Source organism: Canis lupus, chromosome 9, assembly GCF_048164855.1.
Source record: "Canis lupus baileyi chromosome 9, mCanLup2.hap1, whole genome shotgun sequence".
Classification (NCBI taxonomy): Eukaryota; Metazoa; Chordata; class Mammalia; order Carnivora; family Canidae; genus Canis; species Canis lupus.
This window is the reverse complement of record NC_132846.1, coordinates 69078445-69219645: the sequence shown is the minus strand read 5'-3', so window position 1 is coordinate 69219645 and position 141201 is coordinate 69078445. Positions and strand designations below refer to the sequence as shown.

Genomic DNA, 141201 nt, shown 5'->3' with positions numbered 1-141201 from the left:
GAAGAGTGCCCTCAATAAGCAGTGGTCAATGAACAGATGCACAAAAGGTCAAGGTCAGGCAGACCAGTCTCAGTGGCACCTGGGGTGTGTCTGGGCACAGACTGGGAGTGTGTAGATGCTCCCCAGGCCTTGGTGGGGGGCTTGTGCCCTGTAACATGCTGATCACCTGCGAGTGGGTGAGGACATCCTGTAGGCAGCAGGTCACCTGCGGTTTGGTGGCAGTGCCCCGTGGCTGTAGCATCTGCAAGGGCTGAGGAGAGCCGAGCATCCTCAGTTGCTGACCCTCAGGTCCTCCGGCCTGTCTCCCAGGAAGGGGCCAGGAGCAGGACAGGAACACCTCAGGAGGTGGCCAGGGTCTCAGCATTGCCATGGCAGAGGGCCCAGGGCAGCAGAGAAGCCTCCTCACCCTGGGCGGGCAGGGGGCTCGCATCTTGTGTTTGGAACGTGACCTCGCATTGAGCCCTGACGGGTGGAACAGGGCAGGTGAGGTGCCACCTGGCGTGTCTGGTCAGGACAAGCATGTCCTTCCCCCCCAGACGTCCTCCTAGGGACGCCAGTGGAGTGACCTGCCAGGGTCTGGATGCCTGAGGACAGTCCAGGGAGGAAGTGGAAGCAGAGGCCACACGGCTGGGCGGAGGTGAGAACCAGCTCAGCTCAGGGCGTTTTCTCACCTCTCCACAAGGGCCCGGCCTGGCCGCGCATCTGTGTGGTCAGTCGGCCAGCCCAGGCTCTGACTCCGGAAGGCGACCTTCTGTGGCCCCCCAGCACCCCCGGCCCTGGGGGAGGGGTGCCCCTGGCTGGGGCTCAGGTGACAGCTCTGCAGACCACACCCTGCAGCTGTCCGGAGCCTCTGACCTTGGCCTCCCTGGGCCCCTGAGAAGCCTCCCGGCCTCCCTGGGACTGACCGTCTTCTGCTCCTCTGCCTCCCAGGCTGTCCTAACCAGCCCACCTGGTGGTGGGGGGTCCTCCTGGAGCTCTCCCAGGTGGGCCTCCCGCCCACCTCGGTGTCCTCGCACCACCCACCTGCTCTGCAGCCAGTCCTCACCCCTCCCACCAGCAGGGCAGCTCAGACCAGGTGCGGGGACAAGGGTTTACCAGCTGGAGTGGCGCCCCCTCGTGGCAAGAGCAACAAACACATCTACAGGGCCCTGGGCCCCACCCACGCTGAAATCCCCCATTCCTCGATGAGCTTTTTTTTTTAATTTAAAAATATTTATTCATTAAAAAATAACAACCTTTTTCATGTTAATATAAATAACATGTTATGAAATGACTACTATTCTCCAAGACGAAAACTTAATGAGGAAGAGGGACATTGTTTTATACTTTTGCAAAACACATTAATTCATGGCTTAGTAGACTACTACTCAATTTTCATATCTACTTCTGTGTTTATTCCTTTTTTTTTTGTATTTTTTTAATTGGAGTTCCATTTGCCAGTATACAGCATAACAACACCCAGTGCTCATCCCGTCAAGTGCCCCCGTCAGCTTTGAGAGCTTTTGAGTGGGGGTGGGGTGGGGGCCGGGGGCAGATTGATTCCAATTTTGTCCACTTGCTCAGAATTCATTCATTCCATGTCATGCTGCAGCAAATCCTTGTGTTTGGAGTTTCCATAAAATGCAAGCCACCTGTATGCAGTCTTTTTTATTTTTTATTTTTTATTTTTTTTCCTGTATGCGGTCTTGATCTCATTATTTGAAAATCACATTTTCCTCCTCAAAATTATTGACTGGAAAAGTAAAATAACTGTATTGGTTATGCCAGCAAACACTTCTTACCGATGCCCCGGATGCTCAGTCTAAGACGAGGACGGGGAGGCTGAGACAGGCGGGGCACAGTGGGGTCAGGCCCCCAGTCAGTGCAGACCTGACTGCTGCAGCGTGTGGGGAAGGGCTGGGCGGTGCTAGGTATACAGTAGGTGTGCATTAGATGTTTAAGAACTGGAGGCAGGTGCACAGCTACTTCACACCCCAAGTCTTCTGACCTTCAAGCTCAAACTACTCCCCGCTGCGGGGCGCCCTGCGGACCAGGGGCTGTACCCCAGTAACAGGGTGGTGACATCTGTGGGCTCATGCACCAGCTGCAGGTAACAGAGCAGGTGGCCGTAAGGTGGCCACTCCCGCCCAGGACAGTGATGCCGCAGTGCGTCCACAGGCGGGGACGGGACCCAGAGCGGAAGGAGGCTCTGGGGGCAGGCGGAGGTGCCCATCATTGTTCTCCAGCTTCGCTGGTCGGGATAATTCGGGTTTGGGATTTCAAACCTGAGGGTGGAGGGCGGATTTGCCCGTCAGTCTCAGCTGGGCACAACCCAAACACAAAATGGCTTTTCCTTTTCTCTACTCTCTGGCCCCATCTGGACAATGTCGCATCTCCCCTGCCCTCTTTTAACCCCTGACCCCTTGGTCCCCTGGGCTGCGGGCGCGTCCAGACGCTGGCTCCCCTGGGTGTGGTGAGTGCGTGGCAGCTCTGGCTCTGTTCAACGTTGCCCACCGCAGCCAGGCTCCCATGGCCTGCTAGCAGCCCCTCCTCCCGGGGGCTGTGTCGGGTGAGTGCAGACCTGTCACCTTGCTCTGTGTGCTCCTGGTCTTAGGGAGACACACGCACCCCTGTCATGCCAGACGGTACTCCCTCTGCTTTCTCCCCCCACCACTGTCTGCCTCCTGTTCTCTCTCCCTCCCCAGGGAGGAGGGTTGGGATGGACCAGCCAACTTACCCCCCAAGAAGACGACTGACGAGGTCACCCCTGTTGTGGCCCAGGGTGACGGGCAAGGACAACCGGGCAGCCAGCGGCCTCTCAGCCTCCCCAAGGGTGGGCTTGGTTCTCCTGCAGCTAAGGTCCTGCAGGCAGCAGAAGTGCATGCAGGGAGAGGAAGTTACACCGAGGCATGGTACAGAGGTGTGAACCAGGTTAAGGAACAAACAGGAATGCTGATGGACCCACAGCGACAGGGGGCTGCAAGTCCCAGCTCGGGGGTGGGGTGGGGTGGGTGTCACCGGACAAAGCTGCAGTCAGGTGAGGACAAAGCTAAGAAAGCCAAGAATACCCTGGCCTCAACCGTACCCACCATCTCATCCCCAGCAGCAGCTTCCTGTTGGCTAGACCCAGCAGGAAGTCAGAGGGCAGAGCCACCCAGGAAGTGCGGGCTGCCATCCCCCGGGCCTCTGAGCAGGACAGAGGGAGGCCCAGAATGACCCATGGGCTGGGCAAGTGGTGGGACATGGGCAGAGTCTGTCACCTGACCTCTGGTGGCTGGGGCATCGGGAAAAGGCTCATTCTGCATCCAGGAGATTCCCCGCATTTCAGAGAGACCGTGGGCGGGGGGAGCTCTGAGGTGGGTGGGATGACCCGGCAGGTTCAGCCCTCAGCTGGGAGCCGCTGGGAAGCCAGGCCTTGGCCTTGGCCTTGGCGCAGTTGCAGTGGTGATGGTTTCCAGAGCACCACACGGGGCAGGGGTGGGGGGCACAGGTCAACCTGAGCCCCCTGCTCAGTGCATTTTCATGGGCTCCAGATAGTAAGGCACATCTCACAGGCCTGGCGCAAGGATTACAATGAGTAAACACAATATCTGCCATTTATTGTGTGCCTCGCGTGCTACGGGCTGTACGGATGCTGCTAAGCTAGTTATTCACAAAAATGCACAAAGCGCTGGCCACGCAGTAGGCATCCGTTCCCCTTGCCAGCAGGGGCCCTGCAGTCCAGCCACACTTCATGCCACAAAGGATGACCGCTGACAGTCTGCACCATCCAGAGGAGTGACCTCACACCTCACCGTGACCACCACCCACACAGGGACTTCCCCGACCTATGAGAGACTGTGTTCCACATCCAGGTCCCCTCGCCCGGCAGCTGCAGGTTCTGAGGGCCCAGGAGGGAAAGGGAGCAGCCCGGGGCCCTCTGGCCTGTGGGCAGGGCCCAGTGGACCCCTCCATCCTGGGCTTCCCTGCCTGCTGTGGCGCAGCACCCACCGGGTGAGCAGCACAGGTGTGTTTCTGAGGCCAGTAGTGGACTCTGGATGATCATTTACAGATTGGAGGGGGAGATAAGGCTGTCATCGATGCCTGCTTATGCGGCCTTTATGGGTCATAAAGAGATGGCACTGCCGGGGGCCACCTCGCTCCTGTGCCAGCAACCCCCCCCCCGCCCCCGTCTCTTTCTGCCTCTTTTATTACCCACTCCTATCTTTCTCCCTCCCCAAGCCCCACCCTGGTGCAGATCCCAAGACCATAACCTTCCTCAAATTGCTGCTGGCTTTTCCTGACCTTCTGCCCCAGGCACAGAAGGTAACTTTATTAGCAGGGCTGGTGAGGGCTTGGCTGGGGCCCCAGCCTTGGATGGTGAGAGCGGGGGGAGATCGGCCAGCGCAGCAGACACCCAGAGCTGCCCAGCTTGCAGAAGGAAAGGGACTAAGGAATCCACACTAATAACGTCCTATCTCTTCGTGTCTTTTCCAGCTTCTGCAGCCCCTGCCCTTTGGCGGTGGGGATGGGGTTAAAGTCAGCCCGGTTCTCCTTGTCCGTCCCTCCCCTGCACTGTGACAATGGCTCTGATCAAAAGTGAGGTGGCTGGCTGGGGCAGGCGTTTCTTTTTTCTTTTTCTTTTTTTTTAAAGATTTTATTTATTTATTCATGAGAGACACACACAGAGAGAGGCAGAGACACAGAGAAGAGGGACACAGAGGGAGAAGCAGGCTCCATGCAGGGAGCCCGACGTGGGACTCGATCCCGGGACTCCAGGATTACGCCCTGGGCCAAAGGCGGCGCTAAACCACTGAGCCATCTGGGCTGCCCTAGGGCAGGCATTGCTGTGTCACCAGGGCCCATTAGGGAGTCAGTCCCAGGTGTCCTTCATCTTTGCACCTTAAAATGGACTCAGATTCTGGCTCTGTGTCTAAACCTTCTCCTGATGGTGACAACAGTGGAAGCCCTCCTCAGTTTGATAGGAAGTAAGGGGACGAGGAAACAAATGACCCCAGCTTCAGCTAGAACCCCTGTTCACTTGCATGGGGTCTGAACCTCCATTTCCTCATCCTCCAGTCGGAGCCCTGCCCCTTACCTCACAGCCATGGTGAGAGGGCTCAGGGCATGTTTGCTGGAAGGGCCCACCACATGCAGTGAGGCGGAAAGAGGACAGTTTTGTGACTGCAAAGCGACTTGGGTTCAGCTCTCGGCATCGCCGCTGGGCAAGTCTGCTCTCTGCACCACACTTGCCAGTTTGCAAAATGGAGACAGTGAGGCCCGCTTTTTGGCTGTTGTGAAAACTGGAGCAAAGTGTGTCCTTGGTGATGGCAAATGCTTAGCCATGGTGGCAGCTGGTACTGAGGCTGAGAGGCGATGTCGGTGGTCCCATTTCACAGGGAGGAAACCGAGGCTCCAGGAGGATGGTCAGATGAATGGTAGAGCTGGATCAGCTGGGCGTGTCTGATACCCACCCATCCCACTGCTCACCTGCCCCCTCTCCCCTAGACTGCCCCCAGCAGAAGTGTTGCTCCTGGAGTGGGCCCAGCCAGCCATTGCACCTCAGCCACAGGCCGGGGGTGAGCATGGCTAGTGTGGCATCTGCCCTCATTTCCTGAACCTGCAGTGACAAGCTAATAGCCATTCCCCAAGGTCCTGTGATCCACCAGCAGCAAGGGACTGATGTTGATGGCATCCCAGGCTGGGTCTCCGCATCTGAGTCCCAGTGTTCCGACCAACTCTGTGGCTTGGGGGTATTGGGCGGGCATGGCTGGGGGGGTGCACAGTTTTCTCCAGCCCTGGTTCTCTTGAGTCATTCTGTTCTGGTGCCCAACCCATGTTTGTTTTGTCTTTCTGGGTTTCAGCCCTTTGGCCAGTGGGAGGTTAAAGATTACTGAGGCAGCTGACAATAAAAGTGCCCGGTGTGCTGGCCTTTGACCATCCATTAGAAGGCAGTGGGATCACATTCTTCACAACCGCCAAAACGGTGAAAGTGGCGAGGGTGTGGGCGAGGGGCACACCCTCCTTGTATTAATATTAAGAGGACAGTGGCTGCTGCCTGGGCAATCAGGCCAAGTTTCTCTTTCATCTGAAGCCAGGGCCACAATGTGGCATTGTTCTCTGTCTCAAAGGCCACTGTGTGGCCCCAGAGTGGACCCCGATGGACTCCACCTGGCAGAGTAAACACTCACCCAGAGGTGGCCGGTGGCATTGAGGAGAGATTTTTCTCCTGGAAGAGATACTTCCTTCCAAGTGAGTCTGAAAATGAGAGACCTCGAGGTGTTGTTAGAGCCCCTGCCTGGGCCTCAGTTTCCTCATCCGGACCTTGGTGGTCAGCTTACACTCCACAGCCCAGGCAAGGTTCTTAATCTTTTCTGTGCTGTGGAAGCTGAGGGGCCCCTTCCTAGAACCATGTTTTCTTTTTGTTTGTTTTTTTGTTTTTTGTTTTTTTTGGGGGGTGTTTTCTTAATGCATAAGGTAAAACCAGAAGGTTACAAAGGAAATTGATTACATTGAAACATAATTAGTGAGACATTTACAATCAAGTTTGAGATACAGAAATACACGCGCTTCATTCTGAATGTATTAAATCATAAGAGCTCACCAACTACTTGATCTATCAACTGCTATAAGGTCAAAGTAAGGATGAATGAAAATTACATTGCGTGATATCTATAAGAGCAGAGTCACAGGCACCGTTTATACCTCTCGGGCTCCATCCCCCTGCCCCTCTTTTTTTTGGCCTAGATCTTTGAAGAAATAGTCTTTTTTTAAAAAAATATTTTATTTATTTATTCATGAGAGACCCAGAGAAGGAGGCAGAGACACAGGCAGAGGGAGAAGCAGGCTCCCTGTGGGGAGCCCGATGTGGGACTTGATCCCAGGACCCTGGGATCACACCCTGAGCCAAAGGCAGATGTTCAACCACTGAGCCACCCAGGTACCCCTAGGTTAGAGATCTTAACTCAGCTTTCACCAATGTGTGCACGTGCTGGTCTCCGGAGCATGTTTCTGGTATAGTCTCTTCTGGCATTTTATCACACATGTGAGTTAGTGATGCTACCATCAGAGTCAAGATGCAAAATTCTCCCTCATGACAGAGGACCCCCCTCATGCTGCCCCTTCTTACTCCCACCCACCCCTCTTTTCTCACTGCCCCCTCCACCCCACTAATCCATTCTTCATTGTGTATAAATAATAATAGTTAACCTGTGCCAGGCACTGACCAAGCACTTTCCCTTGCTCCAAAGTGGTCAGAGCCGAGGCTCTCAGGGGTTGGGTAATTGCCTGCGGTTGCTCAGCAGTAAAAGCAGAATGAGTGTCGTGTGTGCCCAGGTCTTCTCCCTTCATCCTCTCCTATGAACCTCAAAGTCTCCAAAAGAAACACCCCAGACACAACTTGGGAAACCCAGGCTCAGTTTCCAGCTCCACCTCCTGGGAGCTGTGTGATTGAGGACATCTGAACGTCTCTGAGCCTCAGTGCTTTCAGCTGGAAAGTCTCAGGGCTCCGGCAGCAGGAGGGGAAGGCATGATAGGCTCATCTTGATGAGGATGGATGCTGGAAGCACTTGGGGAGGACAGGCCTCTCACTTTGGTGGAGCTGCAGGCATCTCCTCTTGGTGAGCTACTGCCTCCCTGGTGGAGAGAGAGAGAGAGGTGGTGATGGTGATGGTGATGATGATGGGGCTGGTGTGTATGTGTGTGGTGGTGGGGTTCAGAGCCAGAGTGGCCTAGGGAAGCTCACTGACTACAGACACACACACACACACACACACACACACACGAGAGTGAGAGAGACAATGCTTGGTGGCCAGAGCACCTGGCCTGAGGTCCTGGTTATAGGTAGATGGAAGAAAGTGGAGGTGGGATCTGGAAAAATTCTGTGCTACCAAAGGCAGATGCTCAACCACTGAGCCACCCATGGCCCCTATATGGCCCCAATTTATTTATTTATTTATTTTTAAATATTTTATTTATTTATTCATGGACACAGAGAGAGAGGCAGAGACACAGGCAGAGGGAGAAGCAGGCTCCATGCAGGAAGCCCAATGTGAGACTCGATCCTGGGACTCTGGGATCACACTATGAGTCAAAGGCAGGCGCTCAACTGCTGAGCCACCCAGGTGTCCCTATGGCCTCAGTTTAAAGAGGCCAGGCCAGTAGACTTCATCCATCCATCCATCCATCAAACGTTTGTTGAGTGCTCACAATGTTTGAGGTGTTGGACAGAAACTGGCAAGTGAAGCAGACATAGCTGTTGTCTCGGTTTGCCTCACCAACCTGCCAGGGCTCCCCACTGCCTAAAAGTAGAGTGGAAATTGCTCAGCCTCACATTTCCAGCATCAGCTATCCAGCACCCACCTTCCTTTTTAACCTTATCCTCACTCCCCACATGGGATGCCCTATGGTTCCCTGCAGTCACCTGCCTTTGCAGTCCTCTGTGCTTTGGTTTGTGCTGTTCACTCTGCTTGGCATGTTTTCCTCCAGTCCTTGCTAACCCTGTCTGAAGCCCCCTCAAGGCCTGGCTCCTATGCCCCCTTGTCTTTGAAGCCCGTGTCCCCACAACTCTTTGCTCATAGGGAATAGAGTGTTGTGGCACTCAGATGCTGAGGACAATGCAAAGCGTCTCTGTGGCATGGAATGACTGCTACAGGGTTCTCAGCGTGGGGTTCACTTGAAGCCCTGGACTGTGGGCCTTCATGTGCATTCCCATTGCTTTCTGAGATGTCTGACCCTGTTTTCTCATAGTGAAAATGCTGCTTTATAGCTTATTTACAAAATTGTTAGCTTGTTTGGTCCTCCAACTAACCTGGAGGACCAAACAAGGGACTGCAGCCCAGTTTGGAGACAGAAAAGCTGAGGCCCGTGAATGTCTATTTCTGGCAACACTGTGGACCAAAAGGACAATTCTCTTACTGGAATCAACTAAAAATCTTGGATTGAAAGAATCCTAAATGCATATGTGAGTTGGCAAGAAAATAAGGTATACTCAGCCAGGAAATAAGTGAAGACAGAGTCTCAGGAAGGTGAGCCGAGGGCTGAACCTAGCTTGGATGTGAGGATATTTGTTGAGCCCAGTACAATTGAGCGCTGATTTTACATATTCCGAGATGAGGAAGTAAAAGTGTAAGAGCGAACTAGAAATCAATGTCCCCTCCTAACACCACAAGGAACACTACCTGTCTTGGATCTGGGGACTGTGTAGAAGTGAAAACAAAGCTTTAGGATTTGTAGCCTGGATTAACACAACCTGGGAACCCAGAAAACTTCAACCCAAAACTTTATCTTAAATTGGCCCCATGCTGGTAGTCATCCCAGGTACTTGACAGAGAGAACACAAATTCTCTCAAAAGGAAACCACTTTTGTCCTAGGCTTTAAACACTTTCTATAAAGTTCCATAGAAAATGAACAACTCTGATTTAAAAATCACTAGACATATAAGGTAACAGGAGAGCGAGGGAAAGAGAGAGAACAGAGTCAGACAATTGGACTTTGAAAAACTTCACATGTTAGGATTATATAACGAATGAAAAAATACATTTAAGAAATAAGAGGAGGTTTAAAATGATTAAGTCTAAAGTAGATTAGAAAATGAACTCCTAAAAATGAAAAATATACATAATAATTGGAGTTACAAACTCGATATTTAATACCAGTTTAGATACAGGTTAAGAGAGAATTAGTCAATTTGAAGATGGAAATAAGAAAATTATTGATAATCAGCTCAGATAAAGAGACAAAGATGGAAATGTGAATAAGAGGTTGAGACTTAAAAGATAGAGTGAAGAAGGAAGTGTAGCCTAATTACATCTCCAAAAGCAAAGGAGAGGGGATCCCTGGGTGGCGCAGCGGTTTAGTGCCTGCCTTTGGCCCAGGGCGCGATCCTGGAGACCCGGGATTGAATCCCACATCGGGCTCCCGGTGCATGGAGCCTGCTTCTCCCTCTGCCTGTGTCTCTGCCTCTCTATTTATTTATCATAAATAAATAAATAAATAAATAAATAAATAAATAAATAAATAAATAAATAAATTTTAAAAAAAGAAAATAGTTTAAAAAAAAAACAAAAGCAAAGGAGAGGAGAGAGAAGAGAAGAGGAATAATAGGAGGTTGAGGGGCAAATAATATGAAGAGATACATGGCTGAGAACTTTCCAGAACTAAGGAAAGAACAATCCTCAGAAGCCAAATAACTTCTAAGCAAGTTAGAGGCACCTGGGTGACTCAGTGGTTGAGCGTCTGCCTTTGGCTTAGGGCATGATCCCAGGGTCCTAGGTTCAAGTCCTGCATTGGGCTCCCCACAGGGAGCCTACTTCTCCCTCTGCCTGTGTCTCTGCCTCTCTCTGTGTGTATCTTATGAATAAATAAATACAATCTTTTAAAAAAATTCTAAGCAAGTTAAATTAAAAGAAAAAATGTAATAAAACTGTAGCAAAAACAAAAGACTGCAAGCAGGAGAGTAAAATAGGTTTAACATAAAGGAAGGACAGGGTGACTTAACAGAAACAAAGCCAGGGTGTATGATACCTTAAATGTACTGGAAAAAAATTTGCCAATTCTATAACCAGCAAAAGTATCTCTTAACAATGGGAATTAAATACAGGTATTTTCAGATAAACAAACCCCAGAAAATCTGCTACCAATACACCTTCACTACAGGAATTCTAAAAGATATACTATAAGCAGATAGGAGATGATCTCAGATGAAAGGTGTGAAGTGAGGGAAGGAATGAAGAAGAAAGTGCTAAAATGTGGGTATAGATGGCTTTATATGGAGTACATAAAACAAAGTATGGGAGCACCTGACATGTGCATATGGAATAGGTGTTCATCAGTGGTTTTGATGATGAGGAGGAGGAGGGAGATGATGATGATGATGATGATGATGAACACAACTTGCAGGATGGGTACATAGAACGAGTGCAGGTTAACATCAGAAAAACTTACGCTTGATCATAAAACTTTAATTTATGGGCTGAATAAGTTTGAGAAAATTGAACTGCCTGTGTTTTTGTAATATATTAGGGGTAAAAAATAGTGTTCACAGGATTCTTATGAGAAATAAATTAGATAATGTGATAAATAATCAAATAATTAAAACATTAAATTACAGGGCTTGGTGCATATTTGGAACTTTGATCTCAATTTGAATGTCAGTTTCTCAAAGTCTAGAAATGGAAAAGAGGTTGAGGAAGATGGACCAATAATTTATGAATGCTAATAATGAAGGCTACCATGCACTGAGTATCTATATATACTAGGCATTATGCCATGACCTTGTATACTTTTTCTTACTGAATACTTGTAGTATCCCTGTGAAGTAGGCAGTAGTATTCACATGTATTTACCTTCTGAAGCAGATGATTATTTTTTAACACTTTCCCTCCTCAAATAATAAAATTATTTTCAGTAACAATTACATAATAATCAGTAATACTCATTATTTTCTTGATTATTTTTTAGTTCTAAGACAATTAACAATTAAAAAGAAATACCAGGGGATCCCTGGGTGGCTCAGTGGTTTAGTGCCTGCCTTTGGCCCAGGGCGTGATCCTGGAGTCCCGGGATTGAGTCCCACGTCGGGATTCCTGCATGGAGCCTGCTTCCCCCTCTGCCTGTGTCTCTGCCTCTCTCTCTCTCTCTCTCTCTCTCTCTCAGGAATGAATAAATAAAATCTTAAAAAAAAGAAATGCCAATGTTAAAGCAATTAACAATTAAAAAGAAATACCAATATTAAACATATTTAAATTCAATAAAAGATTTGTGAACTAAAAATTTCATTTATCAAACAAAAGTGCTACTTCTCTCAGTGTGCAAGCTTGAACAATTCCCCCAACCATTATGAACTCACTTTCCAAATGAATACATGTAACTGAGAGCATGTGTGTGGTGTGCAAATCATTTAACTAGAAGTACTTTGCATTAATTTCTTTGTAGGATGCAATATTCAAGAAAGTAATAAAAATGTGCTAATTTGAAACTTGTCTACATATTATTAAAACTCAAATGTAATAGCAGCAACTTTTTAGAACATAGTCCAACGGAAATTTTTTTTTTCCAGAGGAAGTATTTTATTACTGGCATTATTTAGAATGGCCAATGCATGGTGTTAATAAAAAGCAGATCAACTTTTAGTTGGTTTTATTATTGTTTAAAATTATATGTAGATAATTGCCTGTACACAAGGTAGACTATGCTCATGAATTTATACTTGATATGCCATGATATGCCTTTGTTAGATATTTTTTTTTGAAAATTTTCCTATTGATTGGGACTCTTTTGAATTTCAAATTTATTATATGTTTGTGCTTCATTCAAAACTATCAATTCAGTATCTATTTTTTCAGTTATCCATCCTTCTATAATGAACGTGTGTGTATACATACACACACATAAGTGTATAATAAATAGATCATCCTAAAATTTAATATCATGCTATATGATTTATTTTGGTTATTTTCCTTTAAGATGTGTTATAGACAGTTTCAAATTATATATATAGCGACAGTTACCTCACTAAAAAATGGTTATGTGACATTTCATAGTGTAAATGCACCAACATTTTTGTCCTTTAAGTTTTTTATTTAAATTCAATTTAATTAACATACACTATATTATTAGTTTCAGAGGTAGAATTCAGTGATTCATCAATTGCATACAACACCCAGGGCTCATTACTTCAAGTGACCTCCTTAATGTCCATCACCCAGTTACCCCATCCCCCCACCTGCCTCCCCTCCAGTAACCCTGTTTTTTCCTGATCATTAAGAGTCTCATATGGGTTGTTTCTCTGTTTTTGTCTTCTTTTATTTTTCCTTCCCTTCCCTATGTTCATAGGTTTTATTTATTAAATTCCACACGAGTGAAATCATATGATACTTGTCTTTGTCTGACTGACTTAATTTGCTTAGCATAATATCCTGTAGTCTATCCACATGATCGCAAATGGCAAGATCTAAGTCTTTTGATGGCTGAGTAAATATTCCATTGTGTGTGTGTGTGTGCGTGTGTGTGTGTGTATCACCTCTTCTTTATCCATTCATCTATCAATGGACATCTGGGCTCTTTCCATATTTTGGCAATTGTGGACATTGTTGCCATAAATATTGGTGTGCATATGCCCCTTTGAACTACTGTTTGTATTCTTTGGTAAAATATCTAGCAGTGCAATTGCTGGGTCATAGGGTAGCTCTATATTTAATTTCTTGAGGAACCTCCATACTGTTTTCAGAGTGGCTCCACCAGTTTGCATTCCCACCAACAGTGTAAGAGGGTTCCCCCTTCTTCACGTCCTCACGAACATCTTTTGTTTCCTGAGTTGTTGATTTTAGCCATTCTGATTGGTGTGAGGTGAAATCTCATTGTGGCTTTGATCTGTATCTCCCTGAGGCTGAGTGATGTTGAGTATTTTCTTATGTGTCTGTTGGCCATTTGTATACCCTGTTTGGAGAAATGTCTGTTCATGTCTACTGCCATTTCTGGACCAGCTATTTTGTTTTTTGGGTGTTGAGTTTGATAAGTTCTTTACAGATACTGGATACTAGTCTTTTATCTGATAAGACATTTGCAAATATATTTTCCCATTCCATTGATTACCTTTTATTTTTGTTGACTGTTTCCTTTGCTGTGCAAAAGCTTTTTATCTTGATGAAGTCCCAATAGTTCATTTTTACTTTTGCTTCTCTTGCCTTTGGAGACACATCTAGAAAGAAGTTGCTTCTCCAAGGTCAGAGATGTTGTTGCCTGTGTTCTCCTCTAGGATTTTGATGGATTCCTATCTCACATGTAGGTCTTTCAACCATTTTGAGTTTATTCTTGTGAATGGTTTAAGAAAGTGGTCCAGTTCCATTCTTCTGCATGTGGCTGTCCAGTTTTCCCAACACCTTTGCTGAAGAGATTATCTTTTTTTTTTCCCATTAGATATTCTTTCCTGCTTTATCAAAGATTAACTGATCACAGAGTTGAGGGTCCATTTCTGGGTTCTCTATTCTGTTTCATTGATCCATGTGACTGTTTTTGTGCCAGGACCATACTGTCTTGATAAATACAGCTTTGTAATAGAGCTTGAAGTCTGGAATTGTGATGCCTCCAGCTTTGGTTTTCTTTTTCAACATCCTTCAGGCTGTTCAGGGTCTTTTCTTGTTTTACACAATTTTAGGATTGTTTGTTTCAGCTCTGTGAAAAATGTTGATGGTATTTTGATAGAGATTGCATCGAATGTTAGACTGCTTTGGGTAGCATAGACATTTTAACAATATTTGTTTATTAATGTGGTGTATCACACTGACTGATTTGTAGATATTGAACCACCCTTGCAGCCCAGGAATAAATCCCACTTGGTCATGGTGAATAATCCTTATAATGCATTGTTGGATCCCATTAGCTAGTATTTTGGTGTGAATTTTTTCATCCATGCTCATCAGGGATATTGGTCTGTAATTCTCCTTTTCAGTGGGGTCTTTTGCTGGTTTTGGGATCAAGGCAATGCTGGCCTCATAAAATGAGTTTGGAAGTTTTCTTTCCATTTCTATTTTTTGAAATAGTTTTAGAAGAATAGGTATTAATTCTTCTTTAAGTGTTTGGTAGAATTCCACTGGAAGGCCATCCAACCCTGGACTCTTGTTTGTTGGGAGAGTTTTGATTACTGATGCAATTTCTTTGCTGGTTATGAGTCTATTCAGGTTTTCTATTTCTTCCTGTTTCAGTTTTGGTAGTTTATATGTTTCTAGGAATGAGTGATTTTTCCTCCAGATTGCCTAACTTGTTGGTATATAATTCTTTGTAATATTATAATTGTTCATATTTCTTTGGTGTTGGTTGTGATCTTTCCTCCCTCATTCATGATTTTATTTATTTGGGTGCTTTCTCTTTTCTTTTTGATAAGTCTGGCTAGACTTGTTAATTATTCTTATGAATTGTTTCAAAGAATCAGCTCCTAGCTTCATTGATCTGTTCTACTGTTCTTTTGATTTCTATATCACTGATTTCTGCTCTTATCTTTACTATTTCTCTTCCCCTGCTGGAGGCTTTATTTGCTGTTCTTTTTCCAGCTCCTTTAGGTATAAGGTTAGGTTCTGTATTTGAGACTTTTCTTGTTTCTTGAGAAAGGCCTGTATTGCTATATACTTCCCTCCTAGGACTGCCTTTACAATGCACCATAATTTTTAAAGTAACCTTTCACCATTTACTGTCAAACTGTCTATGTCTTTCATCTAATGTACATCCATTACAGAAAGCAGTTAGCTAGGTTATGCATTTTTTATCTAGTCTGACAGTCTTTGCCTTTTGGTTTAGTGTGTGATACATTCATATTTAATGTAATTACCAACTTGGTAGCGTTTAGGTCTATCATTTTCATATTTGTTTTCTACAGGTCTCTCCTATTTGTTCTTTTCTCTTTTTCTGTCTTCATCGTGTTAATAAAATTTTCTGATGTTTTACTTAAATTCATTTGATGGCCTTATAGCACTGTATTAGCATTATTTTTAAATGGTTGTCCTAGAGATTACAATAGGCATGTTTAATTTTCTACTTACAGTTTATATTGAAATACTTCCGGTAAATGTAGGACTCTTGAAACAATGTTTTTTTTCTAAAGCTATTGTCACATACATCACATCTGTATTCATTATGAACCCAACAATACAGTGTTGTTAGTTTTGCTTTAAACAATCCTATGCCTTTTAAAGAGATTAAGGCAAGGAAAAAAAATATACATCTTAGAATATATCCACACATTTGCCATTTCTGGTGTACTTTATTCTTTGCTATAGACCTAAATTAACATCTATTGTCATTTCCCTCCAATTTCATTTATTATTGCTTGTAATGTGGAACTAATTACATATTTTTTTTGCCTCTATTCTGCTCTCATTTTTGAAGAACAGTTTTTTGGTCGACAGTTTAATTTTCCTTTGAGCACTTTGGATATGTAATTTGAATACATTTTAGTTTTCATTGTTTCTGATAAGATGTCAGTACTTAATTGTATTCTTTTTCCTCTCTATGTAATGTGCCACTTTTCTTGACTGCTTTCAAGAATTTCTCTGTATCTTGGATTTTAGCCTTTTGAGTATGGGGTGCTTAGGTGTCATTTTCTTTGTATTAATCCTGCTTAGGGTTTGTTTAGCTTCTTCGTCTGTAACTTAACATTTTTCACCAGATATGGGAACTTTTAGACCTTTGATTCTTCAAATGTTTTTTCAGACCACTTCATTCTTTGTTCTTGTTTTGAACTCCAATTATACATATGTTGGACTTCTTGATATTTTTCCATAGTTCTCTGACGTTCATTTTCCTTCAATCTTTTTTCTCTGCTTTGGATTGGATAGCATCTATTCATTTATTTTCAAGTTCACTGATGTTTTTCCTTCTGCCATCTCCAATATGCTGTTAAGCATCTTTAGTAAATCTTGGCTTTTTATTTCAGTTATATACTTTTCAATCATAGAATATTTGACTTTTTAATAGCTTCATCTTCTTCATTAAAGTTTCCTATTTGTTCACTCATTAAGTTTACATTTTTAAAATACCACCTTTCTGGGGCCCCTGGATGGTTCAGCCAGTTAAGTGTCTGACTTTTGATCTAAGCTCAGTTCTTGATATTAGGGTCATGAGTTCAAACCCCACATTGGGCTATATGCTGGGCCTGGAGCCTACTTAAAAATAAATAATAACAAAATACTACATTTCCTTTTATATATCTTAAATAACTATAATAGTTAGTTGCTTTTAAGTCTTTGCTTGCTAACCCAATGTCCATGCCCATTTGGAGTTTCTGTTGGCTGTCTTTTTACCACTGCATATGCATCATATTTTCCTGTTTATTTGCATGTCTAGTACTTTTTTGTTGAAAACTAGACTTTATAGACAATACATTGTAGTGATTCTGAATTCTGCTATGATTTTTAAGGATTGTTACTTTTTTGTTCTAGAAGGCAGTTAATTTGGCAGGACTCAGTCTTTGAACACCATACCTTTCATCCTCAATTTTTCAAATTCTAGCTGTACTTTTAGCTTGGCTTTCTGGGTGCACCCCTGCACTACCATAGTTTAGTGGTGGACCAAGGATCTGAAGAGAGTTTATACCCATATTTTGGCATTCACTTTTTCTTTGACTTCCTTGTTCATTTGGTTTCTCTCTTAAATTTTTAGCTGTCTGCCAATCTTGAGCTGTGACCTCTAAAGCCAGTAGGAGTCACTTTCTGCTTCCTGAGCTCTCAATGCTGAGGAATGCCCTTAGTAAAAAAATGCAAGAAACTTACAAATCTCTTCCAGTGTAGTTCTATCTTTTAAAGCAGACTCTTCTATGATTTCTGCCTGCTTTTTTGCTGGGCTCCCTCTACACATATAAAATTAGCAATCAGTCAGGGACTTGGGCCGAATTTACACTGGTGTTTTTGAGTCTTGTTCCTTCTATTGCTCTCTTGCTTTCAGGATCCCCTTCCCCATCAATTCCCATCAATAAATTTCCAGCTACTCTGCTAGCTCTGAGCTATATCCCCCATGTCCTCAAGCCTGCAAGTGTAAGGTTTTCTGCCATAGGATTTGTGAGGATTGGAAACCACCTTTAGTCACCTCAGAGAAAAAAATCCATATATTTGCAATTCTTTCACATTGCAATGGTCACCTTTTGTGACAGAAGTCTCTGGTTTCTGCCTTCTTTTGATTGCTTTACAATACCTTCAAATGGGGGTGGCTAGGTGGCTGAGTCTGTTGAGTATCTGACTCTTGATTTTGGCTTGGGTCATGATCTTAGGGTCCTGAGACTGAGTTCTGTGTTGGGCTCCAAGTCTGGGTGTGGAGCCTGCTTGGGATTCTCTCTCTCCCTCTCCCTCTGCCTCTCCTGTAGTTTGTGCTCAATCTCTCTAAAATAAATAAAAATCTTTAAAAAAAGCAATACTTTCATACATTGAAATGTTTTTTCTTTGCTAAGTTTTGCCTGGACCTTACAATTGTTACTTTTCCAAGTAGATGCCCAACCAATTCACTTTGCCATTAAGATAAGCCAAAAATCTAAGTGGTATTCATTTCCAAAATGTTATTTTCTGATTGTTTGCTGTTATTTTAGAGAAATAAGAATTATATCTATACTGAGCTAGTACCTAGCAATCTTCCTAATTTCCCTTATTAATTTTAGTGTTTCACCTATGGATTATTTGGAATTTTTACACAGGCTTGTGTTGTCTGAGAAAATGAGAGCTTTATTTCACCTTTTCCAATTCTTTGCTGCACCATCAAGGACCTTCAGAACCATGTTGATATAAATAGCAGTCGTGCTATCCTTGCCTTCTTTTCAATATTAAGGGGAAAAGATGATATATATCATCTTTTGATGATATAAAGATGATAATAACTGTAGATTTTAAACTATATATTCTTTACCAGAGTTTGGAAGTTTATTTTTATCCTGTGTTTGCTAAGTTTTTTTTAAGGAAAGACTGTTGAATTTTAGTAAATGATAATTTTTTAATGCATTTTCGAGAATGTTATAGGTCAAATGGGTTGATTTTCAAATATTAAACCATCCTTGCATTTCTGAAATAAATAATACATGGTCATGATATATTATCTTTTTTATAAACCATTTGATTCAACTTGCTTAGATTTTATTTACGATTTCAGCATTTATCTTCATGAGAGGGACTGGCCTGTAATTTTCCATTCTTATGTCTTTTGACAACAAGATTATGCTGGTTTCATAAAATTAGTTGGAAAATATTCCTCTTTTTTTATTCTCTGGAAAATTTTTTTGTTAATAGTGACACTATTTCTCACTTAAGTATCTGAAAGAATTCACCAGAGATTCTGTATGTGCAGGACATTCCTTTTTGGGAAGATTTTACATTACAAAATAATTCTAAAATATTTACATACTAGTCACATTTAAAATTGCTTCTTGGAGGATCTCTGGGTGGATCAGTAGTTTAGCGCCTGCCTTTGGCCCAGGCTGTGATCCTGGAGTCCCGGGATTGAGTCCCACATCAGGCTCTCTGCATGGAGCCTGCTTTTCCAACTGCCTGTGTCTCTACCTCTCTCTCTCTCTCGCTCTGTGTCTCTAATTAATAAATAAAATCTTTAAAAAATAAAATTGCTTCTTGTATCAGTTTTGAACAGTTACATTTTTCTACAGCTTTGGATATTTCATCTCAATATTCAAATGCTTTGCAAATATTGATAATGAGTCCACAGAATCTGTAGTGATTTCATTTCTAAATTGGTAATCCATTCTTTGTTGCTTGCCTGATTTTTCTGAATGTTTATCAATTTTAATAATATTTTTCAAAGGAATAATTTTTGTCTTTGCTGATTTCCTCCATTACATTTTTTCCTTTTTCATTCATTTCTACTTTCTTCTTTATTAATTCCTATTTTTGTCTTTCAGTCTTTTTTTGTTGTATCTGCTGTAAGGCCATATATTTCCCTCTGACCACAGCCTTAGGGCTATGACATGTTGATATGTGCTGTGTTTTTTTTTTTTTTTAAGATTTTATTCATTAATTCATGAGACACACACACACACAGAGTGAGAGAGAGAGGCAGAGACATAGGCAGAGGGAGAAGCACGCTCCATGTAGGGAGTCTGAGGTGGGACTCGATCCTGGGACCCTGGGATCACGTCCTGAGCCGAAGACAAATGCTCAACTGCAGAGCCACCCAGGTGTCCCATGTGCTGTGTTTTTATAATCATTTCATTCAGAATATTTTCTGAGTTCTTTTTTTTTTGTTGACCAAGTGATTATTAAAAGTGTTTTAACATTTTTTTTTTTTTTTGGTTTTTCTTTTGTTACTGATTTCTGGTTTAATCCCCCTATGGCTCCAGAACAAACTTTGAACAATTTCAATCTTTTCACATTTGTTGGGAATTGCTTTATGGTCTTCACTATGGTTCTTATGTCTTAAAAAATGTTGTTAAACTTTATCTTGATTTTCTACTTGTTCTTAAAAGGCACATTGGTCTCCTGAAAGCTATTTAATCCTAACTGGAAGCAGAATTCCATTACCTCATAATTTAATTAATCACATTTTTATTGGTAAACATTTAGTTCATTTCCAGTCTTCCGTGCTATTAAAAATCCTGCAATGGACATTTTTGTGGCTTTTTGTGCACTTCTGTGACTCTATCAGAGGATCAGAAACATATAGCACAGTGGTTGAGGGCATGGGCTCTGAGCCAGATTCCTGGGTTCAAATCCTGGCCTTTTATCTTGCTAAAAATACACATTCCTGGGCTCTCCCTCAGGCTGATTGAATCAGTAGTATCCCAGGAGATTCTCATGCTTTTTCAAGTTGGAGAACTACTGCTCTAAAATAAGGGGCTGAAATGATGCAGATATATTGACTAGAACTGCCAAAGCACAATAGCTGATTATGGATGTTCTGGAAGGGAGGCAAAAGAGAGGAGGGGGAGAATGAGACAGAGGAGGGGATAGCTATCCCTGGTATTTTCTTGGTAGCCTTAACTTAGAATTCCTTGCCTCTTTCCAAGTTGTTCCTAAACCTGTGTTATAAACCAGGAATTCTGGAATCTTCCTTTGTCCTCCAGTCATGGAGGACATGCCTATGGGGAAGAGCAGAGTATTTTCAGAGATAATAGGGACTTTTAAGCCATAGTCCTGGGTCTTGGTGGGTTCTGGTGGCTGCCAGAAGAATTGATTTTCATTTCACCTTGGGGGCTAGGGAGAGCCATGTCTCAGGCATTTCTCACATCTCAGGCATTTCTCTTGGGGCCATGCCAACATCAGCCTCATTCCTGTTGGAGGTGGGAATAAGCTCATCAAAACCAGGTTAATTCACAACACAAGTTCCAATGACAGCCTGTGGGGGATCCCCTATCAGGATCTTCCCATTAATATTTGGTTTCAAATATTAATTCTGTGATCCTCACCTGAGACATGTCTTTCGCTAGAGAGGACCTCATTTTTCAGGCCCAGCTTACCATTCATTTTTTTTTCCCATTCGTGTACTCAATAAACAGACATGAATCACAACCCTGCAAATCACAGATTTAACAAATATTTATTATTAAAGTTCTGTGGCAATTACTGTGCAAGTTGCTGGGCATACAGTAGGAAACAGAAGAGATCCAGCTCTCTGTCTTCATGGAGCTTATATTCTGGTAGGTGAAGATAGATGGTAAACACAATGAGTGAAATATGCTGTACTGATTTGTCAAGAACTGCTACAGAAGAAAATAAACCACAGGAAGAAGGCAGGAAGTGACAGGAATGGTTTGCAATTTACTGCATTCATTGACTAATTACTTGCCATTGTTTTAGATTTACAGAAAAGTTGTGAGAATAGTACAAATATTTTTTAGACACTCTTCATCCAGACTACCCACATGCTAATATTTTACTACATTAACTTCCTCTCCCTCTCTCCTATTTCTTTCTCTCTCCTCCCCTCTTCCTCTTTCTCATGAACTATTTAAGAATAAAATGTAGATATTATGCTACTTTACCTCTAAATATTTTGGGGTTAGTACTTCCTAAAAACAAAGATTTCTCTTAACTGACTTCAGTCCAATGATCAAAATCAGGGAACCAGCATTGGTACAAAACTATTATCTAAAATTGTCATCCTTATGTGGATTTCACCGATCATCCCAAAGATGTCCTTTGTGCTAGAACACTCAAGGTCATCCACTGTACCCATCTGTCATTGCTTCTTCAGTCTCCTATTTCATGAGGCTGACACTTTGGAAGAGCACAGGCCAGTTATTTTGTAGGATGGGTTTGTTGATGACTTCTCACATTCAGATTTCAGGTTAGGCACTTTTTGTGGGAAGATCACAGAAGGGATATGTCCTCAGTGTGTCATATAAGGAGGCATATACTTTCATTTAATCACATTGATGGCGATGTGAGCTTTAATCATTTGGTTAAGATGATGTCTGCCAGGTTTCTCCAGTATGATTACTCTTTTTACCTTTTGTAATTAAAAAGTATCACATGGGGACACACTTTGAGACTATTTAAATATGTTGTTATTCCTCAAACTTTTATCCACTGGTTTTGGCAACCGTTGATAACTCCTGGCTGAATTACCTACTAGTGTTCCTATCATCATCATCTTTATTATTACCAGATGGTAATTTTCTAATTATGTCACTCCTTCTACTTTCTTAGTTGGCTTTCTACTGTAAGAAGGTTTTACCTCTCATTTATTTAAAGACGGTTTTACCTCTCATTTATTTATTTTTTATTTACAAGTCAGAATGGCCTCATAGATTCTTACTTTATTCTGCAGGTTATTATCCCTTGTTGCCATTATTTATTTTGATGCTCATTATTTATTTTGATGCTTTGTCTCAGATTGGTCCAGTGAAAGCCCCCCTCAATCTGGCTCTGTGTTTTTCACATATTTCCATCATTTTGGGGGTACTTCCTTACTTTTTGCCATGAGAAGATATTCAAGCTAATCTGGTACCTTCCCTGCTCCAGTCTGAAATCAGCCATTGATTCCTTTCACTGGAAAATGGGAGTATTTATAAACCAAGATCTTGTCTATACATATGCTCATTGCTACTCAGCTCTGTTAGCACAGAGAGCTGAGGAATTTCATGCACACACACATACACACACCCATACATGAAGTCATACACATTTATATTTATATCTAGATCTAGCTATCTATGTATATTAAAACTATGAGTTCACATTAATAACTCCAAATCCAAACGATGCATCATGGTCCATTTATGTTTCCCCTCTCTGTATTTGTAATCCCTTTCTTGACAGTGAAGAGCCTGGCTCCCATTATCAATATATTTGTTCTATTCTGGAATGTGCAAAGAGTAGTTTCAGAATTGATAACCCATTCCTCTGCAAAAAGGAAGACTACTAATTAGAATTCAGTATTTGTTTAAACTTCTTATTTTCTATTGTCTGAGGGCATATAATGCAAATATTGGGTTCAACACTTAGCTCTCTCCTTCCGGTATTGTTATATTATTTGTTTGAAGTATCTCTCTGTATTCTGTTTGTATTCTCATTTAAGTCCCCTTCCTCTTTCTAGTTCATTTTCTTTTCTTTTTATGAAAGAAACATTAACATGGTCAGGATTATACAAAATATTACAGTCAGAAAAGTAAATTCCACTGCCTCTTATCTTCTCTGTTCTTCCCACTGCATTCATGTCCCAGCCCTGCATGTAACTGCTACAGACTGAAAGTGCACCTCAGGAGTTTAAATGGTGAAGCCTTGACCCCTGGTAACTCACAATTTGACTGTATTTGGCCATAGGATCTTGAAAGAGGTAATTAAGGTTAAGTGAGGTCATTCAGGTGGGCTGGTTCCTTTTAGAAGAGTAGATTAGTACAGATAAGCACAGAGGGAAGATGGCCATCTATAAGTCAAGAAGAGAGGCCTCAGAAGAAGCCAACTTCACCAACACCTTGAGCTTGGATTTCCAACCTCCCTGCTGTGAAGAAATAAATTTCTGCTATTTCAGTCTCCCACTTTCTGATACTTTGTTATGGCAGCCCCAGCAAACTGATACAGTAACCAACCTCACCTGTCCTTGGTTTCTTTCTTGTTTCCCTTTGTTCCAATGAGCAGGTTTGTGCATATTTTTCTATTTCTCCTTTTCTCTTAGAACAAATGTAGTATTCTATAGAATGCCTGCATTGTTTTCATGTAACACTACATCCTAGAAATCACTCCACATCAGTATAGCAATTGCTAAATAATAAGTCAACGATACATTCCTAGAATAAACCTCACTTGATCATTGTTTAATATATTATGTACTAAATTTTCTAACAATTTAGTTGGGATTTGCACATCTGTGTTTTTTTTTTTTAAGATTTTAATTATTTATTCATGAGAGACACAGAGAGAGAAGCAGAGAGGAGTCTCTCATTGTGTCTCATTCGCAGAGGGAGAAGCAGGCTCCTTGTGGGGAGCCTGAAGCGGAACTTGATCCCGGGACCAAAGCAGATGCTCAACCACTGAGCTACCCAGGTGCCCTCTGCACATCTGTGTTCATAAGGGATTTTTAAAAGTCCATAAGTTTCTTTTCTTGTGGTACCCTTGTCAGGGTTTGGTGTGTAATTTGTCCTCATAAAAGGGGTTAGGGAGTGTTCCCTCTTTCTCTACTTTCTGAAAAAAATTGTATAAAATTGGTGTTATTTCTTCCTTAAACATTAGGAAGAAACTGCCAGCGAAATAATTTGTTTTGTTTTGTTTTTTCTCTCCTGTTTATTTTCTTGGGGAAAGGTGAGGAAAGAGGTAGGAGGGGAGGAAGGTTTTAAATTACAGCTTCAATGTTTAACAGACATGACTGCTAAAATTTTGTTTCTTTTGTCAATTTTTATTTGTTGTGTTTTTCAAAGAATTTGTCCATTTAATCTAAATTGTCAGTGTATAAATGTAAAATAGGCTGGTCCAGGAGAACCTCTCTGAGAAGGCGATATATACGCAGAAACCTGAAGGAAGGAAGCACACCATGAAGATGTCTGGGGAAAAGTATACTACAGGGGCGTCTGGGTGCCTCAGTTGAGTTAAGCATCTACCTTCGGCTCAGGTTGTGACCTCAGAATCCTGGGATCAAGTCCTGAGTCAGGCTCCCTGCCCATAGGGAAGCTTACTTCTCTCTCTCCCTCTGCTCCTTCCTGCCACTTGTCCTCTCTCTCATTCTCCCTATCTCAAATACATGAAATCTTTAAAAGAAAAGAAAAGAAAAGAAAAGAAAAGAAAATTATACCAGAGAGAGAAAAACAGAAGGCACAAAGGCCCTGAGGCATGCATGTACCTGGTTTGTTCAAGAACAATAAACAGGCCAGTGGAGAGTGAGAGAGAGAGTGTGTGTGATGATGATGAGGTCAGCAAGGTGATGGAGCTCAGACCACTTAAGACCATCTAAGCCATTGTAGGGTCATTGGTTTTTACTCTGAGTGACTGAAGGCTTTGAGCAGAAGAGTGTTGTGATTTGATTTATGTTTCTAAAGTTAAACTGACTATTGGGAATAGACTCAAAGATGGAGAGAGAAAGACCAGATAGAAGGCCCTTAGTCCATGGAGGTGGTTACACAGGTGGTGAGAATTGGCATACCTGGAAAGCCTTTTATTTAATTATTTTTTTAAAAGATTTTATTTATTTATTCATGATAGACAGAGAGAGAGAGAGAGAGAGAGAGAGAGAGAGAGAGGGACAGGCAGAGGGAGAAGCAGGCTCTATGCAGGGAGCCTGACACGGGACTCCAGGATCACGCCCTGGGCCAAAAGCAGGTGCCAAACCACTGAGCCACCCAGGGATCCCCTGGAAAGCCTTTTAATGAAGAACCAGTAGGATGATAGACTGGATGTTGGGTGTGGGACAAAGGAAAAGGACAAGGAAAACTTGCGGTTTTAACCTGAACAATTGACCATTAACTGAGTTAGGGAATATTGTGGGAGGAGCAGATCTGAGGGAGAGAGTTCAGAACTTGATCTTGGAGAAGTATTATTAGGCACCCAGTGAGGAGTTAGAGCAGGTGGCTGGGTACATGCAAGGAGAGTGCAGGGGGTAGGGATGTAAATTAGGGAGTGATTCGCACCTGCATAGTATTTAAAGCCATCTGACATGTGGATGTCACCAAGGGGTTGAGTGTAAATTGAGAAGAGGTCTAAGGGATGATTCTGGAGCTGTCCTATGTCCAAAGGTTGAGAGATGAGGAGGGACCAGGAAAGAAACTGCTGACCAGTGAGATGGGAAGAAACAAACAGGGGCACATGGCTTCCTTGAAGCTCAAAGAAGAGGGAGAGGTCAACCTTAGTATAGGCTGTTGATGCGTCTGGTACAGTGAGGACCAAGCACCAATCATTGGATTTAGCAATGGAGGTGACATGTGACCTCGAAGTTGATCAGAGCTGGAGAGCCAAAGCCAACGAACAGAGTGGCTTCAAGAGGGAATGGGAAGACAGTAATTCAACCGGGGAAGTGCAGACAACTCCCTTTGAGAATTTGCTCAACCAGGTAAGTGCAGACAACTCCTTTTGAGAATTTGCTCTTCTTGGAGAAATGGGGTGGCACTTGGGGGGAGATGTGGAAAAAAGTACAGCATATTTTAATCAACGCCACCAATAAGAGAGCCATTTTCTCCATGCCTAGAGTGTGTCATTGCTATAGCACCCTGGGGACTCAGAGGCGAGGGAGATGCCATCCCTGCTCCCATATGGTTCAGGACCAGAGATGGGTCTAGAGAGACTGATGGCCCAGTGTGAGGTGCACTGTGATGCGTGGAGCCCAGGGACTGGTGGGAGCCCTGCAGAGGGACCTGAACTATCTGAGCAATCAGGGAAACCTTCCTGGAGGAAGTGGTGCTGGGCTGAGGCTTGAAAGGGAGGTAAAGGGGCCTCTACCCTTGGGAGGGTCATGGAAGGCTTTCCCGCGACCTGCGTACTCAGTTGCCTTGCTTGAATCATTGCACAACGTTCCCCATCCTTGTCTCCTCTGAGCTGCTTCATCCTGCCTGGTGCCGGTCATTTACCTGGGTTCCACGGATGTGTTCCAGACACCCTGCGTGCCCAGGGGCGAAGCCTGGTACTTCCCCCTGCATTATCTCAGCAAGTCTTCGGAGAAGCACCGAATTGCTCCTCGCCTTCCCTGATGATTGAAGATTCCCACCTCGCCCCTCATTGCCCCGTCACTTGGCGTCGTCCTGGCCGTGACCAGGCCTCCCGGACACAAGGTCTTACCCGTTCCCAACACCTTGCATCTCGTTCGCTGCCGGACAGGTTTAGGGGAGAGCCGGGGAATGGCTGGGGCTGCAGCTGCAGCCACACCCCCCCCGCGGGGGGAGGGCTCGTGCACCCCCCTGGGCTCGTGCCTCCTCCCCTGGCCTCACTCTCTCCCGAGGTAGGTGGACAGCATCACCTCTCCGTTCCTCCCAGCTCACACGTTCTCTGTTCTAAATCCATCCATCAAACACTATTTTGAGGGTTTCGAAGTGCAGCCTGGGTGTTTTACATTATCCCACACACCTACCTCACACCTTCGAGAGTTCAAGAGTCTCTTTTGACTGGCATGTCGGACCCGACGGGCTGAACGGCGGCCTGGAGGCAGGCTGCACGGCGGGGCCCGATTCCCCCGCGCGGAGACCTCGCGGCGCCCTAGGCCCCGACTCCTTCGGTGTGACGCGCGCAGGCGCAGTAGGCGCCGGAGGCACACGCAGCGCCGTCAGTAAACAGCAGAGCATCGAAGGAAAACAAGGCCAAACCGCATGTGGCTCACAATTAGTGGCCTCAGTACAACGGTGTCACAGGTCAGGCGCGTCATCACCGACGCGGGGCCACCTTCCTGCTCCCCAAGTCGAGCGGCGGAGGAACTCCGAGCCAAGACGCCTTCGCCCTCCTGCAGGCCACGCCACGTGCGTGCGCCCGCTTCCGGGGTACGGTGGCCGAAAGGTCCGGCCCGCCGCGATCCCACGGCGCATCCACGACTCCCAGACTCCCTTGCGGCACGGCGGGGGGTCATGTGACCGGCTGTGGCCAATGGGTTGTGAGTGGACGTGAGCGGGGGGCGGGGCCGCGGAGAGCCAGAGACACGCCCCCCGCCGAGTCTCGCTGCCTGCGCTGCGGCCTCGAGGTGTGGCTGCAGCGGAGCGGAGGCCTTCGGGGGGGGGGGGACGCGTGTGGGCCTCCGAGGGCTGGAGTTTGGTGTGTGTCCGCCGGCATGAGGGCGTGGGAAGGTCTCAGCCGTGCCCGGGAAGAGCAGCTGGCGGGGCCTGCATCTGCCGCCGCGGAGGATGCACTGGCCCAGCGCCGAGGCCCTGCACACATCCCCCCCCCCCCCCGCCCCGGAAGCTGGGATGCAGAATCTAGGGCACGTCCGGCCGGGCCCGGCACCCAGGAGCAGCACGGACCATGCCAGTTCTCGTCTGGAGCTCCAGCGCTGCAACCCCGCTCCCTCCGGGGCTCCAGGGGGCTCGCAGAGAGACAGACCCCGTCCTGGGCTGCGTGGCTTCGGCCCTGCGTCCTCCCCAGAAGCTGGGATGCAGAATCTGGAGCCACATCCGGCTGGGCCCGGCACCCAGGAGCAGCACGGACCATGCCAGTTCTCGTCCGGGACCCCAGCGCTGCGACCCTACTCCCTCCGGGGCTCCAGGGGGCTCGCAGGCAGACAGCCTCCCTCCCTGGGCTGCGTGGCTTCGGCCCTGCGTCCCCCTCGGAAGCTGGGATGCAGAATCTGGGGCCACATCCGGCCGGGCCCGGCACCCAGGAGCAGCACGGACCATGCCAGTTCTCGTCTGGAACCCCAGCGCTGCGACCCCACTCCCTCCAGGGCTCCAGGGGGCTCGCAGGCAGACAGCCCCCCTCCCTGGGCTGTGTGGCTTCGTCTTGCCATCCCCGGCTGCGTTTGGTCACAGGTGCAGATGCCCGAGTCTGGGCGTGAACCCGGCCCTTCTCAGAAGCGTGCATTCTCCGCTGGCCTCCCCCGTGGCAGCCCACTAGGGACCAAAGGAGTCCGGCTTGCCCGCAGCCCTGAGCTTTCTTGAGCCGGTAGGTGGATGAGAAAGGTAAAGAGGCTTCTTTCTTTCTGACCTTCCACATTCAGGAGCCAGGCTGGTTTTATTTGCCTGAATAATTTCAGAGGTGTGTGTTTGCGGAGAGAGGGAGAGCAGAGCTGCTTCCCTCGATCACACCCAACACGGTTTCCGTAAACCTCCAGGAGACCCCATTTTCCTTAGCGCTGGATGGTCAGCTACCACCACTGCCACTAAGCAGTTGGTTCTTGTTGTCTCTTGTCTTTTGTTCCTTGCTTGCTAAACCCCAAAGTGAAAACGAAACCCAAACACCCACCAAGCTAACACCTCCAGTGACTGAAGAGTTTCGAAGGGGTGCTGGGTTATATCTTCCAAGTGTGCTGCAATCTGAGGCTCCTGGAAGGACACTTGGGCTCGAGGGTATTCCCTCCACCCAAGTGTGGCTTTTCCCCAGCTTTGGCCGTTGTAACTGGCGTTTGAAGTCTGCACCAAGCATGGAACTAGGATGCAAAGTTGGTGTGGGATGTATCAGTGGGTTTCGGGATGGAAGCGGGGAGTCTGCCTTCATTTTGGCCTTGAGGATTTATAGTCTGGTCATTACTACTCTTTTTTAAGGGTGACAAGGAGGGTCAGCAGGTCTCATTAACATTCTTTGCAAAAATGACATTCGTACTTGCAGGTATGTATTGGGAAGGCCTGTGGCCTCTGAGTCCCCAGAGTGGTAGGGTCCTGTTCAGCTCTGCCGCACTCACAGAGGAGGATTATTAGTTTCCTACGGGTGCTGTGACCAGAGTATCACAAACCAGGGTGTTTGAAAACAACAGATATTTACTGTATCCCAGTTCTGGAGGCCAAAAGCGTGAAATTGAGGTGTTGACTGTGCTGTGCCCCCTCTAAAGACTAGGGGAGGATGCCTCCTTGCCTCTCCAGCTTCTAGTGGCTGCTGGGCATCCTTAGCATTCCTTGTCTTTGTGGATATATGACACCACCACCACCACCACCCCTGCCGTGTGTGTTTCTGCCTGCATGTCCACTCCTTTTTGTATAAGGACAGCAGTCATTGGATTAAGAGTTCACCATAATCCAGTGTAACATCACCTTAAGTAATTACATCTGTGAAAAACTGATTTCCAAATAAGGTCATATTCACTGGTCTAGGGGTAAGGACTCAACATCTTTTGTGGGGGTGGGGTGGGGTGGGGGGGGGAGGACACAATTCAACCCACAGCAGAGCACAATCCATATTCACCAAGTGGAAGATCAGATGCCTGGGACAGAGAGGGCATGGGAAAACGATGCAGAACGGGTCACAGAGAGGAGGCTTTGCATGTCAAATATGCTTCTATATCCATCCACGCGTCGTATGGTACTGTGATGCATGAGAAAGAAATGTTCTCACCACTTTGCTGAGGCCCGGAGCCTTTCTTCTAAGGGCCATTGTGCACTTTTGCTGGCCATTCATTCATTCAGTGACTATACTGAGGCTAGACGCCAGGCTGAGAAGGCCAGATCCTGAGGCCCCTCCAACCCCTCCCCCACGGCCCCCCTCCCCAGGAGCTCCCCGCTAAGGAGGAGATACAGAACCCGATAAGGAATTTGGGGAAGACGTGGCAGAGCAAGAATTTTCTTTTGAACCTGCCCCCCTCCGTTTTTAAGTTTTATTTTATCCAAATCAGGACCCCTGGTCAGAAAACTATTTGACTTCATGATTGTTGGGGGGAAAATCTGGGTGCCCTGACCAGGGTCCAGATAGTCTCTGCACTATCAGGGAGGCAGTGCTGATGACAAGGGCACTACCCCGTGACTGCTCAGGGCTGGAAGCAAAAGCTTCTCAAACATGGGTTGTGAAAGTTCCAGGGGCGAATGTCCTCTGCAGGAAGAATAAGAGCCATCCTGTAGACTTCCCTGTTCTAGAAGGCTCCGTGGTGAATACATAATTAGGCCCTCTGTAATTACCAGTTTGAATCTGCCTAGGACACTAGGGCTCCCACCCCCTAATTTACCTTATAAATTTATTCTGCTAAAAAAGTCGAAAATGTCAGTCTTCTGTGAAAGCTGCATAAATGAATTATCTCCCCGGATGACAGAAGGTGGGAAGGAGGGGGAAGCTTCAAGAGGACATTCTTCTTTGTGAGTGTCTAAAAGTACCCCACACTTAAGCATGCACCCAGCACACAGCCCAGCCAGGCTGGCTTTCTGAGGCCCCGGGCAGACGGTTGCTGTGGGGCAGAAGCCTGAGCTCCACCTGGACCAGGAGCATGAGCTCCACATCCCTGGTGGGTGGGGGTTGGGGGGTGGTGTTTAAAACCAGCCCCTGTGGACGTTAGAAAATCTTAGCTCAAAGAGCGATTTCAGATGCTGGAGGCCCCCACAGAAAGGAATGAGGGAAAAACAAAGCTTCTTGTAAAGGTTCTCCTCCAACCTCTTCCAGCAGTCTCCCTGCACCCAGGATGGCACCCAGGACAGGGTCTTCCTGTGACTGCACGCATCTCAAGGCCAGATGCCCCCATGGAGCTCATCACCACCAGGTGTCGGCTTCTTTGATTCTTTCCCAAACCTTTATAAAAAAACATATGGTGGATTTTTAATGACATTTTGGGAGGTTTGGGAGATGAAGTTCTTCTAAAAACCCTTCTAATCCTATAATCCTAACACAGTAGTGCCACCATTCTTGTATTTCCTTCCAGTCTTTTCTTTTTTTCCGTAGGAGGCTTGTGTATCCATCCCTCTTCCCACCCCCAAAGCACTCCTGCTGCTGCAACTTCTTTTAACTTTTGAGGGGCTGACCATAAAAGGTGTAAGTGCTGATTCTGGGGAGTTTTGAGACTATGAGGAGGGAATGACCCGTGACTCTGTGGTCTCCATCTCTCAAGTGATACCCACTAATGTACTAAGAGGCTTCCATCCCAGTCCTTGTTCTGTGGGCTTGGCTTTTCAGCCCCCATGCCAATATGCAGATGTATTAGTCTTGTACTGAGGTCCAACTGGCTCATTTGTTGATGATCTACTGTGTGCCTGCCACAAGCAGGAGAGAAGAGGCAAGCCCTGGCTGTCTGTTTGGAGATCAGGGCCCAGTTGATGTGTGGCATCCCACTGGCTGATAAAGACTGTGATGTTTTCCTCTGGGTATTTCCAGAGGTTAGCTGGGTCTCTGGCACACAGTAGGAGCTTCATCAGTATTTGTTGAATTTACTTGCGAGCGAAACCTGGGGGAGAATTACTCTTTTCATGCCTGAGATGAAGTGCCGAAGTGTATGCCACAGAGTGGATGAATGTGGTTCTCCTCCAGAGCTCAGCACAAGGCCTCCAAATTAATAGTGTATATAATTTTTTAAGTCTCCACTATGTGCCAGGCCCTGTGTCAGGGGCTTTCATATGGATGGTCTGATGTAATCTTCATCATAGTCTTAGATGTAAGACCTGGGATGCCAAGAAAAGAGACTACGTGCATGAGGTCTTCCAACTCCCAGTGGGCACAGTGGAGGCCCCGTTCTGCCCCTCTCGGATGTGTGCATTGAGCTGCCTCTGCCCTGCCCTGCATATCTCACAAGGTTGCTAGAAGGGCAGACTCAAGCAGGGAAGGGGAAGGCTTTTGTCTCCTGGACACTCTGAGCACCACTACGAGTTACTTGTCTATTCCAGAATCTCTCCGGGAGAACTGCTGTCTACTCCACCCCCTCTCACTGTACAGGCCCTTTTCTTCTGATCAGCCCTCTTTGGGACTCCACATCTCCAGATCTCCTTTATTTTTCCTTCATCCTGCTTTACGCTGCCTCCGTTATTTGGTTTCAGGGCCACGGGCATGCGTTTCTGGATTTTGTTGTCCAGAATGAAAAGAAAAAAAGCTTCTTCTGCTGACCCCACCGTAGACCTTGCTTCTCTTTTAATTTTCTCTTTCTTCTTCTGTGTCCTCATTCTGCTTTGACTTGGCCTTTGCTGTTCTAGGTCTGTACTGGTGGTGTCTCCAGCTGCCTGATGCTGGAAACAGTCTGGGTGGAGACTAGTATGGTTGTACGCAGAGACAGCCTGGGGTTCGTTCTGGCCCTGCCTCTTAGCAGCTGGCCCCCCGGGTTTCCTGGGGAGGAAGGTCTCTGTTGTCCCAGGACTAATAAGATAAACCACCTAACGATGTCATTAGACCATCTCTCTTTGACCTAGTAGGCCTTGGGGGTCTTGGAGAATTCTATCATCTGTGACCAGGACCCCTGCCCCCTTTTCTTTTGCTCTCATGACACTTCGGACACACAGGCTGGAGTACTTTTAGTGGGCTATATTAGATCTAGAATAGTCCTAGCCCTGTGTCATTGACTTCTGCTTTACCTGGTATATTCCTCAGAGCAGGGGCGGTGGGTTAAGTTCAGGTTTGTCTGAATAAGGAATCTGGGTACTAACCATCACATGGTGCTGCCATCTTTGGGCCCCAGTATCCCACATTGTGGCTGGCACAGAGTGGACTCCCTGTCAGTGTGTGCTGTTGAAAGGATGAAATCACAGCGATGCTTATGAAGTGACTGCCCGGTGCCAGACCTTGGGCCAGCCTCAGTTACCTCTGCTTAGACAGCCAGCCCACAGGTGTTCTGAAGCCCCATCTGACAAGGGAGGTCACCTAGTAGAGAAATGAATACCCCCTCTCCTTTCTCCCCAGACCATGCAGTCATTGGGTGCCTTTTGCATAGCTCGAGATACAGGTCTGCACCCCAGGCTGCCTGCAGTGCAGGATTGTGTGGGGGTGGGGGGCCCCGACACAGCAAGCAGCCCTCTTAGAGCTTGACAGTTGGCCTGGCTATAACTCCTGGCAGGCAGGGTTTAGACCCAGCGTCCATTTCTCACTCAGAGGAACCCCATCATGGGTTTTGGTGCTGGCTGTCGCTGATTGTGTGGTGCTGGGGGTTAATGCGGCTTCTGTAATCCTTGTGACCTTCTGAAAACTCCGTGGGAGCTTCCACTGGATTATGTGGATGTTCAAGGGCCATGTCCGTCAGTGGGGGGTGTCACCAACAGAGGCCGGGCAGGGCACCAATGCAACCAGGGAACCCTTGCCACTGTGCCATGTCTTTAATTAAAGGAGGATCTGTGTGACCACTGCCCAGCCTAGCAAGTCCTTTCTCATCACCGGGAAAGTTTCGGTGAAAGACTTTGACAGGGAGCAACAGCCAGGCACAGCCCAGCTCACCTCAACAGGAAATCGTGTTTCCTAATGCTCCTGGGGGAGAGATCGCTGACTGGCACAGCCATCCTAGCTTTGGGGGTCTCCCGTGGTCTCTGCCCAGGGGTCCGGGGGCTCACATGCCTCTGCCCTGTACTTGGGAACTGTAACCCTTAGAGATCAGAAGGAGCAGGGGAATAAGACAATTCAATAAACTCACAATAAAACATCCAAAGCCTTTCATACTTTTTCACTTTCTTTAACTCAATTTATTTTTCATTTTGTGGACAGAGATTTAGTCCGGGTATTAGTTTATGATTTTTTTGCTGAAGGAATTACTCAACACACACACATATAAAAAGGAAATATTATTTTTATCATTTATTTTGTGCCATGTATACCATAGGAGAAAAAAGTGGAGCGAAATCACTTCAGCACCGCTGTGTTTTTCATTACAAAGTTATTACATATAGAAATTACTCCAAATTATCTGAAATGAATGGAAATTATGAGGTTTAAATTCCCCAGGTTACTGCAGGCACCGCTCTGGAAATTTATTTTGTCATCTTGCTGAACATAATTGCTACAACAGAATTTCTTCCATTTTACAACTGCAGCATAACTTATTTATACCGGTGTAGCTGTAATTTTACATCAATAAGTTGAATGGGAAGGAATACACAGGTGGTAATTGAAAACAATAATTTGTGCCGAGGTCCAGGTGGAACGGTTGGCTGAGGAAAAGACTCCAGTTACCGTGGGCAACAGCTCCATGTCACTGTGGCCTCTTCCCATCCCATTCACCAACACCTGACACACGGTCCAGACATCCTCAGCCGGGTCCCCCAAGGCTGCCCTGGTGAGAACCAGGGCTTGTCCCACGTTGGACCGTGGCCTGGGCACCCTGGTCTGGAAACTGAGGCCACCAGGCCCCTGGAGAGGGTGTGGGTCGGGGACAGAGGGGCCCAAGCTGCCTCCTCCTTACAGCCCCTGTCTTTCCTCCTCCTGCTTTCCAACTTTGGGTTGAGCGCTTGTAGGTACCCGCAGCTAATTAAGGTGTTTGATAGATTTCAATTGGAGTATGAGTTCTTGCCAGAAACATCGACAATTCGATTCCCCAAACACAACGCAGAGTGTTAAATCCACTAATGCTTTCTGCATTACTGTGTTCCTTCCCAGCCGGAATGTGTGGTCTGGGTACAATACCGAAATGGTCCCCAAGCAGGCGTCCTCACTCTTCAGTTCTCTAATTGTTCCTGTTAAGCAGATACAAATAATGAAACTGCAGATGCCTGTGCTGAATCCCCACAGCTGAGGAGTCTACCCATATGAATATAGAGGTCCAAATTCAGATTGAAGAAAAAAAAAGGGACCAAAAATCTGCCCTGATTTTATGGCACCCCAGTGGAGACAGGTAAGAGATGGGTATCCGTGCTCCTGACTCGTGTCCCACTTCAGGACACATGTGGGAGGGAAGGAAGGGCTTTGTCTCAAGTTCAAATGAGAAATGGTATTGCCAGAGCCGTATTTTCGAAGCCATTGTTGTTTCAGTGATCCCAGAGGCTTAAAATCACAGTGAAATCATCTTTTTTTAAAGGACCCAGATTAAACTAATACCAGAATGCACAGCAACCCAGCGTCTCAGTTTTCCCTGGGTGGCATTAATTATCTTTTGTTGTAGCAAATTGTCTGCCTTGTAAATTGAGCCGAAAGTGTGTCTTCAAGCAGATGCAATGTTTTAATATGCACACAATGAAGCAACTTTTATAACTTCCACGTACTCTAGATATATTATTCCATCCTCAATGATGTGCCTGCAGTTCAAACTTTGTGTTGTAGAGACTTGTTTGTCATCTTGCACTCTGAACCCTTCCCTATTAAACAGAGGGGAAGCCACTTAAGTGTTTTCTAGGATACAAAGTACCTTTGTTGAACTCACTCGAAAGCATTCCTGGCTGTTTCTGAAACTACAAAACAACAGATGAGACCTCCCAGATCCCCTTTCTCTTTTCCAGCTCTGGAAGGCATATCTGAAACAAGGTGTTGGCTGGTTGGTTGTTTTTTGTTGTTGTTGTTGTTGTTTTTTGTAAGCGCCCCCTTGCAGCATTTTCATTAGCTGTGCCTTGGGAGGGCTGCTGAGCCTGACTCATGCCTCTCTCCCCTTCTCTGTTTTTCCCTAAGTGAGTACTTCCCCCTCACTTCCCTTTCCACCACTTCCTTTGTAGAGAGCATCACAGCACAGACAGGAGTCTTCAGAGCCTGGGATTGGGGGTGGGGGCAGAGCTCGCAACTGAGTCACACTCACCTACAACTCCAGTTTAGCATTTACTGAAACTTCCTTTCTCCAACTGCTCAAGGATACAAACTAATTAATCCTCACAGCCTCATAAAACCCTTGTTAGGAAGGTGATCATTAATGCCTCCATCCCCAGCTCCTCCCCATTTCCTATCACCAGACACCTCATTGTAGTGCCAGTCCTGACGACAGCGGCTGACAGCCAGACTCAGAGCTGAAAATCCCCTTCTGGATCCTGGTTCTTTCCCCAAATGAACCATTTCGGCTCTCTTTCTCTTTTTGTCTATGCTCCAAATAGGGTAGATTGACGGTCACTAGACCACTGAATTCAAACTAGCATATGTGTGTGTGTGTGTGCACGTATGTATGTTTTGCATCTTCAGCTACACAATTTGTAGACTCAGTGACTAGAGGAAAAGCAGCAGAGAGACCCTTTCTGTGCAACACTCACACATACACATTCTCTCTCTCTCTCCTCAGCCACTCTTATCTCTGTGTACGTGGGGGTGGGGGGTGGGATTTGGTAGAGTTTGATCATCTTTGTGAACAATATTTTTTTCCAAGTCGACCAACTGGGTGATGCCAGTCCCTACCAAATTTGAATTGATGACTCAGAATTAAAATTAGCAAGGCAAGAAAATTCCAAATGAGGTGAGAAAGCAGTAGAAATAGTTCCAGATCCCCTAGTACTGAGCCATTCAATATCATTTCTGATGACAGGGACAGAGCTAGGAACATTCAATGTGGGTGTGAGTCTTTTTCATATACGGAGAGTTGGGTAAGTATTTTTAAGGAAAATAATACATGAATCAGGAACAGCGACTTTGGTTTAACCCCCTGCAGGCTGCAGCTATAAAGACAGCAGGCAGCGATGCCTCTTAGTTTTCCTAGAGCTTACCTATGCTTCATGTCCTTAAAGCAATAGTCAGAAATCTACCATGGTATCAAGCCCAAGTGTTACTTGCAGAAACAAGTAAGCTGCAGTGATACCATGTTTTAACAAAAGCAGTGTTGCTAAATTCATTACTTGGAGCAAATCAACCAAACAATTGCTAGAAGGCAAGTTTTGTGGTCTTGCCTCTGCTATAAAGTGACAATGCAAAAAACCCCTCCACATCCAGCACAGCCTTAATTGAGTCCTTATGGCATTTAGAAATTTGCCGTAATTTTTGAAAATGGCTTAAAATAATTCTAGAAGATACGCCAGGAAATGCAAAAGGCCTCTTTACGTCTTTTTAAGCTTCTGGATTGGAGAGCTCCCAGAGACTCTAGAATTGTAAGGAAGGAGATAAGGGCCATCTTGAGAGACTTACTAATATGTATATTAACATGATTTGCTTGGTACCTCCATCACAGTTTTCCCCCAAATTAAATCAGTCCACTGATCAGATTGGTGCATTTTGTTTATCTTCATCTTCACAGTCAATGGTGTTTATAGATCCTGAGGTATAGAAATTAACAGGCAGTTTGCTTCTGAGTTTTGCCTTACACCCATGAGTATAAGATTTGCCTCCTCTTTGCAGAGTTCTTTTTTTTTTTTCCTTTTCTTCTTAAGCACCAGAAATGAAGCCCAAAGTAATTTGGTAAGATGTGTTGCTCAGTTTTTGTATTGCTACAAAGTTATTTGACTACATTTTAGAGGGGTGGATCCCTGTTTAAAACACAGACACACACAACAAATGTGGATTTTTTTTTCTGCAGAAACATTGGGAGTTCCCATTTCTATTGACACTACTTATCTTGGTTCTTTCCAGATTTTTGCAAAGACATAACATCAAATATAACCGTTCAGAAGACAAAGATAACATTGTAGGATCTCTAATAGAGCCCCACCTCAGCTAAGAGCTAAATATTGAGAATCATTCAAAGAATTTCAAACAAGAAGCCTGGCTTAGAGGGTCACGTGTCTATTTAATCTGTCCCCACTGCATGGAGTGCTACATGCAGCACACACAGGGAATTAGAACCCCACACGAGGTTAATAAAAATGCACTCTGATTTGATGAAATGATTTATGATTTCTGAGCTACTCCTCTATAAAGAAATTTAAAGTGACTGAGAATATGGGGGATTATCTGCTGGAATGCACTGTGAGGCTAGAAAAAGAAGAGCAGGGAAATATTTGTGAGTTCAAAAAGCTTTTTGACATCTGCTGCTTTTCTTTTTCTTTTCTTTCTCTGAGATAGTGCAGAAAATATGGCATTTCTTTGCATCTGATTCAGTCTGCATAAATCCCCAGTCCTGGGCAGGCACACAGTAGGCCTACAGCAGGTCTGCCTGCAGAAATGAGTCTGGGGTATTGTAATATCACTTCCGGAGCACATTTGTTCTGTACTTTTTATATTTTCCTACGTTAAGCACTTGCACATGCACACCTCTCCTCTTTTTGGGGATGGGAGTGACTTTATTCTTTACAAAGGTTTGGTAGACCAAGGGGTGGGGTGGGGTGGGAGCGTGTGCAGGGGGGCCTGGTGACCTTCTCGGAAGGGTACTGGACACCCTGCCTGTCTAGGGTCCTGAGGAAAGAGTAGGGCCCAAGCTCCATCACCGCTCCCACACCGCCTGCCCGCTGTCTGGGCATCAAGAGAGGGGACATATTACCGGGGGCCAGCTGCCAAAGCCAGGCGGGGTCGAGCGAGAGGTTAAGGTCGGGGAGAAGCGGCTATTGATCCGGCGTGGAACGCGAGACAGAGAGCGCAGCAAGACTAAAGGGGGAGCTGTGAGACCAGACATTAACAGCTTTCAGCGCTAATGATGCCCGTGCCAGACGGGCAGAGGGAAAAAAAGGAGACTGGAGCGGCAGCTGGGATTGCTCCCTGCCTGCACCCGGCCGCCTCTCGGGCGAGGAGGAGGAGGAGGAGGAAGGGGAGGAGGAGGAGAGGGCGAGGGGGCCAGCCGGGCTGGGCAGGCGCAGGGGCAGGCGCAGGAGCAGGGGCAGGCGCGGGGGCAGGCGCGGGGGCAGGGCGGCCTCTCCCGGGCCGCCGCGAGGTGGAGCGCGCTGGCGGGTGGCGGCGTGTCCGGCCCTGCGCCGGCCCGCCCGCGCGTCCCTCTTCCCGCCGTCGGGGCAGCGCGGGGCCAATGAGGAAGTGCTCCCCGGGTCGGTCGCGGCCCGCGCCGCCCCCTGCCCGCTACTTCCTGCCCGGGGTGGGGCAGGGGTGCCCCGGCGCAGACCCCGCCGCCCGCGCCGAGCCCGGGTTCCGAGCGCCCCGCGCAGGGCGCGGCGGGGCCCCCTGTCTGGCGGGGCTGTGGGCCCGCCCCGACCGCAGCCCGCAGCCCGCAGCCCGGCTCCCCCCGGCGATCAGCGCCCGGGCCCGGGTCGCAGCTGGCATCGTGGGCGCCGGGCCGGCGGGCGACAGGCTCGCGGCGCTTGGAGCCGGACCTGCCCCGGGCGCTGTGTGACCTTGGGCTACGCGCGCGCCCTTTCTGGACTTGGCAGCGCCGCTTCTCAGCCGGGGAGCGGGCCGCCCTTCCGAACTTGGGAGTCTGGGCGGGTTGGGGTGGCCGGTTTATGGTTTTCTTAAGAACTTTATTAAAGGTGCGTCTGAGCATTTTTTTTTTTTTCTTACTTAGGCCACTTTCCTGGAAAGATTTTCACGGTGGGAAAGAGGGAGCCGTGCTTCTGGACTTTGGACCACGTGGAGCGGGGTGGTGGGGGTGGCGGGCAGCCGTGTGTAGTCGAGGTGGGGGGAATGCCGACCCCTGCCCACCCCCGCCCTGCCCAGTCCGCACCCCCTCGGACGCCGACCCTGCAGCCCAGTCCGCAAAATTGCGTGCTAGGGCACATTTTATTGTTACTAAATTTGGGGGTGGTGGTGTGCTTGGCCAGGGAGTTCTTTCTGTTCTTCCTGCGCTCTGGTTGCTGGTGCCTTCGCCCCACCCAAGACCTTGGGGGCGAGCAAAAACTCCCAAGTGTCCCCCAAGGAAAAGGACCCGAGGGAGGCGGCGCGCCCGGAGGCGTCACCGCCCAGCCGCTCGCTCGAGTGCAGCCGCCGGAGCCCGGCCTGGGGGCGGGGTGGGGTGGGTGCAGCTGGGCTCCGGCGAAGCCCAGCCCTGAGCCAGGCCCTGACCCGCCCTGGCCGCCTCCGGGCCCAGACCCGAGGAGCCCGGGGATGGGAGAGGGGTCCGGCGCGTGGCGCGCCCAGCCATGGAGGCAGGTCACCAAATAGACGAAGTTGGCCGCGGCCTGGGGAGGGACGGGGCGCGGGGTGGGGGAGATGTCCACGCGGCTGCGGGCTGGCCTTGTCCCCAGGCCACGGACAGGCCCCCACAACTCCTCCTGTCCTCGCCGGCTGGAGATCAAACGGCTGACAAGGCAGCTGTGTCCTTCCCAGTCTGACGGGTGATTTCAAGTCCTGCCCTGGGCGGAGGCACACGGGGGGTGGGGGGGGGGAGTGTGTGCGCAGGGGACGCGTTGCTCACAGGTTTCAGTGATTCGCAGGGGGGTCACCGGGACGGGTATCTTAAGGGATCTGGCCACGCCCACTCCTGGGTCAGCCGGTGCGGGTCCCTCTCCCACGCGGACACTCCTGTCCCCTGACCCCCAAGCTTCCAGCAGGCCCAGACCTCCGGGGGGTGGGACCCGTGTTTGACCCCAAGGGGTTAATGGGGGAGCGCACAGATTCGGAGGAATATTCCTTCCGGAATAGGACTCGCACAAGGTCTCACGTCCCCCCCCCCCCCCCCCGTGCTTTTAATTCTTCCCTTCTTTCAGTATCCTTTATTTTGTCCGCTTGGCTCTCCCAGAGTTTGTAATATCAAGATTTCTATGGAGATACTTTTTGGAAGTTTAACCCTGACCCCCCAATAAAACAAAAGTAAAACCAACCAAACTGCTTCTCCAGGGAGGTGAAACAAGCTGACCATCGCCCCCAGACCCCTTGTCGCCCCCCCGCAGTCCTCTTCTACAGCCCCTCCCCCTTGCAACCCAAAAGAGGTCTTTCGGATGGGTGGGTGGGGACTTGGGTTGACTCAACTTACTTCCACGCACTCAGCACTCCTCCTCCCTTCTCTGGGGGTCCTGCTCCCAGGAGGGGGGAGGAGGGATGAACAGGATTTTCTTTTATTTAAAAATATCCTCCTCCCCTTCCCCCTTTTGCGCTGCCAGCGCACGGGGAGAAGAGGAGCGCACAAAAACGCTGTTTGCACGTGTGCCCGGCCTGGACTGCGGGTGTGCGCACGGGCGAGTGTGTGTGTGTGTGTGCGCGCGCGCGCGAGTGTGTCTCTGTGTGTGCTTTCTTGTTCTCTTACAGGGTACAATGTTAAAAAGCCACCGCTAGTCGCCCCCAGTGCTCCGACTCTCTGGGTCTTTTTGTCTCTAGTGCAGATTAAACGTCACGTCCGCACTTGAACTTGAATTTTATCCCATTGTACAGAGGCAGCCCCAGCCATAGAGAGACCGAGAGCTCCCAGAGAACCCGGACTCCGCCATCTTCACGTTGCAATCTATAGCTCCCAGTCCGCGCCCGCACCGACCCAGGCGCACTGGGCGAGCCGCCCCGCAGCCCCGCTCCCCTCGGGCCCGCGGCGCCAGGGGAGCGCTGGGGAGCGCTCGCGGGGACCCGGCAGCTTCTCCGGCCGGCGCCAGCCTGCCAGGTGAACTGGGAAGGAGCCGCTTCTGGAGTCCCCCCAGAGCCTCGGAAGGGTCAGTCTCCGAGAAAAAAAGCAGGCAGCCCGCAGAAAGCCCAGAAACAACCGAACCGGGGCAGTTTTACATTGCTTTGGGTTTTTTGAGGGGGCGGGGTGAGGGGGTACGAGACAAGTCCCCAAGTTTTCTTTGCTTTTTTTTTTCCCTTTTTCTTCTTTTATTATTATTATTTTTTATTTGTTTTCATTTTTTTTTCTCCCCCACCCCCCCTCCTGGTGGAAGTGCGCTTTCCACCTACCAGACCCTGAAAGAAAGTGTCAGGAGCCGGTGCAAAATCCGGTTAAGTTCAAGAAGACATTTGGAAGTCCAGGAGGCCAAGCAGTTTGAAGAAGTGTAAGCGATTTTTTTTTTCCTTCAAAAGAATATATTTTTTAAAGAAACCAGCCAGTCCGCGAGCAAGCAACAGCAGATTTCTTTCTTTCTCTCTCTCTCTCTCTCTCTTTTTTTTTTTTTTTTTTGGCCTCTTTCTCCTATTTTAGATCGAGAGATTTTCCTTTCCTTTTTTTTCTTCTTTTTCTTTTTGCAAACAAAGCAAAAAACAGCATTGAAGAAAGAGCAAAATACAGAAGAAGACGAGGAGGAAGAGAGGGCAAGAGAGGAAAGGGGGAAAAAAAAAAAAAAACAAAACACCAACCCGGGCAGAGGAGGAGGCGAGGAGGCGCGGCGGCGGCGGCGGCGGCGGCGGCAGCGGCAGCGGCGGCGGCGGCGGCGGCGGCGGCTCGGACCCCCTCCCCTGGCTCCCCCCATCAGTGCAGCTCTCCGGGCGATGCCAGAATAGATGCCGGGGCAATGTCCCGCCGCAAACAGGGCAACCCGCAGCACTTGTCCCAGAGGGAGCTCATCACCCGTAAGTGTCTGCGGCGTGCGCGCCAGGGGCCGGAGGATGGGGCTCCGGGTGCCCGGGGCTGGGTACACCGAGCCTGGCGCAGCCGGGCCGAGCGCCGAGGCCGCCCGCGAGCTCGCAGCGGCGGCCCAGAGCAGGGTGGGGGGCAGGGGGGGCCATAGCAAAGTTTCTTTGCAGCCCCGGGAGTCGCAGCGCTGCGCAGTCCGACGCGCCTCGGGCTCGAGGGCCTGCGGAGCGGGCTCCGGGCCGGGGAGGGGGCGTGCAGGCTGGAGGAGGTGTGTGTGCACGCGGAGCCCGGCTGGACGCTCGCCCCTCCGAGCGGCGTGTGTGGCGGCGGCGGCGCTGGTGGCGGGGTTTGGAGAGGAGGGGGAGGGGGCTGGGGGAGCGGAGGGGGAGGGGGGAGCCGGGAAGTGGGGAAAAGTTGGCGAGCGCGTGGGTCCGCGCTGGAGGCGCGGGCGGAGGAGAGCGGGGTGCGCTCCGGCCTAGGGGAGACGCGGGGCGAGGGCGGCCGCCGGCTCTGAGTCCCCGGCCGCTGCACCCGGCCGGGCAGGGCGCCCGCCACGCCGGTCCTAGGATTCCGCCGCCGCCTTTCTCTCCTCTCCTCTTGCTATTTGCAAAAGAATCCAGCTGCGCGGCTGTTTGCTGGGCTCATGCCCCCCCCCCCCATTTCCCCACCTCCGTCTGTCTCCTGGGATGATCTTGTCTTCTATCCCCCACTCCAAAAAAAAAAAAAAAAAAGGTGGGGGGATTGGGGGCTGGTGAAAAAGCCCCGCCACGGGGAAAAAGGATTGTCAGCTAGGATTAGGGAGACGGGGATGTGCTTGTAAAATAGAGGGGAAAAAGAAAAAAAAAAAAAAAGAAAAGAAAAGAAAAGGAGAGAGACCTATCAATCTCTTATCCATCTCTCTGTCTCAGTATCTTTCATCTTCCTTCTCTAAATAAACAAGGCAGGTCGCGGTGGAAATCCACCGGCTGAAATCGTGCAGATTTCAAGCAAGTGGCCCGGCAGGCAAAGTCAGGCAGCGGGGCAGAGACGCAGCAGCTTCCAGCGCCCCAGTCGGGTTTATTTAGAAAAGGGAAGAAGCGAGCGCGAGCGGGCCAGGTACGGTGTTTGCAGGGGAGCTCGCCCCGAGTCCCCGCACACTTGCACGGCAAGGTCGGCTCGCAGCGCTCCCTGCCCGGCGCTGCCCGCGGGGCCGCTGCTTCGCGGCGCGCGAACATCTCCCCGTGGTCCTTTCTCTCGCGGTGCCTAGGTCGCCGTTGCCTTTTTTTTTTTTTTTTTTAAATTGCAATAGAAATAAAACATCCTCTGGGTGCCATCGAGACCGCGGGCAGGTTGTGTTCTTGCAATCCTCCGAGCACCTCGTCGGGCTGGGGCCGGGCAGCCCGCGCGGAGCTGGAGAGGGCTGCGCGCCCAGCCGCAGCCGGGGACTGGCTGCGGGGCGGCCGAGAGCCGAATATTTATGTTATATTTTAAAAAATTTAAATAAATAAATAAATATATAAAGGGGCTCTTCCCCTCCCCTGAACACCCAGCATAGGAGCCATCTGCTCGGAGCATTTGCTGCTGCCACCTCTCCTTTGTTACAGCAGATACATTAGTAAGAATTTGTGGATTTATTATTGTTTTTTTTTTTCTGGGGAAGGGAATAGATTTTAAAGTGGGGTTCGCCTTGGGAGAGGGATGCGGTTTCCGAGGGAGGGAAGAGAACTTCTCTTTTATTTTTCACCATTGTACCCTCAAAGAATACGCACTGGTTGCGTTTTAAACAAAATGTTTTACAACCAGATTTGAGCCTGGTTTGATCAAGGTCCTTCTGGCCAGTTGACATTTCGTCCTTTAGCAAGCCGAAGCCATCCCTTATCCCTCCGGCACCCCAACCCCCTTTAGATGGTGTACTGGTTGTTACAATGTCTGTATTTGCAGAGGTTAATTTCTCTGGGAGGCAATTTGCCCCTCATAGCCTCTGTATAATTGCAAGGGTTGTTTTTGAGGAGGGGGAAGTTGGGTGGGTTGGGGAAGGGGGAGTTGTCAGGGCTGCATTGCCAAGCTGGAAGCAGCGAAAGGAGCCAGGAGTGTTTGCAGTTGTGTGTAAGGGGGGAAGAAGCAGGTAGGTTTGCTTTGCTTTTGCTCTCTCCCCCTCTGGCATTCCTGGGACATCAGGAGAAAGCCCTGCCTGGCCAGAAGGACTGGTGGCATCTGCTCGTGGGGGACAAGGCGTGCCTGGTACAATATCCTTCCATCCTTCATTTGTTCCCCCTCTCTCTCAGCCTTGCTCCGAGAGAGCCAGAGCGGTGCTGGCTTGGGAAAGCCGCTGCCTCTGGAGCAGGGAGGGAGGGAGGGAGAAGAGAGAGGCAAAGGAGAAGAGGTGAGGAGGAAGAGGCAGGGGCAGAGGATATCTCGCCTGCCTTTCAGGGGCACTGGAGCCCAGGGCATGTGCAGGGGGTCAAGCCGAGAGAGTGGTCCAACCAGTTTTCAGACAAGGCTATTTATTATCAAAAAGCAGCTGGCTTTTCTGTTTGTCCTGTGTCACCCGGGAGGTGGGAGTGCAGGCAGGGGAATGGCAAGAATTGGATGCAGTTTAGGCTGCATGGCCTGTGGAAGTGCCTCTCCACAGTGATGCAGGAGTCGTGGGTTTAGGGTGCTCTGGAGCCCTGGCCAGCAAAGCCAGTGCTGTCACAGCCCTGACCCAGGGGGTTGGAGGGAGCTTCACATTCTACATTTTAAATGTGAAGGAAACTACCCCCCCTCCCCCAATGTGGTACATCTTCAGTAGGGTGGCAGCCCCCTGGTTCTGTAGAGACAGTGTAACTTAGGATGACTGCTGGTCTGGGAAACATGAAGAGGATACAAATAGCAAATAATCTCGGGGTGGTGGGGGGGATGGCAGACAAGCTCTATAGTGAGCCTCCTTAAATGTACAGACAGGGCCAGAGAGAAGAGAAGTAAAGTATGAAACAGGGTGGGAGACAGCTGGGGATGAAAACCTGGGCTTCTGGTTTGTTTCAAGATGTTTGACCCAGATGGATATGGCTTTTAGAAGCGGAGGACAGACACAGCTATTAATAAAAACAAACACAAAACAACACAGTGACAATAGTGAGGGAAGAAGAGGGGCCGTGGCTGACCAGGCAGAGAGAAGGGCTGTGAGCCCACAATGCCAGACAGGGAGAGGAGGGGAAATGAAGTCCAGTCCACGGAGGAGCTCTGAGGCTTTCTGAGGCTTTCGGAAGAAAATAAGATGTCCATGGTAAATTACACAACCCTGGCGAAGGTGATTTTTTCCAACAGTCTACCAACAGGTTTCCTTGGAAGATCAGTAATTTTCTGTATGAATTCATGATTTTGCAAAAACAACTAGAGACCCAAGGTTTGACACGGAAGTTAGGCTAACTGTGTTAATTTCACGGTTGCCTTTTAAACTGGGTTTTGCTATAACTGTGTGTTTTGGAGGCGGCTGGATTCTCAATGACCTTAACTCTCTGGGGTATAGCGTATCTCCAGTTGTCCACAATCTTTCAAGATTGGGCCTCTGATAAATTTCGTAAGCCGTGGGGCTCTCTTTTTTAGGGGGGGGGTGTTTATAAGGGGGGAGTGAAGTTTGTCTCCCTTCTGCACAGAAGGGAACCCCATATCATTAGAAGTGTGATACAAGTCAGCTGCTCTGATTCCACGGGAGAATAAAAATGTGTTCATCAAAGGTGTTATGCCAGGCTGATTTTATTCATTTGTAATTCACACCTGAGAGAAAACAGCCGTGAGCCTATTTTAACAACCCTTAATATTTTTAAAGGGTATTCTTTCCCTCCCTGAATATTATGTACATATGCATATTTCTTTCTTTGGTTGGAGGGGGCTTGCTATCTGCCTGTTTTTTGGCCTTGGCGATTTTTGCGTGGCCTTCAAAATATTTCACACAAGAAAACGAGTCCTTTTACTCAAGTACTAGAGTGAATGCAGTTGCTTTGGGGAAGCCAGCCTTGGGAGCACAGAGGGAGGCTGAGGTCAGATGGCTGGGTGTGGCGCTCCGCTGACCACAGTGCGGGACCAAACGGGTCTCACTGACCCAAGAGAAAGACCAGCTTTGGGTGCCTCTGACAGTAATTAGCGGTATGTCTCAGGTGAGATGGAAGCACGCGGAACAGTTCGTTTACAGATACCGCTTCCGACTGTAGAGAGCACCAGTTTCTAGCGCCTTATCAGGCTAGAGCTCTTGGCGCTGTCTTGTAGCTTAGAACACGTCTTGCACCAGGCCTTCCCTTTTTCCTTTCCATCTCCTTCCCTGATCGCTTTGCATTCTCTGTTGCTTGTTGTGATAAAATACTTTCCAAAATAAACTTTCAGTTGAATTGGCTTTGGGTTGATGGCAAGCCTGAAACGCCGAGCCGCGCCTGGTGCCACTTGGCAGCTAGGGGGAGCTCGGTGCCCGTGTCATGGCTTGGCGCCTTCGCTACAATGGGCCAGGAACGGGCTTCCATCAGCAGCCGACAACGCAGTTTGCCTTGCTGCAAAATGTCTTAAGTGTGAAGTTGTAATATTGATTTTCTTACAGAGATTCGAGCAGGACAAAATGAGAATATAAGTTTGAGAAATCTATTTTCAAGCTATTGGCATTGATTTACAAGCCCTCGCTAGGCAGATGGGGGCATTTTTCTTTTTTTTTTTTTTCTTCTTTTCCTGATTTTTAAACAATTAAAATGGTTAATTTTGAATGGGCGTGTTTTCCCCTATGAGTCTGTGGTGTTGACTCTCTGAAAATCCCATTAGGCTGTTAAGGCATCCGCGATGGAATGAGGGGGTCTGGGAAGAGCATACATCATTTTGTCCATTTCTGTGTTGTATGTCACAGACCCAGGGAACGGTGGAGAATAGCTGCTTTTTGGGAGTCGTGCTCCTAAAACAGCTTGATGAATGGAAATCCTTTTAGCTCAGGTTTTATAACACTTGGATTCTCAATTCCATTTATTAGGTAATGTTCCCACTGTACTAAGGGAAATAGCACCATTCCCCAAAGATATCAAATGCCAACTCAAATAACGTGTAAAACTTTGTTTGGAAGGAGTAGAGGCTCGCTAGACCCAGCGTTGCTAATACCTTTCACCCCAAACAGTGCCCTTAATGGATGGCTTTTAATGAGACTCTTTCTCTCCTAACCGTGTAATTTAGTGCTGGGGAATATGTGTGCTTTTGATCACGGGATTTCTGGATTTATAATGTCTTCTCCAAGTTCAAGAAATCTGCAGACAGCACAGTTAACCCCGAGTCTCATGCCTGAGTTCAATACATGGGCAGAAGAGGTTGCCCTGAGACAGGAAAGAGTGCTTTATTCTAACCTGAAAGAGAAATAAATCAGGTCAGACGAAAGCCTCGTGGCTGTCATCAGCTGAGAAAGAGCCTTCACTCTCCAGTACAGAGGGCCAGCAATTTATCTGATGATTTCTCTACTTCATTTAATGTTTGAATCGAGCCAGTTGTAAGCATATCGCGGCAGCGAGCTCATTTGACGACTCAAGAGACAGAAGTGGCACAGTCACCTCACAGCCTTGGGCTGGGCAGTGGCCTTTGGCCTGCAGAGGACCGTTAAAAAAATTCACTTTAGAAATCCCCAGTCCTTTGCCTTGGTACTTGGGAGAGTCTCACAAGCTGTAACTAAATACAGACCCCAGATATGATGATGCTTGACAAAAAACAAAAACAAAAAAACAAAAACAAAACAACGATCTTTGTAGGGAAGGGTAGAGATGGGGTTCTTTAGCTTTGGGGGCTTCTTCCTGCATCTCCTGTGGCTTGGGGGAGGTCCCTTTGGCTGTCTGGTTAGGGCCCACCTTCAGTAGGAGCTCTCTGAGGACTTGGGATTCCAGGTCTGATGCTGGGGTCACATCTGGGGAGGACAGGGGAAAATAAATGCTCTCTGGGGACTGCACCCAGCACCACACGGTCAAGTGACTATGCTGGCTGAGCATCCTTCTCTGAAGATGGTATTAGCTGTAGGCATGCTGACAGATTTTTTTTTTTTAATGGGGAGAGGGCACAGAAGAATACCGGGAAGGCATGCTTGTCATCCAGCTGCTCTGAGTATGGCTTTGTCACGTCTTTATTTACTCCCATGAGTGGGTCTGGGGACCTCAGTGTTCTGCTCTGTCCACCCCCATCCTACTCCCACTTCCCCAGACCTCTCTTCTTTCCCAGGGAGCCAGATGTCTGTGAGACCTGCTCATGTTCTGGTCCCTGTTTCTCTAACTCCTCCCCAAGAAAAGCCGTGTGTTGCCTTCCTCCCTCGAGCAGTTAGTTTTCCCCAAGGCGTGTATAAAAAGTGCCAATAGCAGGCTATTTGCAGACCCACGGAAGCAGAGGGACATACTTCTTCACACTTCTTGCATCTTCTGCAGGAGCCATTGGGGGGGTGGGTGGGGGGACAGCATCGTTTTTTTGCTGGCAAAAGTGACACCAGATCGAGGTTTGATTAATGGTGCTACATTCACCGGGACTTTTTCGTCGGGCATTTTGACATATGCAAGTCTTTTGTGTTGTTGCTGAAATTCAAGAAATTCATTCTTTATTTCTTTTTCCAAGAGAGCTGATAATCTGCTTGGGTGTCGAATTAGCCAGCCTGAGCTATTTTAACTATAATGAAATCCCAGACCACACAAAATTAGTAACTTCAAAGAAAAAAAAAAGCCTCTGTTCTGTTCTACACAACTTTTTTATGACCCCCTTCCACTGAAATAGAAATACATTTGCGGATGTCCTGATGAGTTCTCTACTAAAACAACGTGCAAAAATGACTCAAAAAAGTTGAATGCCAATGTTACTGTGATTAACGTGTGCTTCAGAAATGGATGTGCTGCTTTTTCTCTTCTTCTTCTTTTTTTTTTTTTTTTAAATGAGGTCATGTTTAAATTTCTACCTTGGACATGAGATACTGAAATGGCTTGTGTCCTTGCTATTTTGCTCCCATCCCCAGAGGATCCTCCAGCTAAAGGCTTGGAGTCCAGTGTCCTGTGTGGAGGGTCCTTCTTTCTTCTGCTTTGCACCTTCGAAAAAAAACACAGCATTAAGTAAAACAAATCTCTTCATTTGGCCTCAAAGAGTGCTTTTATATCCTGTCATTATGATCCCTGTTGTGGCTCTGAAGATTTAAGGCATTTGCAGCTCTCTGGACTCTTCTAAACATGCTTGGAAGGGTTTCTGTGGTGGTAAACTTTTTTTTTTTTCTTTTAAAGCAACTATTTTATTTATCAAAACATAGGTCGCTTTATTCTTTGGTTTTGTGGACTTGGGTTTTTATTAGTAACCTCTTAGTAATGGACAGGATCTGTGAATGCACCTGAACACTGTTTTCCTTATTCATTTGGCCTTTTTTACCCCCTGCTTTTGAATGTGTGAGACCAGGCTCCCTGAGCTCAGTTTTTGGAGTTCTAGAGAGGTGGATGTGGTGTGGGGAAGGGAAGGTTGGACAGTCCATGGCTCAAGTCAGGGTATTTTTCAAGGAGCTGTTTTCAATATGCCAAAGTATCCTGAAACCAAGCTGGGGTGGGTAGGGCAATGCGTATCTATGGGGATCTTCCTCCCGCCTTCAGACTTCCCCATTCAGAATCTGCCTCTGGGCTGTGTGACTGAGGTTCTTCCCGCACCCCACACCATGTCCCAGATCAGGAACCCCTGCCTTTCTGGAATGCAGGCCAGGCTCAGGCTTTCCCCTGCAGGCCCCCTCAGCCAGACCCAGGTCATTTCCATGAGTTGCCAAGAAGGTCTTGCACCCACAGTCTTCCTTCTGTCTTCAGCCAGATGCCAGAAATCTCGACAATTTCATTTGAGGCTTGTTCAGTGGTTGGCATGGAGCAGACAGGGCCTCCTGGGGTGGTGGCCCCGGTGTGCCCCCATTCTTCCACGGATCTGAGGCTGGTAGGGAGGAAGCCTTTGGAGGGTCTTGGGGAGAGCAGCTCTGAGACACCTGGCCGGGCTGCACTGCTCAGCCCTCCTCCTGAGAGGGCAGGTGGTCAGGGGAGGGAGTTCATCTGTACGACGACGAGGAGGCCTGCTTCCCCCTGCAGGCTGTGTCCTCCCAGGGCCAGTAGTGGCCCTAGGCATTGCTGGTTGTGGGAATTCGTGGCCAAATGGGGCTGGGACCCGGACAGTGGGTCCCACCCTCAGACATGTTCTGACTCCTCCTGGTCCTGTGAGGACGGTCCTCCCAATGCCTGCATGGCTGGGCTGACGGGCTGCTCTTATCTCTGCCGCCTCTGCTGGGCACTTCATTATTCCCGATGTTCGGAGAACTTCATAAAACCTCTTGTCGTGCCTTTAAGCGTCATCTAGTCATAGATTATTTTCTCCACCAAGAATTGATTCCTTCTCTCTGCCATCCACTCGTCTCCCTCCTCCCCTCCCCATGGTTGTTATTTTCTCTTGGATCCAATAAATTAAAAATTGATGGCAGCTCCGAAAGTGTTGTGCTCTGTTGAGTGTGCGTGTTGGTGGTGGTTCAGTGTCGCCTGGAGTCGCAGCCCCTCCCGGAATGTTCGCGGGGAGGAGAATGAAAAGATCCCTTCGCAGATTATTGGTGAGCATGGGCTTGCTGGCAAAGGCTCCGTCTTCGTAGGAAGCAGGTGTAAAGTCTCCAGTCGGATGCGGAGCTCTGGCGGAGGGATGCTGAGCATTTCTTGTAAACATGCGTACACATCATGATGGCGGCTGTGACGTTGGTGGCACACGATTTTAAGAGCCTGGCACCCCTCCCCCCACATCCTTCTCCTACCCACGCCCCCCGTCACTGAGACAATAATTCTTCATATGTTTCTCCTGGACTGTGACTTAGCCGTTAGAGATTTGGGATTTGAATCAGTGCAGGGTAAGGGGGACATGGGCCTGTGTGCTGTGTGTGCAGCCGTGCACATGCACTGTGCTCTGGGGACAGCAGGCAGTCGGCCCCTTGGCTGGAATTCCCCAAAGGGCAGGTGCAGGGGCAGTTGTTACAGATGGACCAGGGCGGGTGGGGCCCTTGGAGCCCTGCGTGTGGGGGAAATCACTGGCCAGGTAAGGCCATGCTAAGCCTTTGCAGCTGCCGGGGGCCTCTTGGCTGCTTGGCTGGGTCAGTGTTAATGCTGTCTTTCCATTTCTGTCTTCTGCCCCAAATTCCTTCCCAGCCGAGCTCAGGCATGGGGGAGTTTGTCTTAGGATCAAGTGCTTCCCCATCTACTTAACAAATATCCATTATTATTTGTGAACCCTGATTTCATTGCTTCTAAATGCGTTTCTCAGCTGGGAGGAGGCCTAGCCTTGTAAATAAAATGTGGTTTTGCTGTAAAAGAAAATTAACTCTGTGTGTGTGTGTGTGTGTGTGTGTGTGTATGTGTGAATATATATTTGTCCACGAGCTTTAGGATTTCGTATTTCAGAACCCACCCCAATGTGATATCTGACATTTGAACAAGTTGCCTTCTGCATCCATTCATTTTGCCTCTTAACGAGTCAAACATTTTAGCAATCCCTGTACTTTATTCGGCTCATAATAGCGAGAGCAGCAATATTTTTTCCGGAGCCGCCTGACACTTGGGGAGCTTTTCACGAAAGCAGAAATCATCTCAGAGGAAAGACCTCATCTTTGCCTTCTTTATTTAGGGCCTGAGTTTGCTGGACAAGACAGCCTGAGGGGCTGGTTTGTTGGGTCTGGGAATTTGAAAAAGCTGTTTTTGTTACGTGTCTTTTCTCCTTCCTGGTGTTTTCTTATCTCTGGGTGGCAATTTGGGCTCCTCTGGCTCTTCCAGCAGAGGCCTGGTTCTCCGAGCTGCGTGGGGCTGGGGGGCCTCGGGTGCCCGCGGGGCAGCGAAAGGAGGGTACCAGGAGGCCAGATGCCCCTCACCTTGCCGTTCTCTGAGCTGGGCCAAGGGGCTCTTTCTCCTTTTATTTCTTCCCTCATCGATGCGGTTCTAAGAAGGGCCGCGCGCGCACACACACACACACACACACGCGCGCGCGTGTGCACACACACCCCATACACCCAGCTCGGTATCCGCCTGCCAGCGGAAATGAAACCACAGCCCGTCTTTTGGGGGTGTCTCCGAAGGCCATGAGCATGAGCTTCCAGGCTCAGCAAGTTGTCTTGGTCTACCCGCCGTGACCCAGAACTTGACAGTTGAGGGGTTCATGCTGACTCTGCCGCCTGAACTTTTGGGGGGTGACGTTGCCACCTTCCTGGGATGTATGTCACTTGGCAGATGAAGCCCAGAGCCCCGCACCCCCCTCCCCGGGGTGGGGGGGGAGAGGAAACCCCATTCTTGGAGTAGGGTGAACACTGCCTGTCATCTTGAGTTTTACTTTCAGCGCCGATAGTAAGAGGGAAGATTTGTTTGTTTCTTTTGCTCCTGGGCTCCCTGGAAAGCAGCGAGCTGGGGTCATGGGTCCTGGGTCCTGGAGCCCTGGGGCATGGGGGACTTGGCTGCCAGGGTCCTGGAGGCCCGAATCCCAACAACGGCACAGCGAACAGTTTCGGATACTTTTCAGACTCAGTGATGGGGGGTGGGTGTGTGTGGCTCACAGAGCCTGCTGCAGCAGAAAAGTGAAAAGGCAGAGAGAGCCAAATAAAGGAAAGAATACCAGATGTTACCAAAAAAAAAAAAAAAAAAAAAAAAAGAGAGAGAGAGAGAAAGAAAAAAAAAAGTGTTGGTACCAAGTCCTCAGCAAAAGATGGAAGGCAGAGAGGCAGGACTGCTTGTGAACAGGCTCACAGTGACCTCTGCTAATTTTTAAAGTAGCCTGTGTTTCCTTTGAATGAGAAGGGACGAGTTGAAATTATGTAGCTTAAAACCTCCTAGCAGAGGAGGTATGCGGGTGCTTCCTAGAACTCCTCCCAGGAGAGCAGACAGGCCTGAGAAAGTTAATGAAAAGCAAAACAAAACAAGGACAAGAAAGATGAAATTATTAAGCGGCAGGAAGCACCTCCCCGTCTTCAGAAAGGATGGTCACGCTGGCAGCGTGGCCGCCTTGGTGACGCAGCAGAGTGCCAGGCCTGCTGGCGAGTGGCCGCTCAGGCAGGGCCAGGTACTGCCGCCCTTCCCACCACAGAGCTTGCCCCTGCTCCATCTGAATTCTCTGTTTCATTTTGTCCTTTCTTTTTTTTGCTTTTCAGCTCATTTCCTTTGTGCCTCTCTCCTTTTTTTTTTTTTTAACAAAACAATATTTTGACATCCTCCTCCCGTGTATTAGAGTTCCCTCTCTAGAAATGGCGCACAATACATCCTTATATTTCTAAAGAACTGTTTTCACAGCCCTCTCCTTTGGCTCTGAAATTATGTATATGTAATTGGTAATTAAAGGTGCAAGCTTTTCAATATAAACAGTATTGCTCAATGTTAGATCATTAAAGGGAAAAGAAGCACCGAGTAATTACCTTTTCCATTCTGACAAACCGTTCGCAGGAATCCGGTCCCCCTACCACCACTGTTCGGCGTGAGGGTTGTGATTACATTTCAACCATACCAAAGCATCTTTTCATAAAATAAATTAGTAAATTAATTATGTGGCATTGTCTTCCAACTCCTTTTTAAGTAAACTCCTGATTTCTTTTTTAAAGTGTAATTAATGGTTCCCGGGGTCTGGCTCGGTGAAAACTGCTTCTCTTACCTTATAGGTTTTTTTGTTTGTTTTTGTTTTTGTTTTGTTTTTGCATGAGAGGTGTGCAGACAACAGATTTAGGATTTCCTCATCTTTGGGATGTTTCTGTACTGCCATGGGTCTAATCCACGTCTGCATGTAACTCAGGAGGGCTCTGTCTACTTGTCTGTAACCACAGGCAGGATCTCAAATGTTAACTTCCCTTCCCAGCAACACCTATGCATCGACTGTATACACGTGGTTCCAATGCGTTACCTGTCATATACCGTCCGTTCTAGATTCAGCATCACACATGGCCTCTCACAGGCCCTAAATAAGCTGTGTTCAGAAAATACAGAACAGGGATTTATATGTAGGATGGAAGATGCCACAGAATTTTTTCCTTAAATTATCTGTTCTTTGGCTCTGGCCCGTCAATAACTTCACTGCCACGGAATGTGTTTTCCTCCCTTCCATCCCTTTTCTCTGTTCCTCTGTGGTTTTCATTATATCTTACTGAATACCACACAGCTCAAAATTTACCTGCCTCCTTGGGTTTCAGACCTCTGCCCCCCTCTTGGCTTTCTCAAGCACCCTGATGCTAGTCGTCTACATGAAGACCCCAAGGGGATATGTAACCTCACTGTCCACTCCTCTTATTTATGACACTTACGGCTGCCGAGTCCTCCTGCTTTCCCCTTGGGGCTTGCTGCTGCTTTTTTGAGGCATTGATCGGCTTCAAAATATTTGGGTCCCATGTTCCCTACCAAAAAAAAAAAAAGGGAACTATATCGGCTGCTCAAGAAATATGAAAATGTACAGTCCATTGAAAGTGTGGTTTGTCGTCTGCCAAGAAATGCTTTTGGAGCCTGAAAAGGTTTTTTTCCTTTCTTTTTCTGGAGTGAAAATAAAACCAAAAAGGACAGTGGGGAGCTGATGAGTGCTGGGGAATCTACAAGGTGATGGAAATCCGACCAGGAGCAGTGTCTGGCGGCAGAGCCGGCTCCCTCGTTCGGGGAGCAGACTCTCAGTGTCCCTTCCCCTGCCTTCTGTTTTTTTTTTTTTTTCTTCGATATTTCTCTTTGAACCAATGCTCACTTGTTGCTTTCTGAGCCTGTGGGCTTCTTTCTCTCCGAAGGACTGGCTGCCTGACGCCTGTCGAGGGTTCTGCTTTCTTGTCTGGTGTGCGGCCAGGTCCGAGGTGGAGGAATGCGAGCAGGGCTCCCATGAATGGGGAGGACATGAATGAACCCTGGAAGGGAGGGGGTGGCGGATGGAGCCCAAGCAGGGTGAACCGGCTCTGGCTCTGGCTCACGGTTCTCAGCCTTGGCTGGCCACTGGAATCACCTGGGGAATCTTAAAAACAAGAAGATAATGTGATGTTTGGATCTGGCTGTAATTAATTTGGGGTGCTGCCTGGGCGGGGTGGGGGTGGGTGTTGTGGGGCGGGGGGCTTGGAGCTCCCCAGGTGATTCTCAGATGATGTAAAGTGGGAGAGACCTGTCTCTAGCTTGGAGTACAGGCCTGTGACACAGCCTCGTGTGAAAGCACGCCGGGTGTCCTGTGCACATGTGTGTGTTTATGTGCTATGTTGGGGGGTGGGAATCAACAGCAGATAAGCTACAAAGGAGTAAGTTCAGCATCAGTTAAGCAGCCAATCCCCAGGGGCTATGCAGTTGCTCCTGGAGCCTCAGTTTACCCATCCATGGCCCCCAGGAGTCAGGCAGGGATGTGGTGACTGCACCTGCCCCCAGGCAGTGTAGGGGCCTCCTCTCGGTGGGGAAGGGTTGGGATGGCCAATGGGTGCCTGTGATTGCCTAAGCCCATCTCTGTCTTCTCTGCCCCCTTCTCCTTTCTCTCTTCAGCAGAGGCTGACCATGTGGAGGCCGCCATCCTTGAAGAAGATGAGGGTCTGGAGATAGAGGAGCCCAGCAGCCTGGGGCTGATGGTGGGTGGCCCCGACCCTGACCTGCTCACCTGTGGACAGTGTCAGATGAACTTCCCCCTGGGGGACATCCTGGTTTTTATAGAGCACAAGAAGAAGCAGTGTGGCGGCAGCCTGGGTGCTTGCTATGACAAAGGCCTGGACAAGGGCAGCCCGCCGCCCTCCTCGCGCTCCGAGCTCAGGAAAGTGTCCGAGCCGGTGGAGATCGGGATCCAGGTCACCCCCGACGAAGATGACCACCTGCTCTCACCCACGAAAGGCATCTGCCCCAAGCAGGAGAACATTGCAGGTATGGATTGTTGCACTGGCCAGGCTGCTGCCAAAGCCACCTCCTGGGTCCCACGCCCGCCTCCCCCTCTGGTTGTGCCGGTGTTGGTGCTGGGAGGGGGCCCGGGGGCTACTGGGATAGGACCACCAGCCAGGGCTCGCCCTTTCCGAGGGGCCACTATCTGGGTGACCCTCAGGACGAGACAGGCCTGAGGCTCAGAGAGGCACAGCTGGCCGATGGTTGCTTTGCTTTTGGCAATGAGACTGTTGTGGGGCCTAATCCATAGGCGGCTGGGAGTACAGAACGGAAATTTGGAAGGCTAGTTGGCCTTCGGTTTGCTGGTATTCTTGGCTTAGTCTCTGGCTGTGCAGTCAGACAGTCTTGGGTTGGAATCTGTTCCTTACAACATGGACAAGTCAGTTTTTCCATCTGTGAAATGGAGCTAATGGGATCTATCTCCATAGGGTTGTGGTGAGGTCCAATGAGATGTGGCCTGTGGGCAGGACCTGGTGGGCCCTTAGGAACGGGGGCACTCATTTCCTCCTCTTCCTCTCTTTGGCCTCAGTCTCCCATCTGCAAAAAGAGGTGCCCTGGTCTCAGAGGCCCCTTCTGAGGTTGGCTGATCCGTCTGGTAGGTCTAGGGAAGGGCTTGTGGGAGCTTGTTGGAGCACTGCACCCCTTTCAGGAGGTTGACATTCCTTTTGGCATGCCCACTCAGCTGACCACCTGGATTGCGGACTTTTACCACCTGAAGAACAGATGTAGGGGTTGTGTCCTCCAACTGGGCCTGTTTGCTGCAGCGAGTTGGCGCCGTGTCCCTCTAGGCCTCGGCTGTGGCGTGCCAGAGCCTCCTCCAGGGAGCCCGTGCTCTTCGAGCCTCAGTGTTTGCTTCTTCTGGTCATACCTCTGAGCCTGGGAAGCCCAGCAGAAAAAGAGGGCCCTGACAACCTGTGTTCCTGCAATAAGTGGCAGCCTGCCCTGCAGCAAGATGGTATCCGAGTGCGTGCAGATGAGGGTTCAGATCCTGACAGTTGACTTTGGACAAGCTGCTTCATGGGTCCAGGCCTCAGTTTCCTTATCTGTCAACAGGGAGCGGGAATACTGGCAGGCCTGGTGTGAGGATTGAATGAGTAAGGGCTCCGTCAGTGCTTTGCCGGTGGAACCTTCTTTTCAGAGGTCCCCTTTGGTGCTACAGTGTGCAAGTAGGTGCCGGCTATGTTTTGGGCATGGAAGCTAGTGGAGACGCTGGAGGGACTGAGGCTTTGGGTGCTCCTCCTTGGAGGGGGAGCCTGGTGTAGGCCAAGGTAGGATGGAACAGAAGGCGCCATCGTCCAGAAGGCAGGCAGGATAATGCAGCAAGCCACAGGCGACTTTGAGACCTTGGGCCTCAATTTGCCTACCTGTTAAATGGGATTAATGAGATCTCTCTTGGGAAGAGACTATAGTGGGGATGCAGACTCCTGCTGGCACATGCTAGGTCCTGGGGAGACCCCATCAAATCACGAGGACCTGTGGGCCTTGCCATCTGGTGCGTGAGCTAGGGGGACATCTCTCATGCTCTCAAGTTGCCAGTGGCTTTGAGAAGATTGTCTGACGTGTTCAGGGCCATGGTCATGTAAACCCGGCTTCTCAGAATGTCCTGCAAATGTGGGTGACGCTGCCTTCATGAGGGCTGGAGCCTCTGGGCAAGAAAGGTGCAGAGTCCCTTTTGTTGGTGGGGTTGGGGGTCCCCCTGCCCTTTCTTCTCTTTGCCATTGGAGGAAACGTTTTTTTCTCCAGTAGAATAAACACCCAGTGACCACAGACCTTGCCCATGAGACTCTGGTCCCTACTTATATTTCCATGGAAAGGCATTCTGCTTTCACCAAAAACCATCCGAATCCTCATTTCACGATGAAGGTATTTCCCAGCGAGAGGCCGCCGATCATTGTGGGTAGGTTTGTTTAAGAAAGCGACTAGATGTGATTTCATAAAAGGCAAAGTTAATCTGCAAGGCGGCTTTGTCCTCCCCGCCCCCCACCCCCCCCTGCACCCCTTTTCTTGGGCTATAATACTGCAGCAGCAGCCTACAGTATTTTTATTTTATGTGTGACGGAAGATATTCTTGGCCTTTTCTGTTCAGCAAACAGGACGAATGGATTTCTTCATTCTCGAAGAAATATGTAAAATAATCCCTTAGAAGTCTAAAGAGATATGTTTGTTCAAAGAATTTAAAATGTTATTTTAATCAAAGGCACCAAACAGTCTCCATGCTGTGTCAGCTGAAGACGACCATCCCATTCTAGCAGCACATCGTGCCTTCCCCTACCAGTCCTCTTCCCCTTCTTCCCTTCGTGCGTTGGCACCAACTTTTCTTTCTTTCTTTCTTTTTTATTTAATAAAAAGGAAAGATTAAAGAATAAAATTTCAGTGGCTCAAATGTATAAAGTAATTTAATATGGTGGGAGCATTAATTATTTTAGCTTAATTGAATTCTGAGGACTGCAGTACTTGCATTTTTGTAGACAAGCCCTGTTTATTATTTCTCTGCGTAGATTAACAGTAAAGGAAACGCAGATAACTTTCAGTTATTTATTGTAAAATAAATGTGTCAATTCATGTGTAAAGCAAGCTGCTCAAAGATAATTGAGTCTTTATATTTTAAGAGGGGGACTAGGAATCACAGGCGCTTCTCCGCCCGGGCTGCCGGAAATCCGCACAGCTGCTGCCCAGGCCCCTGGCACCGCTGGCCTCGCCCAGGCCTCTCCTGTTCCTGCTTCCCAGCCGTGGTGGGGAGGGATGCTCCGGCCTGCCCGAGCCCTGCTGTTGTCCCTGGGGCCGGCCGCTGGTGAGTGGGTGGCTGCTAACTCTTGGGACTTTGGCCTCTGGCCTGGCTGCCCCAAGGGAGGTACCTGTGGTGACCATGAGGGCCATGCCTTTCCGGGAAGCAGCAATCTGAGTGTTGTCCACACGGGTCCCAGCTCTCCTTCCACCAGGTGCATCTAGAGGCAGGGCTCCAGAGGTAGGAGGGCAAGGCCGGCCTGTGGGATAGGTGGGATCCCTTCCACCTTTAAGGGTGCCCTGGGCGTGAGATCGGAGTTGGAATTGTGTAAGTCATTGCATCAGGGGCTGGACCCTGGATTAGCCCTTTTCCTGGGACTCCGGAGTCTGGAGATAGGCATAAAAGAGTAGTGACTCCCTCCCTCCCTCCCTCCCTCCCTCCCTCCCTCCCTCTCTCTCTCTCTCTCTCTCTCTCTCTCTCTCTCTCTCTCTCTCTTTCTTTCTTTCTTTCTTTCTTTCTTTCTTTCTTTCTTTCTTTCTTTTCCTTCCTTCCTTCCTTCCTTCCTTCCTTCCTTCCTTCCTTCCTTCCTTCCTTCCTTTCTTTCTTTCTCTAATGCTAGAAAAGTAGGAGAGTAGAAGGAGGAACTTTCTGGAGCTTTGTATCTTGGAGGGTATTCATTCATTCATTCTTTTGTTCATTTAATAAACAAGCACCTACTGCCCTTCCCCTGCCCTGAGCATCGTCATTCCCCCTTCCTGCCACCACAGGTGACAGGACCCTCTAGGGGTGGGGGGAAGTGTGGCGGGAAGAGAGCCATTTAGGCTGCTGCTCTGTCTCCCTTGGGGATCGTGGCCAGAATGTGAGCAGGTGGCAGCCCCACCCTTGATGTGTGCAGTTGTGCCTTGGCTGTGAGCTGTGGGCAGGGAAAGGTCCATGGATCCTGTGTCTGAGGCCCATCTGGGGACAGGGGTGGGGTTGAGTAGAGGTCGGGGCTCTGGCCTGGAGACCTGACTCACTCTGCCTGTATAGGAGTTCTTTATCTTTCCTAAACTCCCTTCTTACTGCATTCTTCGACTTTTGGCACTGCTGGAGGAGATGGGAGTAGCCAACCCTGGGGTGGGGGTAGGGGGAAGTGAGATGGGTTTTGGGGTTTGCAGAGAGCAGGAGTCTCAGACCTCTGATGTGGGCTGGGTGTCTCGAAGAGGGATGGAGAGGAGGGGGCTGTGCCAGGGAGGCCGAGTGCTGCCGCGTGGGAAGGGACCCAGCACATGTCCTCACCCTACCCTGACACCTGCCAGCCTTGGGCCACGTGGCCCGACCGCCTAGGCGGCAGTTTGCCCCGTAGGGGAGCACACCCAGCAGTAACGGTGGTGTTTCAGTGATGTGTGCCTGCCTGGCGTGTCAGATACCTGCTGCAGAGATGAGCACCTTCCCCCCTTGCTGGCCGCTTCCCCAGCTCCATCATTTCCTGCTGGTAGCTAATGTGGGTCTTCCAGGAACTGGGGGAGAAACTTCCATTGGCTTCGGGGAACTCCACCATCAGAAACGTCAGAACAACTGTCGTGTGCTCCCTTCCCCCAGCATCTTTGGCCACGTCCTTATACTGTCCTGCAGTGGCCACTCTAATGGTGGGTCCCTCTGTGGAGGAACCTGGGGTGGGGTGGGTAAGGATCAAGGGAGCATGGGCTTCAGTGTCAGTTGGGAGAGGTGCGACTCCAGTGCCTGCCCAGGCCAGCCATTTCACTTTTCTAGGCCGCAGTTTCCTCGTCTGTCCCCACCTGTCAGTCCTGTGCTGAGAATGGATGACAATGAAACATACAGAGCATCCACCTAGCCCAGGGTCTGGCTGCAGCCCAGTGACTGAGAGGTCGAAGCTTTCAGAAAAGCTTTCAAGAGCCTATGGACCCTGCTTAGCAGCATGAGGGAGGGGTTTGCTTCTCAGTCAGAGTCTTGAAAACTTAACCTCGGATTTCTCTCTCAGCCATTTCCTCCTTAGAATCCCCATTTTATAGCCACTGGAGGGAAGGCTCTTGATCACAGGTAATTCGTTTTTGCATGTTATCACCCCTTCCATAACCAAATGAAGCTATAACTGGAGGAACGAGCCATCAGCTGTCAGTCATAGGTTTGCCTTTTGCCTTTTCTTCCTCCTCCCCCCATCAAACCCCAAATGTCAGATTTCTGGAGAAATGCAGGAGACAGGCAGCGGGTGACAGGAAGTAGCAGATCCCCCTGGGCTGGAAGTGGCAGGCAGTTCCCTGCTGCCACGGCCCCACCCGCCCTGTATGTCTCCATCTGGAACCTATGAGGGGTCAGGGGTGTGCCTGGAGGCGGAGGGGGGGGTGCTTGGTTTGGGGTCCTAGTGACCCATCGCCAGGCAAAATGTGTTGGAGAAACTGGCTTCTGATCAGCTGGAGGATTTACATGCCGCTCTGCAAATGTGCCTTTCAGACTTCAAAAAATAAATAAAATACATGTGGAAAGAAGAGAATATTAGCCAGGCTAGTGGAAGAGACTAAATAACTTGCCTGTGCTGGAAACTGGAGATAAACCCCACTTGCAGGTTGTCTTTAAAAACTTGCGTTTGATATATTTAGAGTTGTTATTTTGCCTCCAAATTAAGATTAGTTAAATCCGTGCGTGTTGTAGCATGGATTATCTTTATGTATTATTAAATCGTGACAGCTAATTATTAGTTCTGTCTGCACCAAGGAATAGTGGAGTGTTCTGTCTCAGAGACATGGTCCTGGGGCTGGGCACTATGGGGCTGGCCCCAGAGCTTGGGCAGGGCTGGCAGGTGGTGGGGAAGAGGAGGCCTACCTGGTAACCCCACATAGTCCGTAGGGGCTTTTCTTGGTTTATCTCCTCTTGAAATTTATATCGACTTTCAAACAGATACCTCCAACCCCACTTTGAAAGAGATGTTTCTAACTCTACTTTGAGCTAAGGCCCAGAGAGGTTAAGGGACTTGTCCAAGGTCACACAGCAAAGTGGAGAAAGACTCGGGTCTGCCTGGCTTCCCCGGATGACAGGAGCAATGGAGGGTTTTATTTTTAAAGATTTTATTTATATAGTCATGAGAGACACACACACAGAGGCAGAGACACAGGCAGAGGGAGAAGCAGGCTCCACTCAGGGAGCCTGACATGGGACTCGATCCCAGGACTTGATCTTGGGACTCCAGGATCATACCCTGGGCTGAAGGTGGCTCCGGGCCTGCCCGGAATGGAGGCTTTTAGGGAGGGGTAGTCTAACTCTGCCCAGCTGGCCCAGCCAGTGGGGCAGGCACTACCTCCAGGCTCCATCCAGGGTGGTCTTTGAAGCCAGTCCCAGGTATGACCCTGTGGGTATGACCCCGGAGGCCTTGACCCACGGTCTGTGGTAGCCTCCCTCATACAGTTGCCTGTATTTCTTCGTGAAGGTTTTGGAGAGGTGGGTGGTGGGAAAGAAAAGCAATAAGATGCGAATTCAGACGGCTGGATCTGGGCCGGGATTTGGGGTTTGCCAATGACCTGCTGAATGACCTTCAGCCAGTTGTTCGCCCTTTCCAAGTCCCCGGTTTCCTGTAGAATGGAGATAATCTTTCTTATCTTTCAGGCTTGTTACAAGGTTTGATTTAGACAAGACATGCATGTATTAGGTCCCTGTGGATCGCTAGCTGTTATTAATAATAGAGAACCACTGGAGGGATCCATGTGGGGATTCTGGCCTCCTGGCCTGAGCTGGGAGGATCTCCTTGCTGACCCTCCCATTCTTACCTGATCTTCTGGAACTGGTGACGGGCGGGGCTGAGTCCAGACCCCAGTTATCTTGAGCCAGGTGCCCTTTTGCCTTGAGGCAGGTCGTTTCCCCTGGCAGAGTCCTGGTGTCCTGACCCGGGAGCCGGGGTGAGCAGTCCCTGCCCTCCCAGCCTCCCCAGGGAGGCAAGAGACTGAAGGTAGTGTGTAAACTGGACAGACCACAGACCGTAGCAGTGTCAGCAGCTGCCCTCTGTGACTGTTGCACTGAGTTGTGATCAAAAGTTTTACTGACTTAAAAAGAAGACAAGAAAACACTAGTCCGCTACAGTGTGATTTTTCTTTTTTCTCTACCTTCTTAGGTTTCCTTTAGGTTTGGGGCCGTTGTTCTCTGTGACGGATATAGGTGGTTTCATGCTTCCAGCAGCAGTTCAGGGAGGAGGATGAGAAGTTAGGGCAGGGTCCTGGGTTCCCAGGTGGGAGACCTAACCAACTCTGAGCCTCTGTTCTCATTATTACTAGGTTTTTAGTTTGACAGTAAACAGTTAGTACTTGGCTTAAATTTTTTATTAGGCACTTGACAGCCTGGTTGGTTTTTTTTTTTTTTGGTGCTCATTTTCATGCCTGACTAATACATAACCACTACCTCTAGAATCTGTTAGGAGTGGGCTCTGTGTCAGTTAACTATATAAATAGGGCAGCCTGCTGGTTGCCCCTGCACCCTTGGGCTCATCTTTTTTACTGAGGAAACAAACAAGAGAAGAGTTTTCACATTTCGGTTTTTAACTGAACACATATTTATGAGAACTTGCTCTGTACTGGTCACTGTTTGAAGGGCTTTGCAAACTGTTCACTGATTGAATCCCCCTAATACCTCCATGAGGTGTGCCTGGTATCAAGCCCACATTACCAAAGAGGAAACTGAAGGCCAGAGATGTTAAGTCATTTGGTCAGGGTCACACAGCTGGTGACTAGGGGCCCGGGGTGTGAACTCTGGCAGTCATGTTCCTTCCTGTGGTGACGCAGTGCTGCCCGTGGTTGTCTTTTATCCCACGTTCCCATCCACCGTCTCCGTCTCCGCCCCATGAAAGGTGGTAAATCAGTTATTACTTTCATTTTGTAAATGAGGAAACCGAGTCTTAGAGAGGTGAGGGGACCTTGCATCGTTACCCTGTGAGTTGGCATAGTTGTGCCTGGACGCCAGGCTCCTGACTTCCAGCCAGTGGCCCTCACGGGGAGCCCAGGCCCGTGGGGTCATGTGGGTCTTTAACCTGGGCTGGCACCGGCCGTTTTTCGCTCCTGGCCAGGCTGTGAATGACTTCTCTAGGGTGACACCCCATGATGGGATCTGGGGGTCTTGTGTGAGCAGAAGAAAGTGGGATGGGGGACCTCCACCTGTCCTACACACATCTGTGAATTTCGCGTGGACTGCTGTCTTGTGCAGAGCTGCCTTGTTAGAAGCCGACTGCCAACCCAGTTGGGTTGTAGGAGGCAGCTGGGCCTACTGAATGCAGGGTGGGGAGGGGCAGGCATGGTGGACTCTGGCCTAAGACCTGGAGTTGGTGTTTAGGCCCTGTGGCTGATAGGCCTTGTGACCTTGAGCAGACCCTCCCCCTCTTTGGGCCTGAGCTTCCTGAACTGAAATAGGAGAAGGAGCTAGCTACCCAGTGGTCTCCAACAGCTGCAAGGACCCGGCAGGGGGGTGGGGGGTAAGCTCCAGCTTCCTACCTAAATCCTCCTCCCACCCGGCAGCCCAACCGACTTCCCTCATTTGTTACATTTTGGGCTTAGGAAATACATTTTCTTTGAAGAAATTGGTGGCTGAAATGAAAACTACTATACTAAAGGATAAAACAGGGTCTCTTTCAGCTTCAAGCCGGGAAGATTCCTCTGGGAGGATTTGGTGCAGAGTTTAGGCCCAGGGCCCCTCCTGGGCCTCTTGCAGGCGCTGCCCCTGATGGTGTAAATGTGGTTTGGTATTTGTTTTTTTGTTCAGAGGACCTCCCGAATTGTATCAACCTCAGGCCTCACGAAATCGGAACCCACTCTGAGCCAGGTACTGCTAGGTGGTGACCAGTGACTAGGGGTGTCGGCCTTGCCCACATTAAATTAAGTCCAGAAAGGAGCTCCAGATGGCAGAGTGTGATCAGGACCTTAGAGGCCGCCCTCCTGAGCTGGACCCAGGGACGAGGAGGCCTTTCTGGAGAAAGCAAGGCTTCTAGGTTTCGTTTTTATTTTGTTTTTACGTGAGTTTCCTTAGAGTCCTCCTCCTGCTGGTCTGCTGGTTTTGAGCTGGAGGTGGGGGTGGGAGGATAGGAGTGGCTCATGAAGGAGGAGTCTGTGCTGAGTAGGGGGTGTGAGTGTATGAGGGCGAGGTCTGGTGGGGAGAGGTGTGATCACTTGATGAGAGAGAGGTCTGGGAAAGTGGCTGCGTGCTGCTCCCAACAGCATGAAAACTGGGACCCCAGGCTCTTTTGGGGTGGGGGAATATTAACAAAATGGCCTTTTGTTGGAGGTGAGAAGTCAGACCCCCTAACCCCCCCCCCCCCCCCCCCCCCCCCCCCCGAGTCCTGGTGTGAGGAGGAAAAGGTAGCTGTTCAGATGCACTGCCAAGGGTGGGGTGAACTCCCCCAGCCCAGGATAGCCAGCTAGTTATCTAAGCCAAAGCAATGTTTGCTCAGGGCTGTTGACCCCCAGGAGCTGAGTACCTGCACAGCTTGCATGCCTTCAGGTTGCAAGTGTGGACAAAGCCCTAGATGCAAGCAGATAAATCCAGACTCAAAGGTGCAAACAGGTGTGAGGGTCAGCGCCCACCCAGGATGAACCCCCATGCATAGAGCCTTGCCACCTGACAGCGCCAGCACCAGTGCTGTGATGAAGCTCCAGGGAGGACATCTGTCCAACCTGGCCGGGTCCAGAGTGCACAGTTCTGCTTTCCTGACTTCAGGTACCAAAGAAATCCTTGAAAGTGGCGGAGAAAGCACTGGCTCTGTTTTAAAGACTTTTCTGGGCAGATCCTGGCATCTGGAGAGAGCAGTCCTGCAGCAGCTGAATTGGGGGGGGGGGTGTCCTCCCTTGAGGCTGAGGGCCAGAGAATGCCTGTCCTGGGCTCTGTGTGGAGCAGCCATCCAGGGTTCTTTGTTTCCCTTAAGGAGAAACAGGACAAACCCCTGATGACCCCTTCCCACTCCAGCAACTGGTTTGAGGTTGGTAGACCCCACAAAGCTAAGTTCTCCGAGGGAGCCAGAGTGGATTCTTTCCCCCTCCCACCAAGAGTTCAAAGCCAGCCAATTAAGAAACCTAAACAGTGTGGTCTTCTCCTTGCATCATTGACATCATTGGCTTGTAAAACTTTCCCTGCAAAGGAGGCGCCTTTATTCGCTGGGAAAAAGAAGTATGTAATTTTCTTGACCTGGCCTTTGCTTTTGGAGGGGAAGGAAAAGAGAGGGAACTCGTTTCCAGAAACAAACGGAGCCCGGGACAGCAAGCAAAAAAGTTCCACATTCCGGGCTTGGGGCCCTGCTGTCGAGAGCACGGGGTCCCGGATACAGAAAACGGTGTTCTGTGGGGACCCGAGACCGGGGCAGGGTGTGTGTGTGTGCGCGTGTGTGCACTGCGAGGAGGGTCTCCAGTTGAGGCCGCGTCCTGAGACTCTGGAGGAGGGGGGGAGGGATGGACATCAAAATCCTCCCAAGTCTGAGACTGCACTTCTCCCGCTCGCATGAAACCAGGCGCCACCGGCCTCACCACGACCGCGACTACCCGTGTGCCCCGACGGTTGCAACGTGCAAGAGGAGTCTTGCCCCCTCTCCGGATCTCCAGCGACCCTCCCCCTTCCCGGCCGCCATCCTCCCCCCTCCCCACACCCCTCCCGAGGGTGCCACCCCCAGCAAGTCATCCCCTCCCACGTGGGAGGGGGCAGGGGCCGAACTCCTCCCGCCACGCCCGCCGGGGGACTTGAGGCTCCGCCCCCGGGGGCTCCGAGGTTGGGGTCCGTAAGTCTCCCCTCCCTGGCAAGCCCGGGCGCACAATGGCCCTTTGCGAGGCGCGCGGTGCAGAGCTCGGGCGGGGGCGCGAGGCGGCCCGCACCCCGCGGACCCCGCACGGAAACAGGCGGACACTCCGGCAACTCGGTGACTGCACCGGGGGCATCCTCGGCGGTCGGCGCCCCCCACCCCCCCCCCCCGCCTCGCCGGCTGCGGTCCCGCCGGGGGCTCCCAGGCGCTGCTCCCCGGCCCCGGGGCGCGCCAGGTCCCCTCGCCGACTCGCCCGCGGCCTCTCCAGCCTGCGCCCCGGGGCGCGCGGCTCCGCGTCCCTGCGCCACGTCTCTGCTGCTGGCCCGGCCCGGGCGGGCCGCGCACGCTGGTTGTGCCTTCCCGGGGCGGGAGGGCCGAGGGGGCTCCAGGCCCATGCATAATTCGGGGACTTAATGGGCCAGCTGCCCGAGCGGGGCGGCGAGGGGCGGGCGGAGGCGCAGCTGACCCTGCCCGCGTCTGGGCTCGCCGGAGAGGCGCGCTCCTTTCTTCCTCCGGTGACAGCTCCCCTCCCCCGCCTCGGCCGGGTCCGAGGGGGCGGGGGAGCGGGCGAGTCGTCGGGCCAGCCCGGGGAGGGGGCTTCCGCGGTGCATTCCTGCAACTTTTGCTTTGGGGCGCGGAAGGCGGGCAGTGAAACGGGGCCTCCCCGGGACCCGGCTCCCCAAGGAGCAGGGGCAGTTGGAATGCAGGTTTCCTCCGAGCGTTCTGCCGCCCTCGAGTGTCCCCCCGCCCCCCCGCCGCCCCCCGCCCCGCAGCAGCCCAGCGAGCTCGCCCTTGGCCCCGGGCCAGCCCCCTTCCCTGGCAGCCGGCGGAGATGGATGGAGGCGGAGACCCAAGGTCAAGGGCGGGGAGCCCGCCGGCCTGGGGCCCCTTTGTGCGCTCGGGCCCGCCCCTCCTCCACCCGCCTTCCCCCGCCGGACCCCGGGGCGCGCGCCCGCACTCGTGACCTTCCCGGGCGTGGGGAGTCGCGTTTCAGGACCCCTGAAAGCCGCCCGTGGCCCCATCCTCAGAATCGGCGCGCGAGGGGCGGGGCTCCCCGCTGGGGTGGCGTCCCTTCCTGGGCGTTTGGCTTGGGTCCTGGGGGCGCCCGGGGATCCCCTCTCCAACCCGCCGCGAGCGCTCAGAAAGGGTCGCGCCCGACCGAGCCCGGCATCAGCCCACCTTGGCCCGACAGAGCCCGGCACTTCCCCGGATCCAGGTGAGGCCCGTTTGGAGGGAGCCTCAAAGAGTTCCTTTGTGCATTTTGCGTCCATCCAGGGCAAACAGTCCCGTCCCAAAGTGGTTTTCTTTGTAGGGTATTTTTTTTTTTTTCTTTTCCCCCTCCCGGGCGTGGTGGGGGGGGGGTGGAGAGGGAGGAGAGGGAGCCTGCTTTTCTAGAGGGAATTCCTGGGGGCTGGGATTTTAAAACACTCAAGAACAAAAGTGTTTTCCCAATTGTGTGGGAATGGAACCCTCTACTAGAGTGGGACACAAAGCCTCGTGGAATTACAGGGAATTAATGTCAGCCCTTCCTCCAGCCCGACTTCTCTTACAATAACCCCCCCAAAGAGAATTTGTATGCAAATGGTCACCTTGCTAGGAGTCTCTCTTTATTTTTGATTCTCAAAAATTGGCCTCCAATTGTTTAAAGCACTCCAACAGACCCTTAAAGACTCAGAAAAGCAGTGGTTGGACGCCCAATGTATTTACCACAAAGCTCTTAAGAAAATGTTCAAACATTTTCCCAAAGCTGTTACTCCAGAAATAAAAATGTATGCTGTTTGCCTATAGGAGATTAAAAGTTTACCTTCACTGTGACAGCTTTTCTAGGCTAGAATTGGAGCCACGTCTCTATTTTCCATTATTCAGAAATAGGTCTGAAGCACACAGAATGTGTTTGCTGTAACAAGAGTCAAGGTAATTTTAAAAATGTGTATATATATACATATTTATTTATGATTTGGGCTGACCCAAATCATAACAGAATATTGCACTTTCTGTGCTATCAGAGGCTAAAGTATTTTGTAAACAATGCTTTCATGGCATTTAGAGTGAGAGTTGATCTTAAGAAAATCTCAGATTTAGCTAACCCGAACTATGAGCGGCTAGCTTTTCTTCTGGAGGAATCTGAAGGCATTTGTCAATTTATTTTTTTGAAAAGGTAACAAATTCAACACTTGGGAACTCAAAGCTGCTGGCAGTCCTGGACAGGAAGGTTTTCATATCTGCCCGAACTTGCTCGTTGATTTCTCAGACGTCCATTTATAACAGTTCTAACAAGATAGAATCTGCCTTTGAATATCTGTAAATACGGGTAAAGATCACAATCCGGCACTCATAATGGTCCAAGACTGGAAAGGCAGATTCTCATGTTTGATTAATATTTATGTTACCGGATTCCTTTACAGAAAGAACCGATGGATGAAACACTAATTATGTGTGTGTGTGTGTGTGTGTGTTTCAGGGGCCCCATCCTAGCAATTCCTGAAGAGGGCTGTCATAAATTCTAGGATTTTTGAAAACAGGGTGCTTATGGGGGAAACTGTTCATGTTTGGCTTGAAAGACAGACAGGTAACTGTGTGGCTGGCTGACATAATGTCTATGACACGGAGAAAGAGGAAGCCAACTTATCTCTGCTTTATTTTGACGACTCAACAGTGATAAAAATTATGGGTGATTTCTCCCTCTAGTTTCAGGTTAAGGCTTGGGGCAGAGTGATGGAAGTTTCTTGTCCAGAATCCGCCTCAAAGAGAGTTTCTGTAGCCCTGCCTGGTGCTCTCCTGCCTTGAGGGGACACTCACCCAGGGTGAGGCTGCTTTGTGGTGCAGTATTCCCTGCCACTGGTCTGCAAGGTACAGGTGACTTGCCTTGCTTTTGTTCAGGAGCCACGTGTGGGAGATTTGCCGGGGAGTGGAGACTTTTTGTTAGCTGGATCCTGTTGGAATACCAATGGAATTGTTATCCAGAGGGATCCCGGGGAGGCGGTTAAGCAGTCAGTTTTATTCCTTCGAGAAATGGAGATTTTCTTATAGGATTTTCTAGAAGTCTGGCCTTCCAGAGCTAGCACCCTAGCCCTGGTTAGCCTTCCCATCAGTATTTGTTGCCGCTGGAGCTTTCGGGGTCACCTCACTAGTTGAAGTGCCACAATCAAGGTGTGCGTTCACACAGCCTCTATCTGATCTGTTTGTTTGTAAACAGCCACCGCTGTGTCTCAGTTTCTTCGTCCATAAAATGGGGATATCCAATTGTTTATGCTCCTGCCACGATCCAGATATGAAAACAAACCATTCTATGAGAGTGAAGTAATTGCTGATTTCAAAGACGTCATAAAAGTATATAGACTCTTATTGTTCAGTCCACGGGGGCAGGGTGACTAATTTGCAAAAGGGAGAGGCATCAAATAACTACTTGTGTAGCATGTCATTTCCAGTGCAAGGGGGGAGAATTAGGGGATTTAGCGGGGAGCCCAAGGAGGAGGACTTGAATTTTCAATCTCATAACCTAAGACCAGTAGGAAATACCTCTCCCTCTTTCCAGTTCATTTGGGGGGACTGAGACTGCACACCACCCCAGCTCTTCGTTATTGCTGGGGACTATCACGTGATTCTGAATCTTAATGTGGAGTGGGTTTGCCGTCACTCTTGATCCGAATATACCAGAAAATGTGTCTTACTGACATTTGGCATTTGCCCCCCCTCCCCCATAGGAGTTGGGCAGAGGGGGTGTAGACTTGGGGGGTGGGAAGGAATGCATACAGCAGGCCGCCTTTAAGTGCACAGTCTTGTTGGCTGCCGATGAGGAAGGAACCCCGTGCATGCTGGTGAGGAAATTCTCCCCCTTTTTGGCCGCCACCTCTTAAAGCTAACAAAAATGGGCATTTACACCCCCAGAACGCACAGCTGGCTGCTCTGAAATGGCCCCTTCACTGGGGAAATGGGAGGCCCCAACTGGCCTTTTGGGACTCCATCTTACTTTTGTGTTGTTTTTCTTTTGATGAGCCTTGGTTCATGTTTTTTTTTTTTTCCCTAGTCAATGCTGAGTGAACCTGAATTAGGTTTTTAAAAGGAATAACCTCTGGCAGGGCCCGAAACCTCCCGTTTAAGTCTTGCTCGTTAGCAAATACAGATGCTTGCTTTATATATTTGGTCGGTTCGCCCCGGCAGGGCCAGAACCTCAGGCTTGAGTTTGGGGGTGGGGGTGGGGCTGGGGGAGCGTGGCACTCTGCCTTCTCCACGGGGGACTTGATAGAGTCCTTGTTCCCTGGCATCAGAGCCCGGGGTGGGGCGGGGGCACAGCAGATACCCATAGCCTGCGTCGGTGCCGGCAAGGAGCCAGAAGCTGTCTGGTGCTCCTTAATTGAATACAGAGCTCCGTCAGTTCCACGTGGCCTTGTGAGGATGGGCAGGGAGGGCAGTGATCCTCCCCCCCCCAACCGTGTCTGCGCTTGGAAGATTGGAACCCCCCCAACCTGAGGGGCCTGGGTGCCCGCCTCAGCCCCCAGCCCTCAGGGTTTGCAAAAAGCCAAGAGAAGTGGGCACTGAGATCGTGCGACGCCCGTGGAAATATCTTTGGCGTGAGCTGGGTCTTCTATCTTTGTTAGTGGCGGCTTGTTAATTAACCGGCAGATTAGCGTTGCCTCCTTTTGACACCTGCGTGTATTTTGGGGCAGAAGATTCTTGTTCTCCTAAGACTGAGCGGAACCGTTCAGGAAGTCCTTGTGCGGAGCCGCCCGCCTCTTCTCTCTGTCCCCGTTGTCGTCCCCCTGCTCCCTCTTCCTGTCCCCTCCTCCCCGCCCTCCCTGCAACCCAAGTGGGCTCCTAGTTGCGTGGAGGACAGACGCGTTAAACACAGCTAAATAAATCGTGTTTACGCTTGGCGTTCTTGGTAGTGAAAAATCTGTTGCCTGTTTTTACTTCCTTATTTCTCAGCATTTGCTTCCTACCTGTTTTTGAGCACATGCCCAGAAATAGTAGTTTTGTCAAATGAGAGGATAATGCCAGCCAGCCTCTCTCGCTGCCAAGGAAGCTGCTGGATTTTGCAAAACAGAGTGACGTTTTTTTAGTGACACTGATGTTTTTTTTTTTTTCCCTTCTTCCCCCCCACCCCCCCGCAAAGAAATTAGGATGTAGAATAAGAGTATTAAAATGCACTTAGGGAAGGAAAAAAAACAACCAACCCCCACACAAGCCCCACACAGGCATCCCCATGGCACAGGGACACGCGTTGAGCAGGTTTAGAGATGGGTCTCACTTTTGTTAGCACTTGGTGGTTCCAAGGGCAGGAGGCGGCCTTCAGAGGAGGAGAGGCTGCCCAGGGCCCCGAGAGCTAAGTCAGGTCCCTTCCTTTCAGCCCCAAGACTTAATTTTCTCTGCCATTTTGGATGATGTGGTGTAAAGAGGTTGATTTTCTTTTCTTCTGGTTGGTTCGGTGTGTTTCAATTCTGGGGCCTTCTGAGAGCAGTGCCGCTCTGTGCTCTTCCTCTGAGGTTACAGTTAGATTCTAGTCCCGATCCGGGTTTGAAGCTTGTTGGGATCCTAGCCACGCTATCATTGTTTATATAGAAGAGCAGCCAGGGAGACACCTCCCTTGTCTTTATCCACAGCGTTGTTTGGGTGGGTGGGGGTTTCTGAAAAGTCATTATCGTGATGTGGTGCTGTTTGCTGGGCAGAGAATTACAGACAAAAGTAGACAGCCCTTTTTTTTTTTTTTTAAATATTTTCTTAACAGTTTCAAAAACAACAACAACAACAACAAAAATGACAAACGCCGAGTGCTCCTGCCAGGAGCCTAGGCTTGTCTTATCGGGCAGTCTTTGCAGGGTTTCTGCAGAGGGTTCCGGCTGAGGCCCAGCACATCGGCTCTGTTTCAAAGACAGCCAAGGGAAAAAAAAAATTACAACAAAATCAAAGTCCGCGTGCTATGATTTCCCCCAATTTCTAATGGGAATACCCTGCAATAGAAATGATATTTCCATGGAGGACTGTGCTACCGGCTTCTTTAATTACATTAAATAGTGGTATAAACCTCAGCTGATGTAAAGCCCTGTTTCAGTGGCAGCGGCGCCGGGAGCGTGGCAAGATTGAATCCGAAGGAGCAATGTTCCCCGTGTTAATGTGCTAACAATCTTTATTCAATTAATCCCGCGAAGTGTTAATTTTTACACATTTTGTTGTGCACACACTGTACCTCGCCGCCGGTGCATTAGGAGATGAAAATGGATCCCACGTCAAAGAAATGCGGAAGAAGGTGGCTGTCAGAACTGCGCCCTTAGAAGAAAATTTGTGATTGTAGCCGTCAAACGCTACCCATGCTGAAAGGAAGGCTCACAATATGTATATTACATGCCATCTACATGCAGGAAACTCCGGTAGAGGAGCTACTTTGTTGAAAGTAATTACAGGCCTGCTCAGTGTTTTAGTCAGTGACATTTCAGACTTGGCTTGGGAACATAAAGAGGCCACAGAAAGATTTTGTTCTTACGTGATGCGAAGCAACGCACCTCAGTGTTCTGGATGTCCATTAGTAGGAGGTAAAAAGAATGAAAAAGGGGGAAAAAAAAGACTCCGTCAACTACAAAAGCCAGGGGAGAGCTGGATTTTTTTTTTTTTTTCTTATTACAATAGTAGCAATCCATTGCATGTAACTCTGGCAGTGCAACTACAACCCAAAAATGCATTTAAACTATATCAGTGACCCCTCTTCTGCAATTTGGTTTTTCTTCCTTTCCTTCCTACCTACCCTCCCTCCTTCCCTCTTTCCTTTTCTCCTTCCTTCCTTCCTTCCTTCCTTCCTTCCTTCCTTCCTTCGTTCTATCCTTCCTTCTCTTTCTACCACCTACTGACCAAGTTAAATTTCTTTCCATCCCTAAACCAAGAAACCCATCCCGTGGGCCCTTTGGTTGCACGTTCCCCTACTGGGTAGGTGGGGATTTTATGGTCACACCTGGACAGAGGGTGATGCTCCTCACATCCCCTATAGCCCCAGCTCCATCTGCACCTGGGACCCTTCTCCTGTTTCCTTGCTGCCTCTGGCATGAGTCATGGCTGTCACCTCCTTTCTGGACACTCTGTTTTCTTGATTTTGTTTTGTTGGCTGTGCTGCGTTGTTTTCATTCTCAATTCTCTGGGATCCTCAGAGTTCTGACCTCCCCCTTTTATTTACTACATCGTGCTCTCTGCGATCGGGGGCTGAGCCAAAGCCAGCGTTGGGAGTTTGTGGGGCTTGCAAACCACAACAACTTTCTGAACTCACTAGTTTGAAACATGTTCTATACAGGACCAGATTTTTAACAAGTGTCAGGATTCAGTGTTTCCAGGTCATCCCACATATGTCAGGCACAGTGGATGCTGATGGGGGCAAATAAGGAAAAACCAGTGATCTTAGTTTAAAACTCCCTGTAGGCACCCAATCTGAAGGGTTGTCTCGTGCTGTATTTCCCTCCTGTGATGTGTGGCTTCCGTCTTGACTGTGGTCCATTCCTGCCCCTCGCCAGCTCTAAACTAATGAACTCCATGGGGGTGTCCATGGGGACGTGTATGAGAGATGCTTGCCCAAGGTAGTCATTGGAGTCTGACCATGAAGTGCTGTCTGGGAAAGGGTCATGGGGTCCTGACCCCAAGTCCCAAATTCTTCCTGTTTGGAATCCAGAGTGACTTACCCGGCTTTTTATGTCAGTTTATAGACTGTGCTTGCTGTCCAGGGGGTGCCTCATGAAGTTATGTGTAGTATACTGTTAGCGGCCCCTGATGCAACATAATAGAAAATTATTGAAGGATCTTGGATAAATGGTGTTCTAGGGCAGAAAGTGCAGAAGATTGCAGCAGCTGTCCAGCTTCTGGTCAGAAAATCTGAGTCGGGAAAGGGGGACATTTCTGTGCTAGGTACTGGCCAGCTGTTTTCACTGGTGAGATTCAGAGACTCTGTCAACTGCTGTTTTGTCCTTGGCCTCTGTAGATTCTGGAGTATACATGGAGACATTTGAGCTTGTCCATGTTGCTGATATTTGCATCTCTGTGTGTACACGCATACATGTATGATCTTTGTATAATAGATGTGCATGCACACATTTTTTAAACTGGTGAAACACATGGTTTCACCTTCTGTTGTCCCCAGGCCTGCTCATTCCAAGAGCGTGGGCCCCAATTTGGTGGATCGTGGCTGCTGAGGTGTCACCCCAGAGGACTCCTATCTGTTTTCCTGTGGGCATCCCAAAACCTTGGTGCCTAGGCCTCCAGGTCCCGGCCAGAGGACAAGTGATTGCGGTTTATTTGCATTCCAGCAGCTGTGAGGGCTCCAGGGATTTCCCTGAATTATGAGCAAAAGAGTTGAAGCTGCACGTTCTCCCCTGAATGTGCCCGCTCAGGGGGTGGAATGGTCAGCCCCGAGCCCTTGGTCAGCTTACCCTGAAGAGTTTGCAGAATGTGATTCAGACACTATCCCTCCTCCCCAGTAGCGCCTGACATTTCCTATGCTACTTCACTGGGCCTTTCCATAGATGGTTTTGGAGTTTGTGATGTTACCCTGCCAATCCTTGGCTCACGGTTGCTGCCCCAGAGTCCTTGGGCTGCTGGCATCTTGAGGAAATTGCAGCTGGCAGCCATCGACACAGGTGCTTTTGGACCTGGTGCTGGGATGGGCCCGTGTGCTCGCTTCCACCTGCAGGCTCCAGTGGCCAGGGAAGATGTTCCCTTGCTAAGCCTTGGTGGAGGGAGGAAAACCGGTTTTGGTAGTGTCGTAGCGGGGCACGACTTTGCCTTTGCCTGGCCTCTCCCTTTTTGGGGAGGCATTAAATGTGTAGCATGCCGGGAGCAAAAATAGTTGGAGTGGTGATTCACGGTGACAGATCTCGGGAGTGCGCGAAGGGGGAGGCGCGAGGCGGGAGGTGGCCTGTCTCAGGGTGCTGGAAGGGACATGCTTCTTGCCTCCTCTATGCTGCCAAGCCTTCTCCGCACCCCGTTGGCCACAAAGGGCTGTGACCGCGTGTGGGGGGTTCTCCAGATGGTCATTGGGAAAGTGGCAGTTGGACCGGCCTCAAGCCCAGAGATATCCTTGGAGGCCCCCTTGCAGGCCCGCCTCTCCCCGCTGCCTGACACCCTGCAGTAGCCCTCTCTAGGTCCAGCCAGGTCCGGGCGGGCCCTCTAGCCTGCTGCAGAAGAAATCCACTCCCTTTTCAGCCCCATGAAAGGGCTGCTGTTTTCAGCATGAAGCCTGAGTAAAAAGGCCCAACCCCGGCTGGAGCTTTGTTTTTATGGCCCCTGTGTGATGGCCCTGAAGGATGTCTTTAAACCCAGCTGCGCAAACCCTGGTGAGACCTCATTTGCCCTCTGTTGCTCCTCTTTTGAAGGACACCAACATGTGCACCCCCAAACTCAAACCCACTGCAGCAAGGACCTGAGACCCATGATGGGCGCTCAGACTTGCCTGAATTAGGAGGGGAATCCAGAAGTGGGAGGTGGGATTTGGCAGACGCAGCTCCCTGCCGAGAATTTCTAGATCCCCCAAGTGGTCTGGCGCTCTGCACTGAGCCAGGCCGCACACCCACCCGCTCTCTTGGCCTTGTCTTGAGGACCTGTCCTGACCTTGCAGGTTTTCATGGTGACTTATGGTGTTCACGAATATAGCTTGGATTCCCTTTCTGCTTTGTGTTGTTGTTGTTGTTGTTATTATTATGTATTTCATAATGAAATGAAAAGCAATTCTGGTCTGTGCTCAGTGATTAAAAAGACTTGAAATAATACCTGTGGAGTGAGGGAATTTATTTTTTTCCCCCAGACCCATGTAGCTCTGAAATTGAGTAACAAAAGAAGGCTGCTTAGAATCTTTCCCTATTCCTGCTGTCTGAACCACCCTCCTCCTCCCAAAGAGAGAGAGAGAGAGAGAGAGAGAGAGAGACAAATGGTGGGAAGGCTAGGTCTTGTTGGGTGAGTACCCACTGCCTCTTTCATTTAAGGTGGCACTCTACTTCTTTCAAATAGGAAATTGCCAAAATGGATGTCATCGGCTGCTAATTAGATGTATTTTAACTGCAGGATCATTTTACCAGCTAATACTGTTATTATGTGCTTCAATGTGAACCCATGGTGGAGCTGTTAAAATATGAGCGTGCGGCCCTAGCGCACAGCTAATGAAGCCTGCGGGATCGGTGGAGCTCTCTCCTCGGGGGCCCCAAAGATGGCCAGGCCAGGCCCCAGGCAGAAGTCTGAGGCCTGGCAGCTTCTCAGGACGTGCCCCCTTGATTCCCTGTGGCCACCTTCTTTCTGTGTTTTGACCAGGGCCTGACTCCAGAGGAGGCCCTGAGCTCTCCTGAATGGAGGCCACGAGAATCACGGCCTCCTGCCCCCCAAGGTAGGTCACTGGGTCCACCATCCTTGGGCCTTTGAGCCAGCCTAGAAGCACCGAATGACCATGCATTGCAATGTGGCAGCCCAGGCCGCATCACCGTCACGCGGCCCGTGCCCCAAAGCAGGCAGGCCTGTACCTCAAGCACTGAGTTTTCGAGTCTGAGTTGGCTTCTCTCCATCCTCTCTCTCTAGCAAACCGGAAAAAGAGTCCTGATTTCCCGTCGGGGTTGGGGGAGGGTGGCTAGAATTGGGATAGATTCTTAAGCGTGAGCAGTGCATCTGACTTCATCTGCTTCCTCTCTCTCTCTCTCTCTGCCCCTCCCTCCCCCCCTTAATACATAGCATTTTTATCATCCTTAAGACAAAGTAGCTGGCAAAATATTTAAGCGATCCGAAAGAAATGTTTTTATTTGCCCGTGTGCGAATTGGGTTATCTGCCGATCTTGTTTATGAAATTTGGGGCTGCCTTTCCAGCAGTCTGTTCGCCTCTCAAATCTTTCCCGGCTCCCATTTCCATATTTCTGCGTGCATGTTCTTTGTTAATCACTTGGCAAGCGCTTATTTGAATATTAAAAATTTCTTTAATCATCAAAGGCAGGAGCACAGTCTCATGAATATTCATATTTTCCCCCCTCCTCAGACTGGATTCTAGTTCATTACCCTGCAGTAAAAGCCAAACAGCCATCAATCGCCCTCATTACAGGCTCTGGCGTTTTGATTGGCTGCCTGCTGCCCAGAGCTTTTATTTTTTTATTTTTTTATTTTTTTATTTTTTTTCCTCTTTTCCTGTGAGCTGTCTTGTACCTGCCAACAACCCCCCCCCCCCCAAAAAAAAATCAACAATGCAAGAATAAATTTCTCTGGTTGAAAAACAACTTTGCAAACTTGTCAAACAGTCCTCATGGCTTGCTGCTGCTGAAGCGGTCACCACCACTACCTCTCCCCTGCGCCTCCCCCCCCCCCAGCACCACCTCTGTAAGAAAAAAAAAAAGAACCCGGGAAAAAAGGGTGGGGGAGAGAATTAAATAAATAAATAAAAAAGGGAGAAACTTGAGCCTCAGAGATGAATATTTGTCAAGAGAGTTGACGTAAGTTTCATTTGCATAATGACTTTGTACTTCTGCATTAATAAAATTTGCATATGAAGCCATGTTAATTACTCCTGATCATGCTTTTTGCATTCATGCATAGTAATTTTCTCCGACTTGTGAGAATTAATGTCTTGGCATGGGGGGAGGGGGCGCGGGGATTGTCAGGTTTTCTTGCCAGTGGCCCTCGCTCACAAGCGCTCGCTCCCTGTCTGTCTCCCTCCTTGATCTATGACTCATTTTTGCACTATCAGTAGGAGTTCTTGGCTTAAAAAATGTATCAATTGAAGAGCACCAGTAGGGAGAAAAATATATATCTCCTGCACACAGTGTATACCAGAGCTCCTCTCGCTGGCTGGGGATCTGTAGCCCCCTCCCCCGTGGGAGGGGCGCCCGAGGATTCAGCATCCGGAAAGGTGCACGCTCCCCTCACCACCAGGCTGGGGCTCTTCCAGGCGTGTTTTTTTATGTGTCTACACGCCGGTGGGTGTGGGCGTGCTCTCGGGGCAGTGCGCATGTGTGAGGACAGAGCAGGAACATCTGCAGGGCCCCTCTAGAAGGGAGACAGGTTACAGACACCCTCAGAATGGATGCGGCGAAAAACTGCCTCGTACCCTAATTTGGAACCGAAGAACCATTTTAGGGATCTTATTTTTGGATTTCGTTTGTGCCTCTTTGTGCAGGATGCATAGAGCAACATCCTAACCCCTGTGAGCCTCAGTTTCCTCCTTTTGTGAGGGAAGGTTGTAACACCTCCTCCTGGGAAGGCTGCTGGCCTTAAATGATATGATACATGTGTTGATTGTTTCCTTTTTTGATAATGAGAGCCAACTTCCATGATAAGGAGGGGAGCCAGCCAGGGTTTTATTTTTAAGCCACCTGGATCCTGCATAAAGCTGAGATGGCGTCTTGGTGTCCCTCCGCTGTATACCTCGGTGCTGTTCCAATTCCAGAGGGGAACCCACCTAGACCCCAGAAGAAACCATTTTTAAAAGAGTGTCTTGCAGGGCTTGGTCAGGTGCCTTCTAGAGTGAACACCGGACAGACATTCCCTGGCAGGCCGTGGGGAGGGAGCAGGAGAAGTTCCAGAGTGGAAAATAAATGGATGGTGGTGGCCGTTTGTTTGTTGACTGTTCACTGGAAGCCAGGCCCTGGCCAGACTTGTCCTGACCTTCCTTTGAAGGTGGGGCTCTGAGAAAGTGACTCACCCTGGGTCACGTGGCCAGGAAATGGCAGAGGGGATTGGGCCCAGGCCTCTGCTCCAGGGCTGCGTCTGAGCTCCGGGCTTCCTCTGTATGTCGGTCTGTTGTCACCGGGTCTCAAGGGCTCTGTCGAGTGTGTTCTGGATTTCCTGTCTGCACTTTTGATTGCAGGCACTCCTTCCTTGCGGATAGACAAGAGTTGGGACGTGGCCTGGGATTGATTGGTGCTGAGGCCAGACAGTCCTCACCTTGGACTTGGCCATCTTAACCACTTGAACGTGTACAGTTAGTGGTTTTGAGCGTTTTCACGATATTGTGCAAACATCACTACCACTGTTTAATTCCAGAACCATTCGTCATTCCCAGAAGAAACCCTGTCCCCATTAGCCTTCACTACCCCAGCCCTGGCCCCTGGCAGCCACTTGTCTACATTCTGTCTCTGTGGATTTGCCAGCTCTGGATATCTATAGTCACACAATAGATGGCTTCTAGCATCACCTTCTGCTTTTGCTCTGGCTTTGGGACTCCTGCCTTTAGACAGAGTGCTCGTGGATTAAGCTGCTGGGGCGGGGGGGTGTGTGTTGGGGAAGGACCCCCCAGGGCAGAGGTCTTCTGAGAGCAGCTAGAGTGTCCTCTGTGGGCAGCTCAGGATTAGAAGCCACTCACTCTTGCTGCCCCCTCCCCTGCCTCCAATTGAGCCAGCTCCTGGAGCAGGTGGTCCTCAGTGAGGTTGGAATTCGTAATGGGGGCATGAGGAAGCCCCTCTAGGGGGCAGCTTAGCTTGGTCCCTCACCCCTACCTGCGTTGGAGGATGGCTTTGCTTTTACAGACTATAGCCTAACCTGATCTCTCCTTTTGGAAAGATCTGCCCTTAGGTCCTTCCTCCTAACCTTGGAGACACACATTCTGCTCCCTTTCCACCTGGGCATTCCTGGGCACTCCTGTCTACTCTCTCTCAGTCCTGATAAATGGTGGTGGCTGTGCCATGGTTTTCCTCAGAACCAGGGGCCTGGATTCACTCTTTTTCGGCCTTCTGTGGCCTAACTGAGCCCAAGGACCCTCCCCCCCTCCACTTCCCTCCACCCCACATGGCCTTTCGTCTCAGCATCCCGGGGTGCCCTGCTCATCCCAGAGGGAGGCTGGGGGACACAACTGTGTTCAAGTCCCAGATCTCCCTGAGCCTCAGCATCCCCTGTGGGATGGGGATGGTTTTCTCAAACGAGTGAGGTATTGGTGGTGAACTGCCTGTGTGGTAGGTGCTTAGCACAAGGCGGTGTCAGGAGCCTTCCATGGTGTGAAGGCAAGTTGATGTACACAGGGCCAAATGTGCCGTGTCCAGTGCTGGGGGAGGGATTTAGGCAAGGACTGGCTGGGGCAGGCTTCTGGGAGGAGGTGGGTGACACTGGTCTAAGGTGCCAACTTCTTGCACTGAAGCTGTGGCCAGAACTATGTGGGGTCATTGGCCATGTCCTTCCTTCTGGAGCTGGCATGGCCTCAGCAGCGCCCTGGGTCCTGAGCCTCGCCTCATACGAGGTCTTCATTGGTGCAGAGGAGGCCATGAGGCTTTGGCTTCTTGGAAGGATGCGTGCAGGTCTTCTCAAAGGTCCTGGTGCCCCTAGTCCTGGGTAAGACACGATTTGTAGAGGCGGATGCCATAGTGAAAGAGCATTGGTTCCAGAGCCAGGTGGCCAGGGCCAGGGCTGGGGGTGGGGGGCAGTTTTCTGTGGTCAGGTCATCAGTTTCCCGGTCTGTGCAGCGGGTCTCCCAGGCCCTCCACCGGCCTGTTGGGAAGCCCACTCAGGAGGGTCCTGACAGGATCCTGGCCAGAAGTGGGCTTGCGAGGCCCCATGTCTCCCCTGGGTGCAGGGATCCCTCTTGGGGGCCCCGAGGTGGGCAGACCCCCACCTTGCAGACCCGTGAGGGGTGGTGAGTGGCGTCGGGTGGCCTCCTTGGCAGAGCCGGCCCGGGCCCAGCTGCCCTCATCTTGTTGGTGTTTTCTTTTTGTGTCTCTGATGCTTCTCCGCTCAATTATTTACCCAGGGAATTTGGGCTTCTTCACTTGTGGTTTTGGCAAGGGCTTCACACAGATTTTTGCCCTGGTGGTCTCTTAGCCATTTAAGATAAACGGCCAAATCAAACGCAGGCCCTGCCGGGGAGTTGAGGCGAACTGTGGGGCTGGGCGGAGGAGGCAAGAGAGCTCCTGGCCCTGCGGCCTGGCTGTCAGATGGGGGAGGCGTCCCAGCCGGGCCCCAGGCGTTAGGAGGGGTTCTGGGCAGTGCCGGGGGTTTTCTTGGGGGTTGGGGGGTGTTCAAAGCCTTCTGAAAGGCCTCGGGGCTTGTGCGCTGTGCTTGATCAAGCTCAGGTTGCTGAGGAGGACCGTGGGCTGGAGAGACATACCAGCTGGCCGTCTGCCAGGCCACAAGTTAACCAGTGCCCAGGTGCTCAGAGGTAGACTGAGGTGCCCAAGGCCTGTACAGACAGCCCATCCTGATAGAGCAAACGGTGGTGGCTTGGAGCTTCCCAGCTCCTCTAGAGGGGGTGGTGGTGGCCCAAGTTTTGGGGAACGAATCCCCAAAGGGAGCCAGCTCCAGAACATTCCAGAAGCCTCCACATAGTGGGTGGGGGGGGCTTCCTGGGTGCAGGGGCCCTGACCACCTCTTTTGACCGCCCCCCCCCCCCCCCCAGGGATGGGAATCTGGTCCCAAGACAGCCCAACCTGGCAGCTGTGGAAGGAGGACCCCCTCAGGCCACCCCACCCACTTACCTGCAGGGCCTGACACCCTGGGGCGCCCTCCCCCACCACCCCCCCCAGCTCTGGAAGGGTGACCTGCAGCCCTCTGCCCCGGGCCCCTGTCCCATGCCCCGGGTCCCTTGTATGGTCCAGGGCCCGACTGACCAGTCTTTTTTATTGTTTTTTCTCCAGGGCCGTGCAGGCCTGCCCAGCTGCCAGCGACGGCCCCCATAGCTGCCTCCTCCCACCCTCACTCATCCGTGATCACTCCACCTCTGCGCACCCTGGGCGCCCTGCCGCCCTGCTTCCCCCTGCCGTGCTGCAGCGCGCGCCCGGTCTCGGGTGACGGGACTCAGGGTGAGGGTCAGACGGAGGCTCCCTTTGGATGCCAGTGTCAGTTGTCAGGTAACAGACGGCCGCGGTGGCGGGGGGGCGGGCTCCCAGGGATGGCGGGGTGTGCCCGGGGCAGAGCTGGCGGCTGCCTCACCCAGGCGGGCTGGGCAAGGTGGGGGCCCAGGGAGGATGTGCCGTCCCACCCCGAGGGCATTTTGGGGGGCGCACAGGGGAAGTGCTCAAGGACATCAGCGTGCCCCTGTCCGCCATCGGTCAGGAGGTCCCCCGACGCCTCCGCCCATGCTGAGTGTCTCACTCCCAGAATGCATTCCTCCGGCTTCCAAATGTCATCTCTTTGGGCTGTTTAGCTAAAGCTTAATTGGATAACACTTAACATCTGAGGTTTTCTTCTGCCCTCGCCACTACTGTCCCCTCCTCTCCCCCTGCCCCCACCCCAGTCACTGCCCCCACCCTGGAGACACCACTGGGGGAAGACTCCCTAGTCGTCTGTGCACATCGCCGGAGCCGTCCAAAATGCTGAATTTCTCTTTGCCAGAATGTGTTGCCTATTAACTTTGAGACAAAAAAGTCACTCTGAAGGAGCCTTTCAGCTGTGACTGTGGGAGGGATGAAGCCTTGTAGGGTGCCTGTGGGGTGGGGCCATGCACATACCTACTGTGTGCCTCACTACGGGTCCGTGTGGCTGCCCAATATATGGGTGGGCAGACAGGCAGCCACAGCACAACACCCCCCACCTCTCTTCCCAAACACAACCCAGACTCCTGCTGTGGCCTAAGGTCCCTGGAATTTGTGACTAGAGGCCTCCCATCCCAGCCTCTCCTGCTCAGGGCCCAATGCCAGGACGCTGACACAGATACAGGTGGTGGTGAGTGCCCTGAGGTCTGGTTTCCAGGCAGGGGCAGGAACAGAGAAAGGTTGGGGGCGTTGAAGAGCTGGGGTGCAGAGCTGGGGCTGATTCCGTTTGTCTCAGCTTTGTCACCAGGCACATTGTAGGTTTTCTCTTGATGTGGGTAATGAAAACTATTTTTATTGGATAGGTTTTGCTTTCATCGAAGCTGTCCCAAGGGATGGTCCCTGGTGGAGCCACAGCTCGGCAGAAGGCCACAGGTGGCCCCGGCTCCAGGGGCAAGAGCTCCCTAGGCCTTCCTGCTGGTCGGGTGGCCTGCAGCCTTCAGCAGCTCCTGCTGTGATGTCTGGTGGCATCATAGGTATGGGGCTCATGCGTTGAATGCACAAAGCCTAGACTCAAACTGCCCAGGGAGCAGTTGGCACCGCCGGCAAAGAAACCGGCTCTCTGCCCCGGGCCGCCCGGGCACCCGGGATGATTGGGGCTCCCATCCCTGCTCTGTGATCCCTGCTTGCTGTGCGAGGCTGCCTGGTCCATCCAGGTGGTTGCCCTGCTCTCGTGGCTTCCTGTAATTAGTGCTGTAGCCCCTGCAAGCACGCAGGGGGTCGCTCTATCAAAGATCAGCCGGTGTTTCTCACTGCTCGGTCGAGTTCTGTGGTACAGAAACATGATTTCCCTGGCAGAGGTGCACCTGGGACTTCACTTAACCCTCTGGGGCTCTGGCTCTGCTCAGAAGCTACCATGCTGCGTGAGAACTGTCGCATCCCTGTTCTGCAGACAGGGAAGCCAGGGCTCAGGGCGGCCGGGTGGCTATCGTAGAGATGCCTCCCTCTTCCCCTGGAGCCTCCTGCCTCTGCCTGCATCCAGGGGTGTTCCCACTGATTGGCCAGTCCTCCCACACTTGCCCTCAGCCACAGTGCCACCCTTTCCTTCAAGGGACCATGTGTTGAGGGCCTACTGTGTGCGGGATTGCACTGGGCCTTTTCTGTCCATGCTTGAATTTAATTCCTATGGTGACTATAGGAGGTAGGTTCTCTCTTCCCACTTTACAGACGAGAAAGTGAGGCTCGGAGATGTGGAGTTCTCGTAGCCCACAGTCATTCGTTCTTTTATGGAAAGCCCTTTCTTGGGCACCTCGTCTGTAGGCACTGGGCAAACTGAGGTGGAGTCAGGCACAGCGGGTCTGGGCTCCCTGCACCTTGCAGGAGTGGAGATGGGGAGAGTGGGAATGGGGACCTGCAGAGAAGATGCTTGGAAGGGGATGGAGGGCAGAGGTGGGATTTGACCCTGGCTGCTCACCCAGCACCTATTTCATGTCTGGCATTGGCTCAGCTGGCCCAGAGGCCTTCTTGGACTTTAGAACGTGATGCTGTGAGGGCTTAGAGGGTCTGTGAGCAGCCCCCAAATGGATGTCAGTGCCCAGGGGGAGAAGCGAGGCGGGGTGGTGTCTGTACCTGGGGTCTCTGAGACCACCCTTCCCAACCATCCTCGGAGGCCTGCTCTCGGCCTCTCATGCTTGGCTGCGATTTCCAGCGCTGTCCTCCTTCACTGTTGGATCCCCGTTAATTAGCCTGCCTCATGTCCCCCCGTACTTTCCGATGAGTTTCAGTACCTGAAAATATCCTGTTCCGGAGGGTTTTGTCCCTTTGTGGCTTCTGTCCCTGGCACTGGGCTGTTTGCTGAAGTGTTTTTAGTGCCTGTTTAATTAGTAGTTGGAATGGAGTCATTAAATTCGCAGTAACCCGTTAGGAAGAAGCAGTCCTCTGTGAAGACGGAGAGGGGCCACCGTCCTTACTTTGTTTTGTCTCTTTTCAGATCAGGATGCACTGAACCTATCTCTTCAAATTAATGCGGAAAACCCCGGAGTAACCGTGTCTCACACGGGTTAATTGCATGCCCGCGAAGGCATTCACAGTTATTTATAGAAGGATGTGATTTTATGGGGGAGCAAGCCACACAGGTTTGCATGTTTGTGGACCTCTCTGGCTGGCAGCGTCCCAGACGGCCCCGCCTCCTGGGACCGGGACCCCAGACCTCCCGCTGGGCATGGAGGGGAGAAGGGACTTGGGCTCTTCAGTGCTTTTTGACTCTGCTGAGATAATGGGAGGGCTTTGTGTCTGGCCATTCTTGGAAACTGAAGTTTTTTCCCTGAGAAATTTCACGTAGGAACTTCTCGTGGAGTCCAGAAGCTCGGGCTGTGGTCTTGGCCCTTCCTCCACCTGGCTGGTGACCTTGGATGAGCCGGCCTCCCTCTCTGGGCCTGTTTCCTCTTCTGTAATAAAAACCATATATGTGAATACACACATATGTGCAGATCACATGATATATACATAATGTTTGAAAATGAGGCTGCACGTTTGACTTCTAAAACAGATCGTATTGATCTGCCTCAGTTACTGGCTGCTGTGGATGGCTGGGCATGTGACAGGTTCCCGGGGCAGGGCTGGGGTATTCAGAGACCAGTTCAAAAACCTCTGGGCCTTGGCTCCCCTGAACCTTTCCCCATCCCAGGGTCTCCGTGACCTTCAGGCGTCACAGAGTCTATCCACTGCCCGACTGCAGGCTGCTGTTTCCGTGTGGCCCTGTGACCTTGGTCAAGCCATTTCCTCCTTGTGCTTCAGTTTTCCCACCTATAAAATGGGGGTAATGATAGTACGTGCCTTGAGAGATTGCTTTGGGGATCGAATGAGGTCCTCCTGTATGCCAGGTGCTGAGACCGGTGCCTCATGCTGAGTGAGCCCCTTAGAGGTTGTGACTCACGCTTGTGCAAAACGGGTTTTACAGCAGGACATGGTGACGTGTCCAGCACTGTGTGGAATTTTACATCAGGCGGGATCTGCAGCTTGCATTCTTGAAGGCCTTTAGCCTCTTAGCTGGCTCAGATCATGTTACCAGCGTGGTGAGGTGGGAAAAGAACCCAGAAACTTCATTGCATATTTAAGAGCCACAAATGGTCATCAGCTACCGTGATGAGTACGTGCGCTCGGTGAAGTTCAAGGTCTCACGCAAGAACACACAGGATCCCAGCTCGGGGAAGTGGAAGTGTTTGGATTTAATAGAAGGAGTCAGTTGCAGTCATTAGTAGATGCTGAAATCACAGGGCAATCTTGTAAAGTTAAATTCAATTTACTTTTCTCCTGAAATTGTATTTGCTGTGTTATTTAACTAGTCTGGGGTTTCTTGGCATGGGTTAAAGGGACAATAAAGATAAAAGAATACCTGTAAGTAAATAGTAGGGTTTAACAGGAGAATCTATCGTGTTCTCCTCCTTCAATTATATCCCAGTGTTCATTTGTGTTGGTTTTTATACATGGAGCCATCCAATGGGACACTGTGGATTAGACCACCCTAGCTGTGGAAGCTTGATGCAATTAATACAGTCTGTCTGGAAAGTGGCCTTATTTCTGGAAGTTTTATGTTAATGATAGGGTCTGTGCTTTGCACATTTCATACCAGAACAAGAAGCACGCTGTAGTTTCATTCTGAACTGGGTTTGATTAACACCGAAGGATCAGTGGGAAGCCAAAGGGTGATGCGGACCGAGATGGCAAGTCCTCACCAGGCCCCCGCTGGCGCGCCGCCTCTGTTCTGGTGGAGGGGGTGCAGGGGCTCCTCAGTAGAGCATGAGAGCCTCCATGGAGACTCTGGAGGGAGGGGTGAGTATGGGGGTGGGGAAGAAGAGAAGTGAGTGTGGATGAACGGTTGTGGACAGAAGCACTCCGTCTGGGGAAGGTTTGAGACGTGCTCTTGTGATTCCCTCTGCAGAGTCGCGTTTGCTGTGAGTCTTCCTGGGCTAACCAGGTCCCAGTGTCAATGGGGGTTGGCTCACTGGAGGCAAAGGGCTCTCAGGGGAGTCATTAAAAATTTAAAGAGTCATCTGTACGCCTTGCGATGTCTACATTGCCGAGGGGGCTGGTGGTCCAGCATTTACCACCTCTGGGTGACTCTTGCATGCTTGCTCAGTGGATTCTACTCTGGTCTGCCTGCTTCCTGGGATCACAGCACTGCAGAGGCTGCTGTGGGCCGCCTGGCTTTAGAACTCAGATGCCTCCTTTCGTGATTAGGGGAGGTACCAGGAGAAGCCACCGAAGAGCTGTCAGGTCCCCAGCATGGAGGAAGCCGACTCTCTAGGCCGGTGGAGGTGGCAGGGCTTGGGAGAACTCCAGGGAGCCCACTGTCTGGGAGTCACGTCTGCTCCAGCACCTACGGGGAGGCCAAGAGCGTCGTGTTTCTGGGGGCCAGAGGAGTGCGGTGCTGCCTGCGGGGTCGGGGTGGGCAGGGGCACCTACCAGCGTGACTGTCCTTGGATAAAAGGGGTCCCAGCAACGTCCCGGAGAGGAGACCGCTGCAGCCGTGCCAGATTGCATTTCACTCCGAGCCGGCCCTTCAGACGTTCTGAAGGCAGAGCTAAATCAAAGAATTCTGTTCAAATCCGTACAAGATGTTGCTGTTTCTCTGCTCTGACAGGAGAGGCATTTGGAAGTGCAGTTTCTTTCTTTCTTTTCTTTCTTTCTTTCTTTTTTTTTTTTTTTTTATAGCTGTCTTAAAAAGGAGTTTGGCTGTTTAGCACAGCTGGTGCTCATTACATTATGCACTGGCAATAAAATAGCATGTGTAATTAATTTTTAATGCAGCGCTGGATGCAGCGCTTTAAAGCAGTTAGTGGATGTGAAGAACCAGCACTGGCCACCGACATCAGAGATCTCAAGGCAGGCGGCCACGTTCTGCAGCTTTGAAGGGAATCTGAAAGTGGCAGCGGAGCCTGGGGGCCCCTCCACGTGGAGCAGAGTCATCCAGAAATGGATTCACTTTGGGTGACCTGAGAGGCTTCCGTTCATCTTGAATGACCGAGGACCAGGGGTCCGTCTGACCCCTTTAGGCTCTGCCTGCAAGGCCGTGTTACCCGGCTTGAGTTCAGGCTGTAAGCTCGGGAGGGAGACCCCCTCATCCAGCTGAAGCCACGTGAAGCACATCTGATTTGGCAGCAGAGAGTCAGTGGTTGCTCTGGGGAGCCCTGCCCACTTAGCTTCTGGGACCCTCAGTTTTGCCATCTGCAGTGGGAAAAAGCCTCCGTGTGTCCGAGGTTGGAGACCCGTGGCTCCCGCGGTTGTGCTTTGATCACTGGCTGCCCCACCCCTTCCCAGGGCCCTGTGACATGGATTCGTGTTTGAAATGAAATGTCATCGTGGACACAGACGGCGGGGAGGGTTGTAGGCACCGTGGGAAGCTGAGGGCTTGGGACCATCTCGGTTGTCCTCCCTGTGACATGGAGGCACTGAGAGTATCCCTGCACTGGAAGTTCCACTGAGCGTCCACAGCTGAGCACCAGCGTGTGTGGAAGCAGAGGCAATAGGTGTGACAGGGAAGAAGGAGGAAGGTGGACTGTTGAGAAGCCTTGGGTCCCCCCCTTGCCCGATGCTCCATGCCAACTTGGCTGTCCTCCCCATGAAGTTTTGCTTCCCGGGAAATCACCACCATCACTTCCAGTGACTTGCCAGTATTTCTCTGGGGTCCTCTATGTGCCACCACTGTCCTGGGCACTTTGCACACGTCACTAAGGCCACCTCTATCTTCATCACTCCCCGAGGAAGAGGAACCTCCCCTTTTGCTCCTGAGGATCATGGGAGCTCCTGCTGCTTTCCCTTGGGCTGCAGAGTGACTCAGACAGGGGCATTGGAGATGCAGCTCGCAGTGGGAAACCAGACCACATTCGGGCATGGTCCTGGGAGGGTCCCCAAGGTCTTCCTTCACTCACTGGCCCTGCTGATGCCTGATCTGGGGCAGGATGCAGGGGTCCCGGAATGAGCTCAGTGGGGCTCTTGCCATGGTGGTCGGGCTGCACAGTACTGCCTTTCTCCGCTGAAGGAAATAGAAAGGACTGGGCTTCCAGGAGCAGGGAGGGTTCTGCAGATCTTCTGGAGGTTTTCCTGTTGGGGAAGGTGAGGTCAGATGTCGGACGGCTTCTCCTAGTGTGTGACCAGAGACAGATGTGGGTGTGGCCGTGGCCTGGAGAGGTCCTGCTGACCTGGCTTAGCTCGGGGTGTTCCCGAGGGGTCCAAGCTGTGAGTGACGGGCACATGGGAACCAACCTTCTCAGGCTGCCAAAGGGAACTTTGGCATAAAAGAAGAGCCTTGGGGCATCAGGAAAGATGTTCTTATCTCATCGCCTTCAAATTGGGTTTCTGGGGTCTGGCTGGGAGGCAGAGACCTGTGGTAGCTGGCCTCACCGTGGCATTTCCCAGGTCTCTGTAAATCCGTATCTTCAGGTTCCCAGCACCCGAGCAGGCGAGGCCCTCCCTCCCTGTAGGTGCTCGGGAAATGCTGGTGGACGGTGAAGACCCAGGAAAGGCGGTATTCTTGTCTGCAAGACAGGAGAGACACAGAATGCTCTTAGTTGCCTCCTCACTTTGTGTGTGTGTTGTGGGTTTTTTTTTTTTTTAATAATTTATTTTTAAGTAATGTCTACACCTAGCAGAGGGCTCAAACTCACAACTCCCTAGATCAAGAGTCGCTCGCTCCATGGACTGAGCCAGCCGGGTGCCGCACCTCCTCACTTTTTGTATATGGTCCCCTAGAAGCAATTTTTCTTCACTGGAGAGAAACAGATTTCTGTCCTCTTTAAAGCCTGAGGTGTTCTTTTTCTTTTCTTTTCTTTTCTTTTCTCTTTTCTTTTCTTTTCTTTTCTTTTCTTTTCTTTTCTTTTCTTTTCTTTTCTCTTTTCTTTTCTTTTCTTTTCTTTTCTTTTCTTTTCTTTTCTTTTCTTTTCTTTTCTTTTCTTTTTTTGGTTAGGGGAACAAAACATACTTGACTTTTTAACCCGAGGGCCAGGCAAGGTGGAGGGGCTGTGTACTGTACATATTTCACAATCAAACCCAAATAGTCTAAACCATGAAATAGAGTTTATCCAAACATAATCAAGGCTGGCCAATTTAATCCAAAAATCAGTGGGGAGAAAGCCTTGGTGGGCAGGGGTCCCTCTGGGTAGGATTTCACACATAGCCTGCTCTCACACCTGAGGGGGACTGTTGCCTGGGCCTCTCTGCAGCCCCCCCCCCCCCGCCTAGGGCTTGGCATGTGACCATGGTGTATGGACAGCGGGGGCGGAAGCCTCAGCCATGGCTTCCTCTCCCACCAGGGTCTTTCTTACACTTGGCAGTGGGGCCACCAGGTTATGGTCATGTTACCATTTCCTAGATAGTCAAGCTTCCCGTCACCTCCTTTCTTGGGCAGTAACCTAGTCTGTAGCTCACAGGTGAGGAGACGGACCAGAGAGGTGATGGAATGTGCCCGAGACTGTACAGCTGGTGGACAGCAGAAGTGAGATTTGAACCCGGGTCTCCTTGGGTCCCAGGGACACAGCGTGCTGCTGTCCTTGCTCCCTGGCTCCCAGACAGCCCTCCCGCTGGCCCTCCACCTGGCAGGTGTGAGTGGGAGCCCCGGAGGCAGAGGAGGCAGAGGCGGGAGCTACCCAGCCGTAGAGCGCTGCAGGCCTGGCCCCAGCCCTGGATAATGAGAATGCAGGTACTTGATGGTTTCCACAGAAGGAGTCAGAGGGCTCAGGACTTCTTGAAAGAGGTTAATGCGAACATGGAGCCACTGCCTGCAGAGACAGGGGCATGTGGCATCTCTTCGTAAATGCAGACAGTTTTAATTACTGCCGTTGTCAACAGGAGGCAAGGAATGGCCTCTGGGACAGGCCCATGGGGCGCACGCATCGGCCCTTAGAGCTGATTTAGCCAAGCTACCCGGTGCGCCCTCTTCTTGGGTTTCCTTGTGCTTTATGAGCAAGTGCGTGGTTTTGGTGCTGCTTTGATGGTAAAAGGAGCCATTGCTTGAGGGCCTACCCTGCGCCCCAGGCTCTGTGTGCACCCGTTCCTCTCCACTCATTTTTTCTCACAATGGTGTGAGGATATGTCTGTGGGATTTTTTTTTTAATTTTTTTTAATTTTTTTAAATTTTTATTTATTTATGATAGTCACAGAGAGAGAGAGAGGCAGAGACACAGGCAGAGGGAGAAGCAGGCTCCATGCACCAGGAGCCCGACGTGGGATTCGATCCCGGGTCTCCAGGATCGCGCCCCGGGCCAAAGGCAGGCGCCAAACCGCTGCGCCACCCAGGGATCCCTTTTTTTTTTAATTTTACCATGGTAAAGTATGCAAAAGTTACCCTTCTAACCACTTTTAGGTGTAAGGTTCAGTGACATGAGGTACATCCCTGCTGTTATGCATTCTGCTCCCGCCACCTGCCACTCATCTCCAGAACATTCTGGTTATCCCAAACTGAAACTTTGTTCCCCCCAGAAACATAAACTCCCCCATTCCCCTTTCCTGTGTTCTACTTTCTGTCTCTTACAAGTTTGACTCCTCTGGGTATCCCATGTAAGTGGCACGAGACAACATGTCTCTTCCTGTGACGGGCTCATGTCACCCTGCCCGGTGTCCTCGGGTTGGCTATAGTCCAGGTGAGGATGTCCTTCCTCCGTAGGGCTAGGGACACACCACATCACGTCTGTCCATTCGTCCTGTGACGGACACTGGCCATTGGGAACAGGGCTTCGGTGAGCATGGGTGTGCAGCGAATGCTTGGAGACCCTGCTTTCAATTCTTTCCGGTGTCCAGCCAGTGGAATGGCTGGACCGTGTGGTCATTCGTGTCTCACTTCTTGAGAAATTACCCACCTGTTTCTTGCAGCAGCAGGGTGGCACCATTTTACGTTCCCACCGGCAGGGCTCAAGAGTCCTGTTTCTTTACCTCCACCCTGACCCCCGAGACTCCGGGATGTAGATGACAGCCAGCCCAAGTCACGTGCTTGAACATCAGTCTGGGGTGGAAGCGGCTCCTGCCGAGTGTAGACGTGGTGCCGGTGGCTGTGCTCCTGGGCCAGCATCCTCAGTACCTACCCTTCGAGGGTCTCACCCTGGGGTAAGGGCCTCTTGCGTCTCTCCTAAGTGCTTCCCAGCGACGGCCCGTCTCCCAGGCTGCTGATTTTCAGCAGTCAGCTAAACGTTCTGCTAGCTTGAGAGTTTGGGGAAGAAAATTCTGCAAGTGGACAATTTTCACTTTCCTTTCTGCTTTGTCCTCAGGGAGTTAGCTTGGGCTTGGTTGAGCAGAAAGAGCCATGTACTTTAGCCCCTTGCTGGATTATAACACCTGGGAGCAGGGGCCAGCCGGCTGGTGTCCTGGGGCCCACCGTACCCCACCACTCCTGGAGCCTCTCTGGGTCCCTGTCTCCTGAGGGGATCATTGTGCCAGCCTGGCATCCCCAGCTGGGCTGGGAGGAATTGAAGATGGGGCATCCCCAAATTGGACTGTGGGGTGACTTGCTGGGTCTGCCTCTGTGATCAAGTGGTCTTGGGGTCCTTGGTGCAAGAAGAGGGAGAGTAATTGTGGGACTGCAGTGAGGATTATCCCATGGGGCTGTGGTTTCTGTAGCCCTGTATTAGTTCCTAGAGCTGCCAGAGCTAATGATGACAGGCCGGGTAGCTTCCAACAACAAAAATTTGTCATCTCACCGTTCTGCAAAGCCACAAGTCCAAAGTCAAGGTGTCAGCCGTGCTGTGCTCCATCCTGAGGCTCTGGGGGTGGGGGTGGCGGTGGGGGTGGGTCGGAATCTGTCCAGGCCTTCCCCAGCTTCTGGTGGCTCCCGGCGTTCCTCGGCTGTGACCGCATCCTCTCGCTCTGCCTCTGTGGTCATGGCCTCATCCTTGGGGCCTGTCTTCTCCTCTCCCAGACAATGAAAACTAAAAGAACAATTGTCATTACATTTAGAGCTCACCCGGATAATCTAGGATGATCTTTTCTCAACTCCCGAACTTAGTTACCTCTATAGTGATCCTTTTTCCAAAAAAAGGTCACAGTCCTAGATTCCAGGGATTTGGCTATGGACATTGCATTTGACGGGGGCGGGGGGGGGGCACCATCCCACCCACCATGTACCCCTTGCTGGATTATAGGCCCATTTGGAGCAGGAACCCCAGTGTGCTGTCCTTTGCGAACTACCAAGGTTGGGGACCAATTCAAATATATGCAGGGCATCCCCTGAAAGTATACTGGGTTGAGCCCACAGCTGGTCTCCCCAATGAGAGGGCTGGATGTGCCTTGCCCCAGTGATTTTCAGATGCTGTCACCTTTGGGCAAAACTCAGACCTCCAGGTTTTATGGAAGATGGTTCCCCCCCAACACCACCACAATCCTGCCCCTGTGCCAAGTCAGAACATAGTTATTAATGGGGTGAGGGGGTGGCCTTAAAAAAAAGGCTGCAGTGATTATTATGAGAAAAAATTAGCAGAGTTGAATAGGAACTAAAAATAGCTGGACACATACTTGCCTATAATCTCTTTTCTTAAAGAAAATAGAATTATTTTTGTAAACCGGGTGCGAGAAGCCAGGAGCATCTTCTAAGACGCGTATCTTTTCAGGAAGAGCAGCTTGGAGCCCACTGGAGTGTGATGTCACCAAGCCAGGCTGCAGAGGCTTGCAGAGCCAGGGGGAGGGGTGAGGTCAGAGGGTCGGGACCCGGCCCCGGGGCCCCCGTTTCGCTGAGCATGTGTTTCACGGAGGAGAGGCTGGCTGTGGCCTCTGTGGCTGTGGGTTGCCTGGGATGTTTTGCAGCCACACCCCATCAGGTGGCTAGTAGCACTTGGGAGGACGGGAAGTCCTCGGGGGGCCAGGATGGCCAGGGGGTCCTTCTGGGCAAGGCTGGCCTGCCTCGCCATCCAGGCATCATCCGGGTCTGAGCGGACCTGCGAGAAATAAGCAAGACTTGAGGGAAAACATTCCATGGCTTTTTTATTTGGAGCCAAACATTGCCTCATGTAATATCCTCCCTGGCTTTTCCCATTGCCTCTGCCAGGGTCCTTGGGCCTGGCACAGACTCGTAATAAAGGCCCTGTGTGTTTGTGTGTTTACATGTGAGTGTTTGTGTGTGTATGAGTGTATGTGTACACAGTATGTGTGTGTGTGTGTGTGTGAGTGTGATGTGTACATACGTAGGTGGCTACGTGTATGCATGTAGTTGTACGTGTGTACATGTGAGCGTGTGTGTGGGTACACGTTCATGCGTGTGTTTTTTTTGTGTGAGCACGTATGGTCTGTGTATACACGTGCGTGTGCATGTGTGCATGCATGTGTGTGGTGGCGAGGGGGAATTATCGGCACAGCAAGGGTCACCTCCCCCCTGCCCAGTGCAGGGTGTTTATGGTAGAGGCGCTTTGATTATTTTCCTCCCTGAACTTTGTAATTCTCGCTGGACTGCGGTGTGCGATCGAGTTTCAGTACCAAGGCCTGCTGAGAGGCGTTGAGGGCGGATCTCTCTCTGGGGATGAATTTGTCTTCTCGCTACCTTCCAGGGGAGGCCACAGCCCCTGCCTGCCCCGAGCTCAGAGAGAGCCCGGAAAACGTGGCTGGTGCTGGCGTGAGCCACGCAGGAGTGTGTGCCTGAGGAACACCGGCTTTGGAGCTGGGGGGCCCGTCTGAAACCCCAGCTCTGACATTTCATTTCCCAGCTCTTTGACCTTGGCCAGTGACCTAGCCTTTAGGAACCTTGGTTTCCTGGTCTGTAAAACGAGGTGGCAGTCAGTGGGATGGGCAGCACTTGGCTAGACACTTAGCGTGGGCCTCACCCTCCACATCCCTCACCCCCAGCTCTGCAAGGAATGCCCTGCCATTCCCATTTGACGGATTTGGAAACTGAGGCAGTCTGACTTCAGAATCCTTAACTGCTTCATTATACTTAAAAACCTTCTCGGGTCCCATCATGCCACCTCCAGCAGCGGCTGGCGTAGAAAGGTGGTAAGTAGTGGCAGGTATGACTATAATGTTTTTATTGTCGTTATAACTATAATTATTACCATCACCGTCACTATCATTGGCGTTTCCCTAAGAGGAGGGATTCCAGCCTCCACGTGGCTTTCCCCCTGGTGGCTGAGGCCCGCCTCCTGCAGAGGCTGCTTTCCAGGGGGTCCTTTCCATCTTTCAGACGGCTGAGATGGGGCAGTCTTACCTGGCATCCTTTGGCCCCTCTCTCTCATCTTCCCTCCTCCCTTTAGGGTTTGTGGGCATTTGAGGTTTCAGAAAGTCTTTCTCCTCTAATTGAGGTAATGAGCACCGTATTTCCAGAACCGCTGCACTAAAAGTCAAGTGCAAAATGATGGTTTTCATTTGTTGTTCTCTCTCTTAATATGCATCTCTTTAAGGAGGGATTGGCTGAAAGCAAACAGCTAATAACCTATGGATTTATGGAGTCAGCGCAAGCGGGCTTAATAAGCTTTTATACCTGGAACCAGCGTTCTGTCTCTTTAAGTTGAAACTCCAACTTGCTTGGTATTTTACAGTGCCTGGTTTCATTTATGCTGGAGCCAGACTTACTATGTGAGAGCCGTCCGCATGCTGGAATTAGTCTTAAGCTTGCTTCTGTGGCGTTGCCAAATTCCATGTTTGTGTTTTATTTAGAATTCTTTTCACGGCCAGCCGATTCTGTTCCGGCACACACAGGCGCTGTTGCGCCCCATGGAGAAAATAAGCAAGCTTGCGTTTTCTTTGGCAGAGGCCGCGGCCACAATAGACTGCGGTCTCCGAAACATTTTTTAAAAGCTATTTTAACCCATAACAGATGCATAAAGTCGGCACAGGCATGCCAGTTTTCTTAGTTTTAATTAAAAAATAATTACAGTCTAATGGGATGTTAGTGACACATTTGGATGAATGGTGGGTGACATTATCTGCAACTTATAAATGAGTGCCTCTCCCTTGGCCGGAGCAGAGGTGGGGAGGAGTTGGGAAGGAGATCTGGATATCTGTTCTTCATTGCAGGGTGGGGGTGGGGGTAGCGGGAGGCGTCCTGGGCACTGTGGGGTCCGGTGGGAGCCTTGGTGAATGGTGTGCAGCACTCGGAAGGGACATCCTGCTGCGGCCGGCCAGGTGACAGAGCTGCCAGGATGCAGCGATGAGTGGCCCAGGATTGGTGGTATTTTGGCGCATCCTCCATCCTGACGTGCTCGATTGGGAAATTCTCACCTGCAGGGGCTCATCAGCATGGTGAAGGTGGTCCCTGGGAGCTGTGGCCTCAAATTGGCTTCTTGGCCCCGACAATCCCGCTTCCCCCCCACCCCCCAGGACCCCATCAACTAGAAGCATGTGTGCACTGGGGGACCTGCTGGGGGCCATGCAAATAAGAAGATACATCTAGGAAGGTAAAGAAGCAGAAAAGCCGTCTTGCCTCGTACTGCTGCTTCAAGAAGTCTGCACCCCAGATGCTCCTCCTGGGTTCAGTTTTTATGTAAAACTTGACACTCATCAGAATCCGGAGTAGAGTGTGGTGGGTTGGGACGTCCCTGGGAGGCAGGGTCTCTGTGGGGACTCAGGGCAGGGATGTGGATGTGGGTGTGCTCACTCTGCCAGGAGGGAGGGATCTGGGAAGGGACGGGCATTATTGGGGCTTCTGTGAAGTCTCGTTACCTACACCAACTAGGCAGCTGGGGATGGCCATAGGTCTTTCTGGCCTCTGAGCCTTGGATTTATTGGCCTGTGCCTAGGGTGAGGACCAGGCCTCAAGCAGAGAGAGGAGTCTGTTCTAGGGTTCAGTATCCTGGGAGCTGGCTCTGCTGGAGGAGGGTGCCATAGGTCGGGATGATGGGGTGTACCTCTGCCACAGGCACTGAGAGCTGCGATATCTGGAGTCTTCCAGACCAAGAGGAAGATGCCCAGCTCAGTGGTGCCCTTGCATCCTTCGTGCTGGTGGACATGCCCTGCGGGGCCCCTGTGTAGCATTGCCAGATGCCCTTTGAGTGGGCATGGCTCGGGCAGTGCCCCAGAGACAGGCAGGCACTGGCCACAGGCCACCACACTGAGCTAGGACCTGTCTGGCTGACCTCAGACCCCATGCTTTCCCCCCTGGGACCTCCTGCTCTGGGCAGGCCCACGGAGGACCCATCCCGTGGCTCACAGTGGGTTCCAGGAGAAAAAGGGACAGACCGAGGACCTTTATTTTTACTTTCGCGGGGTGTTGCCACTTACTGTCGGTGGAGTAAAATGAATACTTCTTAGACAATGTTTCCCTGAATCCAAATTCCTCAGAAGTGAAAATTAAGTTCCTCTATTAAAAACATGAGTCATACCAGCCCAGATGAGTCGTTGTGGCGTTCCTCGAATTTTTGGAAGGGAAACATCGCATTCATGTTAATCCTTTCAATTATACCTCATTGCTGACAATCCGCTGGGCGTCTTGCGTCGTTGGCCTCTGCAGTCTGGTTGCTGTGGAGCCTTGCACACAGCACCTGAGAGAGGGCAGGCCCAGGGCCTCAGTTTCCCTCGGTGCAGGCGCTCCTAGGTCGGGGAGCCTTACTGTTACGTAACTCAGGGCTTCTTCCTTCGTTCCCTCTGCAAGGCCTTGGGTATCTCATTGCTGCGAATGATTAATGTCCAGTTGAAAAAGGTTCCACGTCTGTCTGTTCATGTGAACTGGAAGCAGATGGGAGTGGAGTGGGTTCCCTGCTCCATGCCTGGTCCCAGGGTCCCCTCTCTGTGGGGTTCCTGCTCAGGTGACGACAGTGCAGACAGGCTAGGTTTTGTTCCCTCTCAGAAACTGGTCTATAGAATTGGTATCCTTCCCAGGAACCTCCAGGAACCCAGTCGGGGACCAGGGCAGGGAGGTGTCCCTGGTAGGGGCCGGGAGGGGACAGACCCAGAGACTTCTTACTCTGGGGGGAACAGCTGGGCATGCTGCCAGGGAAGTGAGAGAGTGCAATGAGGCTGTCGCCTCTCACTGTGACCAACCAGGCCTGGGCCACAGGTAGGCTGACCTTTGGCCCCAGAGGCAGCTTGCAGGGGGCAGGCAGGGAGGGAATGTCCTCTGGGAAACTGCAGCTTTGTGTATTTAAGACTTGCAGCTCTGCAAGACACAGCCCGGAGTTTGTCTCTCCCGCTTTGGGTGTGCCACTTGAGTTTTGGAAATTGCCCTTTGGAGATGGTGGGAGGGGGGGTTCCATTTTGCTTTTGCTTCTCTTTATTCAGCAGGATGCTCCATCCTGCCTACCGCTCAGGTGAATCCTCCGGTGGGCGGAGCAGTGAGTGCTGAGGGATGTACCTGACGACAGAGGTGAGTGGGCCACATCAGAACAAGGGAAGTCATTGGCCGGAAGGGCACAGGCTTTTGGATTTGGAATCCCATGCAAAGTGTGGTTTCCGAGTTTGGAACCATCACTTTGAGGGGGATATGGAGCACTGGGGAATTGGGGTGGGCAGGGCTTCAAGTTCATTTACTTCTATTAAGTTGAAGTTTCCTCTTTTTATAAGAAGAGAAAGCCCACGTAGCTGATGAGAAAGAAGCAGGGGCTAGAAAACAGGATTTGCTTACTCGTTATATTTCCCAGGAAATAAGCAAAGGTTTAGAATGGATGGGACCAGCTGCGAGGGACTCCAGAGAGTGGGGAAGAGTGTGATGAGAGCCCCTGGGTGGGAGGTGGGCCAGTGTGTCGGAGCCATGGGGCCCCTATGTCAGCACATTTGTTTATGTTAAGGAGGTCAGGGGAGCAAGAGTGATGGACCCACGTGTCTGGAAGGAAGTGTGTGTATGTGTGTGTGTGAACGTTTGGGATCAGGCTCTGCAGCCAGCACCTCCGAGGTGCTTTGGAAAGGGTCAGGGAGCAGAGGAAGGTGCACAGGACCAGGAGGGAGTGAGTGAGGTGCCCAGATGACACCTGAGTGTGACCACGGGCTCTCCTGAGCATCTGGCATCCTTACTACTTTGGGTGCACACAGGCTGCCCTGAGGGTGCTTCCAGAGGTAGAGCCTGGTGGGCAGAGAGCCTGAGGTGGCCCTGGCTCTGCCCTTTCCTCACTGGATGACCGTGGCCCTTCACCACTGTCTTGGGTTCCTCCCTCACTGAAGATGATGGTGTAACTTGCAGGGTGTGTCCCATTGCTTAGTACAGGGCCTGGCCCACAGAAGGCCCCAGCAAAGGGAGCGATTGCCGATCTCATGACGATAGTTGTCACAGTAGGCAGAGGAGAAGGCATGTTCTCTGCGGTGACCCAGGGGTCTGCAGTGCTGTACACAGTTGAGCTGAGCGGGTGGTGGTGAGGGCTGGGCTCCCTCCCACCTCGGGGTCCTCCTGTATCCTAGATATGGAGACCCCAGGTTGAAGAGAGTGTAAGTCACCCCTTCTGGTCCCGTGTGAGCTGCTCTTTGGGGCTGCAGTTACGTACCTGGCTTCCAATTTCCAGGGGCATCCTCGTTCCCAGGGGGAGCCTCTCCCTCTGTGTCTCTGGGCCACCTGGAGTCCCCTGCCAGGTACTACCTTTCCAGTCTGCTGGCTTGTGTTTCTCTCTTGCCACAAATGGCCCTCCACACCTTGCCATGGGCCCAGACCTCAATATACCAGTTTCTTGGTCTTGGGGTGTGAGCTGCTTGAGCTCCTTGGGGGCCTGTTCCAGGTCTAGAGCGAAGGGGCTGGAGCCAGGGACCTGGCTAGCTGAGTAGAGAGATCTATTCTCAGTAACTTCTCCCTGGAGAGAGCCTTCTCAGTAAACACCTCTGCCGTCAAGGTGGACTGGAAAACTGTGCCCTTGCATTTACTGTGACTCAGAAAGCCCAGAGATTTATGGAAATTTTAGGCAACTCCTCTTCCCTCCGTCCCTGGCTTCAGCCACTCTTTTGGAGCAGCTCTTCCGGCTCCCCTGTCTTCTACAATCCTTGTTATGTCTGTTCTTGTTTGTTTCTCCCTGAAGGAGGGGGATGCTGTGGTCCAGAGATGCTGCAGGGCGGGGGTGGATGCAGCACGTACACCTCCATGCTGCATCTGGTGCCCGTGGCAGACATCGCTACTCGATCGCAGCTCGCCTGTCCTCTGGGTGGGGCCCTCCCAGGATGCCTTCCCTCTGAGGAAATGGGAGAGAAGACACAGCCCATGCCGTTTGCTCAGCCCCTGGAGACAGTGACTGTGAGCCTGCGGGTCTTTGGACCCCTGGTGGGGGGAGCGTTGGCTGGGAGGCCTCAGCTTAAGTGTGGCAGTTGTAGAGGTGCTGGCTGACCCGCCAACCGCTGCTGCTGCCAGGGTGCACCTGCCCCCTCCTGGGCCAACTGCTGTTGTGTGGTTTTGCAGTTGGGGTGCAGAGAAGGCAGGGCTCTGGCCTGGGGTCACTGACTTGGGAAGAGACAGAGGGGATGCTGGACCTGGCCAGTTCAGCCCCAGGGCTGCCACCTCTCCTGCGAGCTGCAATCTCTGGGGTCCCGCCCCCAGCACCCCCTACCTACCCCTCCAGGCCTTCCTCTGGTTCGACTGCCTGGAGCAGCGGGTGCCCCGTCCCCAGGTGGGGCAGGCTCCCGAGGGCGGTGTATCCCAGAACCTTGTTGAGATCCCTGTGAGCTCTGACAGGGGAGCTTCTCTTTCCCGCCTCGGCTCCATGTCACGGCAGCTCCGTGGTTGCACACCACTCCCTGCTGGGAGCCCTTGCACTGACCTCGTCCTGGCCTGGGACTTGGCTTGTCCTGTCACATGGCCTCTGTGATCTCCATGGATTTCCACCCTAGGGCCATGGCCTGCTCTCTGGTCGCTTGAGAATTCCCTGCTGATGTCAGTGAGGCTGTTTTGATCAACAAGAAGCAGAGTTTTGGGGGTGCCTGGGTGGCTCAGTGGTTGAGCATCTGCCTTCAGCACAGGGCGTGATCCCGGGGTCCTGGGATTGAATCCCTCATCAGGCTTCACGCAGGGGGCCCGCTTCTCCCTCTGCCTGTGTCTCTGCCTTTCTGTGTGTCTCTCATGAATAAATAAATAAGTTTTTTTTTTTTAAAAAGCAGAGTTTTGGGGTCCAGTAGGAATAAGTGCCAAAAGAGACAAGGTGGGAACTTACCCCCCATGAGCCCCATTTCTCCCCCTTTGCCTCCTGAAGGCTCATCACAGCTCCCTGATGGCAGGCGTGGCAGCTCCACCTTACAGATGAGGACACCAAGACTCATGGTCAAGGCTCCCCTGAGAACACGGCTGTGCAGTGGCAGCGGAGGATCGTGTGTGGGTCATGAGGCTCCAGCTCTTCCCTCCTTATCTCTAGTCCTGGGTTGAGTACAGAGCCTGCCCCGTGCAGTGTCAGGGCCCCATCCACTGTCACCATGGTCTGTCCTGGACGCGTCCTGGCTCCCAGTGTGGAGCTGCTCCTTTCCTTCTTCCCTCTGCTTGGGCATCCCTGTTTCTGCCCATGCTGGACTTGCCCAGCTGCAGTGTTTCCTGCCCGTGTGTACGCCCTCTAGACTGGGCCTTGGCTGAGCCAGGGACCCTGTCTTGTGACCTCTGTAGCTCTGACGTGAGCATCATGCCAGGCCTACCCAAAGGGCCCAGTTGTGTTTGGCAGGTGGGTAGATGGGTATCAGAGTGATTCCTCCAGCAAACAACGCCTTGGGCGGGGAATGGCTCAAAAGGGGCCTAACCGAATTCTGGAAAGGGCCTCTGCCCTCAGCCTCCCTGGACAGGATGGAGGCATCTGGGTATGTTGCCTCCTAGGCGAGCGTTATAACTGGAATCATGAAGTCTGGAGCCAAAGGGAACCTGAAAACCCTCTTTCCTCTTGTTAAATACAACCCCGCACTTGGTCTTGCTTTGATGACTTCCCTGTCTGCGGCGTGAAGCAATAGTCCTTTTATTAGTGCGGCATTTCTGGAGACCTCGAGAAGGGTAAGTGTAAGAGAGCCTGCCAACAGCCAAGAGCAGTAACTTCCTGATAAACTCCAAGTAAATAATGCAGTGACTATTGGGACGGCAGCCCCACAGATGCTGGCCTCTGCGGGGGCAGGTCCCTGTCCATACCTGGAGTCCAGGGCTCAGGGCCTGTGGCTGAGAGCTGGGGTGTCCTGAGGAGGGAAGGGATGGCGCACCTGGGTGCTCACGTTCAAACTGTGTGGCTCAGAAGGACAAGGGACGAGGTCCTTCAGCTCTGACTTTGAAACACTCCAGCTCAGGAGACCCCCGCGGGAGAGCAAGCACCACATTGCTATGTCCACGGCCTCCAGGGTCTTCTGGACTCATCTCCCAGTGCTGCCTGCTGCGCTCAACCATGCTCGCCTGGCACAGTCGTAGGTTCCAGTTGTTTATACGATGCCCGCTCTGGACTGGGCTTGGCACACCTGTTATCTCAATTCCTCCTGAGGCTGCTGCCGTGATGTTGGTGTGAGGAGATGGGGACACAGAGTCTCTGTGACTCGCCTGGGGTCACCCGTCAATATGTGGCATGTTGCCAGGTGGAGCTGTGGGACACTGCTCAGCTAGAACTGCTCAGTGCAGGTTGTTGTGTGTCTGAGCTTGGCCCCATGGGCTTCTTGCTGGGCCCTGGATACCTCTGCCCTCTAGCCCCTTGGTCTCCAGGCAGCTGGATCCTACTCTGAGAAGAGCTCCCCCAGGCAGCACTTGGTACACACCCCTGGGTCAAGCTGATGAGGTCGTATCCTCGTGTGGAATGGCAGGGCTCCCAGGACATGGGTTGTGCTTTGCGTGTCCATCTCTGGGTCTCGACAGTACAGGGCTTGGCACCCAGGAGAGTCTGCATGGGTGAGGGGTGTGTTTGGAGCCTTCCTGCCTACCAGAGGTGGGTAGGACACTAGAAGTGACCAAAGTGAGTGCTTGAAGCATGCCCAGCAGCATGCAAGAATGCTAGTCTGGAGAACTCAGCTGGTGAGAGCTTAGATTGGAGAGGAAGGAATGCAGGGCCTTACCCAGGTGTATTCTGGGAGTGGCATCTGCAAAGGCTTATGGTGCAGAGGGACCCCTGAGCTGGAGTGGCATCCTGTTCTCATGCTGTTTTTCTCTTTATTATTTATACCATAGCTGCTTCCATAATAGAGGAATATCAAGTCTCAAACTTTTAAGTAAACCAGTAGCAGAAGCTTGAAAACAATGATGAGAGAATGGGAGTCATATGAGCAGGGGGTGGGAGAGTTTGTCCCAGGAACCTGGACTGCAGTGGAGCACAGTTTGGCTCTGAGCCTCCCGGCAACCTGGCAAAAAGGGAAATCTGGTGAATTTGGATTTGTTTACGAAAGAAAGATGATTCAGGATGAGGATTTTTGCGTCAACCTCAAGCCTGGGAGACTTCCTCCCATGGCTTTTTAGATAAGGCAGGGCCTTTGTCTAAGATGAAAGTCCAGATAGTAAATATTTTAGGCTCTAGGGGCCAGTGACTTCGGTTGCAGCTAATTAGCTCTGCAGGGCAAGAGCCTTCGTGGACAGTGTGTACCGAATGGGTATGACTGTCATTTCAATAAAACTTTATTTACAAAAGCACATGGTCAGTCCCAGGCCTGCATTTTGTGGGTCTCCAGGGTAAGGAATTATCACTACCACGCTGACAGATGATTGTAACAGGAGCGCACACACACAAGCAAGCATCTTCTCATCCTGAGGCTGGTGGAAACAGACGAAACGTGGAGTACAGGGTCTGGCCCTCCTCTCCACTCCCTTAGACCTCATTCTGGCCCTCTGGCCCTGGAGACAGAGACAGAGATGGATACCGGGTCAGGGGGTGGCGACTGGCCCCTGCCGGATGAACCTTGACGGCTTGGGTGTTCCCTTCCCGAAGCTTCAGGCTCCAGGTGGAGATGCAGAGCTGGCCCTTTGGGCTCCCCTCCTGTGAGACCAGGCCGTCCCTTTGGGGTTCACCTTCCTTCAACAACTTGCTTCTGCAAAGGATACATAGATAGTTGAAGGAAGACCTTGGGGCTGGCTTCATTATGGCTTCACAGTGGTTGAGAAGCAAACTTCTCTGGGCAAGAGGTGCTTATGCTGGCTTTTTCTTTCGATTGTTGGAGGCAGGGTAATGAGAATAGGAAATTTCTGTTGAAGTCTGCTCATTGCCACTGACTTTCACCTTATTTACTCACTCCTGACTCTGTTCCACGGAAAGCTGGGGAGGGCTGAGGCCTGCATGGACATACGTTTGACTTCTTTTTCCTCCTTTGCAAAATGGTGGTTTCGGAAAGCACCAGGGCAGGGCTGGCACACGGGAGGCACCAGGAATGTCTTTCCTCAGGTACTGGAGTGGCCAGTGCCTCCTAGTATGGTTGCATTTAAATAACAATTGTCAGAAGTGGGTGGTGCAGCCTTTGGGATAATCCTTGACTTTTCCTCCACTCTATAAAGCATGGATGAGGGTGCCAGAATGGACGGGGGTTCTCTGGGGCCCCCACTGGCCCTGGTGTCCTAGTGAGGGAGAGCCTCTGGCCACACCACCATGAAGAAATGGCCTCGGGTAGAAGCACTGTCACTCCCAAACCCAGAATTCTCTCTCAGCTTGCCCAGATGGTCTTAACTTTCAAGGACCTGCATTATTTTAACTCTCCCTTCCCAGTGCTTCGAAAGATCATGTTTCCATTAAGTAATGGTCATTTCATCCTCCCTTTAAAGGTAATTTAACTGGAGGTGCATCTTCTGAACAACTGCCCACAGGTGATCTGAGACCTGGCCCACCTGGCCCGTCCCAGGCGCCCGTTGGTGAGGCCCTGGCAGCGATGGGTGCTCTCACACCAAGTGGACTTAATTTCGGTTCCAAGCCAAGCAACTGTGTTTTACTCTGCCCTTGTGGCCTTGTTTCAGGTGCATTCATAAGTTTCTTGAACATTCTGGACATTTTGAACAGCGTCCTCCACGGTGACCTTCAGGGACCCAAGGATGGAACTAAGCCACTGGTAATCAGTTTTTTCTGGAACATTTCTCCTTCTACCTGGGATCAGGCTCGTGCTCTGCCTGGGTGCAGGGAAGGAGGCTTGTTCTCAGGAAGGAGGTTTTAGAGCTCTTGTGGGCTCCTGTCTGTGCCCGGCTTCCAGTTGCCCAGTGTTGGCCTGGACACGGAGGGTAGGCCCAGTGGCTGTGTTGGGAGGGCAGCTGAGGGGTCACTGAGGCTGTCACCCACCTTCCTGTGCCCCGATGGGGTGAAATTCTGGGCCAGGTTCTGAATCCCCCACCTGCCTACCTACACCGGCTGCCCCCCATCCCTACCTTCCCCCCCTGCCCCACCCCCCACTGCAGGTGAAGGGCTTGTGGCCCCTGCAGGCAGGAGACACCCAGGGGCACTCAGGTACAGGCCAGCAGGCTTCACAGGTACCCCAGCCTCTATGTCAAGGACGCTAGGGAGGGAGATGCCTTCACTCCAGACCCCTGGGAAGTAGCTGGTCCCCAGAGGTCCCCAGGGGCCTGCCACACAGCTCAAGCATGGACAGTGGCTGTCCCCCTTCAGCTGCACAGCCCCAGTCATCACACCCAAGGTGACCTTCCCCATTCCAAGGCTAGGATTTGACTGAGCAGGGTCCCTGAGGGCCCATGCTTTGTGGGCTGGGGCACGGGCAGTAGGAGAAGTTGGGGTTGCCCTCAGGGGCAGAGGGGGTTGCTTCCTGTTCGTGGGCTGTGATGACGCCTCCAGGTGTGTTGGGGGCAGGGACGGGGGGCGGGGAAGCCCTTCATAACTCATAACAGAGCCCGGCACAGAAGGTGCATGTGATCGACCCCTTTGTGAAAGGAAAGAGCAAAGAATGGGTGAATGAATGAATGAGTGAGCTCTTTGAAGCCAGGGATCTTGCCAAGGTCCCCACAGTGCCTGGCACGTAGTAGATGCTCAGGAAATGCTTGTTCAACAAACAAACACATGTAGAACCCATTTTGAAGCCACTTGTAAGAAATGAAGGCCACGGATACAGCACACTGGGTTCTGTCCGTCCCACATCCTGAGGATGTGTGCGCCGTTTCTGCTGAGACGTAGGCAGGATTTACAGGTGCTGGCCTGAGCCCGTGCGGACACTCCACTTGGTGGTCGCGCGGAGGCCTGCTCTGCCTGCCGAGGCCAGGGGGGACGAGAAGGGGGCTGGTGGGCCGTGGCATGGCGCTGCCTTCCTGCTCTTTGGCTGGGGAAGCTGCCTCCAGTCTTGGAAGTCCCTTCTCTGGGAAGTGGGTGTTATTTGATGCTGGGGAGGGCCCAGCTGATGGCCTGTGCATGCTGAGCGCTTGGAAAGGGCAGCTGCCAATGATTCTGTCGGAGTGGGGTGTGGGCACTGAATGGCTGAGGAGGGGGAGGAGGGGGCCCCGTGGGATTCTCTGTGGACGTAGCTTTCTAGTGGCTGCCCCTGCCCCAGAGCCCTGTGGCCTCAAAGCCCTGGATTCTTGGTGGAGCACTGGGAGGTGTCTGGCCCGACTCCCTGCGCCACCAGAGACCCACCTCCAGAGAGGGGAAGGGTCTTATTTGGGTCACTTAGCGGGAGTGGATCTGCATTAGATCTCAGGCTTGTTCCACCTAGGTGCCTCACTGTCCCCACGGTGAGCCGGCCTGAGTGAGGCTGGGGCCAGGAGGTCAGACTGCTCTGCACACAGGAGGGCTGTTGGACATGGGCTCCAGGGGCCAAGAGATGCTTTGTTCTGTATGCCCGGGGCTCTGGAAGGATGTGGGCCCTGCCCTGCCCCTGCCCAGGGAACCTGGGGCACAGGGGGTGCAAGGGGGCTGTTGTTTCCTTGAGTTGTCACATGGTGCCGTGGTCTGAATATTTGTGTTCCCCCCAATTCATATGTTTAATCCTAACCCCCAGAGTGATGGTATTAGGAGGTGATCAGGTCTTGAGGATTAGCGCCCCCTGTCCCTTCTGCCTCGGGAGGACACAGCAGGAAGACAGCTGGCTGTGAACCAGGAAGGGGGCCCTCACCAGAGGTCGCATCTGCTGGTACCTTGATCTTGAACTCCCAGCCTCTGGGACCGTGAGAAATGTTTGCTGTTTACAAGCCGCCGGGTCTGTGGTGGTGTTAGAGCAGCCCCAGGGGAGTGAGATGGCTACAGGGGGAGCCCCTGGGCTTTCCTCTTCATTTCAGGGCACGTTTTCAGGTGACCCACAAAGTGCTCCCCAGCACACCTTCTCTGACCGACACCAGCCGGCTTGGTGAGCTCCCCTGGGCCCGACCACATATAAAGGTTTCACAAGAAGAAACAGGTGACTCTGGTGCTTGTACAGAGGCCGGTGTGTCTGACTGGTGCTGTGGGTGCATTCGGTCTGCAGGGGTGGTGCTTTAGACACCCCCTGGAGGCACCAGGGTACGGAGACAGGGGTGCAGGCCCTGGAGGCCGCTCACGAAGAGCCAGGGAACGGTGCGGCACATCCAAGGACTGTCGAGGAAGGCAGGGAGCTCTGGGAGGGGGTCTGAGCCCGGCCTGAAGAGGCAGAAACGTTCCCCAGGGGCACGTAGGACTGAGAGGCCATGCGAGGCTGAGGGAATGCCTGGGGGAGGGAGGAAGGAGACTCTTCTGGGACTCAGGAGTAGCCGCAGTGACTCTATGTCGGGATGTGGAGAGGGCCCCTGGCAGCAGATCAAGAGGAGTCCGGGGCCAGGTGTGAGGGTCTGCTGTTTCCCCAGGAGGCAGCCCCTGATGGGCACCTGGGTGCCCCTGGCTGTGTGACTTTGGATAAGTCACTTCACCTCTCTGAGCCTTAGGTTCCTCATCTGTAAACTGGAGGAATCTGCCCCCCCAACCCCCACCCGCTCTTGCAGTGCGATGATGATGATGATGGTGATTACGATAAAGACGGTACCTGTTCCATCAGGTTGCTGCAAGGTTTAAAGAAGGGTCGAGGTATGAGTTGTGCCTAGCACCTGGGGGGTTGCCCCATCACCATCTGTGCCGCCCGCCTCCAAACCCCCCTAGTATTTGAAGTGTTAATATTGTGATAGCTTTTCAACTACTGATTGGTTTTAAGCAGTTGATGGTCAATTTATTTCTCAGACATTCTTTAAAATGAGTCTTGGTTTGGTTTCCAGGGCTAGAAATCTCTGGCTAGAGTTGCTTTTTCCTTTGTAGAAATATTTGCATGGGCCAGTGGCCACCTCTCTTGGGAAACTGGGTGCTCTGCGGTGTGGATCGTGCCCTTAGGAAACCACTGGGTGCCTGGAAAATTGGGGTGATGTGTGTCCACTCTCTGCCCTGCCCAGATGCCCGGGCTCCTTCTCACCACATGGGCCTGGCCGAGCCAACTTCCCTGTGTCAGCAGAGTTGGGTTTGGGAGAATAAAGGCTCCGAGGGTTGCCTGAGGCAGCTGGCCGAGGATGGGGAGGCTTTGCCTTCGGTTTGGGTCAGCAGATGCTGACCACAGGTCCCTGTGTGCCAGGCCTGGGGGAGGCCCTGTCCTCAAGCAGCTCCCATTCCTGGTCTCCCTGCTTCCATTCCGGGTTGGTCTGGAAGTGTCTATGTCAGCTCCTGCCCTATACCAGGGGCACACGACCTTGGTGGGCTGTGGCTGTGATCCTGGCTGGAGGAGTGGGCCACGTGGTGTGAACACAGATGCCTCCCACCCCCCAGTGTCTTGTGCAAGGTGGCTTCCCTGAGCTGGGGCAGAGAACCCTCCACCTTTCCGGGGGGCAGACAAAGCACCCCACACCCCCCAGAAAGAGGCCTGTCATGCTCGAGGGCCTCCAGATGTGAGCTCCTAAGCAGAGTTCATGGAGTCGACCCCTTGCCTGTTGGCTGCTGCTCCCGGGCCTTGGTGGCTGCCTACGTCCCCTGGCTCTGGCTGTGGGCACCGGCCTTTCCGTGCTTGGCACCGGCTCAGCTGTGGGCCTTCTGAGTTCCGAAGACGCTCCTGTTTGGATGACAGACTTCGGCCAGCCCCTCCCCTGCCCAGCGGGGTGGAGTCGGCCTTCCCATCCAGGCTGACCAGGCCTGGGCTCCGGGGCCAAGGAGGTGGGTGGGCTCTCTCCCCCATGACGTGGGTCCCCGCCGCATCCCAGATTTCTAAACACTCGTGGGTGGGCCTCGTGGGCTTTCACTGCTCACCCGTGCTGTGTGTTAATAAGATTGTTTAAAAAAGAAAAAAGACAAGAGCCCTGCCAGTGGTGGGATTTGGTGCCTTCAGAAGCAGAGGGACGGAGGAGGAAGGGGGAGCTCTTCCACAAGAAATAGACTCTCACATCTTGGGATTTGGGGAAACAGAACAGGCGAGGGTGTTTTTTTTTTTTTTTTTTTTTTTTTCCCTTCCCAGGCCTTCCGTATTATTAAGACACTCTGTCTTATAAGGGATGTTGGATAATTAATCCTGTGGCGAGGCAATAGCAACAAGCGTTAGAATATATTTAAATAATGAGGAAGCTCTTTAATGTGGACCCGTAAAATAATTGTGGGCCAGTGGCATGAAGGAGCGAGGATCTGGATTTATTGAAATGTACTTTCCCCTTCAGAAGATGGGGGTGTTCTTTTGTGTACACACACACACACACGCACACACGCACACGCAGAAGCACGCACGCACGCACACACAGCATTTAGCCAGAACCCTGCTAAGTCTTTTCCTTTTTCAGTCGAAAGGAATCAATTATGCCTTGTGGTCGCTTTCCAAAAACCACTTTTGATTGTGTGATTTTGTTTCATCGAGAGCTCCAATCAGCCCCTCAGAAACAAGCGGGGGGAAAAAAACCCTCTCACCAAATATCTGGGCGTCCGTGCAGATTCTCAGCAATTGAGAATATTGACAGCAATCAGAATTCCATGGCTGTTGAAACTTCGCCTCTAATTGAACTGGGAAAGGTAAACCCAGATTCAGGGCTCTGCACGCTGTAATTGCAATAATTTAATTTAGCTATTTAACCTGTAATTCAGTGGTATTTATTAAGGAGCATGGGAGAAAATGAGGCCATTAAGAGCCAGAGATGAATACATTGAAATGAAAATGAACACTTCTAACTGCCAGTTGACCTTCGGTTTGTAGCAGTTTTTATTAGGCTGGTCACGGTAATTACCAGGACGTGAATCAGGGAGGAAAGTGAATAATTCAGTAATGAACATTTTTATTCATTATCTCGCATTTTCAGGAAGCGGACAAGTATTGCGCAAAAGTATTGGCGACTCGCTTTTTCTGTTTGTTTTTTGAAAAATGATTGTTTGTGGACAGTGGCCCCACGCAAAGCGTCATTCCGAGGAGGGAGTTGGCAGCCAGGGAGTCGGACAGAGGCGCACTGGTGTCAGCGGCGCTGGGCCTGCTTCTGGGGTGTGTCGGGGAGCCTGCCGTCCAGACGCAGTGGGCATCGTCAGCCTGGCGTGGACGAGGAGAGCCACACACCTGCTGGCCTAACTGAGGAAGGCTTTTCCAAAATCAGTGATCAAATGGGAAGTTTTCTTCACATGTGCTGACCGAGGGAGGGTGGGGTCAGCCAGGTGTTCCTGTGCGCTGTTAGGGTGAATTATAAAGAGGGGCAGAGATCGGGGTGCGGGGGCTAGGGGAGCAGCTGGGAACGGTATAGCAGGATGCTTTGTACCCCTGTACCTGGGAATGCCGCTTGTGGGACGCGGGGATGTACGGGAAAATGTGTGCACGCACCTGTAGTCTCCTTATAATGGTGGAAAGTTCTGGAAGCCAGTAGCTCCCAGGGGGGAGGAGAAAGGTTAGAATGTGCAGTCTCCCAGCCGTACAGTGGAACATCACATAGCAACCAAAAATAATGACTTTGTGGCGTTTCTAGCGATGTAGGAAAATGCTCCCAATGTGACACCAGGAGACAGAAGCCTGAACCAAAACTCTTACAGAGCTCACTCGGTAGATGTCTGTGTGTGTGTGTGTGTGTGTGTGTGTGTGTAGGAAAGGGTGACCCAACATTTCGATGGAGGTGACCTTGGTAGTTTGTTTCCCCCTGTATCCTGGTCTGTACCTGTAAAGTTTTCTACGAGAAGAAAGTCTCCCTTTAAAAATCGGAAGACACAGTAATGTTGATTTCAAAAGCTATGGTGACTCTGGCTGATTGGAAAGAGAAGTTTCTAGCCGGGCAGCCTACGTCAGGCTCTGCCCAGCCTCTGGTTTCATTAGCTCTTCCTTCCACTTCCCAGAAAACCATTCAGCCCTTAGAGGTAACAGGGGTACAGGAGCCGAAGACTTGTGTCAGCCGGGCCGTGATGGATAGCTTCCCAATGCGGCCTGGTACCTTTATGCAGCCGGGAGGCACCTTCTTGTCATTGGCATTATTTCCATTCCCTGCCTGTGGCTCCAAATTGGGGAGTCAGGGCCTGGGTGAGGCCCAGACCTCCGTCCTCTGGGGCTGGGGCACGGGCTTCTGAAGGGGATCATTTGGTAAGGACATTTGTCGAGTTGGTGGCCAGTCTCCGCCTCTCCTGTCCGCTCAGTCTAGCTCCGGTCATTTCCATCCAGAGAGAGATGTCAGACCCACACTCTTCATGCAGCAAGAAGACCAAGTGTAGCACGCATGTGCATGTTCACGTGTGCACCTTAGAGGTGTTGGGAGAACCTCAGTAGATACATGGATGGTCTGCACCCCACACCCACCTCGGCAGGGTCTTCAGGTCCTCTCCAGAGGGCCCAGCGCTCCCCCTGCCCCCACTGACAGCTATAGGAGCCTGCTGGAGGCTTGCTTCCCCGGGGGGGGGGGAGGGGGAAGGGAAGAAATTCTCTTTACAATTTTTTTTTAAGATTTATTTATTTATTTATGATAGACACAGAGAGAGAGAGACAGAGAGAGAGGCAGAGACACAGGCAGAGGGAGAAGCAGGCTCCACGCAGGGAGACCGATGTGGGACTCGATCTCGGGACTCCAGGATCGCGCCCTGGACCAAAGGCAGGCGCCAAACCGCTGAGCCACCCAGGGATCCCCTCTTTCCAATTTTTAATTCTCCAACTTCGTTTTCTTTAAAAAGTGCACTCTGGTAGTTGGGGGGAATAGACACAATGGCAGGTCTGCCCTGAATTCAGAGCATCTGGACCCTGCTTTGTATACTGACCTCGGCTGGCTGGCTGGCAGGAAGGGGCCAGGGGGCTCTTCAGGCCCCGGGTCGCTGCCTGGCACACGCTGGGCCCTCTGCAGATGTGCCCATCTGCCTGCGCTCCCCTTCCCCCTCATTTGCCCACTGTGTCGACCCGATGCCACCATCTGTAATCCTGCACATGCCCTAAAATGAGATGACGGTCAGCAAAGGCTGCGTCGTGTACGTAAGAAGAGCACAGGCCGGGAGGCAGGAAGACTTGCAGTTGGCCTCTGGCTCTGCCTCTCGGGCCAGGGTCCACTCCCAGGTGTGAGGACGAAGTTCACGGGGTTATACCTACCACTCCTGCAGGCCAGGTTCCTAGCACAGGGAGGGTAGGCTCTGGTGAAGGTTCCTCGTTCCCCTCCAGTCCTGAGCTTGCTGTGACCACACTCAGCATGATAATCACACCTACTTCACTGCAGAGGACCCAGGGCCACCTTGGATGTGAAAACACCTGGCTTATGCCAAATGCCCAATGAAAGAACTAGGCTTTTGAGGTTTTCAGAGTGGATGAGTGCACACATTCACCACACACAGAGCTTCTGCGTCATTGTCGGGGGCCCCAGGATCCTCCTTCCTTCTCTCCCTCTCCCATGGGCGTAAGGCATTCTCCCTGACGATGGGCACAGGTCTCCCCAAAGTGCGGCTGACCCCGCCGAACCTCTGAGGCTTCGATCTCTGGGAATCTTGGGAGCATTCGTCAAAACAGCTGCAGAGGCTGCGTGGTCAGAGGGGTTGGACTGCTGCACGGTGCGAGCTCGGGAAGGCTGTGTCCTGGGACCTTTGGTTGCAGGTGCACCAGTGGCCATGGTGGTTGTTGGCCAGGGCACGGGCCTGTCTCCCTGCTGAGCGGGCTGTCCCACCTACCTTGCTAGGAGAGGAACCAACACCAGGACATTTAAGTCTTCGTGTTGGGGGAATAGCTAGTGGACTGCCACCTCCCATCTTGTAAAGGTCCAGAAGAGAGCATCACAGCGCTGTGTCCCAGTAGCCACCACGACAGAATGCAGCGTCCTCGTTCCTGTGGAGGAACTTTGGAACCTTTCCTCCTGGTTGCCTGGTTACAGGATCATCTGTCCAGAGTTCCCCAGAAGGGGTTTGGCTGGGGAGCCACGGGAAGGGGAGTCGGGAGAGTGGCTGCTGTTGGGAATGCAATGAGTACATTCGATCATATCTAATTCCCATTTATATTACGTCGGACAGCCCCACTGCCCAGCTGCCCTCTTGAAGCCTCGGACCGCTGGGGTTTTTTGATGCATGAATGAAGACTGGGAAGTGGGCCAGGACTTGGCTCATGGGCTTCTTCATCATTTATTAGCTTCTAGTTTTAATTGTTTCCCGACTTTTTTCCAGATATTTATCTAGCAAGAATTGTCAGTTCTTGCTGCGCTGTGCAGACGCAAGGGGCAGGCGCCAACTGCAGAATTTTAACGGCTCTTCTGGGCGGCAGGCAGGCATTTCAATCGAGTCCAGCAGGTGTTGGTGTTGGGAAAGGAAGCACCTACTATGTGTGAGACAGTGCTGCATGATGGATATGGGGAGGGGCTGGATGAGGCTACCACAGGGAGGCCTATTGTCTCTGGGGAGGTGGGGGAGGCAGGTACTATTACATAGAGACCTATATTTTGTTTTGTGCGCCACCTGGGCTACACCCCTCCGGATGTGTGACCTCCGGCAGAGACCTGTCTGAGGCTTGAATTCTCCCTGGGATCCGAGGTGACAAGCCTAGCAAGGGTTAGTGATGACACACCGAGATACCCGGCAAGTACTTGATGGGGGCAGGCCATGGTTTTTGGGGTGCTGTGTCCCAGGGAAGAATGGCAGGCAGAGCAAGGATAGGACTTTGGGCTGGGGATGTAGGCCATGGATGTGCCACCTGCCTTTTTGTTCTGGTCTCATCTGTGAAACCAGGGCACTGAGGGAGCCTTTCAGAGGACACATGGGGAATGACAGGGGAGCACTGGCAGCTTAGCTTCTCTTTCTTCCCTTCCAGAAGGAGTCCTGGGTTGAGTAGACCCGCCATGTTGGTTCCTTTGGTGGTTTGGTGAGTCCTTGGATCGGGAACCAGGACTTGGCTGGTGTGTGATCTTGGGAAGTCCTTACTCCATGCTGGACAGCCTTGATTTCCCCATCTGGTACTGACTGGGAGAGACTGGGCGACCTTGCTTGTCACCCGCCCTTGGTTTCATGATTTGGTTGGCCTTAGGCAAGCGTGAGTAAATCCTCAGCCTCGAGTTCCTCATCTTTGAAGCACAGTGAAAGCGTGTACCTATGGGATTGCTATGAGGGCCAAACAAGGCCCCGCTGACCTGGTGCCCATGCTGCAAATCTGTCAGCTCTCTGGGGGGTCACTGTCATCAAATGTGGTCGGTGCCATGGTGAAGATGATGAGCTTTTGATCCAGACTGTCCAGGCCTGGGTCCTTGGTTCCTGCATATCCCGTGAGACTTCTTCTGGGAGTCTCACTCTTCTCCCCAAAAGACAAAGAGAAACGAGCTTACTCTTGGGGCCATTTTACAGACAAGGAATGTCACACTGAATGACAGACGCAGAGAAATTGTGTGCCTTGCCCTGGGTCATCTGGCTAGTAACTGCTGAGCCTGGACTGGAAACCTGTAGCAATTGTGCCCATTGCTCGTGGCACATGGGGCCCCCCCCAGGCCTCCTGCTCTGCTCCCAGTGTGGAGTATTGGTCCAGAAGCCCCAGCTCCTTGGCAGGCCTGGCCCTCCAGACCTGAGTGTGTTTTCTGACCTGGTGATGGCCATTCACTGACCGCTGCCTCCACCACTGGGGACAGTCTGGGACCGGAAATGATTATTTTCTGCTCAGGCTTGGAAGAGGGAGGACGGGTCCCTGGTGTGGCAGCCCTGCCACCAGCCCCCAGGTTCCCGATTTTGCTTCTTCCCCATCACGTTTAGGAGAATTACGGCGAAGACCCGATGCTCGTGTGCAGGGCCATGCACATTCGTCACAGAGTCCCCATTTCCTTGGGCATTTGTTGAATTTGCCATTTGCAGTGGGGCCTCGTCGGTAGGCAGAAACTTTCCAAACGTTTGGGGCCCTTGTTCACACTGACAAGCACAGGGGCTGGTACAGTGGCTGGACCTCGTTGGCATGAGGAATTGATCGGAGTTGGGAGAAGAGGGGAGAGAGAACAAAATCCATCACTTTGTCAAGCTTGCGTCTGGAGCGTGAGGCTAAAAACCCCTTTTTGGACTTGGGCTTTGCAAAGACCGATTCCCTCTGAAATGCGGCCGAAGTGGTTTGCAACAAAATGATCCCAGACTTGATGGGAAAGCGGTGATCTCAGGCTCTCTCTATGGTCTGGACTAAAACGTCTGTCACCCGTGGAGTTTGTAAATGCGTGTGTTTGACTATTGTTTCTTCCCTCACTTGTGCTGATTCTTACGATCCTGGGTTTGGGTTTACTTGTTTATCTAATTTTTTAGAAGGGAAGCATTTTTATAGGAGAGAGTGGTAAGAGGATTGGGGGAGGTCACCCCTCTGCAAGCAGAATCTGAGCTTTCCGGCATGTTGTGCCAAGTCGATGGTTATTATTCCTCCGGAAAATAATGTCCTTTTTTTTTTTTTTTTTTTTTTTAACTTGCTTTTAACATTCTGCCCTTGGCATCTGTTCCAGGCATTGTGGACGAACGTAGACTGTGTTCTGACAATGGGTTAAAGCAAGCACTTATTGAAAAGCATTCTCTACTTAATTACATTTCCTTCTTCTGGAAGCTATTTTAATTTTTTTTTTTTTATAATCACATGTTAATTGTGTATTAGCGGGGCCTTTCTGATTAGTTGAAAACATAATGAAACCTTTGTAAACAACACAGAGAGAAAGAAAGAGGAACGTGTGAAGCAGAGACAGTGGTGAGGAGCCAGTTCTAAGAGGCCCAAATAACTACGTTTCTTGCTGCCGGGGAGGGGTGGAAATTGTACCTGGAAGTCCCTTCTGTGAGTGACTGGCCCCCCTGGTGGGGAGGGCGAGGCCACAGCTGTGGACGCCCCTACCCCCCAGAAGGAGAGAGGTGGGTTCCTGCATGGTCGTCCTGCTCTTTCTCTTCCCTCCCCGCTCTATCCTGCTGTCATTCATTCATTCACACACTCATTCGTTCACGTGCTCATTCACAGTCGCAGCACTGAGCGGATGCAAGGTTCTTTACACGCAGGCTCTAGATCCTCTGTACAGGTTTTAATGCCACCTGAGGAGAAGGAAACTCAGCCAGCAGTTGCATTCACTCGTTCATGTCCAGGAGAGCCAGATCCGTCGGCCCCAAGGACCCACGGCCTCATGTGGTCCTAAAGTCCCCATGCCCCTCCCTGTGCAGACTTCGGCAGGCCCAGAGACAACCTGGTACCTGTCCAGAGGGCAGATGGGTAGGAGGAGCCAGCCAGGGCTGGGCCTCCATGGGTGGGGGAGAGTGGGTAGGGGGGCTAGCAGGGTGGAGGAGCAGGGGGCTAGGGGGAAAGTAGCATGCACCATCCCCAGAATGTGGCCGCCTCAGTGTTTTTTTTTTTTCCTTCTGCCTTTTAACATCTTTATTGAAAGCCCCAGCCCCAGTTTACAACCCCTATTGTAGTGAGAAGGGCCCCCGAAGGCCGTGCTCTGTTCCCCATTTAAAGGGCCGGGCTTACAGGGGTTTTGCAGTTCCCAGGCTGTTATTAGGGAAGCGTGGCTGGGGCGTTTGAAATGCAAGTGCTACTGTGTGCGAGCGCCAGGTTCACCGTGCGCGCTCCAAGGAAACGCTGCCAAGGCAGTGTTGTGAACAGCCGCCAAGCAAAACACACGCATGCCGTCCAGTGGAGCCAGCTCACTTCTGCAAATAGAGGAAAAATTGACTTTCTGATTTGGAGTGTTTCTACAGCTAAGAAGAATCACTCCAGTGATTGTTCTAAAAATATTCTGGAGGCAGCACGTTCTCGAAGGCCTCGGGATTCTGAGCGGTCCTTAATTGTGCTTTTTATGTAATCTCTCTGGATCGTGTGTTTTTTTAAAAAAAGGAATTTGCTTAAGCCTGCGTGGTCATCTCCTCGCTCCCCCCCCCCCCGCCCACCGCCCCGGCCCCCCCCCCCAAGTATTGCTGCAGCGTAGAAGAGTGCCGTACACAGCAGAAATTGTATTTTTATCTCTTTGACTTCAGGAAGTATATTTGGGTTTTCATCCCCTGCAGCCGCTGTCGCAAGGCTCACATCTGAGCAGCTGAATCTAGGGCAGCCCCTGACGTCCCTGCCCTGATGGCAGAGCCCGGTTCTGGGGCGGGGGGGAGGCGTCCCTCAGGTGGAAGGGTTTTTGGAGGAGGGCTGGGGGGTGGGGGTGCTCTCCCCATTAATGCCCTCCCTGCTCCCTCTGCCTGTCCAGGCCGCCACTCCCCCTTACAGGGCCCAGACGGAGCTCCCCGGGAGCCATGGACCCGCCGTCCCCAGTGACTCTGGGATTCGGATGATTTCTGTAACGATGAAACTGACTGGGATGCCCCAAGCTCGCCTCTTGCCAAAAGTAAATGATGTCAGCCCCTCCTCCTCCTCTCTGACTCTCAGCTTCTCTCCACCCTCTTTCCCCACCCCTCCCCGCTCTCTGTGTCCCCCCCCCGCCCCCCGTTCCCCCGTTTCTCTCTCCCAGTATGGAAAGTGAGGGCCCCGTCCCCAGGTTGTGCACCCAAGGCACGGCTGACGGTTGGGGCTGGAGGGTTCCTCGTTGTAGGATGTTGAGCAGCATCCCTGCCTTGACACACTCTCACCTCCCCCAGTCGTGGCAATCAAAAATGTCTCAGGATGTTGCCAAAATTCCCTGTAGGGACCTCAGTTGAGTACCACAGGTCTGGCCTCTTTTCCCAAACTTACAACCAGAAAAAGGCCAGAGACTCTTAGGAACCATTTATAGATTTACAAATAAGCAATAATAGCAGGGTGGAGTCAAAGGCCTTAGAAATCGAGAGTGAGGCCCCCACTTGAATTTTACCCCCAAAGTGAATTTTTTAAAGAAGCCGCAGGAGGGAGTGCCTGGGTGGCTCAGTGGTTGAGCGGCTGCCTTTGGCTCAGGTCATGATCCCAGAATCCCAGGATCGAGTCCCGCATCGATTCCTTGCATGAAGCCTGCTTCTCCCTCTGCCTGTGTCGCTGCCTCTCTCTCGGTCTCGCGTGAATAAATAAATAAGATCTTTAAAAAAAAAAAAAAAAAAAAAAGGGAAGCTGCATGAGGATCTGGGTTTGAGGGTGGCCCCGGTGTGGCCGATGAGGGCTGGTGAGCTGTCCCTCACCCCTGTATCTGTAGGAGGTAGAATGGCCAGGTCGGCCAGAGTCTGCGCCTCCAAATGAGCAAAAGCAGCTTTCTCTGAAATGTTGGCTACGTGGAGCTTCTGAGACCACCCTGCTAGCATTAGGTACCTGATCATCTTATCAGTGAACCCACAGTTGGGAGGAATTTGCCAGCGTTTTTGGCATCGTGGGCTGGGAGCTTCGTTTTATTGCCCTTCCTCCTTTGCCTGCTCGCACCATCCCTCACTCACTTCCCTCCTTCCCTGAGAGGTTGTCACCCCGTGGGAGGAAGCGGACTGAGCCTGCTCATGGGCAGGCACCTTGTCTTGACACCATAGGCTGTGCCCATTAACAAGAATCACGTTCTGTGGCTTTCATTTGGACTCATTACTGCGGCAGCCGGTAGGTAGGGTCAGGTGCCAGGTGTCATTTCATCCATCGGCAGACTCCTCTTGGAGAAATCTAGAACTGGGTGGTCAGCGGGTTTTGTGCCGAGCTTCCTTGGAACGCCGCATGGCCAAGTATGCGTGTGACCGCGAGAGAGTGATTTCCTGGGCTCAGCCAAAACCCATGCTTCCGCTGGCTTCTCTCCGCCAGCTGGCCAGCAGAGCCAGCCTGGAGGTGCAAGAGCCATTTCGAATTCACAGGACTCCGCCTCCCCTGGGGCCTGGGCTTCTCGGCTTCAGGTTCTCCAGTGTAGACCGGACAGCACCATCCTGGGGGCCTCCTGGCTCCAGATTGTACAGTCAGTTTGGGCGGCGGCTCATCTGCCCTCCACATGCTCCGCCCGTGTCCTTTGTCACCACGAGCACAGCACCCCTGCCCCTTGGCATTGCTGCTGCTCTCGGGTGCCCTTGCTTGGGGGGGGGGTGCAGGGGGAGGCACTGGTGTGAGAGCCAGCTGGCACAGGCTCTGCAGGCCACGGGCAGGAGCCACGTCTCGCCGGCCCCAAGCCTCTGTGGAGTCTAGCCATTGGGCGGCCCAGCCACCGTGCTGAGGCTGCTGGTGTTTGCAGAGGGGCAGTGTTGAAGGCACGCGTGTGGTCGTCTGCCCGTCCCGTGTGTGTGTGTGTGTGCGCGCGTGTGTCAGAGAGCGCCTGTGCGCAGGGGAGGTGGAAGTGCTCGGTCTCGCTTTTCCATCACCTCCGTGAACATTTGGTTCATCTCTGAATCCTCTGATTTCCTGACGCACGCCGGGCAGCTTGGCTGCGCACAGAGCGCCCGGAAACTTCGACACTGAGCCGCGCCTGGCGAGGATGACCATCTCCCCGGCTGCCGGCGGGTTGGAGGAAGCTGGCACCGTGGCAGAGGCAAAAGCGCTGCAGAAGTGCCGCAGGTTTTTCATATGGAAATGTGAAATAATGGGGTGATTAAATAGAGCTGTATATTAAAGTACATCTGACATTAGAATTACCATAATGTGCTGTAGCCTTAGGCTGAGTACTTTATTTGCCATCTGCGTCGGCCCAAAATCCCCCGGGGAAGCGCTAAAATATTCTGAATAAACTCAGCTCGAGTTCTTATTGAGAGTAAAATACCATTTGTGGCACGTCGTATTGATTCGTCTTAATTGTGGTGCAGAAAAGAACATTCACTCGCTGATGACTTTTGTGCTCGGTGACAAGCTGGCTGGAGTAACTCAAACACTGCAGTTGGTTAACCTGGTCGGGGCCAGGCGGGCACCTGGGCTCCAGCCAGGGTGTCGCGGTGCCACCCCGGGCGCGCCACCGTGGGGGCTCTCCTCCAGGGAGGGTGCTGGGGAGAAGGGCCCCCCCCATTTGGGGGTGGGTGGGGCGGGGGGGAATTCATACTCTGCCGGCAGTCCCCTCTCCCCCGGCCCCCCCGCGCCTGGCCTCGCCTCCCCGCCACGAGGAAGCACTGACCGGCTGCAGAAGGACGACCCGACGTGTGGCGGGTTGTCCTCGAGGGGCCACGGCCTCGGTCTCCGCCTGCGGTTGGCGAGACGTACCGTGCATATTGAAATAGAAAACAAAACGAGAAGAAGGGAAGGAGAAGGGGAGGAACCCACACACCCGAGCCAGCCTAAGCTGGGTTGGTTGCTGGTTGGTGGCAGTGGGACCGGGTAAGGGTCCCCACGGCCCTTCGGGAGGGGGCAGGGTGGCGCAGTGAAGACAGGTGACCCCGTTGGTGGGGAAAACACTTGGCCATCCAGACGGTGCTCCCCCATTCACACGGTCCAGTTTTCATCCCATAATTGCCCATCATTATACACAATTTAAATATTCAAACATCCTCCACAAACCTTGGGCTAGCATGTTTTTATTACAAATTCAGAACAAGGGAATAACCTTTAACTTCAGAGACAAATGAGACAAATTTACAAGTGCATGTCTGCTGTTTTCTTGTGTTTTATCAATCCCTGTGGACCGGAACACTTTTGCTATAACGCCACTCTGAACAATATACATATATTACTACTTGTTTGTAGTGTGTGGGTAATGAGTCCCCTCTGCATTAGCTAACCTATATAACTCGGCGTCGAGGCTCTCCATAACGTCAATTATCTCCTCAGAGCTAAACGTACACTCCATTAAAACGAGATTTACTGCCCCTGCAATACTTCTTGGGGTGGAATGTGGAGATTTTTGTGGATTTAAGGAAAGGAAGGAAGCCTTATTCCTGCCTCGTGAAGGAAGTCATGAATAATGGAGAAGAGAGACTTCCTGTGTCAGCCGGAACGCGTGCGTGAAGATACCCACGAGGTGTGCACACGCCTGTGTGCACCAGCTCTCACACCCGCAGCTCACGCCTTGAGTTTGGTGGCTTTTTTTTTTTTTTTTTTTTTTTTTGCCTGTTTATTTCTTAATTCACTCTTTATTTTTCCATTAAATGATAAGGAGGATTTGCTCCACGCTTCCCCTTCACATTCTCTGCTAAATTCCTATCTTCAGAGTGCTACAGTCCTTTCAGAAAACCTCATATATTTGGGGTGGGGGGTGAGAGGTGGGGGGATGGAGACAAAACCAGCAAAGTTTATCCACTGGCGCACCAGAAAGAACCTACGGTTGGGTCCTTTTCGGAGAAGTCTACAGCAGGATTTCAAGGGAATCTGACGATGCATTCATCTATTTTGGGGAAGACATACTATTTCCAGCTGATTTGCGTGCCTTATGCAAAGGGGGGGAAGCTCTATAAAGATGATCTTGAGGGATGTGCCGTAGTTTCTCAAGAATGCCGTGAGCGAAGTTGCCACACAGAACATCGCTCGGCGTGTCCTGCCTCCGGCTCTTCCATCTTACAAACAGACACCGTCGTTCTCACCCTTCCCCAAGATGCCCCCGCGGTCAGCAGTATTGCTTTGTTTCGGGGCTGGGGGGGCTGTTTCCTGAGCCTGAACTGCGCACCTGGTCTGACCACAGAATTGAGCAGTTGAAATCGAGACTGTTTGGGGAAATCTGGGGTGCATGGGGCCAGCAGCTGCAGTTCAGCTCTAACCCTCGCTTCTCTGTTCACTAAGACCCTGGACCAGCCTGTTCCTGAAGCTGGCTCACAGGCCTGGCAGGCTCAGATGAGAATCTTGCTGGAATAATAGAACTCCTGCTGGAGAGAATGATTTACAAGCCACCTCAGAGGCTAGCGATCCTCATAGGCTGGATTTTAAAATTCCTCTTTGCATTTTCCAGGCCTCCTCCTGGTTTCATTTCTTTGTGTCTTAGGGTTCCACAGTTTGGGAAGGGTGGATCTGGGTCTCAGCCCTTCAAGGGGTTCCCCTCCATCCTTTGGTTGTACTGACATTTTGTTGTACGGAACTGTTTTGACTCAAGGAGGCCTTGAGTGTGGGTTTGAAAATCTTCATATATATATATTTTTAAGTATTAGTTTTTACTGTGATGGAATTTATGGCAGTGGAATTTGGTCCGTATCTGGCTCCATTTCTTGGTGTTTTCAGAGCCTCCTCAAATTGATCCAAAACCCCCTTTCCAGTCCTCATCCTTTAACCTCGTCTCCATGAATCTGGGGTCCCACCTCCATGCCTCTGTGTATGCAGTTTCCTCTGCCTGGCACACCCTTTGTTTCCTTTCTCAGCATCACAGACTCCTTCTTCCTTCTGAATTCAGCTCCAGGAGCTCCTCCTCGGAGAGGTCTTCCCTGAGCCTCCCACACTGTCCACCTCTCCTTCCTCCGGATCCTGTGCCTCACGTCACAGCCTCTCCTGGTGGCCACATGGCCTGAAGACTTACTAAAAATGTGTGGACTCCTGAGCCCCTGCACTTGACCGCAGGCTCCACGCAGGCAGACGTCCAGTGCTGGGTCCCTCCACTCAGCACGGGGCTTGGCACCCAGCAGATGTTTTCTGCGTGGTAGAGCAGATGACTACGTGGTGTCAGACGGATCTTTCATCCTTTGCTACCGCCATGCAGCTCCTGGGGTGCCAGCTGTAGTGTGACCTTGGTACTGTCCTCATGCACTCCTTGGCCTCCTTAATAGAATGACACCTGAGAGCAGCACGTGTTCTCCACATTTAATATTTAGCCCTGGGTTTGGATGGTGAGTGTGGGCATGTCAGGACAGCCCTACACCAGGAGCAGGTGCCTGTGGAATCCCTGCTAGGTACTTCCCTCCCCAGCAGCATCTCCTCATTTCGCCTTCCCCTGTGCCTGTCTCTGTGCGGCCCGGAGGTTGTTTGTGCAGTGCCCTCCACCCTCACACCTTCCTCCCTGCCCCCCCGCCGTGGTCTGGCAGGTACCCTTCTCCGTGTGTCTGGCTCCAACTCACCTCCATGCACTGTTCCCACCTGCATCCTCCCTAGGTGCTCTGTGGTCACTCAGCAGATTCTGCTCCGCCTTAGTATCTTTTGTGTCCACTCACCACCCCTGTTCCTCAGTCCCTACCTGTGGCCTCCTGGAGGGGAGGGGTCTCAGCCAGTCCCTCTGAATATGCCTGCCATAGCTGGCACCTAGTCCGTGATGACCGGATAGAGAGGTGAATGAATGAATCAGTGAATGAATGAATGGATGAATGAGAAAGGCATGTCCTTGGGACACAGACTTCCTTGGGCTCACCCATTTCCCAGGTATGCCTCTTTTGCTCAAAGCAAGATTCAGTGGTGTTTTTGTGCACGCCTGGGTGCCTAGGGGAATGTTGGAGGAGGCTTGAGTTGGAGGCTGTCCGGGCTGGAGGCCCAGTCTCCCAGCTGAAGTTAACTCCAGGCGTATGAAGCCCACAGTGGACCTCTACTACAGGGATGCTGGCAGGGTCAGTGGACTGTCCCCAAACACTGTGAGGCTGGGTGGAAGGTCTGTATTCTCAGCCAAGGTACGCGCGGCATTTCTTGCACAAAGCCTGTAATTTGCTGGTGTTCGTGGGTATAGGTGGAGAGGTTTGTGTGGCTTCTCCATGCCGTTCCCCAGGGCCCACGATAGTGGAGTTTGCAGTCTCATGGAGGGGACAGCCAGGTGTGTGTCTGGACACAGCCGTACGGCACAGGCCGTACGCTCAGACCCTCTGTGAATCTGGGTTCTGTGACCCATAGCCATGTGACTTTGGGTCCTGCACATACCTGTGATGAGACTTAGTTTCTTTTTTAAGTCTGGATTAAAACCCACTTTCCAGAGTTGCTGTGAGCATCCTCCTGAGAGCACAAGCCCAGCATTGACACATACAGATCACATGTGAGTTGAACACACCAAGGTCAAGGACAGATTACGATAGTACCTGTGATCGGTATCAAGTAGTATTCCCAAAATGTCTGGGGGGTGGGGGTAGAGGTGCTGGGTCTGAAAAGACATTTTGCAGGTAGAGAAGGAAAGGCAGGTATTCTGGGCACAGGGAACAGCAAGTCCCAGCCAGTGTGCAAACATGTGGCCCCAAGGAGAGGACCAGGAGGGTGAGTGAAGGCTGAGTGCCTCGTGTTTCCCCTGGGCAGCAGGGGCTGTCATTCCTGTGATGTGAGAAGATGGGTGGGGGGGACCTGTTGGCCCGCCCTGCTGAGGTTGGCTTAGAGGGGGTAGGGCGGTGGCTGTGGCCTCATGTCCAGGTTCCGTTTTAAGTCCCTGGGATCCTGGCCCGCCCAGGTGGTAGGTACAGCGGCTGAGAGGCGTGGGTGTGTTGGGTGGAGCCTGTGCCCGCTGTGCCCAGGAAGTGGTGCACTAGTTGAATGCTGAGCTGAGCTCTGTGGAGCCAGGTGGGTTCACCCAGACCTGGGCAGACACCCTCGTCCTGGTGACGATGTGGTCAGGAGCGCTGGCCGTAAGGAAACGGACGGCCAGGCCACAGTGTTTTCACAGGTCACCCGCAGTTCTGAAGCACATTAGTTCTGAAGTGCATTAGTTCCTGTGTGGGTGGCCATAGTCACAGCAGCGGCCAAGGCCAGCGTGGTCCCTGTGCTCAGGGAGCTTGGGATCCAGCCTAGATGATTAATTTCTTTTTAAAGATTTTATTTATTTATTTAACAGAGAGAGAGAGAGAGAGAGAGCGCACAAGCAGGGGGAGCAGCAGAGGGAGAGGGAGAAGCAGGCTCCCTGCTGAGCAGGGAGCCCGATGCAGGACTTGATCCCAGGGCTCCCGGGATCACAACTGGAGCCAAAGGCAGACGAGAGCCCCACACTGCAGGCTCTAAACCCCAGTTCAGCCCAGTCCATGCATTCTTCCCTCTCCCAGCACCCCGACTGCCTACCAACCAGTGCTCGGACCTTTCATCACATGATCGAGAGGGGCATCAGGGGCTCCATCTCGCCCAGCCTGTGAGCTGTGCCCTATCTAGGGAGAGTACCTGGTGGGTGCCCAGGGTACCCAGCTCCTGTCTGTGCACTGAATAAATGAAGGGCCAGGGGGATCTTTGCTTTCCACGGGCCATACCCTGCCACCTAGTTAATTCAGCCCCATCTAACCTGGCTCCCCATTGATGGGGCTTCTGTGCACCGGGATCCACGGAGGGCAGAGGCAGAGGCATGTGGTAATGAGGATCTAGGGGATTCCAAGGCCTGGAGGGGGAGTGCAGGGATGGATTGGCCACATCTGCCATGGGCAGTGGTGGAGGGGCGTGGGCTCTGTTAGGCGGAGGCTGGCTGAGCCCCGGGGAGGCCACCCAGGAGAGATCTGTCACCCTCACCACCAGCACCAGCACCAGCAAAGTGCATCTCTTATTTTTTCCGAGAGATGTAATGAGCAGGATTTCACTGAGTTACTGCAGCTGAGCCGAGAGCAGGACAGCTCCACTTCTTTAGCACACTGGCTGGAACCAAAGCTAAGACACCGTGGCCCGGGCTCCCCGTTGCCGTGCACAGGTGCCTGGGCCTGGGGGCCCCAAGTCTGTATGCTTTTCTCTCTCGACCCGGCTTAACCGCCTTGTCTCTTCCAGCCCTCAGTGTCCTGCTCTGTGAAATGGCACGAGTGACAGTTCTCACTTCAGGGGCTGTGCAGAGCCTCGGGGGAGGTCAGCTCTCCCGAGGCTGCAGGCAGGCCCGTGTGGGGATTTAGTGACAGCTTATGGTTACTGCTGTCATTATGATGCCCAGAGCTCCACCTTGTCGGTCAGAGCGGCTGAGGTTTGACGGAGTACCTTTGGGGACGGCCACGCTTTCAAATAATAGAAACACAAAACCTTGCAAAGACCGCCGCGGCGGCCAGCTGACATTCTCTTTCTGGGATCGTGAAGGGGAGACCGTCTTTAGACTAATAAGGGGGTCTACACATCGAAGGGATAATAGTGATGATAATTCCTATCATTTTGGAACAGTGGAGGCGATATTGTTAGTGGTTCCAGATTCTGGAGTAGGACTGGCTGACTGGCCCATGAACCAAGCCCTCTCTTGGGGCGCTGGGCACCCTGAGGTCCAGAGAGAGGAAGGGCCTGCCCCAGGGACCCAAGGATCCAGCATCCTGTCCCTGCATTGGAGTCCGGGGTCCTGTCGCCACACACACACACACACACACACACACACCCAGCAATGGGCTTACTTTGTGAAACCTCTTCCTCCAGGGGCCAGGCCTGCGGTGGCCCCCACTGGGCCCCACGAAAGATAATCCTGTGCGCTTCACTGAAGGAGGACACACATGGTGACAGGACAACCTCCTTCTTGGCCATTTGCATTGTAAAACAGGCCCTGACAAGTGTAGCAAGAATGGTCAAGCCCTCAGGGGGCGCTGTGTGCTGGAGGGTGGGCAGGGAACGAGCCTGGGGTCCCTGGGGTCGGGAAGATTTAGAGTTTCAGCCCTCACCTGGCCTTCCTCAGAGTCTGGGTGAGTAATGACAAAATGTGCCAGTGCGAGCAAAAAGCGCTAAACCAGCTGCGGAGCGCTTTGCAAACGGTGGAGGGCTGCGCGACGCCAAGGCCCAGCTCTCAGCGTCCAAGTGTCCGGATTCCCATTTTGCATCCAGCCCTGGAGAACGGCCCCGGGTGGGCTCTCACCCGTGGCCCTGAGTGAGCTGAGAGGTGGCACAGCCTTGCTGTACCTCCCGCAGGCACAAGTGCCCTTCCACGTGCTGTCACTTGGCCTTTGGAGAGACCTGTTAAACTGGCGCGCTCAGCTGTGGCCTTTTCATTGAATAAATTACTCAATTAAAGGTGTGTTTTTTTATTGAACATCCCTGGTACCTTTATTGGTCTTATTAGAGTAACTAGCATAATAAGGAGGAACAATTATTTAAATGCTCATTTAAAAAAACACAAAAAACTAGCCTCTGATAGCAGAGGGAGACTCGCACTCCATCGCTGGAGGTCTGGTTGCCGGTCGGCCCCGGAGTGTCGCTCTAAGAAATGGCATTTCCCTCACCGTTTGCAAGTTTTCACTGCCATGGAATCTCTCCTGCACCAGGCAGGCTGCATTAGAATTCCTCCCGGGTTTTATTACCGCCAGACTCACACAGAGAAGCATCCCTGAAACGTGCACTGCCAGGTTCAAGGATGGATGCTAAATATCAAAACCTACAAAGCCCAACTCATGTAAGTCTGGGTTGTCGTCGTGGTGCTTAATTCACAGCGCGTGTCCCCGTAAGGGATCTCCTGGGGGTAGGGGGGGGCGCCCAGCCCTCTTCAGAGGCAGGCATCTTAGGCCCACTGTCCTGATGTGGAAATTGAGGCTCAAAGAGGTGGTGATGTGAATAACTTCACTGTGCCGGTGATGTCAAGGCCGAGGAAGGAACCCACGCCGTCACCCAGGCCCTCGGAGCCTAGAGATGGCAGGGAGGGTTTACAGCTCGAGAAAAACAGAAGGACTGCCTTTAGAGCCAGTAGAGCAAAGAAGATCCAGTCTGGGTTCCTGCCAACTGAGAGTAAAAGTGTCTGAGGACGTGAGCAAGCAACTAAGGACAGACACGGGCCCCGGGTTCTGAGTTGCCAAGCCTGATTTAGTGATCGCAGTGCAGCTGACATTTCTAGGTCTGTAGGCCGGGTTTGATGTTGCCGGGCGCGCCACTTCACGATAATCCAGACAACCACCGTCTTGTGGAGCCTCAGCAGCCCCAGTGGCAGCGTGGTAGGAAGTGGGTCCCGCCTGGGCCGCTGGCAAAGCGGTGGTCCCCTCGTGGAGCCTCCAGCTCACCTCTGGGGCAGGTGGCCGTGAGCTTGAGGGAGGGGGTGACCTCTGGGCCTGGGACACGGAGGGAGCCCGTCCTCTGGCCGAGGGTCTCGCATTGCATTTAAAAATGAGCTGCCCGTGACCGGTACGCTGCGAGTGTAAAATATTTAGCGAGTTTTTGAATGGAAAAATGTTCTGAGTGGCTCTTCAAAGACTTCTGACATTGTTCACTTGTTAGAAGTGAGCAGCCCTAGTGCTCACGGCTACTTCTAGGCAAGAGAGAGCCATGAAGTGGTAATATGGAAATGAACATTTTATTAAGGGGAAAAAAAAAAAAAAAAGCTGGGGGAGAGTGAAAAGAGAGTTGTCTAGGGAGGGCCTTTGAGGGCTGCGAGATTTAAAAAAAAGAAAAGTCAGAAGCTGTCAGATCCTGGGAAGGCCGTCGCCTGCAGTGAATCTTGCCATCGTGCCGAGGGAAGTCTGGGAACCGAAGCAGTTCAGGGCTGCGGGGAAGGAAGAGCTCAGCCCGGCATGAACAGCGGCCCTGGGATCCGGTTGGATGGACAAGTCGCTCTTCCCTACCCGGTGGTGAATTACAGACAGGTAACTTCTTCCCTTGGCCGCTCCAGGGTTTTAGAAGTAGCTTTTAAATTTTTTTTTCCTTTTTTTTTTTTTTTTAACAAGAAGTGGAAACATCTGAGCTCTTTAGAACATGTAGCTACATGCTTCCCAGCAGCTGCCATTTTGAGTTAAAAAAATGTTTTAATCGGCCATTTCGGCTGAAGAACAGTCTTCTTGATTCCCGGCCTGCCAGGGAGTTCTGCATTTTCTTCTGATAGCTGCATTCCTCACCAGCGGTGGAACTTTCTAGAAGATACGTGGAACAAGACCCAGGAAGCGCTCTGGAGTTGAAGCCCGAGGAGATGATGACGACGACGTACAGAGAGATTGGGGGAAAGGAGGAGGTGGTCCCACTTAAAAAATGAAGAACCAGAGCAGCTGTTGTGCCATAAATCGATTAATTAAGAGTTTCTGAAAGCTAAGGTGAAGGAGACAGAAACGCTCTTTAATTTGAAGATCTATGACCTTGTGGGATGTGGTGCTTCATTTGTGTTATTAGCTCCTGTGTCAGAAAGGGACGTTTTATTTATCTTCTTGTTATTTATTACATATTTATTTTGCCCTGCTCCAGAAAAGGATTTGAGGAGGACTCTAAATACCGTGGCTTCTGGCCAGCTCTCTCGTGAGGCCTTCTGAGGCAAAGGGCTCTGTTCTCCCAAGTACATTAACTAATAAGCTAGGACAGGAGGTGGCATCTTCTCTGCCAGCCGAGGGCCGTGCTGGGCGGGAAGGCCCAGGCTTGGCGCCCTGTGTAGTGGGCGCCCGTGAGAAACATGGCAGCCAGGGCCTCCCAAGGCCTCCCGTTCGCTTTCCAGAGCGGGGGAGAAACCTCCTCGGGGACTACACCTTGGAGTTGGGAGTTGGGTACGTTGGAGAGGGAATTGCCCAGACGGACTGGGGTACATTGGAGAAAGAAAATGGACTCAGAAATTCTCCTTGAGCTGTTGGCAAAAAAAAGCCAAGTGAAGCCAAATCTCACAGTCCTTTTGAGTCTCTGAGCTCCCTGCCCACTGGTCTCCGTTCCACCGAATAGGAATAGGAGGCCAGAGCGAACCCATCCCTGTGGGGCACCCCGCTCCGACAGCACGTCTTGGTTTCCAGTGGCGGGTGTCCTGGCCCAGTTGGTTCTGGAGTTTCTGAGAGGATCTCCAGGCAGTGCGTGGGGCGGGCAGTGTCTGCCCTCTGAGGCTGTCCAGCCGAACCTGTGCAGAACAGGGCATTGGGTCCTGCAGTCGCTTGGTTTTTACAGCTAAATGTGAAGCCCCCTGGGACCATCACTCGTGTGCAGAAAACAAAATAAATCTCTGTGCAGGATCTCGGAAGGTCTTCTGAGGACCCGCTGAGATTGGGAGTGGTGGGGGGTCTTCTCCACTCCATATCCTGCTGTAGTCTCAGGTCACCTTACTGATTTGGGGTCTGGAAATTAATTTGCACTTTTGGCTTCACCAGGGAGTCTGCGGCTACCATTCTTCCATCAGCTTTAAAAATCTTCCAGTTACAGGAAAGTTAAAAAAAAAAACAAAAACAAAAGGGGGTTTTCAAGATGGGGGCTGTGATGTCTCGTTGCCTTTCCCCTCCCTGGCTAGCGAGCGAATCTCCTGGCAGAAAGCAGGGCCTGCCTGCACCTGCCCCTTTACATAAAGCATTAGGAGAGGCTGAGCCTGGAGGAGCAGCAGGCTGTCCCCCAAGCTCCAGGGGGGCCAGCCGGCCGGCCGCACGACCGGTTCTGGGTGAAACGTCCAGCTTCCATTTTGTGGCTGCCTCGATGATGGGCAGAGACAGTCACGTTTTTGGCCTAGTGCCACAAGTGTCCACTAAGATTTGCTCCCGATGTCACCGGAGCCAGTAGGTAACAGATCCACACTTGCCATCATTCATCCTGACCACCTCGTCAGATCTGATGTTCTCCCGTTAGCATGCCAGCAAAAGGGCTTCACGTGGGCCAGTGGCCCCCCATCCCGCCCGGTCCCAGGGGCCTGTGGGGGTGGGATTCCACACGGTGGGTAGGGGTGTGTGTGAGGCCATAGGTGGGAGGGGTGGGGGGCAGTGAGCTTCCTAACAGGCTAAATTCCTTCTGTTCTACGCATCCGTGTTTAAATGTGATGGTACTTTCTGCGTATACGCTGGTGTATGCACCCTAGAATTCTACACCCTAGAATTTCCCGTTGCTCAATCCCAAATGATGGAGAGGTATGAGCCATTTCTCTGTAAAAAAAAGTTTGCCAGGCAGTTGAGTTTGACTTGTGAATTTTAGAACCTCCTTGGATCAAATCCTGCCTAATCACTGGTCCTCAAGGTGGAGGCGGGGGGAGAAGTGAGCTGTGGTTTTGCCCCCCCCCCCCACCCAGGGGACATTCGGTGATGCCTGGAGAGATTTGGGATCCTCATAACTGGGGGAGGGAATGCGACTGGCTTGTGGTAGGTAGAAGCTAGGGATGCTGCTGAACATTCTACAATGTGTGGGACCTCCCCCCCCAACCAACCCCCCAATCATCCTGGCCGGTTCAGATGTCAGCAGTGCCTTGGTTGACAAACCCCGGTCTTCGTTTTAACAGTGACATGGGGCATTCCCACAAACGCGACCTCGTGTGGCTTCCGAGATAATGGGGATTCGAGCCGCTTTTTTGGGGGGGGGTGGCAAGCCGAGGTCTAGGGACCCTGGGGTTGCTTGTGGAGGTCGCCGGGCGATCCGGGCTTTGCCGGGGCCACCTGGCCACAGCCCTCCAGCCAGCCGGGTGGGGCCTTGGCCGGGCCGGAGGGTCCCACACGTGGGGTGCGGCCCGGGCCTGCTGCTCCGAAGGGTCCCCCACCCCCACCCCCCCGCGCGCCTGCGCGCCCGGGACTCGCCTCGCCCCGCGCTGTGCACCTCCCGGCCAGGGCCCCGCGGCGCGCCCCCGTCCGCTTCTCACGCTCTCTCTGCCTTTCTGTCCGTGTCTCCCCAGGTAAAGATGAGCCTTCCAGCTACATTTGCACAACATGCAAGCAGCCCTTCAACAGCGCGTGGTTCCTGCTGCAGCACGCGCAGAACACGCACGGCTTCCGCATCTACCTGGAGCCCGGGCCGGCCAGCAGCTCGCTCACGCCGCGGCTCACCATCCCGCCGCCGCTGGGACCCGAGGCCGTGGCCCAGTCCCCGCTCATGAATTTCCTGGGCGACAGCAACCCCTTCAACCTGCTGCGCATGACGGGCCCCATCCTGCGGGACCACCCGGGCTTCGGCGAGGGCCGCCTGCCCGGCACGCCGCCGCTCTTCAGCCCGCCGCCGCGCCACCACCTGGACCCGCACCGCCTCAGTGCCGAGGAGATGGGGCTCGTCGCCCAGCACCCCAGTGCCTTCGACCGAGTCATGCGCCTCAACCCCATGGCCATCGACTCGCCCGCCATGGACTTCTCGCGGCGGCTCCGCGAGCTGGCGGGCAACAGCTCCACGCCGCCGCCCGTGTCTCCGGGCCGCGGCAACCCTATGCACCGGCTCCTGAACCCCTTCCAGCCCAGCCCCAAGTCCCCGTTCCTGAGCACGCCGCCGCTGCCGCCCATGCCCCCCGGGGGCACGCCGCCGCCGCAGCCGCCCGCCAAGAGCAAGTCGTGCGAGTTCTGCGGCAAGACCTTCAAGTTCCAGAGCAATCTCATCGTGCACCGGCGCAGCCACACGGGCGAGAAGCCCTACAAGTGCCAGCTGTGCGACCACGCGTGCTCGCAGGCGAGCAAGCTCAAGCGCCACATGAAGACGCACATGCACAAGGCCGGCTCGCTGGCCGGCCGCTCCGACGACGGGCTCTCGGCCGCCAGCTCCCCCGAGCCCGGCACCAGCGAGCTGGCCGGCGAGGGCCTCAAGGCGGCCGACGGCGACTTCCGCCACCACGAGAGCGACCCGTCGCTGGGCCACGAGCCCGAGGAGGACGACGAGGAGGAGGAGGAGGAGGAGGAGGAGCTGCTGCTGGAGAACGAGAGCCGGCCCGAGTCGAGCTTCAGCATGGACTCGGAGCTGAGCCGCAACCGCGAGAACGGCGGCGTGGGCGGGGTGGGCGTGGGCGTGGGCGGGGTGGGGGGCGTGGGCGTGGGCGTGGCGGGCGGCGTGGGCGTGGGCGTGGGCGTGGGCGGCGCGGCCAAGGCGCTGGCCGACGAGAAGGCGCTGGTGCTGGGCAAGGTCATGGAGAACGTGGGGCTGGGCGCGCTGCCGCAGTACGGCGAGCTGCTGGCCGACAAGCCCAAGCGCGGCGCCTTCCTCAAGCGCACCCCGGGCGGCGGCGGCGGCGGCGGCGGCGGCGGGGACGCGGGCGACGACGACGACGCGGGCGGCTGCGGGGACGCGGGCCCCGGCGGCGCGGTCAACGGGCGCGGCGGCGGCTTCGCGCCGGGCGCCGAGCCCTTCCCGGGGCTGTTCCCGCGCAAGCCGGCGCCGCTGCCCAGCCCCGGGCTCAACAGCGCGGCCAAGCGCATCAAGGTGGAGAAGGACCTGGAGCTGCCGCCCGCCGCGCTCATCCCGTCCGAGAACGTGTACTCGCAGTGGCTCGTGGGCTACGCCGCGTCGCGGCACTTCATGAAGGACCCGTTCCTGGGCTTCACGGACGCGCGCCAGTCGCCCTTCGCCACGTCGTCCGAGCACTCGTCCGAGAACGGCAGCCTGCGCTTCTCCACGCCGCCCGGGGACCTGCTGGACGGCGGGCTGTCGGGCCGCAGCGGCACGGCCAGCGGGGGCAGCACGCCGCACCTGGGCGGCCCGGGCCCCGGGCGGCCGAGCTCCAAGGAGGGCCGGCGCAGCGACACGTGCGAGTACTGCGGCAAGGTGTTCAAGAACTGCAGCAACCTGACGGTGCACCGGCGGAGCCACACCGGCGAGCGGCCTTACAAGTGCGAGCTGTGCAACTACGCGTGCGCGCAGAGCAGCAAGCTCACGCGCCACATGAAGACGCACGGGCAGATCGGCAAGGAGGTGTACCGCTGCGACATCTGCCAGATGCCCTTCAGCGTCTACAGCACCCTGGAGAAACACATGAAAAAGTGGCACGGCGAGCACTTGCTGACTAACGACGTCAAAATCGAGCAGGCCGAGAGGAGCTAAGCGCGCGCGCGCGGGCGCCGCGCCCCTGCACGGGGAGCCGTTGCCAAGCGACAGAACGCTGACCCGACGACGGACGCCCGCCCCCGCGTCTGCGCAGCCGCGGCCCCTCCCACCCGCCCTGCGGCCCCGCCCCCCGCGCGCGCGGGCCCCGCCCCCCCGGAGGGGGCCCCAGGGGACGCGGCCGCCCCACCCCCCGCCCCGCCCCGCCCCGCCCCGCCCCGCCCCGCCCCGCCCCGCCCCAACCTGTGTCTGCGAAGTCCTATGGAAACCCGAGGGTTGATTGAGGCAGTAAAAATTGTGGAGCCTTTTAACTGTGCAATAATTTCTGTATTTATTGGGTTTTGTAATTTTCTTTTCCTTTTTTTTTTTTTTTTTTGGCATGTGCAGATACCTTTTTATTATTATTCTTTCTGTTGAAGTTCTTTACAGAGATTTTTGTTGGGTATCCATCCCTCCTTGTTTTCTTTTTGTTTGGTTGGTTGATTGTTATTGTTAATTTTATTTTATTTTTGTTTTTGTTTTTTTTTTTTTTTTTTTTTTGGTGGTTGTTTGCTTTTTTTTTTTTTTTTTTTTAACCCAGTAGTAGCCTAAAGCAATGACTCCCAAGCGATAGAGAAGGGAAGCTTATCTTTTAAATTATAATTTGGGGGGGAGGGCGCTGCTTTTTTGAGATTTTAAGCTAAGCATGTGTAATTTCTTGTGAAGAAGCCAACACTTAAATGACTTTTGAAGTTGTTTACTTTTTTTTGTAGTTTTTTTATTTTATTTTTTTATTTTTTCATTTTTTACCTTGTTTCTTTTCCTTTGGTCCTGAAATAAACAGTGGCATGCTGGGGGTTTCTTTGGGGAGGGTTGGGTGGGGGGGAGTGGATGTACAGCGGATAACAATCTTTAAAGTTGTAGCACTTTGTTTCAGAATCAGAATGGAGATGTAGCACTGATGGCCTGTCCTGAGTCACAGAGGCCTTTCCTGTGTTGATTTCAAACCTTTACATTTTATAAGGAAACGTTTCAGTGGTGGCGGTGGGGGGGGGGGGAAGAGAGCTAGAGGACCCCCACCCCCACCCCATGAAACTCAGCACTGCCAGAGAAATAGGAATTTTTGAGAGCTGCCGGGGAGATGGCCCGAGAGCATGCTCTGGTTGTGCATCACCAGTAGGTACTGTCCTTTCCTCGGAGTGTCCTTGTGCCTGGGATGCCATCTGCGTTCTTGGCTGTGGATTAGGCTTAATAAAATGGGCAGAGGGTACTTTTCTTGGGTAGATGGAGGTGACCTGCAGTGACATAGAAAGGAAGGGACCAGTGGTACTCTTTCAGGCTTCTTCTGGCTTGATGGCTTCTCTCTCAATCTCTCTCTCTCTCTCTTCATCACCACCCCCCGCCACAAAAATCCCAAGTCGTATGTTTCTACCAGTGATGATTGACCATGTCTTAAGCAGACAAGTGCCCCAATGAGGTGAACGGAGAGAAGGCGGTATTCTCTCATTGAATGCACACTGATGACATTGTATGGAGGGGGGTGGGGGAGGATCTTGCGAATTTCTGTTCCCCTTTGACCGGAAAAGCAGGGAAAGAGTTCCATCCGAAGGTGCCCAGCGCTACTTCCCCAATTTTTTTTTTCCCCTATCCCATTAGGTTGGAAGGTACTAAACATTGAACTGTCAAGATTAGACATTCGAATTCTGTTGACCCGCACTTTAAAGCTTTTGTTTGCATTTAAATTAAATGGCTTCTAAACAAGAAATTGCAGCATATTCTTGTCTTTGGCCCAGAGGTGGGTTAACCTGTAAGGACGGCTGAGATTGAGTGTCAGTGTTGCTAAGCGTGGCATTCACAATACTGACACTATAAAGAAGAAAATAAAATAATTTATTGGACGGTTTTTCTACTGCCATTCAATTCGATGTGAGTGCCTTGAAAACTGATCTTCCTATTTGAGTCTCTTGAGACCAATGCAAAACTTTTTTTTTTTTTTTGAAAATGAAAAGACTTTTTAAAAGAGTAAAACAAGAAAAGTACATTCTTTAGACACAAACAAAGCCACATTTCCTTTTCATTAAATTAAAAAAAAAAAAATCCTGGTTGAAGATAGAGGACATGAAAATGCCATAAGACCCAATCAAATGAAGAGATAAGCCCAGCACAACCGCGGACATCCTTAGCTGAATTACCCTCAACCCCTTTTGTTTGTGGGACAACGCTGCTTAGATTTGGCGTGGAGGTGATTTACTGCTGAATTAAAACTCAAGTGACACAAGTTACACGTTGATATCGTTGAATGAAAAACAAAAATTCAGGAACAACGGCTAATTTCTTTTCTAAAGTTAAATTTAGTGCACTCTGTCTTAAAAATACGTTTACAGTATTGGATACATACAAGGGTAAAAAAAAAATTGTGTGTATGTGTGTTGGAGCGATCTTTTTTTTTTTTTTTTTTTCCAAGTTTGCTTACTAGGTTATAAGAAAATGCCACAGTGGCTGCGTGTATATTGTTTTCTTTTTGGTGACGGGGTTTTAGTATATATTATATATATTAAAATTTCTTGATTACTGTACAAGTGGACCAGTATTTGTAATAATCGAGAATGCCTGGGCATTTTACAAAACAAGAAAAAAAAAAAAACCCTTTTCTTTTCCTTGAAAATGTTGCAGTAATTTTAAATGGTGGGTCTATCAATTTGTTCTTGTCACAGTAACTGTAAAGTCGGAGTTTTAGTAAATTCTTTTCTGCCTTGGGTGTTGAATTTTTATTTCAAAAAAAAATGTATAGAAACTTGTATTTGGGGATTAAAAGGGGATTGCTACACCATGTAGAAAAAGTATGTAGAAAAAAAAGTGCTTAATATTGTTATTGCTTTGCAGAAAAAAAAAATCACATTTCTGACCTTTACTTATTTTTCTCTCCCTGCCCCCCTCTGGAATGGATATATTGGTTGGTTCATATGATGTAGGCACTTGCTGTATTTTTACTGGAGCTTGTAATTTTTTAACTGTAAGCTTGTCCTTTTAAAGGGATTTAATGTACCTTTTTGTTAGTGAATTTGGAAATAAAAAGAAAAAAAAAAACAAAAACAAACAGGCTGCCATAATATATTTTTTTAATTTGGCAGGATAAAATATTGCAAAAAAAAATTTGTATGTTTAGTCCTATTGTACAGGAGAAAAAGGGTTGTTTGACAACCTTTGAGGAAAAGAAACAAAAAGCAAGTCGTTAAATGCTTTGGCTCACAGATCATTTTAGTTGTATATATTTTTGTCGGAATTGGCCTATACAAAGGACTGTGGGATCAGGGCTTCTCCTCCGAACGCCCCGAACCTTGCATCAAGGCTCCCTGGTGTGGCCACAGCAGACCGGATGGGAAATTTCTTTATTCGTGTTGAGTGGAGAAATCCGTTTTTGTAAAGATGTCGGTAACATTTCACAGAGTCCTCTCGTTCCCCAAGAGGCCATCTGTAGGATGTCAGGTGTTAGGAGAGAGCGGGAGAGCGTCCCCTTCTCTCCTGTCCCCACTGTGGCCAGTCACCCCGTCCCCCGCCCGCCCTTAAGCGCAGGAAGGAACGCAAACCCGAGCTTCCTCTAGTCCCTGAGAAAACATTAAACAGACAAAAGGCGCTGGTGGATCAGCCAGGCACGGGGGCCGGGGACGCGAGACCAGCGGACACCGGGTGTCAGGAAGGAGTCCCCGTCACCACCAGGGCCTGGCACTCGTGGAGAGTGTTGGCCTCTTGTCTTTCTTCCCTGCTCTGCTGCTTTTCTCGCTGAAACCTGCGTCCGTCAGTGTCTGAGTGCCGAGGGCCTGGGATGAATTCGGTGCCTTTCCAGAGCTCTCTCCTTCCTCTGTTTCCTACCTGCCCCCCCCCCCCCCATCTCCAGCCCCTTGTCAATCCTTTCTTTTGTCCTCTTCATTTTTATTTAATTCTTTAATTTCTCTTCTTTCTCCCCCTGTGTCCCCCCCCCCTTTTTTTTTGTAAAGCCAAGTAGCTTTAAGATAATAAAAGTGGTGGTTTTTTGGATGAGGGAATAATAACATTTTTTTTTTAATGAAACCTATATCAGGAAGCCTTTTTTTTTTTTTTTTTTTTTTTAATTTCAGGAACTGTAAAACCATTCCTTCAAGGTTAGGAAAGGATAACCAAGCATTTTTTGGGGCAGTTCGTTACCAAATGCAGAAATCTTTCTTCCGGGAGCTCTTCTGTTTCCGTACGCCCTCCCCTCCTTTGCCACTGACCTTTGCCAAGTGAACAGAGAAAAAGCGGAGATGTCAGTTTCCCACCTGCCCGACCTGGACACCCCCCCCCCCCCGGGGGACCACCCTTTCCGGGGAGGGGGTGGGGGACCACCCTCCGAAGGTCCTGGAGAGCCTCCAAGGTGGTCCTCCTGTAGTTGCGAAAGCTAGCCAGCCCTCACCAGCTTCCACAAAGTCACCAGAATGCCAGGACTAAGCCATCCTAAAGCACAACGATTGTGTCTCTGTCGTCTGCAGAGAAAAGAGCATTATGCTTCTCTTTCATGTTTAAAAAGCCAGCACTGGAGCAGAGGAGACCCCAGTGAGAGAGGCCCCGAGCCTGGGTGACCCAGCCGACCCCAGGCTGGTTTCCATACTGCCACAACTTTGTTCAAAGTTGCCCCCAAATTGGAACCTGCCACCCGCCAGTAGAGGGTCTTTCGTGGGGAGAGGAGAAGGCTGAAGTACTCTAAGCAAAATGTGAAAAGGAAGGAAGTCAGCCTTTCATCCCGGTCCGTAGCAAAGGTTTTGTTGCGCACAGGCAAACCGTGATTTTGGTGCTCTTTGTATCTCAACCCTGCAAAGCAAAGTTACATTGATTTAAGTTGTTTGCATTTGTACTGGCGAGGCGAAATATTTTTATTACCTTTTCTATTACTTATTGTATGAGCTTTTGTTGTTTACTTGGAGGTTCTGTCTTTTACTACAAGTTTGGAACTATTTATTATTGCTTGGTATTTGTGCTCTGTTTAAGAAACGGGCACTTTTTTTTTTATTATGGATAAAATGTTGAGATGACAGGAGGTCATTTCAATATGGCTTAGTAAAATATTTATTGTTCCTTTTATTCTCTGTACAAGATTTTGGGCCTCTTTTTTCCCTTAATGTCACAATGTTGAGTTCAGCATGTGTCTGCCATTTCATTTGTACGCTTGTTCAAAACCAAGTTTGTTCTGGTTTCAAGTTATAAAAATAAATTGGACATTTAACTTGATCTCCAAACCTTGTCCTTTTCTGTGTCTTTCAAGCATGGGGGATGGGGGGCTCATTTCCAAGGGTGAATCGAAAGGTCTTCTCCATTTGCCTCTGGACCCGAACCCCCCGGCGCCCACGTCTGGGGAGACTGGAAGGAGGGCCTCAGAGACCAGCGTTCTCTTTACTGACTGTCGTACAGCAGCGCGATTTAGGTCCGTGGTTCTCCGTCCTGGTTGTACCTTGGAATCGCCTGAGGGGGTTGGAGAGTCCCAGCGCCCAGGCCCGCTCCCAAACCTAGTTTCTATCAGAATCTCTGGAGGTGGAATCCAGACGCCAGAAGTTTCCAACGTGATCCAGGGGATCTTTGGGTATGGCCCCATTTGAGAAGAAGAGGTAACCTGTCTGGGAATGACAGGCCTCAGGTCTGGTTTAATTCAGCTCAAGTGCTCTGAACACCCAGCGGGAGCCACGGGGGGAGGCAGCCGGGGATCCGAGTGTGACGGAAGCCCTTCTGTGAGCACCCCGACGGCTGTGTGCCCGTGGTCAGATCCCGTGGGCCTCCCAGCAGTGGGGTGAGGTTGTTGGACTGGATGGCATCTCTGACCATCTGTGCCTCTTAACAAACCACAGAAGAGGACTACCCTTCCCTCCCATGTGCTAAGTGTCAACACACTCGAGGAAAAGTTCTTCAGGGATAATCGCACAGATCCAGAAGAGGAAACAAGGTGTCTCAGAAGGAAAGAGCCTTAGACTTGGCTTTTCCCAGAGCTGGGCCCGGACCGGTGGGGCTGGAGACGGAAGAGGGTGTTCTGCTGGCTGGCAGCCAGTCGGGCACGAGGTTACCTTGGTTTCCTCCTTGTGAGTGAGAGTCAGAGCCCACCCCTGAGGGAGAAGGGATCGAAGACCCACTGAGTCTTCTTGCATTTCCTGCTCTTGGAGACGCAACATTCCACTCGAGTCACTTTCTGGTACCATCTCTTGATGCCATCCGTGAACCATCCATGTCCCAACCTAGGCAGCCCAAGGGGCTTGGCAAGGACACTATGCAAAAAAATGAAGACACGCCAAGCCACGCTTCCTGAGATGCTTCATGGGTTCTGCCCACAGAGATGATAGGAGAGACAAGGCAGCGTGTTCCTCTGTGTCCTGTTTTCACCCCCAACAGACCAACACTCCCCCAAGGTCATGGCTAAGCACTGGAGGAAAAGAAGTGGGGTTTGGACCCTGGCACCAGGCTTTAGTAATAAGAATTCCCAGAGAGGGACTCTCTTCTCTCCCATAGGCCTGGGCTCCAAGTCTTTCCCCAGCTGGTGTCTGACCCTTTGTATGTTTTCCCACCCAGGAAACTGGGCAATCAGCAGAATTGAAAGGCTCAGTTGCTTTCTTGAAGCCTGTCTCCTCTGTCAACCCTTCTTCTTTTTTTTTTTTTTTTTGTATATTTTTTTATTGGAGTTCAATTTGCCAACCTATAGTATAATACCCAGTGCTCATCCCATCAAGTGCCCCTTCAGTGCCCGTCACCCAGTCACCCCATCCCTACCTCCCCTTTCACTACCCCTTATTTGTTTCCCAGAGTTAGGAGCCTCCCATATTCTATCTCCCTCCCCTATAATCCCTTTCATATTCCTTATATTCTCCATATGAGTGAAACCATAGGATTGTCCTTCTCCAACTGACTTTCTTCACTCAGCAACCCTTCTAAGCAGGCCAAGGTTGGGGGTTGCCAGTAGGGCAAAGGAGAGGCTCTAGCCCATTCTCACCATCATCCCATCAGTAGCTCCCTGATCTTAGGTCAGTCCTTTCTCTTTTCTGAGTCTCAGTTTCCCCACACATTAAACAGAGAGTTACAGTGATCTGAAGGGACCCTGACCAGAGTGTCCTGTGTGCAGAGTAACAGCATTCAGTGCATGTGCTGATGTCAGAAATGTTCCCTGTTCGGATTACACAAATCAGGGTGAGAATGGGTTTTTGTGTTCTTTGCTGGTCGTAACGAGGAGTCCCCAGCCACCTTGCAAGTCACAGGGTCCGCATATTTTCCAGGCAGTCCCAGTCACAACTGGGGCATCAGAACAGGCTTCTGAGCTCCTCATTCTTTTTTTTTTTTTTTAAGATTATTTATTTATTTATTTATTTATTTATTTATTTATTTATTTATGAGAGAGAGAGAGAGAGAGAGAGGCAGAGACACAGGAGGAATGAGAAGCAGACTCCATGCCAGGAGCCCGACGTGGGACTCGATCCCGGGACTCCAGGATCACACCCTGGGCCAAAGGCAGGCGCCAAACCGCTGAGCCACCCAGGGATCCCCTGAGCTCCTCATTCTTGAGCTGAAGTTCAGCAATTAAAGTTAGAAATTCCCTTCTGCCTTGGAGAGAAAACTAGATGAACAGAACTTTAAAACATGTTAATGTGATAAAATAGATAATGAAACTTATGTAACTTTCAAGCCAGGGAAACGAAGACTCTGACCTTGTGTGCAGGTGAAGTCTGAGTAGCTGCCTGCATTGCATAACCTTAAAAACAATTTTAATAGGATTCTGGATCAGATGATCTAGGATGTTCTACGTAAGTTAAAACTGGCTGAGCTCAGAAGTC

The 141201-nt window shown here is 51.3% G+C and overlaps 1 protein-coding gene across 4 annotated transcripts; it reads left to right on the top strand.

Annotated features, from left to right (window-relative positions):
- Window positions 1-41066: 41066 nt before the first annotated feature.
- On the top strand, window positions 41067-133485 carry BCL11B (BCL11 transcription factor B). Of its 4 annotated transcripts, XM_072839881.1 has the most exons (5): window positions 41067-41843; window positions 42043-42357; window positions 55813-56181; window positions 82226-82438; window positions 131286-133485. In XM_072839881.1, the coding sequence occupies exons 2-5, from the start codon at window positions 42300-42302 to the stop codon at window positions 133403-133405; spliced, it is 2760 nt and encodes a 919-aa protein (XP_072695982.1). In that variant the 5' UTR covers window positions 41067-41843; window positions 42043-42299; the 3' UTR covers window positions 133406-133485. The 4 variants fall into 4 exon arrangements, with proteins under 4 accessions (XP_072695982.1, XP_072695983.1, XP_072695985.1 ...); XM_072839882.1 differs by having other exon boundaries at window positions 41067-42357; window positions 55816-56181; XM_072839884.1 differs by lacking the exon at window positions 82226-82438 and having other exon boundaries at window positions 41067-42357; window positions 55816-56181.
- The last annotated feature ends 7716 nt before the right edge of the window (window positions 133486-141201 follow it).

Excerpts from the sequence above, each read along its gene's own strand:
- BCL11B (XM_072839881.1), top strand. The coding sequence starts at position 42,300 with ATGTCCCGCCGCAAACAGGGCAACCCGCAGCACTTGTCCCAGAGGGAG. Across the intron at positions 42,358-55,812 it reads CCAGAGGGAGCTCATCACCC|CAGAGGCTGACCATGTGGAG; the intron begins GTAAGTGTCTGC and ends TTCTCTCTTCAG. Across the intron at positions 56,182-82,225 it reads CAAGCAGGAGAACATTGCAG|GGCCGTGCAGGCCTGCCCAG; the intron begins GTATGGATTGTT and ends TTTTTTCTCCAG.